A 120,749-nucleotide genomic window follows, 5' to 3' on the forward strand; every position below is an offset into this window, starting at 1 on the left:
AGGGCAAGGATGGAGGCTCCAGCCAAACACCAGAGACTCAAACTCTTTGTGAGAGTGGCCCTGCCTCAGTAGTAACTTCATGCTTTTTGGGTAGGTCCAGCCTTGTATTCCAAACCAGACCATCAATGATTGAGAGACGTAGTGTGTTGCCTGCTTTCCTCTCTCTCTCCACCTTTTGCCCTCTGCACAGTGCTGCGCACTCGGAAAGATCCCAATGCAGCGGTATGGTAAGGGTTGACTGCTAACATCTGCAAGAGGCGCTCAAGCAGTTCTCAGCCCTGCTGCCCATTGGAATTTCCTGGAGAGGCTTAAAAGATACCCAGAAATTTTGACCTAATTGGTATGGGCTGTGGCATCAGGTAAAGAAACATTTATTTATATCCTTAGAAAATGAGCCGACTCAGACTTATTCCTGAGCACAGCCCCTTCTTTGGGGGAGAAATACAGTATATTTTAAGGCAGTCTTTATATTCTTAAAATATAGTATTCTTTATTACAGCTTTACTGTAAGTAATGATTTAAGTTTAGGGATAGTTTTTTTTTTAATTAATTTTATTGAGGCATAGTTTGCACATACTACGATATCCCCATTGAAAGGGTACAGTTCATGAGTTTCGACAAACGTAGACATTTATGTAACCACCACCCCAGTGAAGATGTAGAATAATCCACCATCCCAGAAAGTTCTCTTGTGGGCATGGGATTTTCGAAGCTCCCCAGGTGATTCTATGGTGCAGCGGACTCTGAGCATCATGGAGGCTCACTCAACAATCTCTGCTTTAGAATCTCAGAGAGGTTGTCCAGGACAGCACTTCTCACACTTTAGCATGCATCTCCTCGGATCTGGCTGAATGCCCATTCCATCCCAGAGTGGGGCCCGGAACCCTGCATTCCTAACAAGCCCAAACCACACTTTGAGGCTCTGCTACAAGTCTCTCATTTTGGAGGTGAAGGAAACGGAGGCTGAGAGTGTTGATGTGAGTGGCTTGCAAATCCTGATTTTGAAGCTCCTGGACTAACGACAATCATATCACTTGCCCTTCAATCTCTTTTTCGATAGCCACCCTAACCCGGAATCCTAAACAAGAGGTGTGGCCATGATAGTATCTCTCCCCTATTTCCCTTCTGAGTGTTGTCCATTGCTTCTAGCCTATTCCCATCTTTCTTGTCCTGACCCAAGTCACCTTCCTGGGGAAGGGCCCCCTCCTCTGCCTGTTTCTGAACCAGCACCTACCTTTTCCCTATCAACAGCTCGCTTTCCTCGTTCATTCCATTCCTTAATATGTATCAACTCAATTTAATAAGCAAGAGTTTATTTAGCAATAGAACTGGGTCAGACCCTATCGTGCCCTTGAGGAGGAAGGCAAACTAGAAGCTGTGATTAAGTTAACAGATAAGACAAATAAATAACAGGATATATAAGGTGAGGAGAGACCTTAGTGACTGCCCAGCTCAGTTCCTCATTTTATAGGTAATGTTTAAGAGCAATGACCCACTCCTACTTTCAGCAAGGAGGTGCACATAGCATAGATCCATAGAAGAGGAGGGATCTGAGAAGGAGTTTGAAAAAGGTGTAGGAGAGGCTGTGAGAAAACAAGGCGGGTGTCCTGGCTGAGGGCAGGAAGGAGACATTGCGATGGAAATTGGGCCCCACTGTCTTGGAGGATTGGGAAAAGGAGCTGTGGACTGAGTGGCCCACACAACTGCTATAACCTCAGGCAGTTTTCAAGCAGATTGACCTTCCTGCTGGAACACGGCAGGTGAGGTGAGGTTCTTCTCTATCCAGGTCTGTCCTTAGCACCTTATGCAGGGTTTAACCCCCATGGGCATAAAGAGGGTGTGTATCTGGGGTGGTTTGGGGATTAGGTCCCATGAGCACTGGGACCTGGAGATGCTTGGTCTAGAGAAGGAAAGATGTTTGGTCTGGGAAACATGGGGGTCATGTTTAATATTAGATAGGCAGTCACATGGGATATTTAATTAGCACTGTGGAATTTAGAGAGAGGCAGGTTTCACTTCACCTTTGGGAAGTGCTAGGTTCTAACACACCTCCCTCCCCTGGAAAGAGATTGAACTACCACAGATTGAATCCCTTGGGAGGAAGGAATTTCAGTCCCTGAATGTGGACAGCTGAGGCTGGATGAGAACAGAGAGATGTCAGATGTCCAAGCCTCTGTGTCCATCCCTGAGAGTCCACTAGGGGAAGCCAGTCATCATGGTAGCCTGATGTTCATCTTCATGTCTGAGGTTCTGCCCCAGAGCAATTTCCCTGTGGCCATCTGGCTGGGAAACATGTTTCATTTCCCTCCCAGAGGAACAGGCACCTCATTTGCCTCCCAGAATAGATCCACATCCAGAAGAATGTAATGGAGACAGGCAAGAACACAGAAGATTGCATAGGTTTAGGAAAGAAGAAGGCAACAAGGTTCTGTTGGGTTGCATCTGAGGAATCTTAGGTACCTAAAAAAATAGGTCTGGAATTAAAATAAGATGTTAGTGTTGAAGGTATAGAAATGGGAGTTAAAATGATGGCATGAAGCTTATCTAGGGAGATCATGCAGCTCCAGATGATTGTGGACTGAATGTCTTGTAGGGTTTTGGGGAGGATGAAATGTGAGTGGAATTTGGCCATGATCAGCCCTTAGAGTCGGCCTGAGCCCTGCCCTGGCCAGCTGTGTGTCCTTGGATACGCCAAGGTGAAGTTTCCTCTTCTTCATAACGGTGAGCTTGTCCACAAGATATTTAAGATTCTTCTAGCTTAGACACTATAGAATTTACATTTTAAGGTTTTAGGGATTCAATTCAAATTCCGTTCCAGAAGCAGATATCAGGGCTGATCTGGACCACCTCAGGGGAATAGCAGGGTCAGTGCCCAGAGGGGCTGGTCATGGTGGGAGGGCCTTGAGGAAGGGAGACAGAAGAGAAGGATAAATGTGATTTGAGGTGGGAAAGAAAAAATTGGACTGTCCTCAGTCCCTTCAGTCAAGCATTGCAGAAGCTGCATCTGCCTCTGCCAATTGTCTGCCAGACTGAGAATGTCCCCACAGGACCTCACGGGGTTTGCCTGGTCCATGTTCCACAAAGCAGGAACAACTGCTGGTTAATTATGTAGACACAAGGTGAGGAGTGCAGCTGTCTCTGGAGTTAACTTTCAAGGAGCTGCAACTTTTACAGTCAGCTCCCAGCCAAATGTGGGGGACAGGCTTTTCATGGTCCTAGGAGAAATAGGTCTATTGGGCTTGTCCAACCGAAACCCGTTCCCCTCTATCGCCCCCAGGGTTGCTCGGCCTTGCCTCAGCCGTGCCTGACACTGGCTCTCTGCAGGGAGGAAAAAGCTTGCTCTGTTGCTGGCTGTGTGGAACAGAGAGGGAAGTGGCAGACAGTCTGGGCCTAGCACTTGGGTGTCTTGCTCTAGCCATGTGACTCATCTCTCCAGTTCAGACCTGCCCCTGGAAAAAAGAGCCCAGACCTCATCATGAATGCTGTCCTAGGAGAAAATGAACAGCTGGAGAATGCTCCTGATCAGTAGGCCTGAAGGATGCTGGGATACAGCCTTCAAGATGGAGCAGCCAGGATGCCAAGTATCCCTCTTGCCCAGATCTAAGGCACTTTTTCCTACTGATCCATATTGGCCTCAGGAGATGTCTCAACACAGCACCCCAGCCAATGGAGTTGCCACATAAGATGAACTTGTGATCATCTCTAAACTAGAGAGTTAAACTCAACACTAGTAAATGACTTTGGGTTTATGTATATGTCATGTTTTCTCCGGCAACTGCTCAGAATCATCTCTAAATATCACGTCTATGGTTGGCAGGAGTGGCATGTATAATACAAAATGTCTGGTGGCCCTATTGTCACAAAACCTGTATAAAAGTAAATTCACAAATGGCTTTTTAGAACTGATGACAAAAAGTTACTCGTTATCACTTTTCTACTTAATTTCCTAAAAGGGCAATTTGAAATCACACTAGGATTCTCACAATTTTGGTTGACACTCAAGTAAACTGCAGCTACTTATCAAGCACTTTTGAATGAACATATGAAGAATGAATAAAATGAAAGCTCTCCTGTTGCCCTCAGCGTCACCAGTGTTCTGTATTTCTTCCTGAAACCTTTCCATTGGTTTAAAAACCTTTCTCAAGTGAAAGCAATCTCTTTAAAAACTGCAACATACTGCTGATAGTTTTCGCTGTGGAAACATTCTCTATGCCTGCAAACCAAATCACCCACTCTCTTTTCCTGGGAAGCACATCTTTCTCAGAGCAGAGCTTTGCAAAAAGGGGAAGCCAAAGCTTCCAAGAGGTGATAGTTACAGCTGCTCTCTCTTCCTGTTGCCCCAGGTGCCAAGGTGCAGAGGGGCAAGGCAGCAAGGCCTAGCCTGGGCAGAACTTGTCGGTCATTAACTTTGCAAATTGACTTTCTGAACAACTGTGGTTTATTTCACTTTGGTGTATATCTACTCAACTCCTCTCTAGTACGTTTTCCTTCCTAACTGTGTTTGCTCTGACTTACAGTAAGATCTGAGTGTAGTTCCTGAGATGCTCTATAGGGTCAACAATGGGGTGTGTGGTGAGGCTTGATATAAATGCATAACCAGGCAGCACGTGGCATGGTGCACACTCAGACCTGCCTGTGGGAGCGAACAGCATGGTACACACTCAGACCTGCCTGTGAAGGCTTGGCATTTAGGTAAGCAGCATTCATACATCCTCCTGAAAAGAGCCACCAGTGTGGGCTTATTGTTGTCCAAGGGTACCAGGGACTCTAGGTGACCTTTGGTTTGCTAGTAATCCTGTCCTTTCCTTTTCTGCTTCCTGCTTGGGTTGCAAAGCCATCACTCCCCACCACCCCTGCCCCTGGCCCCCAACAGAAGAGAAGGGTGGAGCTAGCAGGCTGGTGTAATGAATTCATGCTGAAGTCTGAGATTGAGGAGTAGAGTGGAGGAGGAGAAACACTTTCCAAAGAAGCCACCAGGCATCACAGAATTCTACATGCCTGAGATGGAAGGAGCACTAAGGAGCATCCAGTCCAACTTCCTCACTTCAATAAAGACAAAACAAGAGCCAGAGTGGGGAGGTGGCTTATAAAGTTCACAGAGCTCATTTTTGAGAAAACTAGGACTGTGCAATTTGGGTCTTCTGACATCCAATCTCCTGCATGTTCCTGTCCCATGCTGCTCCAGGGTGGACTGTGAACATTAGTCAGAAGGTCCCCTGAGAGAATCAGTAGTCTGTGAAACCTGAGTCTCAAGGCTGAGAAGCTGGTGGAAGTAGCCTTGGGTTTCTGGATAAACACACTTTTATCCCCGCCTTTTCTAGGCTCTGCATTCCCATTGAACTGGAAGATTTTATTCATTTCAAGATAGTTTAAAAATATTTATCATGTCATTTAATTCTAAAACCAATTTTGGGGCAGGACTATTGCTTCCATTTTATAGATAAGAAAACTGAAGCCCATCCAGAGATGGCGAGTAGCTTATTTAAAGTCATAGTAGAGCTGAGAGTTGTAAGTGGCTTGTAAGAACCCCATGGCTGGGTTCTTGGGCTTCTCTTGCTGGCTGTCCAGCTGGGCCCTGCTGCACTTGTTAGTTACATGAGACAGTCTGCATAGATGGTTAGGGACACCTTCGCAGTAGGAGGAGGGACTAAGTGTTATAATCTGTTTTAAACTATAAGAACTTATCTCATTTGGATGTTTACTGGTCTGAAGTATGCATCCTACTTCTTCCAGGGAATTTTAGAGTTTGAGCCACTGAATTCCTAACGAGGGATTTCATCTTGTGCACTGAAAATAACAGTCTTATTGTCATACAACCATGGGTCTGAGCCCAGCTCTATCACTTAAAAGCTGCATGACCTAGGGAAAGCTACTTAATTTCTCTGAGCCTCTGTTTCTTCATAGGGAAATAAGTGTGCAGGAAGTTTATTGTGGAGTGTTTCTGGGAGCAGAATCTGCTGGGGAAGAGAAGGAAGTAGAGTTGGACAGAGGAAGAAACTGAGCAGCAACGTAGGTGATGCAGAGCCCTGAAGCTGGATGGCTCTGCAGAGTGGTACTGACTTGGGGTGAGGGGGACCAGGCCTTTAAAGCCCCTTATTGACGACTCATTGGATGTGGGGCTTGACCTTGGGTGAGTTGGCTCTCTTTATAAAGGGTAGTTCGGAGAGGTCCAAGAGCTGGGAAATGAGTCCTTTAATCTTGATGGGGGATCAGGGTGAAGCAGGACAGCATCCACTGTAGTATTTGCAGTGCTGTTTCAGGATTAAGTTAAATGATTGGAATGCACATACAGCACAGAGACTAAGGCAGAGAACGTGACTAGTTGATAGTAGGGCTTGTTCCTACTGTCAGTGTGGCCTCCTCCCCGCTCTTCACTCCACTTCTTATTCTCTGGTAAGGAACCTCTGCTTGATCTTTCAGATAAATCTATGGGGGCCACAATCCACAGACCTCATGGAGAGCTCAGAGGACCAAAGGGAAGAAAACTCCACTAGAGAATTTGCCTCCATTCAACAACCTAGCCTGACCATCTTGCTGCAGGGGCATGGAAGTGTGTGTTTATGCTGGGGGTGATGAGAGGGGTTTGGGTGTCTCTGTCAAATCACTTACAAGCTTTTTCAGACAGAAAGCATGTCTAATATTCCATTCTCATTTCCCAGACAGTACTTTGGCTTAGTGTCGCAGGTCACAATGGATATTTGTTAACCTGATTTAAACCTAACCATATGGAAGAGATTATTTTGTGTCTGTGGGGCTGACACAGTAGTAGTCATAGCTCCCTCATGCCAGGTGCCCTGCACACGATTTTCTGTAATCCTGAGAACCCTTCATTGTAACTGCTACTCCTGTCTACCTTATACAGATTAGAAACCTGTGGCTCAGAGCAGCCAGGTCACAAGGCCAAGCTGATCCCACTGATAAGTGGCAAAGCTGGAACCCCCTCCCAGGAGTCTGACTTGTGCCATTCCTATGCCCCAATGCCTTGCTCTGTGTCCTGTAGTTCTCTCTTTTCAGGAAAAATAAGGTAGACCTGGGTGCCCTGTGTTAGAAGAAAAAGCAGAATTATGAAATTCATATGGCTTGCTAGCCTACAAAGGAACTATAGGGGATAGTGACCCAGCCTGTTCATCTTAAGGGGGGTGGTGGGAGATTGGCAGCAGAGGGGAAGCCTCAGCCTGGAAGAAGGAGAGGAGCTGAAATGAATTTGTGAAGACGCTTGTGGATCTTCCTCCCCCGAGACCACTACAAATAGGACACAGCAGCCATCAGTGGCAATAATCAGTGGTTCGCTGCTCATCAGAAACTGAAGTGGGCTGATAAAATATCAGCTAGGGTCAGCCCAGCTGTCCCACTTCAGGAAGACCTGCTTTGGGAGAACACGAGCTTGCAGGCCAGGACAGGTGGGGTGGCTCCTTATTTAGTCGTCTTAAATTGGCGCCCTATTTAGTCATCTTAAATTTCTTTATTCTTCTTAGAGACCTTTTAACAAGTGCATTTCCCTGGTGCATTGAAAATTGGACTTGGTCCATGTGTAATATATAACATTGCAAAGCCCCACCTTCTGCCTAAGGTGTGTGTGCTCACATGCTCTGCAAGTGATTGCTCCATTTCTGGCACTTTGGTGTCCCAGTTGCCTTGAAATCCATGACATGTCTGAACAGGTGTGCATCGTGGAGCCCTAACCTTCCCCAAGGACCCTACCCTGAGTCTTGGACCTGGGGATGCCTGCTCTTACTGCTCCTCTTTTCAGGCCCATTGCTCTGCTCCTTCTCCCCTTACCCCTCTGATTGGATCTCGGTTGCTTTTCTCTAGGGCTCACCTTGGTTTCTGTATGCATCTCACACTTGCAATTTGGGTTTTGTCTACTGTGTATAAAGTGACTCCTTGGATCAGGAACCCAGACACACTCATGTCAGCTCCTAGGACAGAGAATGGACAGGGGATGCAGGGGCTTAGAGGAAAGAGGGCTGCCAGAGATGTTCAGACCTCAGCTTCCTGACCCAGTCTCTGTCATTTAGCTTGAATCCTCTCATCTGCAAGTTGTTTGGCAGTGTTTGCAAAGGGTGTGGCACACACTTGGAGATGCTCCATGAAAGATGGCTGCTGTTGTTGCTGCTGCTGTGATTTTTATGATCTTATGACTGCAGGCCCCCTTGATGGCTGGATGGTGAGAGAGGAAAAGCACAGCTGTACCAGAAAGACAGGCAGAAAGAGGTCCCAGGCACAGCAGATCCCTTCAGGGTGGTGGAAATGGAGTTCTGCAAAGTACTGCTGCTGTTGCTGCTGCAGACTTTGCATGAATCTCATTTACCCTGGATCCTGGGGCCCATGCTGCTGAGAGCTTGTTCCAGGTCAAATGTCTGGGAGTTCCATCTAGATCCTAAAGCAAAGACCTGGCATTCTCAGGCCATTGCCAGCATTCTTTAAAATTTGGGTGGTCTTATTTCCAATGGAGAGATCTTTCTCCATGATTACCAGGTTGCTTGCAACTCTCAGAAGGGAGATAAAAATTACAAAGGAGCTCAGGAGTCCAGACCTTTTGTGTAGAAACAATAATATAAATTATCCTTAGATTTCCCTAATCAACCACTCACAGTATAGCTAAGACCCTGCATATCTGTGCATTCAATGAGATGAACAAGCATATAATATTGTTGCTGTGTGAGTAATTAAACAATGCATCTGAAAACTGAATATACTAGTTTTTGCATGTACCCTGAATGCTGACCTCTTGAAGAAAGAGAATCAATTAAGGGATGTTGAAGGGGTAGACTTTTGAGGGGACTCTGGAGAAGGATGTGGCATATTCAAGGACTTTTTAGGTTGGTGGCACCATTTCTTTATGACATCTAATTCCACCTTCCTTCTCATTGATTCAGACAGATCACTTGAGCACTGCTCTTGCATTTATCAGTCATTATTAAGGTCAATTTTTGGCTCACAAATAGAATGGATAGAGGGAGAAGATGGTGAGAGAGAAAGAGAGAGGAATGATGAGAGGGGAAGGGTAAAGTGAAAGGGAAGGAAGAAAATGCACAGATTTCTTTAAATATACTAACCAGTAGCTGATTTGTTAAATAAAATGGTTTAGAGTTTTCTGATGATTCTGAAAGAGAGAGGCAAAGAGGGAAGAAGGACAAGATGTTCATTTGGGGAAAAAAAGGAAGCAGTGGAGAATAAGCGTGGAGGCAGATGGTTACCTGTGCCTGCCATTAAGGGTGCTATTCACTCAGGACACCCTGGCTCAGTAGATCAGTGGTGGGCAGTGGGCATCTGGCAGCTGGCAGAAGGAATGAGACACTTGTAAGATCAGGTGTTTATGATTCGAGATGATATGTTCCTGAAGGTCAGGGTCATGTACTGGGGAAGGGTGCAGTAAGGGTGAGAGTCAGCTATTCTTTTTTATGATGATAGTGATTCAGGTGGATGTCATCCTGTTTCATATCAACTGATTGATTAATGTTGTCCCTTCACCCATGACACATGAATTGAGCTCCCACTATGGTGTGGTTCCTGGGGTATGGTGGTGAGTATAAACAGACAGTGTCTCTTCTCAGAAACCTGTAGTCCACTGGTGGAGATAAACATGAATGAAATCATCACACCAATGCACAGAAATCTGCATCAGCAATAAATGCCACGAAATGTGAACAATGATGGAAGGATTTGACTTGATCCTTTCTGCACTGAGGCTTCTCGAAGAACCTGATGCTTGCTCTGAGACATGAAGGGTGACAGGAGCTGTGTGGGCTAAAAAGGGAGAACAGTGAGCCAGGCAGAATGGGCAGCAGGCTCAGAGGCTACATGGTGGGAGGTAGCCTGGTGAGGATGTGGCTCTCTAAGAAGGGAGTAAAGCATGGGGAGGGCAGGGCTTCAAGGGTAGGTCTCCTTCAGAAGGTACAGATGAGGAAACTGAGGCTCAGGGAGGTGAAGCAATTTAAGCAATAATCCACAACTCAAAAGAACAAGAGCTGGATTTAGTCCTCATAGCTTGGGAAGCCTGTGGCTCCTAGTTAACGTTTCTCACATATTAGGGACTTAGTTCAGTGCGAGTGCTTGGGAAAGACCATGGTATTATCCTTCATTAAAACATTAACAATATTATGTATTGCTAATCAAGCATTGAGAATAGGCATATAACACCATATTATGACTTACACAAATAGAAGTGTTAATTAAATATGTACATAATAACCAGTCATGTCCTTGTTTAACTTGCAAACGTATGTTTCTGGAGTGTTTCTGGTTAGTGATATCACAACAGCAAGAATGACTGCTGACTGCTATACCAAGTTGAAAATAAACTTCCAGTAGCATGGGCAGGTGATCACAGTGTGGCTGCCTGCAATGCTTTCTAGGGTTGTATACCTGCAAATCATCATCACTTTACACAATAGATGCATTCTAGAAAACTCATGTCTAAGTTGAATTTGGGCAACTCCAACCTACAGGTAACCTGAAGAATTCTTTCCTCCAGAACAAAGTTTGATGCATTTATACATTTGTATAACACGTTTTCTCAAAGCAGAGCCTCCTTATAATATGTTGACAAGTTATTTACTTATCAATTTTTTTTTCGAGATGGGGGTCTCACAATGTTGCCTAGGCTAGTTTCAAACTCCTGAACTCAAACAATCCTCCCACCTTAGCCTCTGAAGTAGCTAGGACTACAGGTGCACTCCACCATGGCTGACTTCAACTCACATTTGAGCGCTAACTTTTGGAATATTATGGCAATTGTTCTGCAGTCTTCATAAGTGAGAAGCTGGTAGGTATATAGATTGTAAGTTTACATGTATACTTTGGTATTTTTTAACCTGGTAGTTACTACACAGAGTCTACAGCTCTAACTAGAGTGACTTTGGCTTTCTGTACTGGCCTGGAAGCCTTCTTGACACAGATGATACAGAATGATGGAAGCTGGGTGGCTGACCTTCAAGGATTCCGCCTATCCAGCCACATGCAGCATCTGTAATGGAATTCTTTCTCCCTGGCAGGATGTGCCTTGTGCTAAAAGCCACTTCTTACTGCAGGCTCACATATCCTGCATTGGTTTATCAGGCTTTCTGCTCTCACCTGCATTGTGTCTGGCTCCTTTTACCTCCCTGACTCCCAAACTCATTGTTTGTCTCCTCTTAGTTTTTGCTTGTGGTCTCTGTCTTTCCGCTCAAATGCAAATCACCTGCTGGCATGTCCTTAATGCTTCTCCCTTCACTTCTTCCTTGCACTCTCCCTCCCATCTTCCTTCCGGCCCTTCTTCCTCTCTTCCTGTCCTCTATTCTTCTCTACCTCCTCTTTTCTTTCTTCTTTTCTCTCTTTCCCTTCCTTCTTTCTTCCCCTCCTCAAACATTTATTGAACACCTAGTCTGTAGGTTTTATGGATTAGGACAAGGTCAGGTCAGCTTTCAACCCCCACTTTGCTCTTGTCAACATTTTGTTGCCCCTCTTGGACAAGGTGAAGTTACCGATAATTCATAGTGTGACTATCTAATTATTCCTTGAGGGGTGCTAGGTAGACCTGGCCCAGGGGCTGAATGGGGTAGGGGTCTAGATGTTAGAAAAAGAGCTTTGGATGAAAGCAGACCTGGGTTTCAATCTTGGCTCCCCTAATTACCGGTGTATGACCTTGGCAAGTTATCTAAACTCTCTGATCCTCAGTTTCCTTTAGTATAAAATTTTGGAGAGAAAAATTCCAGTCTCCTAGAATTGTTGGAAGGATTTACTGAGATAAAGCACAACAATCATCTGGCACATAGTAGGTGGTACACTTGATAACTCTCATTATGAATAGGGTGGCATAAAAATAGAAAGATCTTGAGGGTGAGCCTAAAAGATCAGCAGAATTCTATCAAATCCAAGGGGAAAGTGGAGAATCAGGAACAAGAGATGATCCCCAAATCTGAGATAAGACAAATGATGAGCAGATTAAACTTGAGAAAGGATGGGAGGCTCCAGGCCTGATTCACTGGCCACAGGTTGCCTGGGTTCCAATGTGGTTATGATGGAGGTGCTTTAAGGGGAGAAGAACATAGTTCTGGATTTCATTTATACCAGTCCTTACCCCAAGAAGCCCCCACAGTCTGATTGACCTGTGTTCTTCCAACCCCAAGATTGTTTTACGTGCCACTCAGTTTCTCCATCAGTTGTTTTTATTTCAACCAGAATAAGTTTGAGTCTATGTCACTTTGACTAATATGACACTAGGGTTACTAGTCAGCAACTTTGTTTCTAAGGCTGAACTTCCACTTGGCTCACCAGTAGCATTGATTTCAGCAGGTCTCAGGTTTCACACTATAAAATTGTGATGGTTTTATTGACCAATTAACATAGGTTAATGATGATTGTTTTTATGAAAGTTGGTGGGTCACCCTCTGGACAGCGGGCTGAACAGTGTCATCTCAGTCTTAATCATAGATCATAAAATGTTAGCTCTGGAACGGTCTCAGAAGCCACGTAGTGCAACCCTCTTGGTTAACAGAGGAGAAAACTGAGGCCTGGAGAGGCTAAACCCTGGATTCAAATGGCCAGCAGGATTGGGAGAGACATGGAAACACCCAGAACAGGCATTTCTCTTAAATAATTCCATCAAGAAACTCTGATCTCTTTCCATAACCACAAAACTTAGGCCTTCCAAATGCTAGGTGCAAAGATGATGCTGTGATGGGATTTGTAAGGCCACCTTGAGGAAGTGGATATTTTAAAGGCTAGATGACCTCTAAAATTTTGATCAATTTTGACATTCATCGTAGGGCATTATGTGCATGAAATACAGGACACTATATTATAATAATTTACTTGTTTGTTTAAATTATTTCTCCTGGAAAGAAGCTCCTTAAAGAAAGAAACTGTGTGACCCATCTTTGTTTCTCCTGTAGCCTTGCATATAGCATGTTCTTGATAAAGGATCCTCTGATTGAGTGAATGGCTGAAGATTTTTTGGAAGCCTGTGATGAAGAGTAACCAGGTCATTGACACAGAGGGCAGAGTGAGTTTCAGAGCAGAGGAGACTCTCATGTGGTTAGCGAAACTTAAGGAAAGATCAGATGTATGTGGAGACGGAGAAGGATTTGTGTTGAATAGAAATAATGACAGCTGCAGTCTAAGATTTTTTCTAGGAAAAAAAAAAACTTTCCAAATCCCATTTAGAAAGTCTGTATAGACAAACTGTGACATGGTACCACCTTGAGCAGTAAGAATAGGTTTTACAGATTAGGACAAGGTCAGGCAAACAAACAGCCCAAAGCCATGCCATCAGCTCGAAGCAGCTCTGCCCCAGCCTGCTGCTCTTCCTGGGCCTGGCTCACCCCTGCACATGGGACAAATCCTTACGCTGCTACAAAGAAACCAGCATGAGAATCCGAGGTCCACTATGTCTCAGAAAAAGGAAGAGAAATGTGAGAATACATTTCCATTTGGTTCACACTTCCGTAGACTGCATTTTTCCTGCCCCATATGCAAGGCGCAAAGCCCCTGGACCTCCCAGCCATCACCATGTGTCTGCCATCTGGCGGTTGTGTTCTCACCTGGAAGCTCCAGTTGCACCTGGGCCAGAGGACCCTGGCTGCTGGCACTTCCCTTCTGCCTGGCAACCTCCTGCTCTGAAACGGGGTAGTGGTGCTGACGGATTTTTTTAATTTTACTGGATCCTGCTCAAGGTTGGTGATCTGAGCCATCTTAATCATCCTAATGAGTTTGCAGGTGTTACTTCTCATTGGAAACACATATTCAGTGCTATCCATAATGTGTTGGTTTCCACACAGTGTGCTTAGGAGACAGGGGCTGTATCCCCAGGGTGATAATAGAAAATTAAATCTGTTCCCAGGGCCCCTTGTTGGCACTGAAAGAGCACGGAGAAGAGCCCCTGCATTTATAGGGGATTGCTTCCACCTGCGGGCATTTCCTTAATGCTCCTCCCTTCACTTCCTCCTTCCGTTCTCCCTCCCATCTTCCTTCCAGCTCTTCTTCCTCTCTTCTATTCTCCTCTACCTCCTCTTCTCTTTCTTCCTTCCTCTCTTTCCCTTCCTTCTTTCTTCCCCTCCTCAAACATTTATTGAGCACCTACTTAGTATGAGGCATGACATTAGGGGGATGTTGTGGACGGATGGGATACAAAAGTTGATCGAATCTGGCCTCTTTTCAGGAGGAATTCGCCAAATTGAGTCATAAAGAGAGAAAGCAAAGTTGTGCACAAATTTAACTGTCCCAAACTCCCATAGAGAATCCACTAAGTGTCACAAAGTGAGTCCGGGGAAACTGGGGTGTTTCCTCAGAAGCTCAAGTGCAGTTGGGGGATCAGAGAAGCTGTCCTGCCGGGCATAGCATTTGAGCTGGTCCTCAAGGATGGGTGCATCCCTGGATTCTCCACATCCAGAAATGGATTTTTCCTTCCCTAACATCCACAGCATTTCATCTCCTCCTCCAACGACATCTGCGTGGCTCCGGCTGCTCTGTGGGTGCCTTTCCTCTCCTCCCGAAGGCAGCCCTGGCTGCCCCCTCCTGCTATGGCCTCTGGGCCTTGATACCCTGAGACTCACACAGAACTGAGATTCCTACCTCTAGAGGTTTCAAATGCAATACAATATGGCTGGCATGGACTTTTATATTCAGGAAACACAGACAAGATAGTATACATTTTGAAAATGGACTTTAAAAAATGTCAGCCATATATATTATCTCAACAGAGAGAGAGAGAGAGGTGCAGTTTTTAAAAGGAGATAAAAATACCTGATGCGTATAGCTTCCAAAGAGGAATGGTGCCCTTTGGGAGGATTTGGGAAGCAGCCTTGAATTAGTCAGCCAATCTGGGAGGGCTTCATGGAGGAAGGTGGGCTTCAGGGACTGACAGGGCAGCTTGAGCTGCAAGGTTAGGATGGGAGTCTAACTGGGCATGTGGCACCCACTAGACTGGGGTTCTGTGAGGGCAAATACTGTGCCTCAGATTCTCCTGTTCCCACAGTAGCCAGTCTGAGGCCTGGCACATGCAAGAACAAGCTCTGAAGGAATCATATGGGAGAAAGCTTACTGGCAGGGCAAGACAGTCAAGGAAGTAGAGAGTGACAGTAATCGGAAGGGGCTGGAAAGATGGGCTGGGACAGAGCATGGGCAGAGGGAGGCCGGGCCACGAAGGCACCCTTGCAAAGGGCTTTGAGAAAGGGCATTCACAAAGGCAGCCAGTCTTGGGCTTTAAGGAATTCAATGCCCTGTCGGGGCTTTGGGTGGGGACAATCCAAATGATTGGCTTCATGAGCCTAGAAGCGGCTCTGCCCATGTAGCACCCCTGTGACTTTGGGCAGGTCCCCTCCCCTCATCTGCATTCCCTCCTCCTCATGTGGTCTGGCTCCCTGGGAACCCATGGTGGTGATAAGGTCAGAACAGAGTGCAGTGGGTGACTTGGGGGCCGGAAAAGGAGGCTGTGGTCATCACTGAAGGAAGACAAAACAAGGACATGCACCAAGGAACTGACACTGGGACCATCGAGAGAGAGGTCACAAGCTATGAAGTCTGAAAACTGATTCATTTTTCAAGAGTCGAGACTAAAACAAGAGGAGATAACAACAGTAGCCATTTATTGGGTATTTAATATGTCCCTAGTGCTACATATACATTATCTACCTGATAAGAAAGGAATGTTACATATACATTATCTACCTGATAAGACAGGTATTATTATTATCCTACTTTATAGATGGGGAAACTGAGGCTTAGAGAGGTAAAATGATTGTTCAAAGTTAACACTGTTAGTAAGTGGTAGAGCTAAAAATTGGAGACTTGATTTTTTACTCTTGCTAGAGCTCTTAGCCATTGCTTTATTCTGTCTCCCATAAGTAGATTCACTCGTGAGGCTTTATTTGGATTTTGAATGGCGACATATCATGGTTCTTCATGAAGCAAAGGTGGACAGGCATGTGTAGTGCTCAGGGTACATTGTGCCGGGAGAGCAAGAACCTTGGGAAGGAGAGCTGGGGATTTGCCATCAGAAGAAAGTGAAGAATAGGAGGCTTTCTCATTTGTAAAGCACTTTCACAGCTTTTGCCTTAATCCATTCTCGTGACAGCCTTGGGAGTTAGGCATGGATTTTTTTTAAAATCCCCATTTTCCAGTTGAGAAACCTGAGTCCTGGAGAGGTGAAAAGAATTGCCCAGGGTCATCTAGCTGGTACATGGCAGGAGAGCGGAACCTGGTTCTCTTTTCCCTGGGCTCTGCTGCTTGTCAGGGTTGGACATGAGATCCCCAGAGAAAGCCCACATTGCTGGAGGGTTAGAGGGGAGGGGGGGCAGAGCAGGTATGGCTGGGGTCCTAAGAGCTGAGGTGAGAGAAGTTCTGAGGCATGTGACCTCATCTTCAAAGTCCCAAGCAGGGCAGGGGGCTGGGGCTGAGGGTCTGAGAGCGGCATAGCCTGAAGTCCAGAGCTAGAGGACAATGCCAATGGCAAGGAGCCCAGAAATGAATGGGCCACCTCGAATGGAGTGCTCTGTGGGGTGCCCTCTCCAGAATCTAGGGGGTAAGGAGAAGGTCCAGCAGGAATCATGGGTTTGGGTCTCTGCCATTCCTAACTCCCTGGTGCCTCAGGCATCGACGGGCAGGATGCCTGGAGGCCATGGGCTGCAGCGGAAGGAACACATGCTTTGGAGACAGATTGCTCTGGATTCAACCCCTGGTTTGATCACTTCCTGCCTGTGATTTTGTGTCTCAGTTGCCCTTTCCATAAAATGGAATAACAGCTTTTTTTTAGTCATAAGTTGTGAATAAGTGAATGCATATTCACAATATCAAATGACTTATTCATTTCATGAGCTCAACATGTGCCAGCACTGTGCCAGGATAGTTCTGTGGGCCATGCAGACAAGGTCCCTGTCCTCATGCAGTTTACTTTGGTGCCCAGCACAACATAGGCCCCTAAAAGCACCACTTCATTCCTCCCATCTGTAAAGTTACCTGATTTCTGTCCTGCAGTGCCTGGCTCCATGCCAGTAATCAGGAAGGAGAAAGGGGTGAATCAGAGAAGCAGAACCTCAAACTTTGTTCTGAGCCCACAGTTTCTGAGCTAAGCAGGAGCCAGAGGTCAGCAGGGTGAGGCTGGGGGCTGGGGACCAAAGAGGAGGGTTGGCACGTCATATTCCTCCTTATCTGACTGCCCTTGCACCAGAGCCCAGAGAGTTTGACAATGATGATCTCAGTAGTGTTCAAAGCTTCCCGAGGGAGGCCAACAGCAAAGCAGAAAGCACTGGAGTGTGCTTGTGTTGACAGCTGCCGGATCAGAGGGCCTGGCTTGGGATCACAGGCTGCGGGGGTGGTGAAGCAGTGTGCAGATTCTGAAGCCTGGCACCCCCACCCGGGGCCCCAGGAGCCAGGTTCACCCACACAGAAACTCAAGGGAGGCTGCGTTTCCTAATCAACAGCCTGCACCGTGTGGTAGATGCTTTTCCTGTGGGTCATCTCTTTAAATTCTCCCAAGCCTGAAAAGAGAGATTATTGTTCCCATTTTCGAGATCAGAAAACTGAGGCTCAGAAGAGTGAAGTAGCCTGCTTAAGAACGCATGTCTTCATCATAATAGTTGGTATGCAGGTTTCCCTCCCTGTCTCCATCACACACACACACACACACACACACACACACACACACACACACACACACTGCAATGACTGTCTCTCTAGGCCGGCTAACAGTGGACCAAGATGAGCCCATCCTTGCCTGCATCCTGCATCAGTCCACCGGGAGCAGGCAGCAGGGATAAGGATGGGGAGGACGTGGTCAAGGAGTCGGACTACAGGCACCCCTGTGGCTCAGGGCATAGAGGGGGCTCAGGACACATGGAGCACCCCCTCGCCCACATTCCTTTTCCGGGTCTGCCTCTCTACCAGACATCTCTCCTTCCTCCTTTTTTGCATCCTCTTTGGATTCATTTTCTCCTCTCCTTTTATTTCCCCTTCTCTGCTTCCTGATTCACCCCTTGCTGTCTTTTCCAGTCTTTTCCGTTCCTCTCTTCAGTCTCTCCCTCTCCCTTTGCTTCCTTTCTCTGGACTCCCCTGGCTCCTTCTCCCTTTCTCATCCTCCCTCGTGTTTTCCTCTCTTTGTCTCTTCGATCTCCTTCCCTCCTTTTCCGTTTGTCTCTCCCTGGCCTGCGCCCCTCCCCGCCGCTCGCAGCCTCCCGCGCGCTCCTCCCTCGGCGCCGCCAACCCTCCCTCCGCCCCCTCGGCCCCGCCCTCCCCTCGCCAGTCTCCCCCTCCCCTCTCCGCTCTCGCTCTCCGTGATTTATTACTTGCCCTGCTGCTTCTGACAAACTATTTGTAGGAAAATGAGATTTGGTCCGCGCTGGATGGCTCCTCTGGGAGGCAGGCGTGGGGGTCGGGTGTCGGAGGCCCCGTGCGCCCCCCCACCCCCCACCAGAGCCCACGGCGCTCACGGAGCTCTTTAAGATAAATGAGCAAAATTAAGAGACTCACTGGGGGAAGAAAACACTGGATGGGAGCGAGCGAGAGCGGATGGTACTTGGTTTCCTCCCAGAAATGCATCCACGTGCGCCCCACTGGGGCCTCCCCCATCTGCTGCAGACTCCAGGGAACTTCCTCCCCTCAAAGACGAACTTCCAGCCCTGGAGCATGTTTCTTCCTTTCCTGGGATGTGGCGCTGAAAAGGGCAGAAACCTCTAGTAAGGCACAAGCAACAGATTGGGGGTGGAGCAGCAGGTCTCTTTGGAGGTGGCCTGGAAGAAACCGGACAGAGAGGATGGGAAGGGGAGAAACAGAAGAGTGTGACGAGGTGGGTGTCCAAGGGCAATGGGACAGGCAGTCCGGGTGGGAGAGTGGACCTGAGGAAGTAGCTGCAGGCCCAGACTACTTCAGCCACACCCTGATCCCCTGGGACCCTCAGGGCACAGGAGGCAGTGCTGGCTCCAACCTCAGTCCAAGGAGCTGTGGAAGCCTCAGAGGTCCTTGGCAGAGATGAGCCCTCAATTCTCACCTCAAAGGCAGCGATTGAAGTTTTCTCTTGTTTGGGTGGCAGAACTATAAGTTGTCAGAGGGCAGGTAGTGGGTCTTTGGTTTTTCTGCAGTGCCACAGGGCTAGCTTACCTTAGAGGCCATAAGTATTATTTGTTGAGATGCATGAATACAAGAATGTCTTATAAGCTCTAGGCTCAATTTTCAACTCCCACAGATGTGCAATGAAAACAATTTTCCAGACTACTTTTTTTCCCTCTTATTTTGAAAGCAATACACTTATTTTTTCCATCAAACATTAAGACAACAGAGATAAGCAACATAGAAGAAAATAATAATCACCTGTTATTCTACTACGAACAATTTGGAATTTATCTTAAGTCTCAAAATATATATGTATTAAAACACAAGGTCATATTGTAAACATTGTTTTGACCTGCTTTATTTCATTCGATGTTAAATTGTAAATACCTTTTTTTTTTTTTTTTTTTTTTTTTGAGATGGAGTCTCGCTCTGTCGCCCAGGCTGGAGTGCAGTGGCGCGATCTCGGTTCACTGCAGGCTCCGCCTCCCGGGTTCACGCCATTCTACTGCCTCAGCCTCCTGAGTAGCTGGGACTACAGGGGCCCGCCATCTCGCCCGGCTAATTTTTTGTATTTTTAGTAGAGACGGGGTTTCACCATGTTAGCCAGGATGGTCTCGATCTCCTGACCTCGTGATCCGCCCGCCTCGGCCTCCCAAAGTGCTGGGATTACAGGCGTGAGCCACCGCGCCCGGTCCCTTTTTATATCATGTTAAATATTTCTTCTAAAACAAAATTTTAAGTTGTTACAGTGATTTTTTATAGGTTTGTATGCTCTATGGATGATTTTTTTTAACAAGGCACATATTTTTGTTCATTTTGATTGTTTCTAAATTTTTGCTATTATCAAGATTTCCTAACTTTTGCATTATTCAGATTTTTTTTTTTTTTTTTTTTTTTTAGACGGAGTCTTGCACTGTTGCCCAGGCTAGAGTGCAGTGGCGTGATCTCCTCTCACTGCAAGCTCCGCCTCCTGGGTTCACGCCATTCTCCTGCCTCAGCCTCCCAAGTAGCTGGGACCACAGGTGCCTGCCACCACACCCGGCTCATTTTTTGTATTTTTAGTAGAGATCGGGTTTCACCGTGTTAGCCAGGATGGTCTTGATCTCCTTACTTCGTGATCCGCCCACCTTGGCCTCCCAAAGTGCTGGGATTACAGGTGTGAGCCACCGCACCTGGCCTAGATCATCCCATTTTTATCATAGTCAGTGTCTTAGTCTGTTTTGTGTTGCTGTAACACAATACCACAGCCTAAGAAATTTATAAAGAAAATTTTTTTTGTTCTTACTCTTCTGGAGGCTGGGAAATCCAAGGTTGGGGGCTGCATCTGGTGAGGACCTTCTTGCTGTATCATCCTAGCCGGGAAGGAGGAAGGGGAAAAGAGCAGGAAGGAGCAAGAGAGAAAGCAGGGCAGACTCATCCCTTTTATCAGAAACCTGCTCCATCAATAACTAACTCCCATGATAACACCATTAATCCATTAACGAGGACAGAGCCCAATAACCCTTAAATATCCATCCTCTTAACACTGTTGCATTGGAGATTAAGTTACCAACATTTGAACTCTGGGGGACACATTCAGACCATAGCAGTCAGTTATAAAAGCGTGATTTATGCTTTTTCCTAGTTTCATAAGCATAAGATGTGACATATTTTAATAGCTGACAATTCTACAGGGCCTGATCTGAGTTCCTAGCCTAGATCAGCCTTTCTAGAACTTTGTAGATTTTCAAAGATGACCAGTTCTGCAAGCCAGGGTAATCTGGCATGTTCTGGAAGCAAAGGAAGTGGATATGGCTTCAGCCATAGGAAACAAAAAAGATATGATATTTAAAGAAAAAGATTATTCAGTTCAAATCTTCCTAAAACATTTACGAAACAAATGTGCACCAAGTTTTAATACTGGGTGAAGTTACCTCTGATTGGTGTTAACTATGTTATGTGAGGATACCAATTTCAAAGTATATGAAAATGTAAAACTTGAAAATGGTGGAGTCATCCTAAGTATTACTTCATAAAATACAAGTAGAGAAGAAAAAGAAGATTTGACATATAAAGATACGAGAGAAAAACACTCAAAATTATGTGACCTCACACAGGTAACCCTTTCAAGTGATGGGGCACTTTTCAAGTGGAAGCTTTCCTCCCTGCCTTGAAAACAAGAATGTGTGACTGGTGTCCATTTGTATGTCTGTCTGTCAGTCTGGAGTGTGTGGTCTTAGGAAGGCTGGAAGATGATGCAAAACACTTTGATCATTTGTTCTTTGCGTTTCTGCTGCTATTAGCACTTGCATGTGCTGTACTGAGACTTCTACTGACACAACTCCTCCAATCAATGTATTTCTTGGAGGACACCTTACTCACTTGTTCTAAACTTCAGTGTCCTGGGTCTCTGAGTGGCTCTCTAGGGCAGTAACGGTGGGAGGGCAGAGTTCACAAACTATGTTCAATATTTGGAAAGGACTGATTACCTACAGTAAAGTGACTTGGGCTAGTAAAATGTCAGGTTTCTTTGCTTTGGGTTGATTTATAACAACTCAATTTGGGAATACGTACTATCTCAATGGATTGCTCTGATTGGCATTTTTCTAGGTCCTTGATTTATAAATGAAAGGGAGAACTGATTATTCAATAAATACAGTCTATTTTTCCTAATTATGTAGGAAATCATGTCTTTGTAATAAAAGGAGTGTTTGATAGAATGAGCTCATGAAGAAGAGTGTAGTGTTCAACTATAGTTCTCTCTACTCCCCAGATGCCATTGGGGTAAAAGTTACCCAAACAAGAGAAGATTCTGTTGACCCTGAAGTTGAAGTATGGTGGAGATTTTCTAGAAAAATCCATTCAAATCTTTTTCTCTCCCAGATCATGAAGGAAAGAGGAGGCGTCTACTGAATGTAAGGTAGAGCCAAAGGCATCTATTGATGACTGAAGAAGAGGCATGAATATGACAAAAACAGGAAGGTAGGCCAAAAAAGATGATTCATAGATGATTCAACATGGAGGCCCCAACCTTATTTTATTAGTAAAAAAAGATGTGGTGGCAAGTGTATGGGGAGAGAAAAGAAATTAAAACACCATGATCCTTTTAATACAGTCCAAGATTTACTCTGCATAATCCAGTCATATTTTTGACAGTAAATTCATAGCTCCTCTGTCCCCAGTAACAGAACGGTGATCTTTATGGGGCCGGCGTGAGGAAGCTGGCGGGCACGGCCCCCGTCACATTAAACTGTCTCAGTGAAGAGGCAATTTGTTTGATATTAAGAGTTATAAAAATATCAGCACAGAGCGGTTATGCCAGGGATATTGCACAAGCCAATCTGAATTTTAATGTAGTGTGAGCAATAAGCACCGCATTCCTGAGCTCCTGCCACACTCCCTCTGCAAATATTTGAAGAGAAAAAGACAGAGGTTTTGAGTGTCTTGCTCTTTTCCACTTGTGCTTCATGCGGGCTTGCTCATCACCAGATGTGTGGGAGCTGGCAAGGGTTTCCAGGTGCCTGGAAGGGGGGTTCTCAGGAAGCCCCACACAGGAGATCCAATGGCATCCCTGGCATCGTGTGCAGAGAGAATGGGGTCGGCTTCCTAGCACCTCTGTTCGTGCCCCTCACTCACTCAAGGTGTCATCTAGCAGCCAGGACTCAGCTCCTCCACCCAGTGTCTCCTGATTTTCATCCCAAGTATTCTTTAGTGTCTTATTCCAATGGAACGCCATTGCCCAAGCATCCCACTCCCCTCCCCATCCTCTAAGTCCACCATAAAATGCCCTTCTTATCTTCTTACTGTGCCCCCATCACACCCCGTCTCTTTAGCCCATAGGTGTACACTCTGACCTCTCCCCTCAGGCCCTTCCATCAGTTTTCTCATTATTTCCCTTTACCGCCATTCCTCTCCCTTCACCTCCCAGTCACCTCTTCCCAGCCTCTTCTCCCATAAATATCCATTTAACCTTACAGATAGATCTTTCTGAAACATGCTAACCAATTAATTTCACTTCCACAGGGTGCCTACTCTGTGTCAGGCATTGGGTAGTGGCTGAAGGAGACACAAACATGAACAACACCTGGTGGTCTCTGCTCTTCAGGGACTCACAGTCCAGTTGTGAAGGGGAAGAGGGGGTGCCAGAGGTGATGGGGGTGCCAGACAAGGATTCTGGTCATTTTTACTTTGAGGACAGAGTGAGATAAGATCCCCAGGAGAGGTCCAAACACAGGCAGTAAAGGGCCTAAGAAGGAGAGATGTGTCTGAAGAGGGGAAAGAGAGAACATATCATGGTGGCGACTGGCTATGCCTTCAAGAAGGGGTACAGTTGGCAGGTGGCAGTTGGAGAACTGGGCAGAGAAGAGTCTATCTTAGGCAAAGCAGAGAAATGCTCTGATGGGGGAATTCATGGGGAATTGTTAAGAAATAGTGAGTCATCCAGCTTGTCTGACAGGGCTCAGAGAAGTGCAGGGACATGCCCAAGCTAATGAAAAGGTGAGTCCGATATAGCATGCTGTTTGTCTGATTCCCAGTTCAGAATGCTCTTCATTACACCACAGCAGTAATTCTCAAGGTGTTAGCCTGAGACTCCTGGACTCCTTGAGATCCTTTCAGGGTGTCTGAGAGGTCAATGCTGTTTCAAGGTCGTTTGCCTTTGCTTTCTTATTTACCTCCGGGTGTACAGTGGGGCTTTTTACTGTGCATTTGGAAGATCTTTGTAACTCAGTGATCCAACATTTTCCAAGTGACCAGTGCATGATATTACAAATCATGCATGGGTGAATCATCCGCTCAAGGCCTCTCTCTCTCTCTTCTTCTCTCTCTCTTTCTCTCTCTCCTGGCTCTTGCTCTCATTCTACCCACCTCCATCACATCAGGCTTATCCTTGAATCCTTTCATCTGGAAGTTTATTTCCTTCCCCTTTCACCCAACTTCCTTTCTGCAGCACCTTCCACTGTACTCCCTCACTCCCTTCCTTCCCAGATTCCAGATCTAGGCTACTTACATTTCTCAAGCCAGCCTCCATTTCTCCATCTTCTGTTATCCCTCAAACTCCCTCTCCAATGTTTCATAATTCTTTCACAGGCATGGTCTCCGTTTCTTCTAGAGTTTTTGGAGGCTATCTATGCTTCTTAACTTTGGTCACCAGCTTCTCAAAAGTTCTTATTTGTTGCTGCAATGATAGATAAGTGTTCACATTTGTGAATTATGCTCATCACTTTTGAAGTTATGAGAGACTCTTCTGAACCTCCCAGCCCAGCCCTGGGTCCAACTTAGTGCAAACAAGGAGGGGTGTCCTGGCTCTGATGGAGGGAGCATGGGCTTGGAGACAGGCAGACCTGTTGCAGAGCCAGCTTTGCCACAATCTAACAATGTCGGTTTAACCAAGCCACTCCATCCCTCTGAGCATTAGGCCCCGTGTTTATTGAGTGAAGATAATAATACTCACCCTGCAAAGTTCTTATGAAAATTCAATCAGAATATACACATATGGCAGAGAGTAAGTGCTCATGTAGATTCACTATTATTATCAGAAAGAGACATGATGGCAATCAGTGAATGTGAGTGGTCATTACAAGGCATTTAATTATTTGTCTTGATTATTACAAATTAAACTATAACCTAAATCACTAGTTCTCCAACTTACACAGCACAATCACTTGGGCAGCTTGTTGAATATAAGGAGGCCCCAGATATTCTGATTCAGTAGTTTATGAGTAGAGTCTTCACATCTATAATTTTAATGAACTGATGTATACCAAACACTGGCCCATATATTTTCTGAGTTTTCTGGAATCTTAAATTTTCCCACTATTTAATGAGATTATTCAGTTCTTAAAAACCTACACAGCTTGTGTTTGATGATCTTTATTAATATCTCACAGGTTTTCATTCATTCTTTCATTCATTCACTCACATGCATTCTTTGTATTGAACTAATGGTTGCAATATCTCACCAAACTGTCCTCTGCATAACCCACTAGCCCCTGCCTCCCACCCCTTCCGTCTTTCACAGAGCATGGTGTGCAGTGGAGCCAAGAGACCTTGGGCACTTTCTTTAATATTATCAAACCTCCTATTTCTTTGCTTTTGCAGTGAGGACAGCACAATCTCATGGGGACATTGTGAGGATCGTCCAGGCTAATGTGTGTGTGGGCCTTCTGTGATGTGCCACCCAAATGCTACTTCTAACCATTTTCTTTTGTGGAAAGCCCAGGTGCTTATTCATGTAAAAGAGGGATTGGACTTGCCAGTCTCTGAGGCTTCCAGTGTTTTTGTACTTACTCAAACTCTCCATCGCTCCAAGGACAGTGCTGGCTCAGGATGGGCTGAGTGGACACCAAAGTCTGGCCTCTCCTCCCCCTCCCATTCAATCCTGACCAAACAGCACCTGCACTGTCTATACTCAGCTTTTGCAAATATGCTCAATGCTTTGCAAGCCTGTTGTCTTTTTTATTCTTCCTACATAATTGTTTGGACTTGCTTGATGTACCTTGAATGGAGGATTCTTTATATAATCTAAATGCTTCTTCACCTCACTACCTGTGGGTACAATGAGGTCACAAGGGACTCTGTGCTTGGCTCCTGGGACTGGAGAGGTGTGGCTAGGAACTTGAGGCCACCACCTTCTGCCATCCTCCTGTGGCTCCTCCTAGCCATCTCAGGTGGTACTCTGGGCTTGCCATGATGCTTTCATGAATCTCTTTGCTGTGCCTCTTGCTTGTTGTATGTCACCATCATCACTCTGCTCAGGCTGCCCCTTGAAGTGTGGCCACCACCACTTTCTCTGGACAGCTATTATCTGAACATCTACAGAATGGGAAGGGAAAGGCTTCTCTCTTCCTTTGTGACTCCTTTACAGGGATGCCTGAGCTCCAAGATGTTCCAGCTCTTTTCACTTTGCATATGCACGACCTTTTCTCTGCAAGGAGGCTCAAGCAGTGTTGGCCTCATTCTATGCAGAAACATTTCCATTTACTGCTCAGGTCCTGTTTCCAGATTGGTTCATAATGGTGGCTTCTTTCCCTTGGGATCTATCTCCTAAAGTTCATCACTGCAATTTGGCTTTCATGAAGGCATTGCCAATGTCATCAGACATGTCTGTATATGTCCAAATCCCAAATTGTTTGTTTGTTTGTTTTTTGGAAGCTTCCCAGCCCTGCATAAATCAGTTGGCACAAACAGACTGAGGTGTGGGGTGCAGGGAGCCCAAAAGCTTATCCGGGACATAGAGTTATACCCAGAAAGCATGCTAAGGTGGGCAAAATCCTCTCTGCCATTCTTCAAGTGAGAAGCACCTACAGGTAGGATCGGGTAATTAGAGTGTGCAATGGAGGTGGATGGTGAAGAAAATGGCCTGCCCTGCCTATATGAAGAGTTATTGTTTCTTTCTTTGTCATTTATTTATTTGGGAAATAGTACCATAGGGTCAGCATTGAGAGAGCAGGAAGCTTTGAAGTGTTTTCCAGAGAGTGATGAAGGAGAAGCCAGGGAACACAGAATCAGGAGAAGCCAGTAGGTGGGTGAGGCCAGGACCCTCTGCCTCCTGCAGGCAGGCTGTGGAGCTCAGCAGTGATTCCTGTCATGGGCGCTTCCCCAGCTGTTGTGTGGAAGCCACTCAGTGAACGGCTGTGGCCCAGAATCAGGAGAAAGGGGGAAGGAGTGAGGGTGTAAAGGTAGTGGAGGGGGGTAAAATTTCTAGATTAGTTTCAGGGATGCAATAAACTTGATGAATTGAGAAGAGCCTCCAGTCTGTCTTCAGAATTATTGTATTAATTGCAAAGGTATGATAAGCACAGAGGATCCTTCTCCTCAAGGAAAAGGAGATGTGGCATCCTTTACTCATCTCTCATCCCACACTCACTGCGTGCTCTCTGTGACATTCACTTTCAAGGCCCTCTCTGTCAGGGGACTGGCAGGACCTGCACTTGACTGGTGTTGGTGAAAAGTGGGAAGGAAGACCACCCGCTGGTGCTTCCAGTGCAGAGTCCAAGCCTGGATCAGGAACTGCTGTGAGAAAAGAGAGTACAGAGACTGGGAAACCTTGCTGAGAAAGAACAGACAGGAGTCAAAGAGGGAGTGAACGCCAAGCAAAGAGAAAAATGAAGAGCAATGACCGTGCGGTCCTAAGGCTAATTGTGTTGCTAGCAATAACTGGGAAGTTGGGAATGGGCTCTGGCTTGGAAGGAAAGATAACAAGCTTTGCTTCAGACAAGTTTTGTTGCAGGGGTTGGAAGGCCAACCAAATAGAGATCTTTCATAGACAATAAGAAATATGAGATAGGAGAAGGACAAGGGGTCAGGGTTTGAGAGTAGGCCGAGCAGCTGTCAGATAATGAGAGCAATGCCGGGTTAGTGAGATAATTCGTTTGTCTGCTTAAGAAACATTCATTGACTGCCTACTGTGTGCCAAGCATGGATCTGAGCCCTGGGAATACTACAGTGAATCAGACAGGGAGGGCATCTTGAATGATTTGTACAGAGGAAGAGAATAAGTGCTGTCAAGTCACGAATGGGGCCGGGGGAAGGAGAGAGCATCAGTGTGGGAGGTCAGCCTGGGATGCAGGAGGCCAGGAGAGGAATAATAGCATGATGGATCAGCTGGGGCCTGAGCAGACCTGCATATAACAGAAAATCCAAACAGTGGAAGCCTAAACAAAGCAGGACTCTATAAGTATTTCACAAAGCAAGAAATGTGGAGGCGACCATCCAGCTCTGGTTCAGGAATGCCATCAAGCAGAGGACCAGGCACTCTGCCCCCCAGAGCTGCATAGGCAACTGCCTGCATCGTGTGATCAGAGAGTCAACCATGGTCCCCTGTCCCCAACTTCAGAACCTTGCATTTCTTCCTTCTCTGGTTTGAGGTTGTGGTTTTCAAAGTGTACTCTGTGGTGCCCTAAGGAACTGTGGACATATCTCAGGGGTAGCCATGGGGACTAAAAGGCCAGCCAAGGGGGCTGGTCCTCAGGCACAGTTGGCCACATTTTAAACACAGCCTTTATCATAGTTATATTATATATGATTATATGCATATATTAACCCCAATTGCTCTTTCTCAGAAGAGTCCCTAAAAATGTTTCCTAGAGGAACAGTTTGCCTGAATAGCTTTCTAGAGTGAGCAGGGGCTCATTTGTGAAGACTACCCACTGCTGCCAGAGGTGTGGTCTACCAAGGCACTGGATAATGTGTACATATATGTGTGTATGCATGGGCATGTGTGTGCATGTGCTGCATATGCACTCATCTGTGTGTCTTTCAGTGCCATGTACCTTTCCTCCCCTCAGTGACCTGAGTCCTTCCCTCCCTGACGATGTCTGCATCCTACCCCCGAAAACATCCCTTATCCATTCCATATCTGGGGTCTTCTTTCCCATTCTTGTCCTAAAGCACAGTACCATGTTGTAAATTTATTTTAGAACTTGTAGCTTTGGGGCATTTGAGGTGGGGACAGAGGAGAAGAAACAGGCAGGGAGAAAGGGAGTCTAGAGAAGAGGCACAGGATGCCAAGTCATGCTTGCTTCCAGGGAGGAAGCCTGGGCTGCTGGAATTACAGTTGTGAGACCATGCATTGTCCAGTCTCCGTGTCAGTACCATCACTCTCCTAGACTTGAGAAGGGACCTCACATTTGGTAAGAGTAAACTGTGTGCCTGACATTGTCCTAGGGGCTCTCCTATAATCATTTACTCTTCATACCAACCCTGCAAGACAGGCAATTTTACCCTCATTTTATAGATGAGGAAGACTTGCTTCATTTATATTTGAAGGCTGCTATGAAGGCCAAAAGAAAATGTGTGGAAGAAAAATTTAAAATAGGGGAGGTGTTGTCCACGTGCATGGGTTGATATCCCTGGCTAACTTTCCTCTTGACCCATAGACCAATTTAGTACCAAAGAAAATTCATCTACCCTCTTTCTGTCCCTAGCCTACTGATGACAAAAATGGAACATAGAAGGAGAAGGTCCAGGAAGATTCTGTATTTCAAGGGAATAAGATACAAGTCCTGCCATAAAAGCCTCCAGAGAAGCAGGTAGAAAAATAGCCAGTCTTGTGGTTGAACTGAAGGTGCACGATATAAGCTCTGGCTGGTGACTTTGTTTCTCCAAGCTTTAGTTTCTTTATCTGTATAATGGGATCATAATAGGACCTGCCTCATCGGGTTGCCGTGAGGAGTGAGTAAGTGAATGCACATAAAGAAATTGGCAGTGTCTGCCATGGCGATGGCTTAGTAGCTGTTAGCTTCAGTTATTAAGGTTTACAGATGAGGAAACTGAGGGACACTTTCCCTAAATCCCAAGCCCGGAGAGTTCAGACTGATCTCTCTCTCCTTCTCCTGCTCAGAGCCTGGCTCCCTGGAGCCCTTTCTGTTGTTTACACATGTGTGTGGGAAGTGCTGCTGGGGAGGGTGTGTGAACAAGGCTTTATGGCTAAGGAGGGATTGGAGTCATGTTTCCCTGTGGGTCTCATTTCCCAATCTGGCAAGGCTTATTCAACTCCCCACTTTCCTCACTGCCCCTCCCTGCCATCCTCCCTGTCGCTCCCTTTGTGAAGGGCCTGTTTCGACTCCTGGCTAGGAGAGTAGCAGTTGGGAATCCCTTCTTTTTCTAAATTTCTAATTTTATTATAGTCTTTTATAACTGTCTCAAGAGTCATCCTCAGGGACGATATTTCCCCTATTTTGTCACAGACTCAAACTAAGATTCTTAAAAGTCTCTTTAACTTTAACTTTGAAAAAAGATCCATGGAATTATTTTAAAGGAAGGTGAGTATGAATAAGAAAATGTGAAAGAAAGTGTTAGGAATGGGGAGAGAGAGACAGAAGTTTCTACACTGGTTGATGTAAGATCAACAAGACCCTATGGAATTGAGCCATTTGTGGAGACCCTCAGGAGGGAGAGATGGCCCAGGACAGTGCAGAAAGTGTGGGGTAGGTGGGGTGTGTGACCGGGGTCCTAGGTCTTCCAGTAGTTTGACCCTGGTACTTTCCACAGAACTGAAATATGGGTGTCTCAGGAACCTACTAATATGAAGGGTTTGAGTGGAAATCTCCTGCCATAGTGGCTTGAGAAGACTCCAGGGAAAGGTAACCCATTTACTCACAGCAGCCATTAACGTTCAGACCCAGAGGAGTTTAGCAGATTAGCTCTAGATTTATAAGACCCAGGAAAGTGGATACTGGGCTGACCAGGAAGGGATGGGGCTGAGGGAAAAGAGGAGACCAAGCCTGCTGGACCGAATTTGGAGGCACCGGTGACCCCCTGGGGGAGAGGCAGATTTTGTAGGGTCTTCATTTTCTTCTGGGGCCAGTCCAATTATCTTGGGTGGTGGGTCTGCTAATGGAGGTGGGTTGGCTTGTGGAGGACATGAGAAGGGAGAGAGATCAGGATATTATATTTAAGGAATTATGTTAAAGGGTAAAATCTAGAAGCCATAGTCTAAAAGAATTTATATTTAGTTGGGGAAAATCAAAGGATGCAGAAAAGAAAACAAGACAAGGAAATTCTGGTTGTGCCTAAATCCCAGGAACAGGTGCTCAGACCTAAAGAGCTGCTGCCAACCAGAGCTCTTGGTGGACTGACTGATGGCAAGGTGTCCGACTTCTTAGGGTCTCTTGAAATTCCTTTCTTTTGATGCCACACAGAGGCTCTAAGAGAGGAGGTCCTTGTTCTGACACCCTGAGGGTGGGCTTTGAACTCTGCCTCCCCTTCACTATCTCATCCTTGGGAGCACCCCAGGCTTCCTGGACTCTCAGGGGGTAAAGCCAAGATTCCCAGGTGGGACCTCTCATCTTTGGGGAATGCCTGCCCCACACACCGAGCCTGAACTTAGAGCACACAGCTGTAGGGTGTCCTGAGTTGATCTAAGGTATGAGCATCTGCTAGGGTTATTTTATTATCTCCTCTGGCCTGAATGATTACTCTCTGTATTTAAACAAACATAAAAAGGTAAAACAAAAATAACAAAACAATGTATTCTCAGTCTTGCATCTCACCAGTCTGTAGGTTCGGATAATGACATGTGAATCATAGCTTTGAGCCTTGCTACCTTTGAGCTCCCACCTGCTTCACAGTGTCTTACTGAGTTCCCTCCTCCCAAACATTCTTGGACTACCCATGGGGTAGTTGCTAGAGGCTGTGCAGTCCGAGCTACCATTTGATGCTGGCTTCTGTTACTTTGGCCTGTCACCTCTACTATTGAGCAAGAGTCTTTGTTTGTCCCAGGATTGCCACGATAAGGGGCTCTCTCTGTCATCCCAAATTGCTGCCAACTGGCTCAACCACTGGTGTTCGTAGGAAGTGAGAACATTGTGTCCCCGGTGCTTCATTGAGGAAGATCTCAAAATAGCTTTGTCTGTACCTCAAAGGGTCACAATTTAGTGGGACAAAATTTAGTCAATTTACAAACGCACAGACGTTTCTTCTCTTTGTGTCTTTTGGATAGCTGAATGGGGACGAGTTCCTAATGTTACTCAAATGCTGCACACAGAGCCACCGTCACCCTAAGCCCCAGTCCTGCTGCTGTGTCTGGTTCACCTTGGCAGACTTTCTTACTTTCAGTGAATTATCTCACAGGGTTCATATCATTCCTTTCTGCAAATGGGCTTCCATAAGGAAACACCAAGTAGCTCACCAGACATGTCTACTTATGTGCAAACTCCTATAGAATCAGTTTAAGATTTTTTTTGAGCAATATCTCATTTCTGCTGTAATCAAGGGATCACATAGATTTTTGAGAGAAAGGTATTTTCCAGCTCCATCTAGCAGAGTGTTCCAGGGGCTCCCTTCTGGCCCAGCTGGGACACCTAGTTATTCCAATTAGCAGCAATACCTAGGCAGAACTTTCCTGAGGACCGAATCTGCCAAGAGTTAGTCCAACACATCCACTACCACCACAAAGCCCAGGACCAACTTCCCACTCCACTATGGCTGAATAAACCATACTCCTGGGGCAAGACATGCTCCCAGATCCCTGCACTGAATTATCTCATCATGCAAGACCTCCACTATTTTGGGAAATAGTTACTGTCTTCTGTCTTATGCAACAGGGCACACTAAAGACCCAGAAGGGAGAGAACATTTACTTTAATTAGTATGGACTGTAATGCAGAGAACCTGTAGCCATGAATCAAGTATATTCAGACCAGAGTGGATCTGTCTGAGAGAAGGCAAAGATCTCCTTTTTCAGACTCATGAAGCTTCATGAAATGTCTTTTCTTGGTCACTTATTATTTATGGGCCAGGTTAATGTGCCTTATTGGATCCTTGTCATAACATCTCCACTGCCCATAACATCTTCTCCCTTTTCTTTCCTTCTTTTCTTTTCTGTATCCCTTCCTCCTTTCCTCCATTTCCTTCTGTACCTTCCCTCTCTCCTGCCTTCTACCTATACACCTCACACGCTGCTGGGTACTAGAGGGATGAGGGTTGGGTAAGGCATTGTCCTTGCCCTTGAAGGGCAAGCACATCATATGACGGGGAAGGCAGATGTGTACACAATTAACTATAATAAAATATGGTGAGCAGTGAAATGGAGATCTGCCCAAAGTGTCCTGGGAGCACGGAGGAAGGAGCAAAGAAGCTGCCTTAGAGGTCATCAGGAAAAGCTCCACTGAGAAGGTGATTTCTGAGCTGCCTTTTGAAGACCAAATAGGAATGTCGAGGTGCGTAAAAACGGGAAGGGCTTTCGAGGCAGGGAGACTGTGAAAATAGTGCATGGCATATAGTCTGATTTGGCCAGCGGATAGAGTAAGGAATGCAGGAACATTTGAACAGGTAGCTCAGGATCACTATGGGCTGGGATCTGAGTGTCATGCTTAGGAAATGGCATTTTGTTCAGTATATGGTGGAGAGCCACACACAGAATTTTTATTTGGGCAACACTTCTTGACTGGCAAGGCTCACACAGCAATACTCAAGGTGGGCAGTGAAATTTGTGTGTAATTGTGTTTAATCAATCAATGGATCGAGTTTTTATTAATGGCCAGTGTTTGCAAGGTTCTGTGTTAGCTACAGTGAGATTGCAAAAGATACATTATGATTCATATACTATAGGAGGTCAGATTCATCCTCACTTAGAAAAAGTTAAGGGTAGGGAGGGGGAGTACAATACAAGATTGTGTGGTTGAAGGGCTGAGCAAAGAAGAGAGAGCAGAGGAGTCTGAGTAGGTCTACCAGAGGAGGAGGTCTGAAGGATCAGCAAGAGGCCATTCTTCATAGGGAAGCCACATGGGCAAAGACTTACATGGAGTGTGTGTGGACAGCGAGGTGCAGCATCACAGGACCTCTGGGTGGGGAGGAACTTAAAAACCCTTCTAGAAAAACTATGCATGCCTTCCCAGTCCTACATGTGGGTTTCTTCTGTAATATCCCTACACGTGATCATCAGTCTTTGTTGGAAATATTTCAAGATGGGAGCAGATAATTTCACCTTTAGATGTCTCTGTTGGAAAGTCCTGTGGAGCCTAGCTCATGGTTTCTGGTGTTCACTGATTTCAGATATCTCCCTCTCTGTCATCAGTATCTCTCCCTGTTTGCTGCAGAGCAGCCCTTCTGATTTCCTAAACAAGCTCGGCAACCTTTTAACTTCCCCTTTTCCAGGTTGGAAACTCAGTTTCTCCAACTGTTGTTCCACAGGTTCAGCTGGTGAAAACCCTCCCTTTGATTCTCCTTTGAAGTAGGATCTGCTCAGGGCTGTGTAGTCTGGACACAGTTCAGTGGGTGGCGACTAGCCTCTGTAAAATGATGCGTTTTAAATGGTATTTTGTGAAAATGAGGTGGGGCTCAGAGTTCAGGATAGGCTGGGATGATTCAACTGCAGGAAGGCAAAATTTGGGGGACCTTGGCAGGAGTTTAGGCCTAGGACTTGGATCAGGGGTGATGGGGGTCAGGGGATAAGTAGGAAAGATGGAAGCCAAAGGTCATTTCAAAATTTTAATAAAAGAAAAGTGAGACAATGATGACTTTAAGTTTTCTAATCTGAAAGCCATGGCAATAGCATGGGCGGAAGTGGGGTGGTGGGGAAGGGAGCTGACTGGGGAACAGTTCTGAATTTGCTGCTAGAGGAGGCTGTGGGCACACTCTGGGAGCCCAGGTTCATGGTTAGATTGGAGACACGGGCTTTGGATTCATGAAAAACAGGGAACCTGTATAGGGAGTGAAAATATACAGAGGAGAGAGCCATCAAGAAAGACTCCTATAGGAAATCCTCAGCGCGCAGACTAGAAGAGCCCAAGACCCCCACAAAGGAGATAGGGACTCACTGAATTTTCTGGAGAGCAGCACTGACAACGCCTAAGTAGAGGGCTTTCAAAAGGAAAGAGCGGTTAGTGATAGCAAACGCTCAGGAGGATAAAGAAAATGAGGCCGCTGAGTTTACCTAGGGGGAAGTCAGTTTCAGTAGACTCAAGGGGGCCAAAGTGACCCTGGTGGAGATTCAGAAGGGACTGTGTGTCTGGATACCCCCTCCCAACACCCCCACCGCAGGAGAGCTACATTTCCCCCTCTCCCCTCAGCCCACTGGTCCCTCCCATTGTCTACCTTCCTGCCTTCACTCCCAATTCCTCAGTGCTGACCACCAGTTGGTGGTCTCCTTGGTGGCATGGCTGAATCACTCTTCCCCGGTGGGGAAGGTGGGGTAGTCTCTCAGCAGGGTGCAGCTCCTCAGCGGAGGCCAGGCCCACCCAGGCTGGCCAGCCCACTGTGAGAGCAGCCTGCACTGACAATGCGTCTGCCTGGCAGGTGCAGGAGAACCAAGGTGCTGCTCTGGCAATGACAGCCTCACAGGCCCCTAAGGTTGCAGCTGAACTAGGGAAATATATTTTACTTGACATCTGAATGCCATGGTTCCCAGGGGGCAGAGGGCGAGCTGGGAGAAGCTCCACCCCTCCCTCTCCCTGGCCAGCCCTTTCCCTACAGGGAAACCCCAACACCCTTGTGCATCCTGTGAACTCCCTGTTTCTATCTCCCTCAGCACCGAACAGTCTGCTTTCCCCTGGCCATCAGCTTCTTACTGCCTAGGAGCTCACTCTGGTCTACGCCAAGGGCAAATGTGTCTGCTAAAGTTAAGGGCGATTTCCAAGCTTCTTCGGCAGAGACCCCAGAATTCTAGTAATGAGGGAGACAGGTTATGCCAAGCCTGCTTCTCCCAGGATGCACTGGGAGCCTGGGAACCAGGAGGGAGGGAGGAGGCTCAGCTGAGGAGCTCAGGATTTAATTCTATGCATCATTAAGTAGTCCTCTGAAAGTGGTGTCCCCCTATACATCATCCATGCTTAGTAAACAGCACGCTGACATTACATTAGTGGCTGGAAATGAATTTTCTTTTTTATAGGGAAATTGAGAATCCGCCAAGAAGAAAGAAAGAAAGAAGAAAAAAAACCTCAAAACCAATTATCTAGGCATTTATGAGTTCCACCCTGGTCCCTCTCTCTCTCCTCTCTCACTCAGATGCAAAGAAGCATTTAATATTTAATATATTAAGAAAAGAAAGAAACTTTGATAGATTATGTGGAATCTGGCGTTAATTCTCTCTGCCCCTCCTTACTTCCTCATTCTCCCCTCCCGAAAACCCTTCGCCTCGTTCTAGCTGACATTTAAATGGATTAAGGTGTTCAGATTTCCTTAATAGTGTTGACATTTTGGAAATATTTCTGGCTTTTTTTTTCCTCTCTCTCCTCTAAATAATAATAATAATAAATAAATATTGGAATGGATATTCTCCCTCCCACTGGAAGGCGGGCTCCAGCCCTGTCCTACTCTCTAGCACTGAGGCGATTTACATTTTTCCTTCTTATTTACAAGATGAAGGACAAAGAGAAGTCAAAGTCCTCCTTGGGAGATAGTGGGCTGAGTGTGGGATCGGGGGTGCAACTGGTCAGATGGAATTCTGCTGCTCGCTAACTTATTTCCCAGACCTGCAGCCCCTTCCCCGCTTCTTCAGGGTTTGGCATAGGGGAATCTGTCTGCCTCTCCCAGGTCCTGCACTGTGCCTCCACCCTGGCTCCGTGGCTCTTCCTTCTTGTCACAGGCACCGTCCTTCCTCTTTGTAATGTGGTCGGGCTCCTTTGCAGACTTGCCCTCACTTACCAGACAGACCCGCCTGGGAGTTCCCCTTCCCTTTAGAAATATAGCCCTGTAGTCTAACGAGGAACCCAGAGAAAAGGAGGTGCATTTGATTCTGTCTATTCACTCGTCTCCCTGGAATTTGAGTATCCTTTCTTGCACTGAGCATTGGTGTGTTCCCATACCTAGATGCCAAGGCCTTTGAGTGGTCCATGTCTTTTTAATCTCTGTGTCCCAGCTCACAGCACAACACTTGGTACATAGTAGGCAGGCAGGAAGGAAGGAAGGAAGGAAAAAGGAAAGGGAAAGAAGAGGAAAAGAAGACAGACCCCCTGCAGTTGGAAGTCTTCATTGGTTAGCTAACATTCTCAAATTCCTGATGCTGTATGTGGCCTCCAAACAAAATTAATCAGCAGATGTACAAAGAAGCATGATGCCCAGCTCTGTGCTGAGTCCTGCCCATGAGTTTCCCGTAGTTTAACGGTTGTTGTTACTGTTGTTTGCAGAAATAACTGACAATGTGTATAGAGAACCCAGTGTTCCCAAGAGCAATCCTTCTTCATGAATATCAACTAGAAGGAGATGGAATCAGATGGCCTTGGAGAATAATCTCAGTGCTCTTATTTAGTATAGGCTACTTTATCGCTCAGGACTCAGTTTTCTGATATAGAAAGCAGGGTTGATAACAATCCTGACCTGAGGACACTACTGCGACTATTATAAGGATAACACACATTCACTGATTAAAGACGGTGACCACACCATGAGTGGTCAACAAGTTGTACCTGCTTTGTGTTGTAATGTTAGTTAGGCATTTAATCCAGTAGCTGATCAATAATGGTTTTCACTAACCAGGCTACACTGGTCAACATTTGAGAATATTCCCAAAAAGAAGAAGAAAAGAAATCATCGGAACCTATTATGAGTTCTAACCTGATCTCTTCCTCAAGTTCTGTTTTTATATTCATATGCAAGGAAGCATTTGATGTACAACAAAGTAAAGCAACTTTGAGAGATTTTTGGAAGAGGAGTTTCCAGAAGTATCTGTTAGAAGAATTTCCACTGGGTTTTGGCCACTTTGGCAGAATTAGTACAGGTTCAGTGCAGACAGTGAGTGGCCTGAGTGATAACAGGCATGATTCATTCTGACGCTCACACTTCTCTGTGGGTGGGTCCCCACCCTCTGCCTTTACCTCCTTGTGTTTCTGCACCTACCCCTGGCCTTGCCACCTTGCCACTGGCCTGCTCCTTTCAGTATGCAATGATGTGAGTGTTTTCTAGGGACAAATACCCCAATTTTTAAAAATCTGGATTGCCCCATTTCCACAAAGTTGACTTTTATTCTTTCTTCCAAAGATATCCCAGCCCAAACTTCATGGAACCACTTTCTCCCTTGGGCTGTGTGTGGCCTGCAAGGGTGTTATGTGCATCAGACTTGCTTGGCTTAGCAGGGGACGCAGCAAGACTTCAGGGCTTGGTTTAAATTGCTTTTTTATATCTTAGTTGTAATCAGCCTGGAGTCTACTTTGTATTTTTGCCCTTTCTTTTCATTTTGAGATCCCTACTCTGTTAATCTATTAATACTTGCGTTTTGAGTCATTGACTTTAGATTCGCTGCTTTTCATGGTCTGTGACTTAGTGTCTGTTAGATTCAAAAGAAGTGTCCAGCACATATGATTTGCCAAGCACTGTAAGAGGTGCAGGATTAACCGATGACTAGGACATATTTCCCTGCATCAAGCTTACGGCCTAGAAGGGCCTAGAAGGGCATCGAGCTTGCAAACCAGTAAATAGTGTCTACAATTAAAGAGCATTCAAAGGACTGAATTGGCATAGATTGGGGAGCAGGGGTCAGGGAAAAAGCAGGAGGGAGTCAAGAAAGAAGAGGGCATTCTCCAGGGAGACTGGTGAGGGTGGGGTTAGTGGAGAGGTTGTGCAGAATGCAGAATTCACATACTCTCATTCTTCTTTTCATTTAATAAAGAAGGATTTAATTAGGCTTTTTTTTTTTTTTTTTTTGAGATGAAGCCTCACTTTTGTCTCCCAGGCTGGAGTGCAATGACATGCTCTTGGCTCACTTCAACCTCCACCTCCCGAGTTCAAGTGATTCTCCTGCCTTGGCCACCTGAGTAGCTAGGATTACAGGAGCCTGCCACCATGCCCGGCTAATTTTTGTATTTTTAGTAGAGATGGGGTTTCACCATGTTGGCCAGGCTGGTCTTGAACTCCTGACCTCAGGCGATCCCCTTGCCTCGGCCTCCCAAAGTGCTGGGATTACAGACATGAGCCACCATGCCTGGCCTAATTAGGCTTATGTTGGATTAGATGACCCTAATTCTATCTGATTGAGTGCATTCAGAAGATAAGAGAAAGAGATTCCTGGTTGCAGACCTCAGGTCTTAGCTTCTGCTCTTCTGCTTTCTTCCCTCAGTTGCCCCAAGAGCTTCTATTAATTACATTCATGTTATATAGGCTTTGAGCTGGTCACCCCATTCATTCACCCATTTTTTCTGCTTACTGGTGAGGTTGAATGGATTTTTGTATGCTTATTGGAAACTTGTGTTTCCTCTTCTGTAAAACGATTATTCATGATTTTTTTGACATTTGTTGTTGTTGTTGTCGTTGTTAAGCTGTTTGCCTTTTTCTTACTGATTTGCAGAAACTCTGTCCTGAAAACCTGTGGTTGATTATATGTGTTGCAAATATTTTCTCCCAGATTGTGCCTAGTCTTTTCAATTTTTTATAGTGTATTTTGATGAACCCACATTCTTGATTTCAACATAGTCAAAGTTAATCTTTTCTTTATGAGTTTTATTTTTATATGGTGTTTTAAAACAAAAGTATTTCCTATCTTAAAGTCAAAGATATTCCCTCATATTGTCTTCTAAAGTTTTAAATTTTACCCTACATATTTAAGTTATTAAGCCACCTAGAATTGATTTTATGTACGCTGTGAAGTAGAATTCCAATTTAGGTGGTTTGTATGGTTAAATAGTTGTTGCAGTGAGATTTGTTGAATAGTCTGTTCTTTCCTTGTTGAGCTGCACTGTCAGTTGTGTTTATATTAAGTGGTGTTCATATATATGTGGATCTATTTCTGGGTTCTGTGATCCTTTCCACTGGATAATTTCTCTATCTCAGCCCTGCTGACAGAGTAGCATATTCGATGAAACTCTTGAGTCCAAATAGTGGGAGAAGGAGCTCAAAATAATTCCTTTGGTTCACAGAGACTCTTCCTTATAGGGGTGGTTTAATGGTGGTATATAGGGGTAGACTTGAAAAAAAGGATTAAAATCTCAGCTGTGGCACATATATATGTGACTTTTGGCACATTTTTCAATTTTTCTGAGCCTCAGACTCTTCATCTGTTAACTAGGAATAGTAGTTTAAACCCGAGAAGCTGCTTTGAGGATTAGGTTAAATTTTGTATTGTAAAGGACGTGAAAGTGCCTGGCAGTATAATGGGCCTGGGAGGTGGTGTTTTGCAGCTCTCCTAAACTAAGGCTACATGGACATTTTCTAACAGCTTCAGCCCAAAGTGAGTCAGGTCTTGGAATTGCCCTACAAGAAAATGAGACATAAGCCCCCAAATGAATTATTTGTTTCAGATCACCGAACTGTCTTCCCAAACCTCCTGTCTTAGTTCCAAACTCATTTTAGAGGGCATGGGGCTGTGAAGTTTCTCTGCTAAAAATGATTGAGGATAACTGGGAAAAGGAAACTTGCTATGTATTACTGAATTAGGAATAGCAGATGAGGGAAAAACTCATGCAGGGAAAGTCATTGTCAAATGCTTGAACTCTAGGTTCTGAAGTCCAACTTAAAGAAAGGCTCTTTTACTACTTATTGGCAATATAATAATTTAAAAAGCACTTTATAATTCATAAAGTCCTGCTATGTAATTTAGTCCATTTTATTCTTTTTACACCGTGAGATGGTCTGAGATTTGAAGTTGGCTCTGAGAGTCTGAGACATGCTCAAGTTTACAGAGCAAGGAGGTGAGGTTGGCAGGTCTCAGACTTAGGCTGGGCAACTCAAACTCTCTAGTTACACACAAATGGTGACTCTACCTTTATGTACTGAGATAATTTCAAACATATTTTCCACCATTCTCATATGTATTCTTGTAGGTCAGCTCACACTCTTCATAAAACATTAATTATCACTAGCTGGGCCAAGATTTCTAGTAGAACTGGGGTTGGGCATTCTTCCAGGCAACCACCAAACTCAACTCCCAAAAATGCAAGCAGTTTTTAAAGTATTGTTTGTACACAAATGGAAATGCTTTCTAATGCACTTCCCCTCATGTATTTGTTATGGAGTTCCATCTAGGGCCAAGATTGTCCAGCATATATTGGTCTTGAGACAATGGAGAGGCTAGTAGATACCTGTTTACATGCCAGCGTGGCACCAGGAGTTCCAGACCAGGTTTTACCAACCTCAAAAATGTGGCCAGCGTCTTTGGGCACTTGGTCCTACCCTGGCAACACCTTGAGAGCAGCATCCTGGGAGCTAAAGGAGTTTGACAGTTGCCTGAAAGAACTCCAAGTTTCTGGGTTTCCTTGCCTGTTCCAGGCCATCCTTCACACACACACACACACACACACACACACACACACACACACACACACACACACACACACACACACACACACAGTGCTTCCCCTTCACCAGTCTTAGGTACTCAACCCAAGAGCACCGACGACTTCCTTACCATCTCTAAGTTTTGATGCCTTCAGCTTCTTTTTCCAGTATCTCTCATTATTGAATTGAAATGCTTTTTAATTGAAATGTTTCTTCCCACTTCCCTAGCAGATAGAAAATTTCTCTGATGTCACTCAAGGCTCAGACCATGGCCTTCTGCTTCTCTACCTTGTTCCCCACACTCAAGGAGTCATACGTCTCTCCTTATAGATGACCTCTGAATCTCATCACTTAGACCTGATCACTGATGAGAACATCAGACTGTGTCTCCAGGTATCTATGCATATCTCCCTGTGTTCTCTTAAGCTCTCCTCTCCTCATTAACTATGACTCTTCTAATTTTTATTTATCCATCAACATTGCTATGATTTCATTGATGATCAAGACTCATTCTTGACTTCTGTCTTCTCCTTCATTCTCTATGTCTTATTCAGTAACCAAATCAATTTATTATCCCTTTCATAACATTTTTTCCTATCATTATTGCCAGAACCCTAGTTTAGGCCTTCACACCGTGTTTCATTAGCCTCCTAACCTGATTTCTCATGGACAGTTTCAATGCCATGTTGACTCATCATGCCCCTTCTCCACACCAGATTTTACAAAGGCTTCCTTTGCCAACCCTTATGGGAGAGCTTTACAGCCCTTTTAGTAAAAGGACTTGTCTTCAGCCAAACACATTCACTAACATTAAGGTTTCTTAATTTTTGTAGCTACTCTCACCACCATGCTTATACATGTGTGAAATTCTGGGCTCAGCAGTCCCCAGAAACCTTCTCAGATCACCCCCTTCCACCGAGTCCTCTTTCTTTCCTATGGGTCCCTTTGCAGGCACATCAATCTTTGGTAACATCCTGCCCGGCATGACCATCATCCTGATTCATGTACATCTTATACCTTGTACCCTGTGTCTGGCCGCACAAAACTCCTGCTCCTGCTCTGAGTCACCTACTGTTTCTCTGATACACTGTGGCATTCATTAAATTCAGTGGGATTAATGGGTGGAGTATTGTTTCTCAGGACACAGGAGTAGGTTGGGGTTGGCTTCCTTTAAATTAGTGCAGACTTAGGCTATCTTCCTTGATGCTCTTGATGTTGACAGACCAACTCTCTATTTCTCATTGACCCCTTTTCTAAGCAATGTGCTCAATTTTCCCAGCTCTCCTTAGTTCCTAATTTCTCTCAACAATTCACTTCCCTTGGTTCCCTTTTGGGACATGGTCTTGATTCACATCTTACTGAGCTCTCTGGGACACAGTGTAATAGGCTGTAGTCATAGACTCAGAAAAAGGGACAAGAAATCAGAAAATTGTATTCCTTTCATAGCACTGGGGAAGTCACTTACCTTCTTTGACTCTCCATTGTCTTCCATGGTAAACTACAAATAGTAGTATTTCCCCTCTCAGGACTGGTGTGTGATCCCATGAGATAATGAACATGGAAAACCTTTGCACAACATGAAGCAGTATGTGAGAGGTGTTATCAGCCCTCCTTCTCTGCACCTTCAGATATTGCTGTCTCTACCCACAAAGTGCTTCCTTTACCTTTCATCTCACCTGCTGTCTCCATCTGACTCTGGCTGCAGCAACTTCAGTCTTTCCCTCTTCGTGCATTCTTTCCTCTCTATTGACAATCCTTTCCCTGCCTTATGCACCATCCTCACTTTCCTAGCATGTAAACAACCTCTTACTTGATCCTTCTGTCTGTTCCACCTCCCACCAGCCACTGTCCTTTTCCCTTTCCTTTTGTAACCAGAGAGGACAACACGTAGTCCCTCCTGCTGGCTCATTACCTACTATTTCCATAGCTCCTGCATTTCTTCCCAATGACTCTCCCTAAGCCAGCAGATCTGTTTAAGTTCTCAGTTCTTATCCTCCTTAAACTCATTGTTTCGTCTTCTTTTCTGATTCAGTATCACCCCATCCTTTTACAGTGGGCTTTTCTCCAGGCCTAGTCTTCTTGCCATCTGCTCTACCCCCACACAGGGAACCATAATGCACTACATTCTCTTATTTTACTCCATTCAGATTGAATCATACTGGGAGTACTGTGTTTACTTCTAGCTTTCACCTTCAGTGAGAATTATTACCAACTCAGGGATATTCAATAAGGAGCACCAAGATGGTAAGGGCACTAGAATGATCTCCTCTTATGGAACACTTGATAGAATGGATGTATTTAACATACAGAAGAGAAAATCCAGAGAAAATGTACACTTTGCTGTCTTAACACATTTGAAAAGATGCAAAAAAGTTTCTGTTTACTGATTTGAATTCCTACAGAAAATGGAATTAGACAGAAATTACAGACAGGTAGATATGGAATCACTAGCAAGCAACACATGCCAGTCTTGTGAAGGCTCTGCCATCAGATGACATGGGTTCAAATCCCAGGTCGACCACTTCTGTATGACCTTGAGCAAGCTATATCATTTCTCTGTGCCTTCATTTTGTCATCTGCAAAACGAGGATAGATAATTATAGTGCCTATCTTATAGTGTTATTTTGAGGATTAAATAAGACAGTGCATGTACAGCCTAGAAGAATGTCCGGCAGAAGGAGACTGCTCAATACATGTTAGCTGTCCTCTTCTCCTGCTCCTCTTTGTATCATCATCATCATCATCATCATCATCATCATCATCATCATCATCATCGTCATCATCATCACCTGCATTTAGAGCTGTCCAGTAATGGAGCCAACTCTTCACAAAGCAGTAGACTTCATGTTTCTAGAAGAATGCTCAACCCAAATGGTACTGGGGACATAGCAGAAGTGTCTTCTTTGGCGAGGTAGGTAGGACTGGATGCCATCAAAGTTCCCTTTCTGTATTTTCTCTTCACCACCACTGTCCCTGAGCATCTCCCATTCTGGGTTCTCCGGGTCTATCAGTGGTGGTGCAATGCTCTCTGGCACTCAGGCCTAAATCATCCCTTTAGTTCCTTGGCTCCCTCTTACACGTTTCACCTGGCAGACAGAGAGGCTTCCTGAGGGCAGGCCCTTACAAAAGGAATCCATGTCCATAAGCCTCCATTTCCACATGGAGTCTCATGCCTCCTCACATCACTAATGCCAGTATCTTTGTCCCTGCCCTCCTAATATTTGGCAATCCTGTGGAATCAATTTGGCATCTAGCTTAAACCAAGTTTCTAAATTTGTTTCCATGGTAGAATTCGGGACCTTGGATCCACCCACTTTCTCCCCAAGCTGGCTCCAGGTTTGTACAAGCATCTCTCACCAAGATCATCAAACTAAAGGCTCAGCCAAAACATGCATCTTTTTAGTCCTCAATCGCAGGGTCTGTGATTATTTCATTGCTGAGTCTCCTGCATCCATCTGATCATTTCTATTTCCTTTGTTCCCACCTTTACCTAGGCCATAATCTTCTCTGTTCTATTTCATAATTCATTAAAAAGCCTTGGCCAGGTACAGTGGCTCATGCCTGTAATCCCAGCACTTCGGGGGGCAAAGGCGGGCAGATCGTGAGCTCAGGAGATCAAAACCATCGTGGCTAACATGGACAAACCCCATCTCTACTAAAAATACAAAAAATTAGCCGGGTGTAGTGGCAGGCGCCTGTGGTCCCAGCTACTCGGGTGGCTGAGGCAGGAGAATGGCGCAAACCCAGGAGGTGGAGCTTGCAGTGAGCTGAGATAGCGCCACTGCACTCCAGCTTGGGTGACAGAGTGAGATTCCTTCTCAAAAAAACCAAAAAAAAAACAAAAAAAAACAAAAAAACTCTTGTACCCAGTATCTTCTCTCCAACACCATCCATTTCTCCCTTCTTCAAACATTTTAGTGCTTCTATAGCCAATGATAGATTTCAAACATCTTAAGTTGCACCCAAAATCCTTCACATTCTGGCCAATTTTCTTCTATAGCTTTCTGGAAGTATAATTTTATGCAATAACATTCATCTATTTTAAATATACTGTTTGGTGAGTGTGAGAATATGAACACAGCTGTGCAAATTTCACCACAATCAGGATTAGTTCATTTCTATTACTTCCCTGTGTCCCCGGGAACAAATAATGTTCCCACTGTTTCAACCCACTTCCTGCCATCTGTTGTCCCATACAGCCACTAGTCTGCTTTCTGTCACTACAGTTTTTCATTTTCTAGAATTTCTTATAAATAGAATCTAACAGTATACAGTTTTTTATGTCTGGACTTTTTACTTAGCATGATGCCTTTGAGATTAATCTATGTTGTTGCATACGCCAGTAGTTCTTTCCTTTTTATCGCTGAGTAGTATTCAATTGCATTGATGTAGACATTTGAGTTATTTCCAGTTTTTGGCGATTATGAATAAGGCTCACATGAACATTCATGTACAAGTCTTTGTATGAACAAACAGATGATGACTCCACTTATCCCACAAGCAATACAGGACATGCCCACTTTACATTTCTTCCCATTCAAGTCATTGTAATAAAGATTTATTATTCCTTGTGCTAGACATCGTGTAGGAATACAGACACAGTTAAGCCCCATGGATATTACAATATAGTGAGAGAAATAGACGCACACATGGGTCGTTCACATGCAAAGCAGATCACCAAGATAGAGGAACCAACAACAAGGGGACAGGGAGAGAGCACACTGACTGAGGGGACGGGGGAAATCAGGAAGGATTGCTTAGAGGAGGCAGAAGCAGTGTGAATAAAGACCTGGAGGAAAGAAGGCAGGACTTGTTTGAGGGCTGACAAATACCCATGTTAAATTCTATCTCACTTGGCCAGCCATCCTTGTAAAGCCATTGTAAGTGCTTGTCCTCCTCAAAACTTCTGCAATGTACTCTTCATACTGCCAATCAGCTTTCCTTGTCAGGAGAGGGAATTTTTCAGCCTACTTTGCAAATAAAGCTATATCCCAACACGGTCTGAGCCCAAGAGCCAAACATTTGATCCAAGGGGTGGATGGTGGTATCCTCAAATGTGGCCCGAGGAGAGGCTGGGATACTGGAGAACAGGTCTACACTAATTGGAAAGCCAGCCAAAGGGAGGAGCAGGTCCAGAGCAGGCAGGAGCAGTCCTCATCCTGGGCAGCTGGTGCACGTGTACACAGGTGTCTCTTCAAATTCATTGTCTATGGCAAAGAGATGTCAACTCCTCATGGATGAATGAATGAATGAACATATGTCACCAGTAGGCTCTCATATGTGTTCCAGTATATTATACATTCAATCTGGATCAATCAGATGTGCAGACACTTGAACAACCTACAGTTCTCACTTGCTGCTTTCTGGTTAAGTGCTCAGCAGTCCACATGCGGAGTTGAATGTCTAAGAAAATAATTTCTTTGCGTTCTGATGCTGTAAAATATTGTTTGGATTAAAAGGGCAGGAACAAATTGATGGATCTGAAAGTTTTTTTTCTTTTGGCTTGGCGATGACAGGGCAATCCATCAGACAACTTCCTTGGCTCCCTGTGACATTTCAAGCTCAAATGTTATAGCTTTCTTATTTTTTCTTTTCTCTTTTTTTTTTCACCCCCAGCTCTCTATTGAACTGTGCCTCCAGGAAATGCATGCTGTTGATATGAGTTCCATGACACTTGTCATACAGGAGGCACTCGGTAGAGGCTTGTGGAATAATGGCTGGGAGTACTCAGGTTAGCTTAGCAGGTTGTGCCAAAGATGAGGTAACTCCTTAACCCACCTATGATGCTGCCTCCATCTGTGCCCTAGAGCATGCAGCAAAGAGTTCTTTCAAAATAGAGCAGGCTCCAGACAATGTTCAATGATGCAGCTGCCCACAGAATGTGATTTCAGCATCTGGATTATATGCAGAGAGAAAACATGAGAAGTCAGAATGCTTGGAATTTCACCTGGATCTGCCACCATGCATAATGTGAATTTGGAAATGCTACTTAACTTCTCCAAGACACAGCTTATGAATCTTTGAGCCAGAGAAAATAAGTAAGTGTAAGAATCAGATGAGGTAATGACTGTGGATATAGTATAAAAATACGGAAAGTAATTAGAAATGAAATACACCCTCTGTAGTAGTTATCTGTTGATGTATAACAAACAACCCCAAACTTGGGTGAATTGAAACAACAATCATTTATTAATTATCTCATAGTATAATGGGTCAGAAATCTGGGAGTGGTGTAACTGGGAGTCTGCTCACAGGCTCTCAAGACGTTGGCTGGAACCACATCATCTGAAGGTTTGACTGGGGCTGGAGAATCATCTCCCAAGATGGGTCACTCATGTGGCTGTTGGCAGGAAGTCTTAGTTCCTTGCTGACTGTTGTCAGGAGGCTGCAGTTACTCTCCATGGAAGCTTCTTCCTAAGACTGTTTGAGTGTCCTCACCACAGGGAAGCTGGCTTCCCACAGAGTGAGTGATCCAAGGCAGATGTCATTATGTGCTTTATGACACAGGTGCAGAAGTCAAACACTGTGATCACCTCAATACCCTATTGGTTCTCCAGGTCACCCCTATTCAGTCTGGGAGGAGACTACACAAGGATATGATTTCCAGGAGATGGGGATCACTGTGAGCCATGCTGGAGGCTAACCTCCACATCCTCTCTCAGTTTAAATGGTTCCACTGGGAAATAAGCGATATAGTTGATTACCGCTGAGGTCCTCCCCTTTTAACCACATCCCTGCTTGCTCCAATTAGCCCTCCCTCAAGCCCGCTATGTGTTGCTCTCCTTTCCCTTCTTGCTGAAAATTCCTGCTGTCATTGTCAGTCCCTTGTTTCATACTAAAATTCAGTTTTAGTCTCTAACGGGTCTCTGTGGAAATGTCTGTGTGTAGCATCTGAAGGAAGTCTCTGGTGCTCTTGTCTTATGGTGCCAGCCTCATTGGTTTGTCATTCTTTTGCTGGTGCAGCCCATTGCAATTTGCATGGTGCCATCACATGCTCATGTGAGACGGGGTCCCTCCTTTGAGAGTCAATAACGAGGTGACCAATGTTGGCAGTGAGTGAGCATGCTCTGGTCTCTGTCTTCCTCACATTTGTTATTTTCCAATGTGTGTTTCTGTCTGGGTTCTCACCTGACTCTGGCAGCCCAGGTAGACAGAGCAGGCATTGCTCCCTCCATTTTGTGGGTTGAAAAACTAAGGCTCAGAAAGTCCTAACCGAGGCATTTTCTGGAATTGGGAACACAGGAAGGAAACATATTGGGTGGTTAAAACACGGAGTTTGGCTTTAAACCTCTTGCACTTGAGGTGTCTGTGGCGTATTCGTGAAGTTAATGTGCAGCCTTGAATACAGCTTATAGATGATTAACTGGGCATGGAACGAGATCTCATATCCTGATTATTTTGCTTTATCTGTACATTTCTCCACTCCTTCCAGCTGTTGTAGTGTGTTCTGTCTTCTTGATCCCAGACGTCCTGGCTTGGTTTTTCTCAAGGCCATCCTCCTTAGCCTCACCAACCTCATTGGCCTGGTTGCACACAGCTTCGAGTGCCCACAGACCAACTGAAGGGGAGCTGCTGTCTGCTGGGGAGGGTTCTAGTGGAGGAGTCTGTGGGTCCCTGTGAAGAGAGTCTGGGAGAGGGTGCAACAGCATACGGGCTTCACCATCCATTAGCAAAAGCAGAGGCTTTTAAAACACAGTCCATCCATCCAAATGGACCTTCATGTCTATTTCCATAAGGTCCTGAGGCCCAGGCCCACCTTTACCACTAGTTAGCTGAGAAGTACTAGGGCTGAAGGTACTGATCCGGTGCTTGCTGGAGCCTGCCACACTGTCCCCACCCTACCTGTGTCAGCTTAGTCTGCAACCCCAGTCAACTCTGTTTTCTTCCACCTTGAAAACTCTTTGAAAGAACACAAGAAGTGGGGGTCCCTGAGGGCCGGGCACCCCTCATGTTCAGGCCCACAGGCCATTTAGGCAGCTGCTTCTCCAACCTTATCTTCCTTCTGCCTCCATGGAAACCTGAGAAAGACGGAAAGGGGGAAGCGGCTGTGCTTTCCCAACACAAATAACCCCACAGAGCTTTCTCAGCAGTGACCCTTAGCCTGTTGTGTCAGCCTCAGGCTGAGGGAGGAAGGAAATAGACCTTCTATTGAGTATTTTTCTTCCCCTGTCAAGAAGATCAGAGGAACTAAGAGGGAAAGAAAAGGAGTCAAAAGCACCTTGTGGCCTCCTCCTGCAGGATTTGTGTTGCTCTTCCCCTCCCCTCTTGAACTCTAAGTAAACAAACTCCCCAGCCAAGGAAGGCCCCAGGCCCAACTCCAAGCAGGCCATAAATAAGAGCCCTTCAGCCTTTCACTCTCTGGCAAGTCGGGAAGGCCCTTCTGAGTGGAACATTTGATAGCGGGGGAGTGCTGGGGGGAGAGTCCTTGTGTTAATTGAATCCCAATTTCCTTCTCCCAGGCCCACTCTTATCTTTTTAATTATACGAAGCCTTTAATCTTCCCAGGACCTGTCTCTGTCATTAATGCGTGATCCTATTAGAGATAGGGGTTTGCTCAGGGGTAATGGGAGCCGCAAGCAGAGGCCTTTGGCAACTTTTTTGCTTTCTAAAGCACCCAGAGTTACCTGGGGCTGAGGCAGGGAGACATTTTGGGCTCCCCTCAGCTCTCAGATGGAGTTCCTTGGGCCATCTGTGTTTAAACCGTGTCTGAGATTAGACTCTTATGGTCAGTATCTGTTGTGGCCCTGAAACTGCAGAGTAGCTCCGTCTAGCAGCTAAGGGGCAGATGAGTTCAGGCAACCTGCTTAGGAAAAAAATCAGACGAATTGTACTCGCAGGATGCTGGGTGCCCAGGTGGGATTCCAGAAGGAGTTGAGGCATTGTGCATTTCCTAAATGCTAGAGCATACCTTTGGTGCTGGTGAATAAAGCTTATGTTCTCACGGGCTTTCCCTAACGCTGCAGAGATGCATTACCTCCAGGTGACAATGGCTTGGGACACTCCAGGGTTACCTTTCTCTTCAACCCCAGCTGCCTTGTCAAAGGCCTAATGAGCTGTAAACCAATACTTAGGAATGCAAAGGCCACACCCTACTTGAAGGGGTTTGGCTCATATTAAGTGTTCAATAAGTGTTTGCTAAATAACTTTTAAAACAAGAATTCCAAGAGCCATTCACTTTAGAATATGAATTCGCAGGTATTTATTGCGATTACTGCTTCTCATTTACGGCTCAATTCTACTGGACTTTTTTTTTTCTGGGCTACAAGGTGGCCTGTAGGGTCCCTTCAGCAAGGTAGTCTGGTATTTCACACATCCCTAGGTGTACAGAAAGATGGGTAAAGCTGAGTCCCTGCAAGGGGCCTCATGCTCAGTTAGGAAGATAAATTTTGTTAGTTTTCAATACATAAATATATGTGTATATATGTATACGTGTATATAAGTCAATATATAGATATATATAGTATACAACTGTATATACAATTACATATGCATGTATATGTGTGTGTGTATATTTGTGAATTGTCTTCAGAGACTTCGGCTATGATTTCAACTACATATATATGTACACACATATATACTATACATATACACACATATATGTACATATATACATACATTTATATATACACACACACAAATATGTATAGTTGAAATCGCAGCTGGCTTCTCTGAAGATGGGAGTCCATACACAGAACACCGTCAGCAAACTGTATACCTGAATGAGTAAATATTCAGATTCTGCACTGAACATCGTGTCTTGTCATCTCCCTGACTCATTATGCACAACCACTTTAGGGTCTGTAGCAGAGATGCTGTCACTGACAAAGGTCACATATCTAGAAGGTGTGAGAGTCTGGATTCTAACCCAGGTCTGATCACAAAGCCCAGCCCTCAACCCCAGAGCTCCATAGTCAAAATGTTTCTCTTTGCTTGCAACCACAGTGTCTGCTCCTGAAAGTGTGTAGGTCTGGTCACAGGCTCTTGTGAAGACATAATGATCCTGGACATGGTCCAGAGAAGAGCAATTAAAACACTCAAGGGGAAGAAAAGGCTTCTGTTTGAGGACAGATTTTTAAAAAGCAGTAAAATCTGAAAAAAGGCAGAGTGAGCAGGGCATGATGGAAATCTCTAGGATGTGGAGAGAACCAAGAGGGAGACAGCCTGCCTGCCAAGGTGGCACTCACTGAAGCTTACAACCAGCAGTTTTAGGACAATGACAAGAAAGTTCTACTTACCACGTTCCATAAGTTTGCTGCCTGCTGTGTGATCCCAAGAGGTGGCACAGGCTGAAAATATAAATAGAATCCCATCCTATGAACATATTGCTGTGAGCTCCCTACAGAACGCCTGGCTTCCCATTGTCAAATTCAAGCTCTCAGTTTCTAATGGTTGAAACCAGGAGTGAGCAAACATTTTCTGTAAAAGATCAGAGTAAATATTTCTGGCTTTGTGGATCAACACTGCCCTAAATGCTCAACTCTGCCATTGTAGTACAAAAGTAGCCATAGACAGTACCTATGAATGAGCATGACTGGGTTCTATTAACATGCTATTTACACAATTAGCAAGGCCCAGATTTGACCAGCAAGCTGTAGTTTGCCAACACTTGGTCTACACCAATTCACAGTTGAGTTGAATCATACAATTTAAAACTGGGAGGCATCTTGATGATCACACCTTTATTTTATAGAGCAGGAGGGTGACATCCAGAGATGTCAGATGAATTTCCCAAGGTCCTATAGCTGGAGACCCACAGTGGGTTATTAGGGTTGTCCGGGGAAAATATTTAGATGCTCTGAAAATAGTTTCATGAAGGATGGGAGCCAAGTGTCCCATGCCGGGCATTTCTGACTCTCTTAAATATATGTTGGTGCTCAAAGACTGCCTTTTCTTAGAAAATATATCAGTTTAGGAAGGATTTGGAAATATAGCCCTTATTTTTAAAGCTATAATATAGCCCTTATTTAAAAAAAAACTGAGGGCTGTTTAAAAATCCCTGGAAATCAGAAAACAAGAAACATACTTCTCCCTCAAGTCCCTCACCCCTACCCCTAGTTCTCAGATGGGAGACAATTTTATTTCTTGACAGGTTCTGCAAGGGGCATTTGCCCTCAGAGCTGATGGCCCTGCGTCTGTCAATGCAGGTTGTACATCTCCCTCCCTTAGGTAGGAAGGTGCTCCTTAGGAGCTTGGTGTTGGGCCTGTCCACTGAGAACATTCATCTTCCACATTTGGGCAAGACTTTGCTGAAAACAATTGCTTTCCATACTCTGTTGGCTACAGCCAGGAACAGTTCAAATTTTTTGGTGCTCAGAGTCTTTAGCAGGAAGGTGAGTGTGTGTGTGTGTGTGTGTGTGTGTGTGTGTGTGTGCAGCTGGTGTGGGGAGGGAGGGAGAGGAGCAGCAGCTGACAGCTCAGGAATGCATCAGTGCTCAGAAGGTTCTAAGAATGATTATGTAGATAACTTGTTTTTTTTCTGGGACCCATTGAAGATCCCTCATGAAAATAAAAACTCATTGACTCAAGTAACCCTTTAGAAGTCAAAAATCTTAGTGGGAGACAGATGTATCACCGTTGCAGGTTTGGTGTCTGGAGCCCTCAATGGTATCCCCAATTCACTCTGTTCCTTGAGTCACTTCCTTGGTTGACTCAGTATTGTGGTCTGGGTCAGAGAGGTGAGCCATGTGCTCTTTGGCACTTTAGCAAAATGGCTAAGGTGGGGAAGACAGTAAAGGTGAGGGGACAGTATAGGCTATCTTAAACCCTGATGGCTTATTTTCCTCTGGAGGTAGCTTTGAGCTTCTGGAATAGAAGGGACTCCATCGTAAAGGCTTAAAAAGGAGTCGATCAGCTGGAGATTTGGTCCACATAACAAGTAAGGCCACTTGGCCTTTAAGAAGTGTGGTGATGAGGGAACACTGGACTCTGAGAATCCAGCTGTGGTCCAGTGACTCCCTGAGCAATTCCTGTCCAAGAGATGTCTCTACTTGAAGGCCACACAAATCTGTCAGTAGACAATTTTTTGTAACCAATTGCAAGATTTCCTACCTGTTGGTTGATTGCAAGAGGTGATCAGGCTGTTGGCCTTATAAACAGATGACTGATGCAGGCCTGGCTCCTGCAGGTGAAGAAGGCTGCTTCAAATTTGTGCTTCAGAGCCAGGAAGTCCTGGATTCAGGTCTCAGCTCCAACACTTACCAGCTTTAGTTCATTGCAGAAGTTATTTTGATTTTTAATCTCAGCTTTGGAACATAGAAACCAGTCTGTAGCAGATGCTCAGTAAAGGTCATTTTCCTTTTCATCCCAACCTTTCTCACACTTGGCCACTCTCTTGTTCAACTCCCCCACCCAGTGCAGACCTGGACACTCCCAGAGAGAAGGTCACACCTCATTGGGAAGCTGTTCTTGAGCAGTTCCAGCTTCAAGTCATCCCTGAATCTACCGCTCATTCAGCATATAACTGCTCTTCAAATATGCTAAGTACTTTTCTCTCATTATAAAGTTGACACATGCATTGCAGAAAATTTGAAAAATATAGAAAACATAATTTGGAAAGCATCCCCAATAAATATAACTTGCAGTGATGAGCACTGTTAGCATTTTGGTATGTTTCTTCCTATTTGTGCTTGTGTGGGCAGGCATAGGTTTTACAAAATTGGAATCACATTGACTGTAGATTTTGTATACAGCTTGTTCTTTTCACTGACATTCTGACATTTCTCATATCATTAAAGTCTTTGAAAACATATTAAATATTTTTAATGGTCACCAAATTTTCTGTGGCATGGATATATTGCAATGTGTGTAAGGTATTCTTAGTTTTGGATACCTAGACTGTTTCTAATTTTTCAATATTATAAACAACACTGCCATAAATATCACTGTAGGAAAATCTTTGCCACATTCTGATTACTTCTTTGAGATAAATTCCTAGCAGTAGAAGTCCTGGCCAAAGGATGTGGGAATTCTTAATGGCCTTAACATTGAGGGCCATGTGGTTCTCTAGAAAAGTTGTGTCAATTTCTATCTGTGGGGTATGTGTCAATTTCTGTGGGTTGTGCTTCTCAGAATCCTGTTGTAGTACTTAGATTGAAACAAGCAATCTCTCATATGATCCATCAATTATTGGAAGGTAGCTCTCAAATCTCCCCAGTTTATCTTCTTTCTGGGCTAAAAAGCCATTTCTTCAAAATACTCCAAAGCCTACATTCCAACCTCCTTGCCAAATTAATTTGTGGATTAGAGAATATTTTGGTTTGTAATTGTGGTTTAAAAAATGTGTTACCGCAACAGAGCACAGTGTATTAAATGTGGCCTGGGCCATTTCTAATTCCTTTATTTGGAACCCTATACTTCTATGAATGCAGTCTAAGTTTGCATTTGATTTTTGTTTTTGTTTTAGCAGAGAATTGGCTTATACAAGCTATGGTTTCCTGACACACTGAGGTTTTAATGCTCTGGTGAATTAGGGTATCTTTTATTTGGTATTTGTTCAACTGATTTTGGGGCGTTAAATCTAAGACTTCTATTTGTCTTCTTGGTAATAGTTCAGTGTTCCAGTCTGTTTCAATTCTGGTGATGCCCATGGAAAACAGGTCTTTGGTGCCTCAAATGTGTTTCCATGCCACATTGCCCAGTGGCTGAACCTGGGGCTTTTGCCCAACCTGGCCCTATGCAGAGGTCAGGAGAAGGTCATGGGTTTGTTGAGGCTGGGCTGCCTGGCGCCACCCTGGCCGACCATCCACTTACAGGTGTTCTCAAGAGTAGCTGGGATCTTGGCCTGAAACAACTTTGGTGAAGAGCATGGCTGACCCCTCTGAGAAGGGCTCTTGTGTGACGCTGGACAACTCCACCAGCACAGTGGGGCCTCTGGGCTCTGCAGGCCATGCAACTGTCTGCCTGGGCTTTTCCAGCCAGACCTGGCACAGGCCTGAAGACTGCCAGGATGCTGGCTTGCTCTGTGTCTCCTTAGCCTCTTTCCCTATACAAATAGAATGCAATTCCTCTGGAAAATTGGCACTTAACTGAGTTTTATAGGCAGGTCTGAGTGCTGGCAGGACCCATGCAAGAGTGCAAATGAATGCCTGAGCCCTCCCTTGACCCCATTCCCAGTTCTTGTCTGAATCCTGAGGGGCTTGTGCACAGATGGGTGGACATCTTGACCCTTCAAAGGCCTCCCCCAAAATATCCACCCTTTGACCACCCCCTGACTACCCCCAGGTTAGCCGTGTGTACTGGAGCATGGGCTATGTGAGGAGGGGCTGCAGGTGGGCTTATCCCCTTGGTCCCCCAGGTGCTTCTCCTCATTGGAAGAGTCATGGCTGAGGAGGCCAGAGCAGAGCCCGTGGAGGCACAGGGCCTGGGGCAGGGATCCCGGAGGTCCCATGTAAGGTGATATTGTTCATGAGCAAACTGCTTAGTTTGCTTTTTGGTTGGTCCCTGCAGATCTATATGCTTCTGTGTGTTGGGATAAGAGGCAGGTGTAGGTGTCTAGAAGGAGCAGCTGAACCTGCATAGAAAGAAAACCCCAAATAAAAAGGGGTCAGATCCAAGTCTAAGGGAGCTCTGCTGTACTTGCAGGTGAGAAACCTCAAGACCATGAAAGACACTGAGACAGTGGAAATGACACTGACCAGGGGTCAGGGAGCTTGAACTCTCATTCTGGGCCCTGGGCACTGAATGAATGTTCTGACCACAGATCTCAAGGCATTTTGGCCCACAAGAGTTCAAGGCCCAAGGTATGAAAGAACTCGCCTGCAAGTGGCTCCCAGATCCTCTGAAAATGAACACCATGTCCACGGCCCTTGCACGCCTGTGCCCTGTGGCACCTCGGCCTGTCACCTCCCCAGTTCTAGAGGAAAACATGTCTCCTCCCCAGTTCTAGGGGAGAGCATGTCTCCTCCCCAGTTCTAGGGGAAAGCATGTCTCCTTCATTTCTGGGGCCACCCAGGCTTCCCTGCACATCTATTCAGTATTTGGTTCCTATGCATGGGGATAATGAGACTCTTATTTAATTCAAGTAATTTCAGTTCCATCCCATTCAACTCTCTCCCAGCAACTACAACTCTGTCTTTTATTGCAACTATCATTTGCTTTTTTGATGGAGGTAAAACAGAAAATATAAACAGACGTTCAAAATAACCCCCCTGCCTTTTCCTTCATATTTTCAAAGTGCTTTCCCATAAAGTATTTCATTACAGACTCCAGCAGCTGCTGTGAAATATGGTCTCAGATGTAGAAGCCAATGAAAACCAAATGAAAAGAAATCCTAAGAGCAGAAAAAAGGAGAGAGTAGTCCTGCTAGGCCCACAGCCCCATTTCTGCCAGGACTGGGCAATGCCCAGGTACCTGCTTGTTGCTTGAGGGGACTGTTCAGAAATTTCTCCTCTTCTCCTCCTACTTCTCCTGCTCCTCCTGCTCCTCCTCCTTCTTCTTTTAGGGACAGGGTCTCACTGTGTTGCCCAGGCTGGAGTGCAGTGTTGTGATCATAGCTCTCTGTAACCTAGAACTCCTAGGCTCAAGAGATTCTCCCACCTCAGCCTTGAGTAGCTAAGACTACAAGTGCATGCCACAACACCTGGCAATTTCTTAAAAAGTTTTATTGTAGAGATGAAATCTCGCCATGTTGCCCAGGCTGGTGTCAAACTCCTGGCATCAAACCATCCTCCCACCTGACCTCCCAAAGTGCTGGGATTACAGGTGTGAGCCACTGCACCAGGCCTCATGTGTCTTCTAAAATCCTCCTTTATTTCTTAATTTCTTCTTCCTGTATTACACTGCTTCTTCGAAACAAAATTCTAAAATCTCACAGCTGGAAGTAGCTGTAGTCATTATTTAGGCCAGTGGTTCTCAAAGTGTGGTCCCTGGGTCAGAAGCATGAGCCCCATTTGGGAATTTGTTAGAATCGGTCTCAGGCCCCACTTCCGACCTGCTGAGTGTGAAATTCTGGTGGTGGCGGAGTGGGGGCAGCTGTGTTTTACCAAGCCCTCCAGATGGTCCTGATGCACATCCAAGTTTGAGAACCACTGATCTGGGCCAAGATCCTAATTTCAAACGGAGGCCCTTGGGCAGAAGGGTGATGTTCTTTGTCATACAGTGTGACACGGTCAGCTGCAGGGCCCAAATGAGAAGCCAATCTCCCAGCTCCTGTCATGATCCACTCCCTCTGCTGACCTGTCTACAGAGCAGTTTCTCTGGCCTGCATCCCACTCCATGCAGAGGCGCAGAGGACAAACCAGACGGGCAGCTCGTGTCCCCAAGATGGCGGGTGCCATTGCTGCTGGCCGCCCGAATGGTAAGGGCTTTGGAAGGTGCATCCTCTGAGGACACATGATTTCTGAAAAGCAGAATACACCCTCCCACCTGCTCCCTGCACTTCGTTTGGTCTTTTTTCTTCAGACAAATCTGCGACTGAACATGTTCAATGTCTCCCCTGCACCAAGCAGATGAATGAGCCTCCCGACAGACTGTGTGCTCTCTCTAGCATGTTATCTTGGGTTATGGAAATTGGGTAGGTCTCCCCTTCTTCAGTTCCTCCCCACACTTGGAGTCCATAAAAGGCAGGGATATGGGCAGCTTGATCCTGGACACCAGCATTCTTGGGATGGTGTTGAACACAGTAAAACATGCTTATTAAATGTCAACACTGGGCACGCATACGTGGATATTTACTGAGTGGCTACCACATGCCAGATGCGCTATCAGGCCTCGCTTCCTCCCTCAAGGCTTAGTGGTCAGTGAGTCCCCAGGGCCACACTCCAGCCCATTTCCACTGCCAGGATGCCATGCCTCCATCCCATGTCACCCCTCCCATTTCTCTTCCCTTCCCTTGATGTCCCCATGTGCCTTGTGGTCCTGATGGGATGCAGAGAAGCACTCACCCCAGGGGGCCTGACTCCCCAGAACAAGAAGGCAAAGTCACTCACTGAAGAGGGAGGCAAGGGTGCAACCAGGTGCTCCAGAGGCCTGGAGAAGGTTCTGGGCTCCAGGACAGGGAATGTGCTTAAAATGAATATGAGATGGTTAAGATTCTGCTCAGCGGGAGAGAGAGACAGCAAAGGCTGGATGGGGACCTTCAGCCTGACCTGAGGTTTTGCCACAGACTTGGTGGAACTTTGAGAAGCAGGGGCTGCAGTAGGTTAGAGAGGATGGTGGAGGGGCCTGACTTCTGCATCCAGGCTGGATGAGACTCATGCCCAGTGGACTGGGCGAGGGGAAGCCCAGAGAGATTGGGGACCCTGGGGAGACCAGAGAGGCAGGGGTGTTTTTCAGGGATCTGGGGAGGTGAAAACCATAGTGGTGGGAGTGAGGCAGCTCCCAGTGTGAGGATGCTAGACAGACATCATCCCAGGGATTAAAGCTGGTCAGAAACAGTAAGTGTAGTAGCAATGTTTACTGAGCCCAGGCCCCAGGATAACTGCTTAGCATGCATTTTCATATTTATCCCCGACAACAGTTTTTCCAGGACCTGTAATGTGTCAGGTACCATCGAGGTCATGTCACATTCCTGTTTCCTTTAGTTGGCCTCTCCACACCCCAGATCAGGAATCTGAGGAATAGAAATGCTTCTTGACTTGCCAGGGATCCTCGGCTAGCAGGGAGCCGAGCTGGTCCTAGATCCTAGGTCTTCCGACTTGAAACTCACAATTCTTTTGCAAATGTCTCAGTTGGTTCTTTCTAGTCAGAGAAGCTAGTGAGAGTGACATCCAGAACAACCTAAGGTAAAATCCCACCAGGGGCTCAAATATCTGGTGCCCCCTGAAGCCTGTGCTGGAGAGAGGGAAGAAAGAAGCAGGGAGCTGTGACAGGTACTCAGAATCTACCAAGCAGCACTCTGGCACCTCAACATGTGGCATCATGGAAAGCTCATAAGATTTGTGCTCAGAAACTCTGTGCTGCTCTTATTACTGAGATGCCTCCAGAAGAGACTTGTGTGTACTGGTGGCTAAGAATGCATGCTGAGGTTAACTCTCAGAGCTGCCAGGAAAACCAAAGGAGAGAGTGGCTGTGAGAGTGTGCCACAAAGCTCACTTGGAGTGATAGGACTTCTATTTATTTATTTGACAGGTGTCTATGAGCACCTGTCATGTCACATACAGATACTTGGGGCCTCAGCCATGACAAGTGTCTAGCTCCCAGCAACATTACAGTCATAACCAAAGAGTGGTGAGTGCCACATCTCATAACTCCCCCAGGTCATTTGTAACTTTTGAGGCCACTCTCTTCTTTTAGTCCTAATAGAAGCTGCAGTTCCTGACCTTTGGCCCTTAAGTAAGTTGGTCAATAAATGCTGTCTTAATGCTTTTATTGAGTAGATTTCACCTGGGGGTAGAACAATAGCTCACAGGACAGGTCCTAGACAGGTGGGCTTTTTCTGCAGCCCAGACCCTCTTGAAGTAGCTTGGGTTCAAGATTGAAGCCTCCTTGCCTTTGCTGCTCAAACCCATAGACTTAGGGCTCCTTCTAGGGGAAACTTCACCTCTGTTCCTGGTTGTAAGGCCTCCCTTGAAGCACTATATCTGAGTATAGAAGTACTACATCTGACGTAGACGAATACTGGGGAGGAGAATGGTGAAATCTTGCACAAGTTGGCAATTTCAGGGAAGTAGAAGAGAGTGACTTTCTCAGTAGGCATGCTCTTAACTAGTTCTAAGTAATGATTTGGAATGTTTTCATGTTTTACCTAGCTCAGTTTGGTCTTTGGTTTGGATCTTTCTTGTCCTCTGATTTTCAGAAAAGAATGTCCATTCTGGTCTCAGCTCCTCCTCCTTAGGGCATTTGGATCACTCACTGAGCTCCCAGGCAGAAACAGAGTGGAACTTGAGTTGGACCTGCCATGTACTGTGTGACCTTGAGCAAGACCGTTGACTGCTTGAACCTGAGTTTATTGAACCTGTGAAATGGGAATAAAATTATTCACCCAGTTTAGATCAGGATCAAACTACCATCACCACCACCACCACCACCACCATCACCACCATCACCACCACCACTACTAACCCTCTTAACCGAGTGAGCATTTATTGTGTCCAGTGTTGTGCTACGAACTTTACATGAATTATCCCATTTAATCCCTACAATGATTCTATGATATAGATGTTAGCAGCACTCTGAGTTTGCAGGTAAGGAAATAGAAAATGCCAATATAATTTGCCCAAAGCCATGCAGTTAGGAAGTGATGGGACAGAAATTTGAACACAGGCAGACTGACTCCAGGGTCTGAACTATTCAGCCTCTGCTGCAACTTAGGAAGCAGGTCTTGCCTGGTTCCTCATCACTATTGAAACTTCTCTTTATCTTTTCTCGCTGTCTTCCTTCCACTTGGATAACTGGATTCACCTTTCATTAACCTGGATTCAAAGAAGCAAGAAGGCATCTCTTCCATGCACTGACTAACTTCGTTGCAAGCGTGCTGCTTTCATCTTTTGTGTACCTAAAGATGCCTGCAGAACCACATCCAACATGGCTGATACCTGGACCTTTGTGTATCAAATAGCTTGGGAGGGTCATGACTGGGCCTGAGAAGAGGAGACAGTGGCTTGTGGAATGAACTCAATTTGTGCACTTTCCCAGGGCATGGGGGAGGAAATGACAGTGACTTGTTGCTTGGGAAATGCTGATGGGTGGCCTGGTATCTTGGGAATGTGCTCAGGCAACCAGGGGATGTTGTTCCAACCTCTCCTTCTCCTCCTCATTCCTGGGATGGTACTTTGGACTCCTCTTCACTATTCCCAGGCACAAAAGAGAAATATGACTCTGTCGTTTGTCGATACTCTTAGTGCTAATTTAATCACAACAAAACTCTACGTATCGGTATATGCCTGCTTCAATGCTAGTATTTGATGCTATCTAATTTACTCCTGGCAGTCCTGTGAGGGTGCTATCATTACCCTCATTTTATAAACAAACAAACTGAAATTAAGAGATGAAGAAACTTACCCAGGATTGCACAGACAGAAAGGATGAAACTGAGATTCAGATACAGAGCCTGGATTCTTAATCACTGTGTTATATACTGTGACCCATGGAGTCACCCCAGGCACTTCCCCAGTGCAGTGTCCCACTCTGAGTGGGTCCACCCTTGCTTCCTTTGTAGTGAGCTAGGCTGTACACATGGATCCATCACCTGGGTGTCTGGCCCAGGCCAAGTTGCTTGGCTTCTGTTTGTTCATGTGCAGCACCATGGTCATCACAGTGATGTGCTCGCCCCACAGAATCATTGCAAGAACATACCAAGGTAAAGCGATAAAACATACTTTCAACTCACCAGGCATTTGTTCAGCTCCAACTATTAACTAATGCTAAATATTGGAGGAGGAGGTGACACCCAGGGGTTGCAGGCTCAGGGAGCTAGAGATGTGAACTTAGTAGCCCAAATCTGAGGGTGGGTATCTTAAATGCAAATAATATACTTAGGAGAGGCTGAGGAGAAGATAATTCCAACATTGAGAAATATTTGGAACAGGTGGTCTGAGCCAAGGTTTGAAAGACTTCAAAAGGTAGGCGGTAGGATGAACAGGTACTTCCAGGCTATGAGAACAACTTGACTGACTACGAGAAAAGAGGACATAAAGCATGTGAATGGGTGATGTATGTGCAGGAGCCAAGAATCTGTCTTTCTGCCTGTGGGCTCCATAGGATAAGGCAGTGGCCAGTTGTCTTAGCATGTTTAGGCTGCTACATAACGCTGCTATAACAAAACACCATAGATTGGGTGGTTTATAAACAACGGAAATGTATTTCTTATAGTTCTGGGGGCTGGGAAGTCCAAGATCAAGGCAGATTGGATATCTGGTGAGGGCCCGTGTTCTGACTTATAGAAAGCACCTTATTGCAGGGTCCTCACATGGCAGAAGGGGTGAGGGGCCTCTCTGCAGCCTCTTTTATGAGGACATTAATTTCATTCCCATAGGCTCCACCCTTATGATCTAATCATCTCCCAAAGGCCCCACATCCTAACACCTTCACCTTGTGAATTTCTGAGGGACACAAACATGCAGATAATAGCACCATTCTGAAGCCTTTCAAGCCATGCAGAAGACTTCCACATATATTCTCATATTTTCCATGGGAAGCTTCGCCTGGGTTTTACAGAGGAGTGTCATGATGCCATCTATTTTAAAAAGATCCCTTTGGGGCAACACTAGAGAGACTGGGTGAACCCAGAGGCTGGAAGGTGGGTGAGGGGGGTCTTGCAATAATACAGGCAAGAGGTGATGAGGGCCTGAGTTCAGGCAGTCAAAGAAGGGATGGAGAGGAAATGAGGGCTGCTAGAGACATTTGGAAAGGAGAACAGACAAGTATTGGACAGGAAGGAGAAGGAAAGGACTTCTTCCTCCCATAGGGCAGTTCCCCTGCACCCCTGCAATACACACCCAGCTTCCCCACACACTTGGAGGTGGCCTGGCAGAAGAGAGATTGACATTTCTCTTTATCTGCTGGCCTTTTAACTCTGTTCATAGCCATGAAGTCACCTTCTTTTTTTTTTTTTTTTTTTTTTTTGCCTTACTACATTTGGATGATTTTCCTTATAATGATTGTCATAGTCATAACTATAATAATTATAGTGGCAATAATAAGATTCTGAATGGCTCCAGAGCCTTTCTTCCTAGGATGTTAATGTGTGAGGTGGGGGTAGGAGGGTTCCTGGCAGGAATATTATTAGATCCAATTTGCTGAAAAGTCACTCTCTGCCATTTGGAAAGAATCTGGCCAAGAGGGAAGCATTTCTGGCCTTTGGAGCATGGACTTGTTCCCAGATGAGAACCCATGTTCTCCATGAAGACTGGCAAGGGGGTTCCTGCTGCCTGGTGGGGTATGCTAAATGCCGATTGGCTGCTCGTGATGGAGAAAGGTGGAGAGGTATGCTCCAGAGCTTTGCCCCTCTCCCGTCTCTAAGAAGCCTTCCCACAGGTCTCTGGTGGACAATGACTCCTCCGTGCCTGCCTCAGGCTCTCCTATTGTTGGGCTGTATGATTAGCATTTAATCATAATATACAATATATTGTAGCATTTTATGAGTTACAAAACCTGTTTGGCTTCATTATTTCATTTAAACCTCCTAGCCACAGAGGTTAATATTATTATCATTCCCTCTCTACAAATGGATTCATTTGTTCAATGAACTTGCATGGAGCAGATAGTGTTAAATACTATGAAAATGAAGCATATGTGGTTCTGGGGGCTTCACCCCCAAATCAGGTACTCAGAGGTAAAGTGACTAAGACCCCAAGCAGAAGACTCTGATTTTCTTTCTCCAAGTTGCTTGCTCTCTTCTTTATTCAGCATACTTCAACAGCATACTTCATTCAGCATACTTCAACAGCATACTACAGTTACCCTAACTTTTAATTGTTCAAACTACCAAATTTGAGCACTTTACTGCTTCATGTTTCAAATGTTCATTTTGTCTTCCCAGACACATGGGAAAAATCTATATAAAAAAAGGACTTTACCAATTTACTTTTATTTTTATTTTGAGATGGAGTCTTGCTCTGTTGCCCAGGCTGGAGCGCAGTGGCATGATCTCGGCTCACTGCAACCTCTGCCTCCTGGGTTCAGGCAATTCTCTGTCTCAGCCTCCCGAGTAGCTGGGATTACAGGCGCCCACCACCATGCCTGGCTAATTTTTTGTATTTTACAAAAAATACAAAAGACCTGGCCAGGCTGGTCTTGAACTCCTCACCTTGTGACCCACCCTCCTCGGCCTCCCAGAGTGCTGGGATTATAGGCGTGAACCACTGTGCCCAACCAACTTCACTAGTTTGTTATTATTAAAGCCCATTTGTGGTAAGGAGTGTCAAAGTTTGTTTATACTTAGTAGTTACTGATCAACTATTACACAACATGTTTGGGCATACAGTAATTGATCAATAAATATCAGTAAGCCAGAGGGTTCCAACTCTCCAGCCTTAGCTAACTTCCTCTTAAAACACGGGTTTTATCCTCATCGTCAAAAGTATTTCAAGCACTTTATTTCTGGAACATGTGGAATCTTTCCTTTTAAAGTATTTTGTAGCCAGTTGCAAAATGATGCTGATATTTTGGAAGAATATTAATGTGCCCATCATAAAGGGAGAATAGTTGAGGCTAGGTAGGGGAAATTTGAAGTCCCAGCTTCCTTGTCTGGCTTGATGGCTGGTCTTCTTAGCATGTGAGTTAATTAGACAGATATGGAAGGATGGAAAGCCAGAGGCGCCTCACGTTGACGATTTCTCTCCGAGTGCTCTCAGTGCGCAGCACAGAGGATCTCTCGATTGACTGGACGCATGCTCCCACCTTGTGGTGAGATTTGATATCCTCTGGTCTTTTTTCGTCTGTACATCCTGCTGGGGAAAATGCAACCATTTAGTCAGTGAATGTTTGCTGAGCTCCAGGTGTACTCCCAGGCAGTAGGTACTGGGATACAGACATGAAAGAACAGACAGAATTGTCCTCTTGAGGCTTACTTTACTGGATATGTGTGTGTGTGTTGGAGGGGAGGGGGATGTAAGATGGGCAATAAAAAATTTATACAGATAAAAAACAAAGTAATTTCAGATAGTGCGAAATACTATGACAATGAAGCAAAATGATGCAATGGAGTGACTGGGGAGGAGACCTGTTTCAGTTGGGGTAGCCTGGGATGTTTAAGCCCAGGCTGACTGATGCACAGAAGTCAGGCTTGCGATGGAAGTCACCAGGATAAGGGAGCAGAATGAAGGCCGGGGGGATGCCTCATGGTCTGCAATAGGAGAGTGCTTCCAGATGTGGAAGGAGAGGCAGACAGGGGCCAAGTCACAGACACTGCCTTCTAGGCCACTCCAGGTGCCATGGAAACCACTGAGAGGATTGAAGAAAAGGGACACTAGTTTGAAGTGCCTCGTGAAGCTCTTTGCATTTGTGTGTGGACTTTTCCTTAAACGCAACAAGCATGTGCAAAGGGCCATGCTTGGAGCTTCCCCAGAAATTGTGAGCAGAGACTCACACTGTATCACTGCACCTTAGAATCATCTGGGGAATTTTACAAAATCCTGTTGCCTGGGCCCTACTCATGAGCAGTTAAATCAGAAGAGCTGCAAATGAGGCCCAGGCCTCAGTGTTTTTTGTTTGTTTGTTTTTGTTTTTGTTTTTGAGACGGAGTCTCGCTCTGTCGCCCAGGCTGGAGTGCAGGGGCGTGATCTCAGTTCACTGCAAGCTCCACCTCCCGGGTTCACGCCATTCTCCTGCCTCAGCCTCCCGAGTAGCTGGAACTACAGGCTCCCGCCACCACAGCCGGCTAATTTTTTGTATTTTCAGTAGAGACTGGGTTTCACCGTGTTAGCCAGGATGATCTCGATCTCCTGACCTCGTAATCCAACCACCTCGGCCTCCCAAAGTGCTGGGATTACAGGCGTGAGCCACCGCGCCCAGCCGGGCCTCAGTGTTTTGTCCAATCTTTTCAAGTGATTCTAGGGCACCACCAGAGCAGAGAACTGCTATGTGTCAGGGAACCTCAGCCTCAGCTGAGGGTGGTCAGTGAGAAGCTGACTGTTAAGGCAAGGGCCCCCAGAGGGTCTGGGGTGAGGTTCTGAGACAGTGGACTTTGGTGTGTGGGGCAGATCATCACAATTATGGGCTACAAAGGGAGAAGGAGAAGAAAGCAGATTGCAGAGCCCTGGGTATGGATGAGAAAGAGCTGGCTGAGTCTGGACTCACTTGGCTGCATGATTGTATTTATGACAATGGAGGGAAGACAGCTGCAGAAAGGGCACAGATTGGAAGGGCGTCAGAGAGAGGCCCGCAGAGGCAGACTGGTGGCTCTGGGGCAGGTTTGGAGGCTCCTGATGGCACCTACCCTGTCTTAACGCTTCCCACCCTAGCCTGTCTCCTAGAGGCCTCTTCTCTCCTCAGAAGTCTCCAGTCAACACAGTTGCATAGAAACTCAAGGCTGGATGCTAGGCTCGCGTCTTCTTGGCAGCTGGCCTTATACGGGCACACTGTCACAGGCACCAGGCTCTGTGTGGATAAATCTTCAATGCTGTTACGGTTGCACGCGACAGCAAACCCAACCCAAAACTGCTTAAGCAAAGAGGACATGTACAAGCTCAAGTGACAGAAGAGTTTAGGGCGTGGATTTAGGTGTGGCTTGATCTGGAACCAACCACTATGGCCAGGGGAATGCAAGGCTCTGATTGGTCCAGCCTGAGTCACATTCGGCCAATGGGAGCGGGGAATGGAGTCAGCACCACCGTCCAAAGAAAAGGTCTGAGAGTCAGGACAGCAGAAGAAAATCATCGGTGCTCTTACGTCAAAACTGGGGCAAAGGCATGCTTGTATGACCCGAACCAGGCAATGTTTCCTGTGGTAGTCCCATAACATGGAGGAAGAGTGTGGAGCTTATGATCTTCCTTGTCTGATTAATCAGTTTTGGTAACTGGAGGCTGGGCTTGGTGATTTTGAGGTGCAAAGGCTGTGGCCTCAAGTTTGTTGAGGGATGATGTATTAGTCCATTTGCTGCTGATAAAGACATACCCAAGACTGGGCAATTTACAAAAGAAAGAGGTTTAATTGGACTTACAGTTCCACGTGACCGGGGAAGGTCTCACAATCATGGTAAAGGGTGAAAGGCACTTCTTACAGGTCAGTGGGCAAGACAGAATGAGGAAGAAGCAAAAGTAGAAACCCCTGATAAACCCATCAGATCTCGTGATACTTATTCACTATCATGAGAATATTATGAAAAAGACCGGCCCCGTGATTCAATTACCTCCCACTGGGTCCCTTCCACAACACGCGGGAATTCTGAGAGATACAGTTCAAGTTGATATTTGGGTGGGGACACAGCCAAATCATATCATTCTGCCCCAGGCCCCTCCCAAATTTCATGTCCTCACATTTCAAAACCAATCATTGCCTTCCCAACAGTCCCCCAAAGTCTCAACTCATTTCAGCATTAACCCAAAAGTCTACAGTCCAAAGTCTCATCTGAGACAAAGCAAGTCCCTTCCGCCTATGAGCCTGTAAAGTCAAAAGCAAGTCAATTGCTTCCTAGATACAATGGGGGTACAGGCATCGGGTAAATACAACCATTCCAAATGGGAGAAATTGGCCAAAACAAAGGGGCTACAGGGCCCATGAAAATCTGAAATCCAGCAGGGCAGTCAAATCTTAAAGTTCCAGAATGATCTCCTTTGACTCCATGTCTCACATCTGGGCCATACTGATGCAAGAGGTGGGTTCCCATGGTCTTGGGCAGCTCCACCCCTGTGGCTTTACAGGGTGCAGCCTTCCTCCTGGCTACTTTCATGGGCTGGCATGCAGTGTCTGAAGCTTTTCCAGGCACACGGTGCAAGCTGTCTGTGGATCTACCATACTGGGGTCTGGAGGATGGTGGCCCTCTTCTCACAGCTCCACTAAGGAGTGCCCCAGTAGGGACTCTGTGTGGGGGCTCTGACCCCACATTTCCCTTCTGCACTGCCCTAGCAGAGGTTCCCCATGAGGTCCCCACCCCTGCAGCAAACTTTTGCCTGGGCATCCAGGCATTTCCATACATCTTCTGAAATCTAGGAGGAGGTTCCCAAACCTCAGTTCTTGATTTCTGTGCACCCACAGGCTAAACACCACTAGGAAGCTGCCAAGGCTTGAGGCTTGCACCCTCTAAAACCATGGCCCCGAGTGCTACATTGGCCCCTTTCAGCCATGGCTGGAGTGGCTGGGACACAGGGCACCAAGTTCCTAAGATGCACACAGCATGGGGACCCTCGGCCTGGCCCCAGGAAACCACTATTTCCTTCTGGGCCTCCTGGCCTGTGATGGGAGGGGTTGTTGTGAAAGTCTCTAACATGGCCTGGAGACATTTTCCCCATGGTTTTGGGGATTAACATTAAGTTCCTTGCTACTTATGCAAGTTTCTGCAGCCAGCTTGAATTTCTCCCCAGAAAACAGGTTTTTCTTTTTTATCGCATCATCAGGCTGCAAATTTTCCAAACTCTTATGCTCTGCTTCCCTTATAAAACTGAATGTTTTTGATGGCACCAAATCACCTCTTCAATGCTTTGCTGCTTAGAAATTTCTTCTGCCAAATATCCTAAATCATCTCTTTCAAGTTCAAAGTTCCACAGATCTCTAGGGCAGTGGCAAAATGCTGCCAGTCTCTTTGCTAAAGAGTCACCTTTACTCCAGTTCCCAACAAGTTCCTCGTCTCCATCTGAGACCACCTCAGCCTGGATTTTATTATCCATGTCGCTATCAGCATTTTGGACAAAGCCATTCAACAAATCCCTAGGGAGTTCCAAACTTTCCCATATTTTCCTCTCTTCTGAGCTCTCCAAACTATTCCAACCTCTGCCTGTTACCCAGTTCCAAAGTTGCTTCCACATTTTCAAGTATCTTTTCAGCAATGCCCCACTCTACTGGCACCAATTTACTGTGCTAGTCAGTTTTCACGCTGCTGATAAAGACATACCTGAGACTGGGCAATTTACAAAAGAAAGAGGTTTAACTGGACTTACAGTTCCACGTGGCTGGGGAAGGTCTTACAGTCATGGGGGAGGGCAAAAGGCACTTCTTACATGGTGGTGGAGAGAGAGAATGAGGAAGAAGCAAAAGTGGAAACCCCTGATAAACCATCAGATCTCATGTGACTTATTCACTATCACGAGAATAGTACGGGAAAGACTGGCCCCCATGATTCACTTACTTCCCACTGGGTCCCTCCCACAACACGTGGGAGTTCTGGGAGATACAATTCAAGTTGAGATTTGGGTGGGGACACAGCCAAACCATATCAGATGGGAAGAGTTACTTGTCATAAGTAGCATACTGGACAATGACAGGCTGTCTTGCTTGCTTTCCCACACTGCCTCCTTCCCCAAATAGAGTAATTCCCTTTGGGAAAGAAATGTCTGTCCACAGTGACAAAGAGTGGAAAGAGGAAAAGATTACCCCCTGTCCCCACCTCCATTCCATGGTTGGGGTGATATGTAGAGACATTTTCTTTTAAAATAGACTTTATTTTTTAGAGCAGTTTTAGATTCTCAGCACAATTGAGCAGAAGAGACAGAGGTTTCCCTGCTTCCACCCCACAACTTCCCCATTATCAACACTGCACACCAGAGTGGTACGTTTGTAACAATCCATGCACCTGCACTAACACATCATTATCACCCAAACTCTGCAGTTTCCATTAGCGTTTACTCTTAATGTACATCCTATGAGTTTGGATGTACACGTATTTACCTTACTGTTTCCTTAGTTTTGCCTTTTCCAGAATATGGTATAGTTGAAATCATATACTATGTGCTCTTTTAAGACTGGTTTATTTCATTTAATTATAGGCACTTAATTTTGCTTCACATCTTTTCATGGTTTGATAGCTCATTTCTTTTCAATGCTGAAAAACATTCTGTTTCCTGGATAGACTGGTTTATTTATCCATTCACTCATTGGAGGACCTCTTGGTTGCTTCCAAGTTTTGGCAATTATGAATACAGCTGCTATAAACATTCACGTGCAGGTTTTGGTGTGGTCATAAGTTTCAATCCCTTTAGAGATTGTGCCAGGTAGTACAACTGCAGGATCATATGATAAGAGCATGTTTAGTTTTGTATGAAAATGCCATACTGGCTTCCAAAGTTGGCTGTATCATTTTGCATTCCCACCAACAAGCAATAAGAAGAGCTCCTGTTGCTCTACATATTCACAAATATTTGGTATTGTTTGTGTTCTGGATTTTGGCCATTTTAATAAATGTGTAGTGGTATCTCAATTGTTGTTTTAATTTGAAATTCCCTAATGACATATGAGGTGAAGCATTTTTTCATATGCTTATTTGCCATCCATATATCTTTGGAGAGGTTAAGATCTTTAGCCTATTTTTAAAAAGGATTTTTTTATTTTCTTAATATTGAGTATATTTTGGATAAGAGTTCTTTATCAGAAATGTATTTTGCAAATATTTTGTCCTGGTCTGTGGCTTGTCTTCTCATTATCCTGGTGTAGACAGTTTTTACGTAAGTGGAGCTAGTTCCTTTATATCAGTCATAAACAGTATATGTCTGTTGCCAGGGCCAGAGTAATGGGGATATAATGCACACACAGACTGGATTGGGTGACAGTAAGGTGTTATGCAGAACTTATGAGAATAGGAAGCAAGTCTCAGTTCAGTATGTTAAAAGAAAACCTTTAAACAAATTAAATTTAACAGCATTTCACTGAGCAAAGAATGAGAGAATCAGCAGTTGCAAAAAAAGAATAGGTTAGGAGTGACTCCAGGGCTGCCACATGGCCGGCTAATATTTGTGGGCAGAACAAGGAAAGTGATGGATAGAAAATGGAAGTAAGATACAGAAACAGCTGGATTGGTTTCAGCTCAGCATTTGCCTTATTTGAACATGATTTGAACAGTTGGCCACCTGTGATTGGCTGAAACTGTGTGATTGATACAAGAGTAAGTTACAATTTGCCCACACATCCAGTTAGGTTATACTTCACAATATTTGAAGAAACCTTTAGGCTGAACTTAAATTATGTAAGGAAGTAGCTTTAACTTAATTTAACAATTTCCCCTTTAGGAAGTTGACCAAAACTCTAGGCATTGACGTCAACAGTTAGGGCCAAGGGGAGTTCCCTATTATGCTGGAATCTCCTATTTTTAAGAGAACAGAAACTGGTCTGTTTGGAGATCTATCTGCTTTCTTAAAGTTTCAGTTTGATTACATGGCACTTAGCATGCATGACTCTATTTTAGTTTGATCTGGTCTGTTGGGGCCTAGTGCAGTAGCTCAGCCCAGAACAATGCCTTTCATAATTTTGTTTAACTAGTACCAGCAACTAGAATCATCAGATTGGAAGGCGGTGAGCAGCAGTACCTGTTGGAGGTAGCTGCATGGTGGCTGTGGGCTGAGTAGAGTCTAAATGAATGCAAGGTCACATAAGGGTTATCACATAGTAAGGGCTCAAGCTGTCATTATTGATGAGTTCCTTTTTGTTGGAATCCCTAAGAAATCTTTTGGGCTTCGCCAAATTAGAAATTAAATATCTAGATTCTTCCTGCTAATATCTGTGAATCCAGAACTGTGGTCAGAAGTCCAGAAAACAAATGAACATTGACAGATTTCAAAAGAGTGAAAGAGGGAAAGAAAGAGGGGACGAAGAAAGGAAGGAAGGGAGAAATGAAAAATATAAAGAAAAGAAAAGAAAGAAATGAGAGGAGAAAATCAAGCCAGCAGGGAAGCAAGAAATGAAAGGTTTTCTAGCAGGTTTTTCAGATGCAGAAGTGTGTGGTTTAAAATCACAGGTGAGCACAGCAGACCCTTGTCCCCACACCTCCCCTTCTCCCCGACTCCCTTGGCTTAGGGTCAGCTCCCCACCCACTCTGTTGCCTGGGAAAGGAAAAAAGGCTGGAGGAGAGGGGACTTTGTCCAAGACCCCATAGCTAGCTCAGGGCACTTGTGCCCCTTCTACTTAAAAGCTCTAAAGAATTAATTTCTTGGATGTAAGACAGTTAGAACCTCAGATACAAACTGGAAGTCATTAACACTTGAGTAAAGGTAACAGGGAACAGATTTGCAGAATTAAGGAAAGAGACCAAGCAGAAAGCAGATAACTTAATTTCCATAATTTAGACAGTCGTGCAATTTAACAACCAGATTGACAACCTTGAAAGTTTGTCAAGGAGAAATAACTCCCAAGTCATAAGAACTCATAAAGCAAAGAAGAATGGAAAGTACAACAAACTAATTTTCTTTTTGGAAGTAAACAATACCTTTTTCAAAATAATCAGATTCATAAAATTATTGTCCTTGCCAGTTTGTCACATGCAGGAGGAGAAGTCCAATAAAGCATAGGTACAGCACCTGGACTGATGGACATTAGCACTTGGCTTCCTATTCTCCCTGCTGGTACTCTGCGGTGTCTTTTCTTTTCTTTTTTTTTTTGAGAAAGGGTCTCGCTCTGTTGCCCAGGCTGGAGTGCAGTAGCACGATCTCGGCTTACTGCAACCTCCGCCTCCTGGGTTCAAGTGATTCTCCTGCCTCAGCCTCCTGAGTAGCTGGGATTACAGGTGCCAGCCACCATGCCTGGCTAATTTTTGTATTTTTAGTAGAGATGGGGTTTTGCCATGTTGGTCAGGCTGGTCTAGAACTCCTGACCTCAGGTAGTCTGCCTGCCTCGGCCTCCCAATGTGCTGGGATTGCAGGCGTGAGCTACTGCGCTCGGCCATCTTTTCCAGTGGTTTATTCTGCCCCTGGCCCATGGTCTCAAGTGCTGGAAAGGATTTTCCCCACATTTATAGCTCTGAAGTTGAGCTTTTTATCACCTCGCTTTTTGGCTCCCAAGTCTTGCTGCTGGGTAGAATTACCTGGAAAGCTGGCTGCACCTCCCAGATATTTGATTCTTGTGGTGGCATCCAGCTTCTGATCTTTTAAAAAGTCTACAAGGTGATTCTTATGTACATTGAGAACTCTTCCAGCCCCCAGTGGAGCCCTAGTCTTTATAATTCACAGTTGCCAAAGTTCAGGGACATTTGTGGAGCTTTCTGAGGGCTTCCTTAGAAAATGCGTGAAGAGGCATTTTCTTGTATTCCCCCTAAAAGAAGTCTCACAGTCTCTCCCACCTCCTATCAAGAGATCCTACTGAGAATTCCTGTAGGCAGAAGCTGGGGCACCTGTTTTTGTTGGTTTGTTTCAAATAGGCTTATAGTGTAATATCAATTTCTAGAACAAAAAATGAACATATTAACAAGGAAAATGCATACTCAATAACTTCATCATCACAAATTTTAAAAACAAGGCACTAAACTATCTAGAGAAGATAAATATACCAGAGATAAAAACCAATAACCATGTAGGATGTGGGAAAAGCGGTGGCAAGTATAAAATACGTGGCATTAATCCAGACTTTAAAAAAAAAAATAAAATTCTACATGGAACACCTAACCAAGTAATTAAAACAGTTAGAAAATCAACAAATCAGTCAGCCCTTGCAAAAAACTAATTGTAACTGAAAAAAATCATAAAAATATTGCAACAAAGTAGTATTAACTGAAGAATGGAAACTAGGATTTGATTCTTTATTTTAAAGTATAGTCATACTGGACCAGCCAACATGAAAAAGACCAGCCAACATGAAAAAGAAGGAGTATTGCGAGAATATTACTTGTTTTTAAAGGGCAATTATCATCATTTAAAAAGGCAATTATCGTCAGAGAAAAACCTTATTTTCCCCAATGTTATATACCAGTTAATGTAACAGTAACTATTATGAAATACCGTGCAAATTAAATTAAACCACAAACTGCCAGAAAGTCCAGCTTTTGATTAAGGAAGACACACACCATTCAAATGTGGAGGTTCTAGGAATAAGAGAGCCTGGTGCTTAGGGGAGCCAGGACTGCTGGTGCTGCCAACTCCTCTCTCCCTGACAGAAGGTGCTGTCGATCATTCTCCTTTCCTGTCTGGTGGTTGCTGGGGCAGGTCCCCACACTCAGCAGTGGGGTTCTATGGAGGAGGGTGTGTCACTGGTGACTCCATTCCCACAGTGCTCCTTTCTATCTGTGCTTCTCCCTGGGTTCTAAGGCCTGAGCTCAGACCCCCACTGCTTCCCATATCCCAAATGCTGTGGCCAGATTGACCCTTCGTCTAACCGCTTAGGAACCTCAGTCATTGTCCCCGTTCTCTCTCTCAAATACCCCAACGACTAGAAGCCGCTGTCCCTTTCCACACATACACCACTCCCAACCACAGCCTTCCTTCAAAATCCTTCTCTGAGTAGCTTCTTAGTCTTCACCCACCTGCCATTTAGTTCCTCTGACCCTTCTGTACAACATTTATTACCGCAAACCTTCAAGACACAGGTGACTTGTGTACTGACCTTCTGTTTACTGATCCTTTGGTGAATATTGATTACTCCTTCCAAGAGTAGACAGGATGACTCTATATTTTCTTGTTTGATCAGAGGTAAGGACCAAAAAGAAACATTATATAAAGTCCATTGTCCTATGCATTATGGGAACTGTGATTATAGAATATATTGTCCCTGATTTCTGGAAGTTCAGAGTCTTGAATAAGATGTAACACATGTATACAAAACAACTACTACAGAAATGCAACTCAGATGTGTTGGTAAGATCACAAGTTCTTTGAGAGTTCAGGAGAAGATAGTGGCTGGGAAGTGAAAGAAGACCCCATGGAAAGGTAGCGACTAAGCTGGGTCTAAATAATTTTTAGATTGCTCTGTAATCCCAGCACTTTGAGAGGCCGAGGCGGGCGGGTCATGAAGTCAGGAGATCGAGACCAACCTGGCTAAGACGGTGAAACCCCGTCTCTACCAAAAATACAAAAAAAAAAAAATTAGTCAGGCATGGTGGCGGGCGCTACCCGGGAGGGTGAGGTGGGAGAATGGCGCGAACCCGGGAGGCAGAGCTTGCAGTGAGCCGAGATCGCGCCACTGCTCTCCAGCCTGGGCGACAGAGTGAGACTCTGTCTCAAATAATAATAATAATAATAATAATAATAATAATAATAATAATAATAATATTTAGATTGTTTAGAAATTTTCGTAGTATTTAAATATGCCAGAGATAAAAACCAATAACCGTATAGGAAAGAAAAATATAACTGGTTGGGATCCCAGACAGATGTTGATATAGTTTGAGTACGTGTCCCCACCAAATGTCATGTTGAATTCTAATCCCTAGTGTTGGAGGTAGGGCCTGGGGGGAGGTGTTTGGGTCCTGGAGGTGGATCCCTCATGGCTTGGTCCTGTTCTAGGGGTAGTGAGTGAGTTCTCGTGAGATCCCATTGATTAGGTTTGTGGCTCCTCCCCCACACTCCCTTTCTTGCACCTGCCTGCACCATGTGACACACAAGCTCCCACTTCACCTTCTACCATGTGTAGAAATTTCCTGAAGCCTCCCCAGAAGCTGATGCTGGGTCTGTGCTTCCTGTACAGCCTGCAGAACCGTGAGCCAATTAAACCTCTTTTCTTATAAATTATGCAATCTCAGGTATTTCTTTTTTTTTTTTTTTTTTTTTTTTTTTTTTTTTTTTTTTTGAGACAGAGTCTCGCTCTGTCGCCCCCAGGCTGGAGTGCAATGGCATGATCTTGGCTCACTGCAACCTCTGCCTCCCAGGTTCAAGCAATTCTCCTGCCTCAGTCTCCTGAGTAGCTGGGATTACAGGCGTGTGTCATTATGTCTGGCTAATTTTTGTATTTTTAGTAGAGATGGGGTTTCACCATGTTGGGCAGGCTGGTCTCGAACTCCTGACCTCATGATCCGCCTGCCTTGGCCTCCCAAAGTGCTGGGATTACAGGCATGAGCCACTGCGCCCAGCCAATCTCAGGTATTTCTTTATAGCAACACAAGAACAGCCTAATAAGGATGTAGAGACAGGAAACAGTTGCGATAGCACGAGTGTAGAAACTCTGTAATTATGCTCTCTAAAGGGGATATTTTTCCAACATTTAGAAAAATAATATGCTGAGATGAGAGTTTTACATTCTATAATGAAAGACATTAGAGGAGATAGTATAAAACAAATATTGTCTGACCTGTGGATAATTCAGTCCCAGGATAGTACATGTCTAGACTCTCATTCCATTACCAGTGAGTGGTGCAGACTGTGCCTCCTGACATTGACTGTCCCACATCACTTTTCTCATATTAAATCTTAAAGCCAGATAAGGGAAAAGTATGAGCAAACACCTGGAAACTGAAAAAAAAAAAGGGGTGTATCTAGGGGACAGTGAATGAGTAAACCATTTTATCTTGAGAAAACACCTCCATGAGGGAATAGTAGAGAAGGCAGGGGTGTTTTGTGGCCATCATTTTGATTTCACTCTTTGATATCATTACCTTTTGGTTGGTGCATTTTTCTAGTCTGTTTTGATGCCAAGGCAATAAATTTTTCTTTTGGATGTTGTGTTTTTTAGCTGTAGAATTTTCATTTAATTTTTAATTTTAATTTTTATAATTACTATTTTTCTTGATTTTTCCCCATGTGTTGTTCACTTATAGTCACTCTTTCCTTTAAATTTCTGAACATGCACACTTATGATGCTATTTTAAAATCCTTGTTTGCTAATTCCAATATCATGTCTGTGTCTGTTTCTACTGACTCTATTTACTCTTGGTTATGGGCTAGATTTGCCTGCTTCTTCAAATATCTAATAATTTTATATTGTGTCCTGGCCACTGTGGAGGCTATGTTTCTGAGAGTCTGGACTTTATTGTTTTCTTTTAAGGAGTCATGGATTTTGCTGATTTATTGGTGGATAAGCTTGATCTTATTGAGTGTTTGTTTTAGACTTTATTAAGGTCAGTCTGGAGTTTCCCTTATTCTATGGCGAGAGAAATCCTATTCTTAAGTCATGGCCTTTATTGGAATCTAAATTGAATGCTCAGGGTGTTCAGCAACATCTCTTCACTCTACATGGTCAGAACTCCAGATTCTTTCAGTACATGTGATCTCTGGAATCTGTTCAGCTCCATACCCCAGCCTCCCCATGGCTGTTCTCTGCTAGGCTTTAGTATTTGGCCAAAGATTTAAGATAACCCATGTCCAGGGGATCACAAGCCTGCATTGTCTATTATCCAATATCTGAAAAACAGTTACTTTACATATTTTGTTTAGTTTTGATAGTTTACCACAGTAAGAGGGTACTCTTACTCTTACTCTTTCACAGTAAAAGTGTACTTTTACTCTCTCATGCCTGGAACCAGAGGTGTCTCACTTCTAAAACTCTTTTGTGAAGCTGGTACTGCATAGCCAGGTACCATGGTGCTAGCCAAATTCCCAAGAATAACAGTGCCTCCTTCTTTGAGATTCCCAGCAGGATCTGTTTTCTTGCATTAATTTAGATAAACCAATTATTACCCTTGGTTTACACCAATACGAACAAGTAATGTGAGAGTTCTGCCCTACTGTCTGTCAGTCTGACAATAACTAGGACACTATTCCACTCTGGGCACCACACTTTTAGTGAGACATAGGCCACCCAGAGCTCAACCAGAGGAGAATGGCTAGAATGTTGCAGGTAATCTATTTTGTTGTGGATCAGTAAATAGAACTGGGGATACTTAGACTAATTTCTTTAACCTTAGTCTTTGTTTTACGAATCATTGTGATTGCTACCAGATTTTATTCTGTCAGCAAAATATTTTTAGGGATGACTATTCTCTTCCTTGCCATTTCTAATTTATGAATTATTTAATGATATATATTTAACTATGTGGCTTCTCAATTTTTGTCTGGAAAATTACAAATTCCTTTTCAGTTTTTTTCCATTTTATTTTATCCTCTTTGAGCTCTTTGTTTTCTGAGTTAAATTCTTACTAATTTACTCTATAGCGTAAAATAATTGTGAAGAATTTCTTCCAATTCTTTGTGGCATTATCACCAAGGCTGACTCATCCATTGAACACAGTAGGCCCAGTGTCTAAGACCCACAGTACTTTCAGAGGCCCAGGAAAGTGTTTTAAATTTTATTTCTTTTAAAGGCAAAAAATAAAGATAATAATATTAATATATAATATTAAGTTCATATTGGATTATATTAAATAACGAAAATGAGGTCATAAAATATTGTTTTTATGGAAGAGGAAGCTCACATAGACAAAAGTTCCTAGAAGCCACAGAAGTCATAGCATGACCCTGATTATCATCCGTAACAAAATTAACATGAATTCCTTAGTATCATTTATTACCTTTCTCATAATTGAATTTTCCCAACTATATGAACATTATTGTTTTATAGTTGGCTTGTGAGCCCAGGATCCAAATAAAGGGTAACACATGAAATCTGATTGTCATGACCCTTGAGTCTCTCATCTAAACTGGCCCCTCTGCCCTCTTAGCCTGACGCCACTAACCTGTTGCAGATATTAGGCTAATTGTCCTAACCAGATTGGTTTTCCTACCACTTAGATTTGTGTATTTGCTTCTTTGTGGTGTCATTTACTCTCTTTCTTTATTTCCTATATTTCTTGTAATGGAAGCTAGTACTACAGGCTTAATGAATCCATGTGTAACTTCTGTGGAAAGGACGTTTTACAGAAAATGAGGTGTGCTTCATGCCGGTTCATAACGGAGACTTCCAATGTCTGTTAACTCCAATTTTATTGGTGCTAAGGTTTATTGCATTCAGGTAGTCATAGATTATTTAATACATGAATATTGCTGCCTGAACATTTTTTATTAGGCTGTGAAATTGGTGAGTTTTTAACTTCATTCTTGTCATAGCGGTTTTCCTCATCATCTAGAAGTATTTTGTTCTTTACAATTCATACATAAAAGTTTGGATAAATGCTTATTTTTTCCCTTAAAATGCCAATTTTTATATTAAGTAGTTGGTATACTTGTTGCTTTTATTGGTATTCAATGGATTATTACCTTTTCCTGCTGTAAAGCTCACAAGTAACCACAATGTGATGGCAATGAGTTGCCCATAACTGGCGTGTGGTCCTCTTAATCCTGGTCTCCAATGAAAGGAAACAGGGTTCCTTAAAGGATAAGGAATCAAGTTTCCTTGAGAGAATGGCTGATTCTGGGTCTAGGGCAGGAAATATACAAGATGATCCTGGAATATTTTCCATGCCAGAAAGCTAGGAAGTTATCAAAGTGTAATGGCTTGAGTCAAAAGGACATAGGGGCTCTTACTAGTCAAAAATAGATCAACAAGAACATAAAAAATAAAAACGATTAAAATAAATTGACTCAGGCTAGGCACAGTGGCTCATGCCTGTAATCCCAGCACTTTGGGAGGCCAAGGCAGGCAAATCACCTGATGTCAGGAGTTCGAGACCTGCCTGGCCAATATGGGGAAACCCCATCTGCACTAAAAATACAAAAATTAGCTGGGCGTGGTGGCAGGAGCCTGTAATCCCAGCTACTTGGGAGGCTGAGGCAGGAGAATCACTCAAACCCGGGAGACGGAGGTTGTAGTGAGCCACGATAATGCCATTGCACTCTAGCCTGGGTGACAGAGCGAGACTCTGTCTCCAAAAAACAAACAAACAAAAACAACAAAAACCCTCATAACCAGACCAAAAAAAAAAAAAAAAAAACAAAGAAACAAACAAAAAGAAACAAACAAAAACAAATTAACTCTATGGGATCTCTGAGCTCACTGCTCACTGTAGAGAAGGAAGGAGGGAAGAAGAAAGACAGAGAGAGATAGAGACACACAAATAGAGACAGAAAAAGAGAAACACAAAGAGAGAGAGAGAAAAATATATACATGCATATGCAGTTATGCATGTTTTCAGACGATACCAAATTTCCCTTCCATAAGAGTTGCACCATTTTGTATTCCTTCCGGCAATTTATAAGAATTCCCGTTGTCAAACAGGCTCACCATCTGAATAAATTATTGAATTTTAATAGCTGAGAAGTGGCATCTTGGTATAGTTTTAATTTGTACTTATCTTCTTATGAGCCATGTTGTGTAACTTTTCACATGTTTAAGATCAACTTCCAATTATTTTCCTATGAAATCTCTATGCATATCTTTTTAATTTTTTCAATATATTGTTGGTCTATTTCCCCTAAATTTGTAAGAACTATTTGTATATTAGAGATAGTACCCCTTTGTCTATGATATAAGTTGCAAACCTATTTTCCCACTCTTTCATTTGTTTTTCAACTATGGTGGTAGTCTTTTCTTGCCATGAGAAAAATTTTGTTTTTGCTTGTCTTTGATGTAGTTGAATTGACCAGTCTTTTAAAATTGTGTCATTATTAGATGAGCGACTTTCTTTCCAGCTCACCTGAGAATGTGTTTTCCTGTTGAGCTATGGAATGGGCGTTGGGTATTTTGTGTTCCTCTGAGAAAGAGAAGAGGTGTGTCTGGCAGCCAGGAGTTGACCTGGTCCTATCTGCTGGGTGTTGGCGATGCTGTGAGCTGCCTGGCACCCACAGATGGATGTTGATGTTCTCTTGTGAGCATCAGCAATTTCATAGAACATCTCCTTCAGACCATATCATTTTGTGCCAATACTTAAGACAAAAACAAGACCTCTTCATAATCATGTCTGAGCATGAGCAAAGCATGAGCATTGTTCAGATCACACAAATGACCAATGTCTCTCTATTCTAGCTAAGATGAATAACTACTGTTTCTTCACCAACTACAGCTTTAACGTTCTTTACCAATTATAGCCTTAACCCATTAAGGCTTTAATACAGGTTTACATCTTTCTACATAAGATTTATTAAGATACCCTATTACGCTAGAATTACCCCCAATTCCTGACAACACCCAGTTCAGATCAAAGCCCCATTTCCTGAAACCCTTCTCCCAGATTATTGCCTAACACTACCCCAAATCCTCTAAGTCCTTTCTGACATCCTCTTAGTGAGACACCCCACCGTTCCCTGTAGTTTGTATTCTCCCTCACTTAACCAGTAATAACCTCACTTCTTCAACTACAGGTGTGTTCCTGGTGGCCTTTGATTGGAGCCCATTAACATCTCCACTTTTCCTGGTAGCCCAAGGGAATGGGGAGACAGTAGAGGGAAAGGGCAGCTGAGGGCTCTGAGCATTGGTTAGAATGCTTGGGCAACAGATCGCTCTTCCGGTTTCAGTACCATGAGGACTCCCCTGGGCATTGGTTTGCTTTCCTCATTCCATGTGTAGCCTTGACTTCTCTTAGAGGAAGTGCACCCTGATGTCCCTCCACCTTGTTTCTCCTGTTTCTCCCCAGCATCTGTTTCCACCAGTCACCAGCAAGCGGAGGATCGTATAAGGACACCCTTCAGTGTCAGTGTGCTTCATTATGCTTTTGGATGTGTTAGTAAAAATTCTCCGGATTTGGAGGTGGGTGTGGAGGGTGGGGCTGGAGGACGGAAGAGGAACTTAGGAGCTAAATGCTGACCCTCTCTATTTTGCTCCAGAATGTTCTTTTCCTTTCTCTCTTTGAGTCACCAGTTTCTTTACTGTATTAGGCTATGCCCCTTTCCTTGTTTTATTGCTATCAGTCATTGCTTATTGGCCTTTATAATTTTTTTAGTACCAGGATGGAAAACTCTACAATATTGTTTTTTTCCAATACCGAAGGCGTCTCCTCTCCTCATCCCTGCTCTTTCCCTCCAGTTAAAAAAGATAAATAAACACTCTCTGTTGACAAATGTCTTTTCTCTTTTCTGTAGACTCTGTGAGTTCTCCTTTCAGTTTATGCTTTTGGAAACAAAAGTCCTTGTCTGTCCTTCAGGTGCGAGTCAGAGCCAGATTCCTGACTAAATGGAGGGATGCAATGAGAAATTCATAATAAGAAATTATTTTGTTGTCATCTATCATGTAAGTTTTGTCTTTAGTGGTGGTAACATGTGCTCATTCATCGTAGTTCGTTGCTCGTGCCACGTGGTCATTGTCTCATGCTTATGGGCACCTCTCTTTAGTGACACCCACCTATTGGGGGGAATCCCATTTGTAAATAATTTTGTTGATGTGCTGAATACAAATTGATTTCCTAGAGTCTTGTCTGTTTTGGGCTGCTATAAGAGAATACCATAGACTGAGTAATTTATAAGGAACAGAAATTTGTTTTTTTCACAGTTCTGGAGGCTGGGAAGTCCAAAATCCAGGGGCCATTAGGTTCATTGTCAGGTAAGTGTCTGGTCTCTGTTTCCAAGATGTCGCCTTGAAGGCTGCTTCTTCCAGAGAGGAGGAGTGCTGTGTCCTCACAAGGCAGGAGACCGAAGGGCAAAAGGATTCTAACTTCCTCCGTCATGCCTTTTTCTAAGCAAATCTAATCCTATTCATGACAGCAGAGCCCTCATAGCCTAATCACCTCCAAAAGGCCCCACCTCTTAATACTATCATATTTGTAATATTTGATTCCTGGAGGGGATGCATTCAAACCATAGCAGATGCTCATGAAACTGGAAACAGTGGCTAATGCCGAGAAAGAAGCTGAGGATCTGGGAAGTCTTACTTGTGGATTTTACGTTATATGTTCCATTCCCACATGTAAATAAATGAGTTAATTGAAATGGAAGAAAATAAAGAAAGATGGAGAATTGCGACATGGAACAATGGACAGCAGTCATAACATAATGGGTGAAAACAAAGCTCAAGTACATGAGGATGATTATATCTTTAATGGTATCTTGAAGCTCTCAGAGATCATCAAGTCTTGACTTCTATGTTAAAAAAGAAAGAAAACTGATGACCCATATTTCAACTGAGGCATGTGACATTTCTGCTCTACTCAGCACTCCTCACTTATCTAACAAAAATTCATTACGGCTTCTTATGTTCCAGGCACCGGGCTAGGTGTTTAAGGAAAACAGAGGGAGGAAATAAAAATGTTTATAAAACGGCTTTTGTCCTCAACAGCTCACAGGGCAGACAGACCCTGACAGAATAGAGACCTCATGAAGAGTGGAGATGGGAAGGGCATTCTCTCCACACGCATCCCTGTCCCACCTCGGAGATTTCCTCCTCAGAACGCTCCCTCTTACTGCTTTCCTGTCTCACTCTTTCAAGCTCTCGGTTTAGAAGGTGTTTCCTTAGAGCACCCTTGCTGACCTCTCAAGTCTGGTGAAAGGCCCTTCTCACTGGTGCCTGGATGCCCTGTGTACTCCTGTCATGCACACAACATAGCATAGTAAAATGCCTGGCGTGTGTGTTTGTCTTTTCAATACTCTGAGCTCTGCTCATTGGCAAATCTCAGGACATAGCACAAGCTGTGGCCCCTAAATGTTAACTGAATGAACGAACGGAATCACTGGTGTCTCTTTAGCTTGAAGAATAGAAAGCCCTTGTAGGACAAAGAAGATTGGGAGAAATGTGAAGTCTGGTGTGGACTCTGTCAGAAGGCAGAACTGAACCAATGGATGGACTTAGAGAGACTTCGGTTTCACATCAGGAATGATATCATAGTCAGAACTCACGACACACATAATAGGTTAGATGAGGGAGGAGGGAGTCCTTCATTGCAGGAGTTTTTAAGGTGAATACAAGAAATGGGAGGCATTCGGCCTGGCGCAGTGGCTCACGCCTGTTAATCCCAGCACTTTGGGAGGCCAAGGCGGGTGGATCACAAGGTCAGGAGTCGAGACCAGCCTGGTCAAGATGGTGAAACCCCATCTCCACTAAAATACAAAAATTAGCCGGGTGCGGTGACGGGCACCTGTAATCCCAGCTACTTGGGAGGCTGAGGCAGAAGAATCACTTGAACCCGGGAGGCAGAGGTTGCAGCAAGCCAAGTTTGAGCTACTGCACTCTAGCCTGGGTGACAGAGCAAGACTCCATCTAAAAAAAAAAAAAGAAATGGGAGGCACTGAGTTTCTGGCTCAGTTTGCTGATGCCAGAAACACAGAGATGACTGGTAAGTAAAATCCACTAGAAAGTGCATGACAGGTTTCTTTTTCCTTATATTTTTCTTTTTTAAATACAAAAGTAATACCAGTCCACTGAAAATTTGAAAAGTATATGGCATTAAAAAGAGAAAAATAACATCTGATAATCCAACAAGATAAACTCTCTAAAATTTCTTTTCTCTTTTTAAATGAATATGTTAAGCTTGAAATATAATTTTAAATTTATCTTGATGTTTTACTCAACAATGTAGAAGCATCTTTTATGTCATTATTTTAAGTCACAACCACTTTTAGTGATGATGATTAAAAGAACCATTTGCTTTTTCCTTACTGTCCCGTTTTTAGATTTTTGGCTAGTGTCTAATTTTTCCCTGTTATAAATAATGCTGAGATGAACAGAACATGTAGAGTTCTAATAATTTGCAAGTGAATAGCATATGAAAAACATGAGCAAAAATTTTGCAGTCATAATGACTCAACACAAGTTTTAAATAAATTACTTTCGTTTTGAGCATTCATTCTTAAATATGTTATAGGAAGTAAGTAAGAAGCATTCCTTACTCCTTATTTTGTTTATAAATTAGTGATGAATTGGAAAGGGTAGCTTGCCCCTGGAATTCTCTGATAAGCACAGGTGATGAGGAAAATGGAGAAATCCAAGAATTCCTTTGTCTTTCCTTAAAAGTAGTCAGCTTTAAGTGCAGGGCAGGCGTGCCCTCTAGCGGCCAAATAAAAAATAAAGAAATACAGGAAACCTTCAGCCACGTAACAATCGCACGTCCCCATCTAGTGGCTAACCTGTGTAAATGCAGTTTTTCTAATCACAATAGCGAATGTTACTTGATTTACATTTGTCTCATGAGGTGAAGAACTGGGAGGAATCTTTGAGATCACGTATTTCAACTTCCTCATTTGCAAAGGAAATAAAACAAGGTTTAGAATAGGAAAGTGACTTGCTCAAGTCCACAAAGACGTTACAAACTGAGCTTAGAATAGAACTCTGGTTTCCTGATGCCCTGATTAATGTTTCCTGCTGGCTCAGCCCTAATCCAGACGCTGCAACTATGTCTCTATTTTCCCCTCATCACACTCTTTGGACCTAGCGAGTGTGCATGTGTGTGTTTGTATGGAACTAGGAGGGTGGGCATTACAAGTCCTTCCTTGCGGCCAGGCGCTGTGGCCCAAGTCTATAATCCCAGCACTTTGGGAGGCCAAGGCGGGCGGATCACGAGGTCATGAGAGCGAGATCATCCAGGCCAACATGGTGAAACCCCGTCTCTACTAAAAATACAAAAATTAGCTGGGTGTGGTAGCACGCACCCGTAGTCCCAGCTACTCGGGAGGCTGAGGCAGGAGAATCGCTTGAACCCGGGAGGCGAGGTTGCAGTGAGCTGAGATCACTGCCACTGCACTCCAGCTTGGGCGACAGAGTGAGACTCCATCTCAAAAAAAAAAAAAAAAGTCCTTCCTTGCTAACAATATGAGCCTCATAGAAATAATTTGCTACCCTCAAATGTGCACCACGCAATTTCCCTAGCTACACCCTGTCTCCAACGTGCCCTTGTTCTGGGGCTGCCACACTCATAACCTGTTGCTGCAGACTTGCACAGTCTTTCCCATGGAGAATGAGCCCAGCATCACCTCAGCAGGGCTGCTGCTACTTTGTTTTTACTGGGACTGCAGAAGTGCTTCTCAGAGTCAGGATTTCTCAAAATTAGGTATGCATTTATTTCTCATACCTCTAGATACTGAAAATTTCATCGTGTAACTTCTTTTTTTAAAATTTATTATTATTATACTTTAAGTTTTAGGGTACTTGTGCACAATGTGCAGGTTAGTTACATATGTATACATGTGCCATGCTGGCGCGCTGCACCCACTAACTCGTCATCTAGCATTAGGTATATCTCCCAATGCTATCCCTCCCCCCTCCCCCCACCCCACAACAGTCCCCAGAGTGTGATGTTCCCCTTCCTGTGTCCATGTGTTCTCATTGTTCAATTCCCACCTATGAGTGAGAATATGCGGTGTTTGGTTTTTTGTCCTTGCGATAGTTTACTGAGAATGATGGTTTCCAGCTTCATCCATGTCCCTACAAAGGACATGAACTCATCATTTTTTATGGCTGCATAGTATTCCATGGTGTATATGTGCCACATTTTCTTAATCCAGTCTATCATTGTTGGACATTTGGGTTGGTTCCAAGTCTTTGCTATTGTGAATAATGCCGCAATAAACATACGTGTGCATGTGTCTTTATAGCAGCATGATTTATAGTCCTTTGGGTATATACCCAGTAATGGGATGGCTGGGTCAAATGGTATTTCTAGTTCTAGATCCCTGAGGAATCACCACACTGACTTCCACAATGGTTGAACTAGTTTACAGTCCCACCAACAGTGTAAAACTGTTCCTATTTCTCCACATCCTCTCCAGCACCTGTTGTTTCCTGACTTTTTGATGATTGCCATTCTAACTGGTGTGAGATGGTATCTCATTGTGGTTTTGATTTGCATTTCTCTGATGGCCAGTGATGGTGAGCATTTTTCATGTGTTTTTTTGACTGCATAAATGTCTTCTTTTGAGAAGTGTCTGTTCATGTCCTTCGCCCACTTTTTGATGGGGTTGTTTGTTTTTTTCTTGTAAATTTGTTTGAGTTCATCGTAGATTCTGGATATTAGCCCTTTGTCAGATGAGTAGGTTGTGAAAATTTTCTCCCGTTTTGTAGGTTGCCTGTTCAATCTGATGGTAGTTTCTTTTGCTGTGCAGAAGCTCTTTAGTTTAATTAGATCCCATTTGTCAATTTTGGCTTTTGTTGCCATTGCTTTTGGTGTTTTAGACATGAAGTCCTTGCCCATGCCTATGTCCTGAATGGTAATGCCTAGGTTTTCTTCTAGGGTTTTTATGGTTTTAGGTCTAACGTTTAAGTCTTTAATCCATCTTGAATTAATTTTTGTATAAGATGTAAGGAAGGGATCCAGTTTCAGCTTTCTACATATGGCTAGCCAGTTTTCCCAGCACCATTTGTTAAATAGGGAATCCTTTCCCCATTGCTTGTTTTTCTCAGGTTTGTCAAAGATCAGATAGTTGTAGATAGGTGGCGTTATTTCTGAGGGCTCTGTTCTGTTCCATTTATCTATATCTCTGTTTTGGTACCAGTACCATGCTGTTTTGGTTACTGTAGCCTTGTAGTATAGTTTGAAGTCAGGTAGTGTGATGCCTCCAGCTTTGTTCTTTTGGCTTAGGATTGACTTGATGATGTGGGCTCTGTTTTGGTTCCATATGAACTTTAAAGGAGTTTTTTCCAATTCTGTGAAGAAAGTCATTGGTAGCTTGATGGGGATGACACTGAATCTGTAAATTACCTTGGGCAGTATGGCCATTTTCACGATATTGATTCTTCCTACCCATGAGCATGGAACGTTCTTCCATTTGTTTGTATCCTCTTTTATTTCCTTGAGCAGTGGTTTGTAGTTCTCCTTGAAGAGGTCCTTCACCTCCCTTGTAAGTTGGATTCCTAGGTATTTTATTCTCTTTGAAGCAATTGTGAATGGGAGTTCACTCATGATTTGGCTCTCTGTTTGTCTGCTATTGGAGAGGTTTGTTATCAGTCCACACCCCTAATGCCCTGACACCCATGAGTCCGTTTTAGTGGAATCCAGATCTCTAAGAAACAGATATAAAATATTTGTTCCTATCCAACTTTGATTACTATATTTCCAACTATGTTGCTGTCTGTAAGTAGAGTCTGCATACATGTTTCTGGTTCATATATGCCTAGGGTTCCAGAGCATTACATTTCCATCAAAATGTAGATCCCAAGAATGCCAGAGAGGGTCAGGCAGAGGATAGAACAGAGTGATTTTCAGATACTGCAGTAGGAAGGTGGATCCACCTCTTGGCTGGTACTTGTAACCATGAAGTGTGGGAAAGTAACGACCAGATTGAGTAAATGACCAGAAATTCAAAACTAAGCCATAACAAATTTGTCTATTTCTGCTTTTGCTGACTGCTATCAGGGTTACATCAAAAACAGTATTGCTGGCCACCGCGCCGGCGAGCGCCGCCAGGGAGGCAGCGGCTGGAGGAGCGGACGGGCCCCGCAGGGCCCGAGGGCAAGGAGCAGCCGCCTGCCTTGGCCTCCCAAAGTGCCGAGATTGCAGCCTCTGCCCGGCTGCCACCCCGTCTGGGAAGTGAGGAGTGTCTCTGCCTGGCCGCCCATCGTCTGGGATGTGAGGATCCCCTCTGCCTGGCTGCCCAGTCTGGAAAGTGAGGAGCGTCTCCGCCCGGCCGCCATCCCATCTAGGAAGTGAGGAGCGCCTCTTCCCAGCCGCCATCACATCTAGGAAGTGAGGAGCGTCTCTGCCCGGCCGCCCATCGTCTGAGATGTGGGGAGCGCCTCTGCCCCGCCGCCCCATCTGGGATGTGAGGAGCGCCTCTGCCCGGCCGAGACCCCGTCTGGGAGGTGAGGAGCGTCTCTGCCCGGCCGCCCCGTCTGAGAAGTGAGGAGACCCTCTGCCTGGCAACCACCCCGTCTGAGAAGTGAGGAGCCTCTCCGCCCGGCAGCCACCCCATCTGGGAAGTGAGGAGCGTCTCCGCCAGGCAGCCACCCCGTCCGGGAGGGAGGTGGGGGGGGTCAGCCCCCCGCCCGGCCAGCCGCCCCATCCGGGAGGGAGGTGGGGGGTCAGCCCCCCCGCCCGGCCAGCCGTGCCATCCGGGAGGGAGGTGGGGGGGTCAGCCCCCCGCCTGGCCAGCCGTGCCGTCCGGGAGGGTGGTGGGGGGGTCAGCCCCCCACCCGGCCAGCCGCCCCGTCCGGGAGGTGAGGGGCGCCTCTGCCCGGCCGCCCCTACTGGGAAGTGAGGAGCCCCTCAGCCCGGCCAGCCACCCCGTCCGGGAGGGAGATGGGGGGGTCAGCCCCCCCACCCGGCCAGCCGCCCCGTCCGGGAGGGAGGTAGGGGGGTCAGCCCCCCGCCTGGCCAGCCGCCCCGTCCGGGAGGGAGGTGGGGGGGTCAGCCCTCCGCCCGGCCAGCCGCCCCGTCTGGGAGGTGAGGGGCGCCTCTGCCCAGCCGCCCCTACTGGGAAGTGAGGAGCCCCTCTGCCCGGCCAGCCGCCCCATCCGGGAGGGAGGTGGGGGGTCAGCCCCCCGCCCGGCCAGCCGCCCTGTCCGGGAGGGAGGTGGGGGGGGTCAGCCCTCCGCCCGGCCAGCCGCCCCGTCTGGGAGGTGAGGGGCGCCTCTGCCCGGCCGCCCCTACTGGGAAGTGAGGAGCCCCTCTGCCCGGCCAGCCGCCCCGTCCGGGAGGGAGGTGGGGGGGTCGGCCCCCCGCCCGGCCAGCCGCCCCGTCCGGGAGGTGAGGGGCGCCTCTGCCCGGCCGCCCCTACTGGGAAGTGAGGAGCCCCTCTGCCCGGCCAGCCGCCCCGTCTGGGAGGGAGGTGGGGGGGTCAGCCCCCCGCCCGGCCAGCCGCCCCGTCTGGGAGGGAGGTGGGGGGGTCGGCCCCCCGCCCGGCCAGCCGCCCCGTCCGGGAGGGAGGTGGGGGGGGTCAGCCCCCCCGCCCAGCCAGCCGCCCTGTCCGGGAGGTGAGGGGCGCCTCTGCCCGGCCGCCCCTACTGGGAAGTGAGGAGCCCCTCTGCCCGGCCAGCCGCCCCGTCCGGGAGGGAGGTGGGGGGGTCGGCCCCCCGCCCGGCCAGCCGCCCCGTCCGGGAGGTGAGGGGCGCCTCTGCCCGGCCGCCCCTACTGGGAAGTGAGGAGCCCCTCTGCCCGGCCACCACCCCGTCTGGGAGGTGTGCCCAACAGCTCATTGAGAACGGGCCAGGATGACAATGGCGGCTTTGTGGAATAGAAAGGCGGGAAAGGTGGGGAAAAGATTGAGAAATCGGATGGTTGCCGTGTCTGTGTAGAAAGAAGTAGACATGGGAGACTTTTCATTTTGTTCTGCACTAAGAAAAATTCCTCTGCCTTGGGATCCTGTTGATCTGTGACCTTACCCCCAACCCTGTGCTCTCTGAAACATGTGCTGTGTCCACTCAGGGTTAAATGGATTAAGGGCGGTGCAAGATGTGCTTTGTTAAACAGATGCTTGAAGGCAACATGCTGGTTAAGAGTCATCACCACTCCCTAATCTCAAGTACCCAGGGACACAAACACTGCGGAAGGCCGCAGGGTCCTCTGCCTAGGAAAACCAGAGACCTTTGTTCACTTGTTTATCTGCTGACCTTCCCTCCACTATTGTCCCATGACCCTGCCAAATCCCCCTCTGTGAGAAACACCCAAGAATTATCAATAAAAAAATAAATTAAAAAAAAAAAAACAAAAAAAAAAACAGTATTGCTGAGACCAGTGTTGTGGAGCTTTAACCCTTATGTTTTCTTCTAGTAATTTTACAGTTCAGGCCTTCTATTTAAATCTTCATTTGGAGTTGGTATTAGTATGTGGTGTAAGTTAGGGGACTAACTTTATTTTTCCTGTGGATATTCAGTTTTCTCAACACCATTTGTAGAACAGACTATCCTTTAACCATTGTATGTCCTTGGCACCTTTGTCAAAAATAAGTTGACTGTGTGTGGGTTTATTTCTGGGTTTTCCATTTTGTTTAGCCAATTTGTCCATTTATATGCCACTACCATGCTATTTGGATTACAATTGTTTTACAATATGTAATAAAATTAGGTAGCATGCTGTCTCTAGCTTTGTTCTTTTTGCTCAAGATTATTTTATCTATTTTAGGTCTGTTCAATACAAATGTCAAGATTTTTTTTTCCATTTCTGTAAAAGAATGGCATTGGAATTTTGATAGTGATTGCATCAAATATGTTGCTTTTGGTATTTTGTTCATTTTCACAATATTAATTTATCCCATCCACAAACATGAATTTTTTTTTTCATTTACTTGTGTGTTTTTAAATTTCTGTTCATTGGCGTTTTATAGTTTTTCATATACAGGACTTTTAATTTTTTGCTTAAATTTACACCTAAGTATTTAATTTGTGTTGCTATCGTACTTGGGATCTTTAAAAAATTTCTTCAGATAGTTTGTTATTTGTATGCAGAAACACTTCTGATCTTTGTTGGCTTATTTTGTATCCTGAAGCCTTATTGAATTCATGCATCAGTTCTAACAGTTTTTGGTGGAATATTTAGGGTTTTCTGTATACAGGATCATGTTGTCTGCAATTAGAGATAATTTCACTTATTTTTTTTCTGAGTAGGATGCTTTTCTTTTCTTTTCTTGTCTAATTGTTCTGCCTAGGAATTCCACTGTTATGATGAAAAGAAGTGGTGAGCGTGGTCATCATTGTCTTGTCCCTGAACATGGAAGAAAAGCTTTCAGCTTTTCACGGTTGAGAATAATGTTAGCTAAGAGCTTGTCATACATGGTTCTTTTTTGTGTCGAGATACATTTTCTCTACACTTAATTTGTTGAGAGCTTGCATCATGAAAAGGTTTTAAATTTTTTCATGTACTTTTTCTGCATGTATTGAGAGAATCATATGATTTTTGTCTTTGACCTTGTTCATGCATTTTATCACATGTATTCATATGCATATGTTGAAACCAGCTTGCATTCAAAGGATAAATCCCACTTGATCATGGTTAATGATTCCATTCATATATTCTTAAATTTGGTTTCTAATATTTTGTTGAAGATTTTTGCATCAGGGTTCATTACTGACATTGACCTAGTATTTTTGTCTCTTGTAGTGTCCTTGTCTGTCTTTGGTATCAGAATGATGATAGCCTAATAAAATGAGTTTGGAAGTATTTCCTCTATTTCACTTTTTTGGAAGAGTTTGAGAGTAATTAGTATTAGTTCTTTAAAGGTTTGTCAGAATTTAGCAGTGAAGCCTTCTGGTCCTGTGCTTTTCTTTCGTGGGAGGCTTTTAATTTCTGCTTCAGGCTGGGCATGGTGGCTTACGCCTGTAATCCTAGCATTTTAGGAGGCTGAGGCAGGTGGATTGCCTGAGGTCTGGAGTTTGAGACCAGCCTGGCCAACATAGTGAAACCCTGTCTCTACTAAAAATACAAAAAATCAGCTGGGCGTGGTGGTGGGCGCCTGTAATCCCAGCTACTTGGGAGGCTGAGGTAGGAGAATTGCTTGAACCTGGGAGGCGGAGGCTGCAGTTAGCCGAGATTGTGCCATTGCACTCCACCCTGGGCAACAAAAGCGAAACTCTGCTTCAAAAAAAAAAAAAATTCTGCTTCAATTTCCTTATTATTTATTAGTCCATTCAGATTTTCTGTTTCTTCTTCATTCAGTCTTAGTAAGTTGTATATTTGTGGAAATGTTTTTATTTCGTCTATGTTATCCAAGTTGTTGGCATACAAATGTTCATTATATGAACAATTGTAATCCTTTGTATTTTAGAGTTAAAAGTTGTAATTTCTCCTATTTCTTTTCTGATCTTATTTGTTGGAATAGTCTTTTTTCTAGTTAGTCTAGATACGGATTGGTTGCTTTTGTTTATTGCCTTAAAAAAAGTTCAGTATTAATTCTTTCCATCGGGTTTCTCAGATCTATTTTATTTATTTCCACTTTAATCTTTGCTATTTTCTTATTTCTGCTAATTCTTGGCTTTGTTTCTCATCTAGTTCATTGAGGTATAATGATTGATTTAACTACATTCTATAAGTTTTGGTCTGTTGTGTTTTCATTTTTGTGTGTCTTAACTTTTTTTTTATTTTTTCTGTAACTCATGTGCCATTTATGAATATTTTAAATTTTGCCATTTTATGTATTTCTCAAGATTTCTTCTGTTACTGATTTCTAGCTTTATGCCCTTGGGATGCAAAAATTTTCTTTCTATAATTCAATTCTCTAATATTTGTTAAGATCTGTTTTGTGGCCTAACATATGATATATACTGGAGAATGCTCCACCCACATTTCAGAAGAACATGTACACTTCTGCTGTTGGATAGGATGTTCTGGGTATATCTGTTAGATCCAGTTGCTCCAAAGTGTGATTCAAATCTAATGTTTCTTAATTTATTATCTTTCTAAATGATCTTTCCATTATTGAAATTGGGGTATTGAGGTCTCCTGCTATTATAGTATTGCAGTATATTTTTCTCATCAGATTATTTAATAATTGCTTTATGAATTTAGGTCTTCTGACCTTGAGTGCATATATATTTACAAGTATTATGTCTTCATGATGAATTAACTCCTTTATCATTATGCAGTGAACCCTATCTCTTTTATAGGTTTTGACTTAGTTTATTTCTTTTAATAATAAGTATAGCTCCCCCTACTCTATTTTAGTTTCCATTTGCATGGAATATCTTTTTTCATCTTTTCAATTTCAGCCTATATATGTCTTGACTAGTAAAGTGAGTCTCTTGTAGGGCAGCACATGATTGAATCTTGTTTTTTATTTTATCCATTGAGATGCTCTATGTCCTTTTATTTGACAATGTAATGCACTTACCATCAAGGTAATTATTTATAGGGAAGGACTTGCTACTGCCACTTTGTAATTTTTTTTCTGATTGTTTTATAAGTTCTTTGTTTCCTTTTTCTCTCTTGCTGAACTCTTTTATAGCTTGATGGCTTTCTGTGGTGGTATGCTTTAAAATTTTGGATAAATTGCAAAATAAACTTTTTTATTTTGTGCAGTTACTATAGGTTTTGTGGTTATCATGAAACTTACATAAAATATCATATTCTTATAACAAGCTACTCTAACAACTTCTGATAACAACTTCTCTTTAATTGCATCCAAAAGTCTACATTTTCATTCTCTCTCCCACACAATTGTACAATTTTATGTCAAAATTTACACTTTTATTTCATATTTATATACCTTAACAATTTATTGTAGCTACAGTTATTTTCAGTACCTTTGTCTGCTAACCCTACTAGTAGGGATAAAATTGCTTTACAAACCACCCTTAGAATATTAGAGCATTTTGAGCATGACTGTGTATTACTGATAGCATTGAAGCTTTTTACTTTTATGTTTTTTTCTTACTAGTTAGGCTTTTATTTCAATGTAAGGCTCTTCCTTTAGTAATTCTGATTAATCGGGGATATTGATTATAAACTTTTTTAGTTTTTTTTTTTTTTGTATAGAAAGGTTTTTATATCTCCCTCTCCCTCATTTCTACAGGACAGCTTTGCTAGGCACAGCATTTTTGTTTTCAATATGGAGTCTTGCTCTGCCACCCAGGTTGGAGTGCAGTGGTGCGATCTCGCCTCCCACGTTCAAGCTTGCACACTGCAATCTCCGCCTGCCAGGTTCAAGCAATTCTCCTGCCTCAGCCTCCCGAGCAGTTGGGATTACAGGCCCATGCCACCATGCCCAGCTAATTTTTGTATTTTTAGTAGAGATGGGGCTTCATCATGTTGGCCAGGCTGGTCTTGAACTCCTGACCTCCTGATCCACCTGCCTCGGCCTCCCAAAGTGCTGGGAGTACAGGTATGAGCCACTTCACCCAGCCGGGCATAGTATTGTTGATTGGCATTTTTGTTTGTTTGCTTGCTTGTTTGCTTTAGCATTTTGAATACATCATTCCTCTCTCTTGTGGACTGTAGGGTTTTCTGCAGAGAAATCCACTGAAAGCCATATTGAAGCTCCCTTGAATGTGATGTATTTCTTGTTTATTTGCTGCTTTCAGTATCCTTTGTTTTTCATTTTTAATAACTTCATTGTGATGTGTGTTGATAAACTCCTCTTGGATTGAAATGGATTCATGACCTCTGCAGTTTTCATACCTCGATGTTGTCATCATTCTTCATGTTTGGGAAATTTTTAGTCATTATTTCATTAAATATGCTTTCTAGGCCTTTTTCTTTTTCTTCTCCTTCAGAAACTGATATTATATGAAAGTTGGGTTGTTTGGTTGAGTCCCATAATTGCCATAGGCATTTGTTATTCTTTTTTGTTGTTGTTGTTTTTCCCCTGATGGAATCATTTCAAATGTTTTTTCTTTAAGCTCACTGATTCTTTTTTTCTGCTAATAAAATCAGCTGCTGAAGCATTGTATTAAATTTTTAGTTTGTTGTATTCTCTATATCTAGAATTTCTATTTATTTTTTGTTATCATATCTATTTCTACTTCAGAACTATCATTCTGTTAATGAATTGTTTCCCAAATTTATTTTAGTATGTTATCCATATTTTCTTGTACAGGTATACTTCAGGGATATTGCAGGTGTGGTTCCAGGCAACCACAATATAACAAGAACTTGAATTTTTGGTTTTACACTGCATATAAAAGTTTTTTATACTATACCATAGTCTATAAAGTGTGCAATAGCCTTATGTCTACAATTACATACTTTAAAAACTACTTTGTTGCTAAAAGTGAAAATGATCATCTGAGCCTTCAGTGAATTTTAATTTTTGCTGATAAAGAGTCTTTCCTCTGTGTTGATGGCTGCTGAATGATTAAGGTGGTGGTTGCTGCAGATTGAGGTGGCTGTGGCAATTTCTTAAAATAAGACAACAGTAAAGTTTGCTGCATCAATTGATTCCTTTGATGAAAGATTTATCTGTAGTGTGCCATGCTGTTGGATAGCATTTTACGAGTACCATGCTGTTTTGGTTACTGTAGCCTTGTAGTATAGCTTGAAGTCAGGTAGCGTGATGCCTCCAGCTTTGTTCTTTTGGCTTAGGATTGACTTGGCAATGTGGGATCCTTTTTGGTCCCATATGAACTTTAAAGTAGTTTTTTCCAATTGTGTGAGGAAAGTCATTGGTAGCTTGATGGGGATGGCATTGAATCTGTAAATTACCTTGGGCAGTATGGCCATTTTCACGATATTGATTCTTCCTACCCATGAGCATGGAACGTTCTTCCATTTGTTTGTATCCTCTTTTATTTCATTGAGCAGTGGTTTGTAGTCCTCCTCAAAGAGGTCCTTTACGTCCCTTGTGAGTTGGATTCCTAGGTATTTTATTCTCTTTGAAGCAATTGTGAATGGGAGTTCACTCATGATTTGGCTCTCTGTTTGTCTGTTATTGGTGTATAAGAATGCTTGTGATTTTTGCACATTGATTTTGTATCCTGAGACTTCGCTGAAGTTGCTGATCAGCTTAAGGAGATTTTGGGCTGAGACGATGGGGTTTTCTAGGTATACAATCATATCATCTGCAAACAGGGACAATTTGACATCCACTTTTCCTAATTGAATACCCTTTATTTCTTTCTTCTGCCTGATTGCCCTGGCCAGAACTTCCAACACTACATTGAATAGGAGTGGTGAGAGAGGGCATCCCTGTCTTGTGCCAGTTTTCAAAGGGAATGCTTCTAGTTTTTGCCCATTCAGTATGATATTGGCTGTAGGTTTGTCATAAATAGCTCTTATTATTTTGAGATATGTCCCATCAGAGATATAGACCAATGGAACAGAACAGAGCCCTCAGAAATAATACCACACATCTACAACCATCTGATCTTTGACAAACCTGACAAAAACAAGCAATGGGGAAAGGATTCCGTATTTAATAAATGGTGCTGGGAAAACTGGCTAGCCGTATGTAGAAAGCTGAAACTGGATCCCTTCCTGACACCTTATACAAAAATTAATTCAAGATGGATTAAAGACTTAAATGTTAGACCTAAAACGATAAAAACCCTAGAAGAAAACTTAGGCAATACCATTCAGGACATAGGCATGGGCAAGCTTTGTGTCTAAAATACCAAAAGCAATGGCAACAAAAGCCAAAATTGACAAATGGGATCTAATTAAACTAAAGAGCTTCTGCACAGCAAAAGAAACTACTATCAGAGTGAACAGGCAACCTACAGAATGGGAGAAAATTTTTGCAACCTACTCATCTGACAAAGGGCTAATATCCAGAATCTACAAATAACTCAAACAAATTTACAAGAAAAAAACAAACAACCCCATCAAAAAGTGGGCAAAGGATATGAACAGACACTTCTCAAAAGAAGACATTTATGCAGTCAACAGACAAGTGAAAAAATGCTCATCATCACTGGCCATCAGAGAAATGCAAATCAAAACCATAATGAGATACCATCTCACACCAGTTAGAATGGTGATCATTAAAAAGTCAGGAACCAACAGGTGTTGGAGAGGATGTGGAGAAATAGGAACACTTTTACACTGTTGGTGGGACTGTAAACTTGTTCAACCATTGTGGAAGACAGTGTGGTGATTCCTCAAGGATCTAGAACTAGAAATACCATTTGACCCAGCGATCCCATTACTGGTTATATACCCAAAGGATTATAAATCATGCTGCTATAAAGACACATGCACACGTATGTTTATTGCGGCACTATTCACAATAGCAAAGACTTGGAACCAACCCAAATGTCCATCAATGATAGATTGGATTAAGAAAATGTGGCACATATACACCATGGAATACTATGCAGCCATAAAAAAGGATGAGTTCATGTCCTTTTTAGGGACATGGATGAAGCTGGAAACCATCATTCTCAGCAAACTATCACAAGGAAAAAAAACAAACACCGCATATTCTCACTCATAGGTGGGAATTGAACAATGAGAACACTTGGACACAGGAAGGGGAACATCACACACTGGGTCCTGTTGTGCGGTGGGGGTATGGGGGGGGATAGCATTAGGAGATATACCTAATGTAAATGACGAGTTAATGGGTGCAGCAAACCAACATGGCACATGTATACATACGTAACAAACCTGCACGTTGTGCACATGTACCCTAGAACTTAAAGTATAATAAAAATATATATATATTTAAAAAATAACAAAAAATAAAGTGCTAATTGTAAAAAACAACAAAAATATTTCCAATTTAGTTTGAACCTTCAATGTATACCTTAAGCAAGTGACTTGAAGGAAATTTGAATGCTGCGTTCCTTCTCCCAGCTCTGCCTCACTGAGGATGGGAATCCAGTGGCACCTGAGACTCCTGGATGTAGTGCCTGGGTGACATTCCTGTGGAGAAAAGCACTTTAGGGCCAGTCTCTAGATGTCTTCTCATGGGTCTTCTGCTTTCACATGAAGCTTTTGAGAAGATGAGGAAAATTATTTAATTAGTCACAGACTATCAAAATCTATGTTCAAGATAGCGGCTTATAGTGGCTTATATCTACTCATAAGGGCAGAGCCCTCATGATTAAACACTTCCCATTAGGCTCTGTCTCTCAATTCTGTTGCCTTGGGGATTAAGGTAACAGCAGATAGATTTGAGGGGACACAGTGATGAGGGAAGGCTCATTCCAAGCCCTGTGGTCTGCCATGCGTGCAGGCAGGGCTGCCTTTCTCAGAGAGAGCAGTGAGGGGCAGAGATGGGAATGGGGAACCAGCAGAAGCACAGTGAAAGAAAAAGGCCTGGATGCAGACATGGACAGATGCATCCATCCAGAAAAAAGCACCTGTACTTTCCCCCTGGAGTTGCATCCCTCTGGAATGGTGTTTCCTGGCAAGTCAGTTGCAAGAGAAGGGATCTGGGAAATAACATCTCAGGATATGCTGCATTTGTGTGGTGCTTATTTCAAACTGAAAGCATTTAGAAAACATCAATTGGACAAAGGCTCTTTTCCTACATCAGTTACTCCAGAAGGAAGCCAACTGTCATGAAAACCCTCCCTGGGAATGGCCGGGCGCGGTGGCTCACGCCTGTAATCCCAGCACTTTGGGAGGCCGAGGCTGGAAGATCACGAGGTCGGGAGATCGAGACCATCCTGGCTAACACAGTGAAACCCCATATTTACTAAAAATACAAAAAATTAGCCGGGCGAGGTAGCGGGAGCCTGTAGTCCCAGCTACTCAGGAGGCTGAGGCAGGAGAATGGCGTGAACCCGGGAGACGGAGCCTGCAGTGAGCCGAGATCGCACCCCTGCACTCCAGCCTGGGGGACAGCGAGACCCCGTCTCAAAAAAAAAAAAAAAAAAAAAGAAAACCCTCCCTGGGAATGTTGATCTATCAGGGAATATTAACATGCACTAGGAGTTAAATTCAAAAGAGATTGGAAGTTGATTTCATCCAGTCAGGCTATTAACTATTCTTTTGAGGATCCATTTATTTTATTTTACATCATTTACTCTCCCTAGGTTGGTTACAGTCCCCACCTCCCTCTCCCCGATAAAGGATGTATAAGCACCTGGACCTCACTGGGTTATCTGGGTAATCTCTCTCCTCTGATATTTTCCTCTGCATGTTAAATACATTTGTTTGCCTTTTTCTCCTATTATGTGTCTTTTGTCCATTCATTTTAAGCAAACTTTAGAGGGCAAAATCAAACTTTGACATTTCACCCTACGCAAGCAAGTTTCCTTAAAATTCAGGCCCCTGAATGGGCAGCAGGAGGGTGTGTGCAGATGCTACACCAGAGTGATTTGGCCACTTCTACTCAGGAATCAGTAATACTCCCCAGAACCCCAGGCTGCAGGCCACTGATGCTGATGTAGGTGGATCCACTTCCTCTGTTGCTGAACCAGGCTGAGATGATGTGAGATATAATGAGTCCGAATCTGCGTCCAGTTTTATCCAAATCCAAGTGATTTCTCCATATATGTGGGCATTTGCTTGATAGGAGATGGAGACTCTCTTTCCTGGATGTCAGACAGGAGGCTGGCATCTTGGTCAGAATGTCCCCTCTTACTGCTAAACAGTGAAAGAGGAAAGTGGCATTGATAGTGCAAGGCAGGGACATGCACTGAGCAGCAGCTGCCCTCACTAGGAGAGAGGGTTCACTGTCCTGATCTTTCCCAAGTTCTCTCCTTTATGTGTTCTCCAGAAATCCAGACTCCAGAGCACCCAGGGACAGGCTGGTGGGCAGTGCAACTCAGAACATTACTCAGTGGATATGGTATTGGTCTTCTTACTTTAGAGACAATTGATCCTTAGGTAATTTCAAGTTTATCTTAATCCATGCTCCTATAATTGGAGGAAGAAACAAGTAACTTTTTTTTGAAGTAATCAGATCCGGCATCACTAGTCAGCGCTTCCTGCTGATAAACCCTGGGGAACATACCCAATGACAGAAAAGGAGGTATAATATAGAGATCCCCAAAGCAAAAATAAGATGCAGCTCATATAATCTCTGGGCATTATTGAGGTCTATAGGTTTGCATAAATGTGCAACTGTAAGTGGTACACACATTAAGGACTTATAGCACCATCTTTGTGCACCTGCAGTGAATTGCTTGACCTTACACTGATAATAAGAATGGTTTAAGGTTATTATAGAATACTTACAAATATATTTAGCATTATCTTGATATTTTTCCTTTTTTTTTAAGAAGGAACAATTACACACTCACAGAAATGTAACTATACCACAAAGTACCCCCCTCCCTTTCAGAGTATTTTTAAGACCTGCTGATTCCACACTCTAAAAACTTTACTTTGAGTTTCCTACAGAGAACAATTTCTCCCAAATAATCCCCATACGCCAATGGAATACATTACTCCCTCAAGTACTCAGCAGTATTTCAAATTTCGACAATTATCAAAAAATATTCTTTGTTTCAAATTGACCCCCAGCAAGAAACAGATTAAAGACAAATCTGTGTTGCCCTGGTCCGACCTGAGATCCTGAGGACACTGTCCTTGTGCTGAGTTACTGAGATGAGCCAGCCCTGCAGCTGTGCCCAGTGGGCCCCATCCCCTGCTGATTTGCATGTTCCCAGAGCCCAGCCCCCTCCCTGCCCTGAAGACTTTTTTATAGGCTGGTCACACCCTGTGCAGGAGTCAGTCCCAGCCAGGACACAGCATGGAAATGAGGGTCCCCGCTCAGCTCCTGGGGCTCCTGCTGCTCTGGCTCCGAGGTAAGGAAGGAGAACACTAGGAATTTACTCAGCCAGTGTATTCGGTACTGGCTGGATTTTCAGGGAGGGCTTCTCATAACGTGATTGATTGTGTGGATGTTTGTTTTTATGCTTCCAACCTCAGGTGCCAGATGTGACATCCAGGTGACCCAGTCTCCATCTTCCCTGTCTGCGTCTGTAGGAGACAGAGTCACCATCACCTGCCGGGCAAGTCAGGGCATTAGCAATGGGTTATCCTGGTATCAGCAGAAACCAGGGCAAGCCCCTACGCTCCTGATCTATGCTGCATCCAGTTTGCAGTCGGGGGTCCCATCTCGGTTCAGTGGCAGTGGATCTGGGACAGATTTCACTCTCACCATCAGCAGCCTGCAGCCTGAAGATGTTGCAACTTATTACTGTCTACAGGATTATACTACCCCATTCACAGTGTTACAAGCCATAACAAAAACCCCCCAGAGAAGCAGATGTGTGAGTCTGCACTGTCCTAGCTACTCCTCCTGGTGCCTCCATCTGCTGAGAACATTTCCCAAATTGCATCCACACTTTGAAGTTTCTGTAGAAAGTGACATGAAGCCTCCTCTATACCTTAACTATCTTTCCTTCACGGCATCCCCAGCGGCACAGACAGGGCAAACCCTCTCCTGATTGCATTAAGAACAGAGATGATTACACCTACGAAGTCTGAGTTATGGTGTGAGTTGGAATTAATATCATAAAGGAGACACCACTCTTGGAATTCCAAGTAGAATTTTTCTTCTAAAAACAGGAATGAGAGTCTAAACTACAGTCTTTAAAAGTCTTGATGGCATGAGAATGAAGATGCAAATGCAAAAAAGAGGGATTCTCTGGATCTCGCCATGAATCCAGAATGTATCTGCCACTTCAGAAGGTATAATTGCCAATCATGTGGTCCTCAGACATGTCTGGGAAGCCCAGGTTTGGGGCTGCTGATGCTCTCTGCCTGGAGAACCTGCCTGATTTTCTAAGGCACCTGCTTAACTGTTGACCAGCAAGGGTCCTGTTCCAAAGAGACCTAGCCAAAGAGAATGATCAGAGTAAAAGGCCAATTCCTTCCAATGCCTTCCTGGCCCCATTTTCCCTGAATCCTCCCTGTTAATTATAAAAACTCTTTCATGGCTCTTACCTCAGACTCACCGGGCTCCCAACTCTCGGGTTTCCTAGTTCTGCCCTAAACAAGCCTCACACTGTCCTGCCCTTGGAGCTTTACTCTCACTGCTCCCTCAGGGGTGAGGCTTTTCCCCAGACCCTTGGGTTCCTTCCCTCACTCCCAAAGCCAACCCTGTGCTTCCCATCTTAATGATCCCTCTGTATGTGTTCATAGGACACCCTACTCCATGCTTTTGTCAGAAGCACTTTTCGCCTTCTGACTTATGATATAATTTATTTACTTATGATTTTACACTTGATAGGCTGACTCCCTCTAGTGGAATTTGAGCTTCATGGGATCAGGGGCCATTGTCTATTATTTGCATTGCTGCATCCCAGTGTAATGGGAGTACCTGGCAAGCAGTAGGTGCTCAGAGTGGGGCACTCTTCCCAGGAGTCTGCATGTCTAGAAGTCTGGGAGGATTGTAAAGAGTGGATTAAACTGCTTGTTATATGGACAATGTTCCCTTTTCCTTTTTTTTATTCATTTTACTTACCCAGTCTTTAGGAAATAAGGAAAATTACAATTCTCAGAACTTATATACTTTGTCTCAAGTGGTATTTTAGGTTGTATTTCCTGAAAACATACAATAATAATACAACATTATCATACTTAATTGATTATATTATACTAATATGTAATGACATGTAATATGTACTATGTAAGTTATAACAATAGTAGATTTATTGACTTTCCATTTAAAAGACAAAACTTACCAGATTATATCAGGAGTCAGATAATTGATATTTCAGGTTTGTTGGCAAAGAAAGAAAACTGAATACATTACTTAGATACATACATAAGAAAGAAAACACATTTTCACTATTGTTATTAATAATTTTAAATGGAATGTGATTTAAAGAGCTTCTCAGCCTGTTCAGGGGAACCTCACTCACCACTACATGTTCACAACTCTGAGGAAAACAAGAAAACCCCAGATAAGATTCTTGTTTCCATCAGTGGTGTGAACAGAGGTTTTCAAAACTGTTAAAAGGAAAAGAGTCTGAGTCTGTGTGAAAGGCTGTGTTGTGCAGAGTGGAGTGCTCTATAGAAGAGAAGATACCACCCCCATTTTTCCTGGCCAGGTGGATGCACCATCATCTGTCTGCAGGGAGTGGAATCACACAATGATGAGTCTGAGCCTGGAGTCTGCTTATCTTTGCAGCTGTGGTCACTCATGCACCCACAGTGCTTGGCCTAACAAAGTGATGTCCTTTACTAGTTCTTCCAAAGAATGGAACGTTTTCAGGGCTCATAGAAAAGATGTCTAAGCTGCGAAGGAAAAGTGTGTATAGAAGATGAATTTCTGATCAATGACTTCAGCCAGGTGCAATCATGCAGCAAGGAAGATGAATGGGCATGTTGCAGGAAGAAAGAGAAAAAGAAACCATAGGTTTTTATTTTTTCTTTCAAGAGATTTGTACTAAACACCATCTGTCTGAGCCTAGGTTATTGGTGAGGTAGGAGGACAGGGATTAAATTGTGAGTCCAGAGAGGAGAAGGTCTACCCCCATGCTAAGTCAATAGCCTTTCTGACTTGACCACCTGGGCAGGGGCTTCTCAATGAAAAGAAGAGGAGGCAGGTGGTCTCTGTAGCTGGAAGCTCCGCACCTTCCCATGCTTCTTTGCATGTTCCTCCCAGCCACGCTGGTGTCCGGAGCCCATATCAATGCCTAGGTCAGACCTCAGGGGAAGAGCTACTCAATTAGGACCCAGAAAGATTCATGGAAGCCCCAGCTCAGCTTCTCTGTCTCCTGTTACTCTAGCTCCCAGGTGAGAGGAAGAGGAGATGGCCCTGCACTGAAACTCTCTCAACCTTCTTGGTTCCTCTGACCTGGCATCAATACCTTCTTTCCACATCCTCCCAAGCAGCAGCCACTGTTGTGCGGCCTGGGAAGGGGTTGCCTCCCAGCCCCAACTCTGCATCATCACAGATCCAGGCTCCAGGACCTCATCCTGTGTTGGCAACTCAGACCCTGAGCCATTTCCATGTGGACCAGCCCCACCCCAGGCCCAGAGCTGCTGTCACTACAAGTGCACCCACACTCCAGAGCCTGGCCCTGAGGCTGCTCTGGAAATTGCCTAAGACATAACATAAATGGAGAATGTACAGCAACACAGTAGAGTGAAATGCAGAGAATAACCACACAGAAAGCATCTCTGGGAGATGGCACACCTGAGAGACCTGAGAAATATTGAAAATGTGTCAAGAGTAATGAAACACATTAGTCTATAAGATCAAAAAAATGGAACTTATCCAGGATAAACATCAAGACATGCATCACTATACAGATTATAGTTCAAATGCTAAATCACATACAAAGAGAAAATCTCAAGTGTATTAAAAAAAACTGGTTCATTATACCAGGGAAACAGTAATAAAACCTCGATTAACTGTTTATGGGACCAATAGAGGCAAGAAGACAGTGAGATTACATACTTACATGCTGGGTGGAGGGCACTCAACCAAGGATTCATTATCCAGTGAAAATATGCTTCAAAAATAAAGGTAAAGTAAAAACACTTATTTATGAACAAAATGAAGAGAAATGATTTCTTGTAGATATGCTCTATATATATTCAAGAGGCAATTTTTCAGAATCACAGGAAATGAGAGCAGATAGTAAGTTGAATGCACAGAAATAAATGAAGATTTCATAAATAGTAAAGAAAAGAGCAAGATGCAAGAAAAACAAAAGAAAAACAGCATCTGTGATACTAATCTTTTAGAAAATTATTACACTGCTAATAAAATGTGAAGTGTGGATTCATGCCACTGAGCTTAGGTTATTGCCTCCACTATTTTTGAAATGCTAGTGCCCATGATGTCCTGATGCAGGAACTCATCTCTTAACAAAACAATACAGCCATATACAGAAAAAATAAGGTCCTTTTTCACCCATTCTGGTGTAGGGTAGCTCAATCAATTAAAAGAAATTGCAAAGGCTATATGCTATGGTTTGGGTGTTTGTCCTCTCCAAACCTCATGTTGAAATATGATTCCCAGTATTGAAGGTGGGGCCTAATGGGAGGTGTTTGGATCATGAGGACAGATCCCTCTTGAATAAATTAATTCTGTCTCTTGGAGGTGAGTCCTTACTCAGTTCCCATGAGAGCTGGTTGTCACAAAGAGCTGGTATCTCCCCATCTTCTTGCTTCCTCTCTCTCCATGTGATCTCTGCACATACCAGCTCTCCTTCACCTTCTACCATGAGTGGACACAGCCTGAGGGCCTCACCAGAAGCTGAATAGATGCTGGCACCAGGCTTCCCGTATAGCCCGCAGAACCATGAGCTAAATAGACCTCTTTTCTTAATAAATTACCCAGCCTCAGGTATTCCTTTATAGCCACACAAAAGGACTAAGACACCCTATCACTGGAGTCCACTCAGACTACCAGGTGAGATAAATCCAGGAGCTTCCAGGTTCTTTGTTCTTGATTCTGGCAATGGGTCCAAATAAAAGACAATGAAAGGATATGCTATTGGCTACTTTGTCATTTCGTCTTCCTGCTTCCTACCTAATGACCTGAATGCACATGTGCTCCCGCTGTCAGTCTCCCCACTGTGAACAACTCTCCTTTCTCTTTACGAACCTCCTCTGCCCTGGGCAGGCTGGTGACCACACTGCTCTGGGCCAGATACTGTGCCCAGTACAGAGAGGAGGTGCACGAGGAAATGATAAGGCACATCTCTGCTTTGGAGAATCTCATTGCCCAAGAAGACATATAGACAAGTAAACCAGTTACAGAAATAATGGTTAAGGTACACTGGTGGGACGAAGAAGGGACGAATCAGTTTTGCCTAAGATTGGAGGATGCTGGGCAAAAAAGGCTTCAGAGAAGAGGAGGTATTTGGAGAGTGCATTGAAGGTTGAATAGAAGGTTTAGAGAATCAGAATTTGCCTAGTGTACAGAAAGAAAAATTGAAAGGCAGTGGACGGCCATCAGTAGAAGGGTGTGAGGCACAAGTTATTGAGGTACATGAAGAGACTGACAGTCATGATCCTTATGAAGCATTAGTTGAAGGGTCACAGAGGTACGCATAAGTATACCAATGGTAATGCTGCTGGAAGAGTAGCCAGGGGACTGGAGAAAAGAAGGCACCATGTTATGTGCTGGGACCTCATTCATTCTTCATGTCATAAGGAGCCAATTCTTCTCTGGACTTTTCCACATTCCATGCAAAGTCTGTCTGGCTTCCTGTCCATTTACTTTCTGGTCATTCAAGGCCTACCACTGTCCGGTGTCCAGTTGCTCCTCACATGCAGATGGAAAACCTGGGCCAGGTCAAAGTCTGAAGACCTAGAGAACTGGGCAGAGCTCTGGGCAGTGTGGGATCTGCCCACACCTCTCAGAGAGAGGAACTGAGGTGGTTGTTCTGAGAGGCAGTGAGCAGGGAGACCCCGAAGCCAAAGGCTGGCAGGATCCAGCAGGGCAGAGGCCAGCAGGGGAATTCAGGGAAGAGCCTCAGGGCTGACAATGGGGACACCTGACTACAGTCAAGGGGATTCAAAGCACAGCCTGGAACCTGGAGGAATCCCCTGGAACATGGACACAGAAATGCGGACAGCTGAAGCCATGACCTTGACCACAGGTAGGGAGCTTGCAGTTAGGGACAGGAGCCAACTTTACTTAGACATAACTCAAATTCATTTCATTTCTGAAGGAAATGAAATTTCCTTCATTTTCACCTGGTTGGAATTTATTGCTCTCTCCTTAATGGTGCATAGCACCTTGTTTATTTATGCTTTGAGTAATTGTAATATGCCTTGTTTTATAGTATTTTTATACATTTCTACTTCAACTCTTGATTATAAATTTGTTAAGGCAGGGAATATCTATCTATCTGTCTATCTTATCTATCTATCATCTACACACACTAATGGTATTTTAGCTATAGCATACATAAATACATAGGTACATTTTGTTGAATTGAAATTAAGTGAATTAATCCCATCCTCTTTCAGAATAGAAATTATGTTTTCTGGGAGCTAGAAACTATTGTGAGAGATGTTAGTATTGTTGAAATTTAAAAGGGGCTGTCCAGTTCAGTTGTGGCCTGGTGTGTACTGAATGACATCCAAATTCTAAGTAAGTGGAATTGCTATCAGATCTGAAATAAATTAGCCATGCTCGTGAGAAGATGTAGAGTGAGGAATTCCTTCCACAAATGCTCTGTTTATCTGATTATTGGTTAGCCAGTGATTTCCTGTCATCCACAAAAAAAGAGGAAATAGTAAGAGAAAAGTAAATACTAGGTGAAGTGCTTTGAGCCAAAGGGAGTCCATATAAGAAGTGATGGATGGCTCTGTTGGGATCCCGGCAGTAGTGCATGATGATGTTGTTGTATAAATACGTCAGCTCCTTTAACCCTCGGGGGACCCTGAAGCATGTGTTTTTCATGGGCCCCTAGCGTGCTCATGCGGGATTAAGTTTCAGTTGCCTACTGTGGTAATTGGCTTGAGAAGCCTATCTTTATTAATTTTCTCCTCTTCCTTGTCTTATTTCTCTTCTCCCCTACCTGTGTTCTCTTCATTCCCTTCCTCCCTACAAAATAAACTATGTGAGTTTGAATTCTTGTTTCAGGATTCAAGTTTGCTCCTGGGGAACCAAATTAAGACTAAAGAATATGTATTCTCTTTCTTCTCATTTGGCGTTGAGACATTTTAAAGCCTCAACAATTTTCCCTATATAAGCAGTTCCAATTATTTGTGCCTGACTTATAAAAAGTAGGTAATGAGAAAATTAAGGCTTGCAGACAAATCTTACACAATTGCAGCAGAATATCTCAGAAATGTGCCCAATTCTGAGACAGAAAGAAAAGAAAAAAAATCCCACATCTTTATTATGGTTTCCCAATGCCTCTTCAAAGCGCATTAAGTAGGTGTAATCCTCGCCCCTCCCATACGATAGTGGGCAGACCCCATGACTTTTACTAGCCAAGATAATAATCAAAACTCCACCTTATCTTTAATGGCAAACCTTCCTCCAGTTGGAGTGTGCTTTGGGCTGTCCACCGGTGGTGGGAAAGAGAGGAAAGGAGGTATGGTCGGTGTCTTCTCTCCACTTTGTGCCATTTCTCTTTTCTTCTCCCATCTCAGCTGGCCCACCATTTCTGACCTCTTGCTGTTGGAGGAATGCTAAGGAACAAGAAAGCTCTTACAGAATGGACACTGATGTAATCTGGTTTTGCACATTCTATGCCTGGTGGTTGTTCAAAACTGACGCTTTTCCTGGGGCTTGCTTGGGTCCTTTGGAAGACTGTTCCCAGAAGACTTCTCTCCTACAGGTCATCGTACCTGGTTCATGCATCTCTAGTTGCATGCGTTCTTGGTGTTTACTTGTGACACATTTGTAGCCCCCGTCTAGCTTCCTGCTGGTAGGGCCCTCCGCTCTCTAAGTGATTGTACTGGACAGAACCCCAAATGACCCTTGGCTGGATCTCTCCCACATGGCACACATCTGCTCTACTGAAAATGCTCATGACTTTCCTGGCCCGAGAAGCCTTGCTGATTCCAATACCACCTTACCCTGGTGCCCCAGGCTACTTTAGCATCGTTGGGCCAGAGTCAGGCAGCATCCTCTGGGTCTCCCAGCTCCATTTAAGTTCATGAAAATGGTCATTTAAGCTTTCTGAAAGGTGTCTTAAGAAGCCTTGTTAGAAGTAGCAGCCCTTCCTCATTTTTCTTCCCTATAAGCAGAAGTGGGAATTCTCCTTGATAAAATCCTCCCCCCAAAAATATCTTCAAAAATCTTGTGGAATCCAATAGTCATGGAAATGGTTCTCAGAATTTTCATGATAAGGTCTGCATATGGTGATCTGGTTTTGGAATACCCCTTTTGTTGTATTCGATTATCCCAGGGAAACTTTTTTTTCCAACATCCTGTTACTATAGTTTCAGATATCCTGCCATTAGGCCATATTTGGGGTGATAATTCAGGGCACTTTCGCCTGTATGGGGGGCCTCTTGGAGAGAGGAGCATATTATTGAAAACAGTAAGCAGTTAACGCTTTATTTTGCTATATTATTTTATTGGTAAAATTTATTTCAATGCAAAACATATACAGAGACAAGTACACGGTGGTAAATGTATAGCTCAATAAAGCTAATGAAATAAACACACCAATGTAACAGATCAAGAAAGAGGACATTACTAGCTTCCAGATGCCCTATCATGTGGCTTCCCAGTTTAGTTCCCTCAAGGATAATGAATATTCTGACTATTAATGTCATAGATCAGTTTTATCTTCTTTTGAAGTTTATGTAAGTGGAATCTTTTCTGTCTGGTCAATATCATGTTTCTGAGATTCATCTATATTGTTGCCTTTAGTTGGAGACTGTTCATTCTCATTACTGGATGGCCATCCTATGAATATACTTGGGCAGTTAATATTTGGTCAATTAATTTCTTCCCTCAAGGGTAGCTCAAAAGTTGACCATGGCCTCCCTACACCGTCCCTGATTTCAATCTGAATCCACAGGAAGAGTCTCACCTTACTCTAATGACTTGCATTGAATATCAGAACACAGAAGTTGGATTTTTTCCAATTTTTAAACAATGTGCAGAGGTAGGCTTTTTCAGGGTAGCAGTTTATTATTTATTTCCATACTTTGTGTTTTATCCCATCAATCTGCTCTTTCAATTTGGCTTAGAGTTATAGAATGTTCGAGCTGGAGAAACCACATTTTCTGAGAAACATTTTATATAAATTCTGATAACAGTTGTATGAACTTCTATTTCTTCAAGAATCATGATAAGTTTTATCACATAGGTCCCAAGAAAAATCTAGGTACAGTAACAACTGGAGATCAGGAATATTTTTCTAAATATTTCTTGCATTGTACTTTTATAATGAGTCTTTTTTCAATTAAAGTGAAAAGCATCAAAGCATGATAGATTTTTTACCTGAGAATAAAATGGTCTTTTCATTTATATTTGAATAAAAATTCAAATTTTAAACTTCACCATAAAATTCAGTAATGTTGACAACTTGTCAGCACTTACTTCATAGATTGATACCCACACTATAATTTAGAATGTGAAAGTTAAAATAGTATCTACACCCTGAATAATAAATAATATGCACTAAAGACTTTTCTTTTATGGAACTCTATTTGGCAAATGCTAAAATATCATTGGAACATTACTTTAGATTAGAAAATATTTTATTAATAATTCAGACAGAGTGTGTTATAGTTTGGCTGTGTCCCCCCCAAATCTGATCTTGAATTGCAGTTCCCATAATCCCCACATGTTACCCAGTGGGAGGTAATTGAATCATGGGGGCGGTTAGCCCATGCTGCTATTCTCATGATAGTGAGTGAGTTCTCATGAGATCTGATGGTTTTATCCAGGACTTTTCCCCCTTTTGCTCAGCACCTCTCCTTGCTGCTGCCATGTGAAGAAGGATGTGTTTGCTTCCCGTTCCGCCATGATTGTAAGTTTCCTGAGGCCTCCCAGAACTATGAGTCAATTAAATATCTTTCGTTTATAAATAGCCGAGCACTGTGAGAATGGACTAATAAATACGAGTGTCTTAATCCATTTTGCATTGTTATAAAGGAATATCTGAGGCTAGGTAATTTAATAAAATAAGACATTTATTTGACTCACGGTTCTTCAGGCTCTGCAAGAAGCATGGCACCAGCATCTGCTTCTGGTGAGGACCTCATGAAGTTTCCAACCATGGGGGGAGGCCAAGAGAGAGCAGGCATGTCACATGGCAAGGGAGGGAGCAAGAGAGAGGGGAGGAGTGCCATGCTCTTTTAGGCAGCCAGATCCCACAGGAACTAAGAGTGAGAATTCACTCAATCCTAACATAATGACACCAAGCAACTCATGAGGGATCTGCCCCCCTGACCCAAACACCTCCAACTAGGCCCCACCTCCCACATTAGGGATGAAATTTCAACATGATATTTGGAGGGAACTAATATCCAAACTATGTCATAGAGGTATGTGTGTAACCTCATTCATTTATGCATTCATTCAACAAAATATGTAGTGAGCACCTGCTATGTGCCAGGCACTGTGCTAGGCTGTAGATATGACTCATAAATAAGATGAATATTGCCACAGTCCTTAGGAGCCTAGTGTAGTTGGGGAGTAAATAAGCAAACAGATAATTTCTATACCTGGTAATTACTACTTTGATAGGGCAAAGAGGATTCTGTTTGTGCTGTAAAAGCACATGAAAAGTACAAAGTCAATCCTTGGGAGGTCATGGAATCTTTCCTAGGAAATGATATATAAGGTGGATAAAAAGGTAACCAGATACAGATGAGAAGAGAAGGTGGGCCAGAAATTTTGAAATACTGAACCAACTGGATGTCATTCACTGACATAGGGTAAATAGTATAGATGACTGGATTGGAAAAGGAAAAAGGAACTAAAAGTAATTAAATGAGCTGCAGACATGAAAATGAACACTTGGGAAGTCCTGGCAGGAAGTCATCAATAAGACAACATAACGAAGTGGAAAGTGGTTGGGAGTAAGGCTGACTTGGATTCAAACCCTGGTTTCACCACTTAATAGACGTGTTAAGTTGAACAAACCCTTTAACTTTTCAGAGCCTCAATTTTCCTCTTTGTAAAATACAGATAATAACATGGACACTATAAGGGTTTTGTTGTTGTTGTTGTTGTTTTGAGACGGAGTCTTGCTCTGTTGCCCAGGCTGGAGTGCAGTGCCTCGATCTTGGCTCACTGCAACCTCTGCCTCCTGGGTTCAAGCGATTCTCCTGCCTCAGCTTCCAGAGTAGCTGGGACTACAGGCGCGCGCCACCATGCCTGGCTAATTTTTGCATTTTTTGTAGAGACGGGGTTTCACCATATTGGCCAGGCTGGTCTCGAACTCCTGATCTCAGATGATCCGCCTGCCTTGGCCTCCCAAAGTGCTGGGATTACAGGCGTGAGCCACCGCACCTGGCCCAGACACTGTAAGTTTTGGGGAGGATTAAATGGGATCATCCATGTAAATGCGCCTATCCCAGTCTCTAGCACACACTGAACACTCAAAAATGGGAGGTTTTCGTATTTCAGAAGAAAATCACGTGTCGGGGAGTGTTAGTAGTAACCTTGAACTATATGCAAAGACTAAAGCTAGGAACATAGGAAGAATTTTACAAGATCCTTTTGGCTATATAGTTAACGTTATTAGCAGTTAGAGTTTCCCTTACAGTTGACAAGTGAACCATAAAAGTGAATGACTTGTGGTTCCTCAGATAAAAGCACGAGTCAGAGTTGTAATTTCTGTTTTGTGGACGTAATTGTTGACCAAGTGCACTGAATGTAGGGATGGCCAGTAGCAAAATTATAAAGCAGGCCTGTTTGTCTTCAAACACTCCTGAGTAAACTTGTCATTTCCTTGTAAAAATGCAAAATAGACTACTGAGTAGAGGTGATCAATTATAGAAATGCACTTACTTTGGCTTTCTTCTGAAACCTAATAAAATGACAGTAAAGGGATTATTTTTTTAAGGCAGAAGCCCACAATGATGATGAAATTAGAAAGGAAGACAAGAACAACAAGGTTGTGGAATTCAGAAGCCATATAGACAAGAGGTAACACACCTGAGAAAGATGATCCCTAAATTTGTCTTGGAGAAAACTCGGAAGTACCTGACTACATCATAGACCTCCCAAACAGCTTCCAAATGTCAGATACCACTGAAAATGGGGATAAAGGTAGGGTCAAAAATAGGAGGATTGGGTTATAAGTCTGTATAAGAAGTTGTTAGATCCCTACATCCTCTCTTCAAACCTGTATAGCCAGATAATGGTCCCTCTCCCAGCCTGGCAGAGGCTGGATAAGGTAAATAGAGAAAGTTACCTCCTGGAGAACATTTGGCACATTTGGGGATGGAGTTCAGTAATATAAATGAAGGGGTAGTGAAAATTTATGGGAACATTTATAACCTAACAGAACCCCATGTCTTTTACCCCATTCTAATTCCAGACCACTAGAGATTAGAAAATTGTTCTCTGGGGTATCTGACCACTTCCAGAGGAAAGACATAAAGATGCTGATGTCAAGAATGACCCAACTAAACGGCCCAGCCAGATGACCCAGTTGAAGCTGGTGGACAAGAAGTTTCATTCATGGAATCAGAACTTCCAATAAGGTCTTTTAGTACCTCACTCCTAAATTTGAATAGACTACCAAATATTATCAGACATCTAAGGAGAACTACGAGCATGAAAGGTAGAGACCAAAGCAAACAAACAAACAAAGAAAATAATTTGGAACTAACCAAGACTATGCTGGGAGAAGAAAACTATTATTAATATCCACAGAGCATAGTACAGCCACTATAGAGAACAGTATGGAGGTTCCTCTAAAGACTAAAAATAGAACCATCATAATTCAACAATCCCACTGCTAGATATATACCCCAAAGAAAGGAAATCAGTATATTGAAAAGATATCTGCACTCTCATGTTTACTGTAGCACTATTCATAATAGCCAAGATTTGGAAGCAACTTAAGTGTCCATCAACAGATGAATAGATTTTTTTAAAATGTGGTACATATACACAATGGAGTACTATTCAGCCATAAAAAAGAATGAGAAATGTCATTTGCAACAACATGGTTGGAACTGGAGGACCTTATGTTAAGTGAAATAAGCCAGGCCCAAAAAAGCAAATTTCACATGTTCTCACTCATTTGTGGGACCTAAAAATGAAAACAGTTGAACTCAGGGAGATAGAGTAGGATGATGGTTACCAGAGGCTGGAAGGGTAGTTGTGGTGGGAGGTGGGTGGTTAATGAGTACAAAAATATAGTTAGATAGAATGAATAAATCTAATAGTTGCTAGCACAACAGGGTGACTACAGTCAACAATAATTTACCATACATTTAAAATAACTAAAAGAGTATAATTGGCATGTTAGTTACACAAAAAAAGGATAAATGCTTGAGGCAACGGATATACCATTTACCTGGATTTGGTTATCACACATTGTATACTTGCATTAAAATACCTGCTGGGCACGTGGCTCATGCCTGTAATCCCAGCACTTTGGGAGGCTGAGGCGGGCAGATCACCTGAGGTCGGGAGTTTGAGACCAGCCTGACTAACATGGAGAAACCCGTCTCTACTAAAAATACAAAGTTAGCTGGGCATGGTGGCTCATGCCTGTAATCCAAGCTACTCGGGAGGCTGAGGCAGGAGAATCACTTGAACCTGGGAGGCGGAGGTTGCAGTGAGCCGAGACCGCACCATTGCACTCCAGCCTGGGCAACAAGAGTAAAACTCCGTCTCAAAAAAAAAAAAAAAAAAATCTTATGTTCCCCATAAATATAAATACCTATTATGTACCAATAAAAGTAAAAAGTAAAAAGTTTCAATTGATTCACAACTTTAAAAAATATCCACAGAGGCGTAAGAGGAGATATTGTATTGCACCCACGAACCAGTCTTATGCTGTTTAAGAAAGGGACATTCAAGAAACAAAAAGGGAGCTCTGGGAAATTTGAACACTAAATAATAGTAGAATAAAAAATTCAGAGAAAGTTTGGATGATAAATTTGAGCCAATCTCCCAGTAAGCAGAGCAAAAATATAGAAAATGAGAGTTAGAAAAGAAAAAGAAAAAAATTAAAGGACTAAAATAAGAAGTCCAACATCTAAATAAGAGGAGATCCACAAAGAGCAACAGAGATAAGAGAAGAAAGGAAATAATCAATAAAATAATTCCAGAAAATCCAAGGACATGAGTTCTCAGATTGTAACAGACTACTCGAGTGAAAAAAAAAAAAAAAGAATGGAGTTAGACCCATCCCAAGGCACATTATTTGTGCGATTTTAAAATACCGATATATTAGTTTGCTAGAGCTGCAGTAACAAAACACCACAGACTGGGTGGCTTGAACAGCAGAAATTTGTTTTCTCATGGTTCTGGATGCTAGAAGTCTAAGATCGAGGTGACAGCAGTTTCGTTTTTTCCTGACGCTTCTCTCCTTAGCTCACAGATGGCTGCCTTCTAGTTGTGTCCTCATACTGTCTTCCCTTGGTCAGTGTTGTCTGTGTCCTCGTCTCCTCTTCTTAAAAGGACACCAGTCATATTAGGTTAAGAATTGCCCATTAGACCTCATTTTACCTTAATTACCTCTTTAAAGGCCCCACGTCTAAATACAGTCATATTCTAAACTACTGGGGGTTAGGGCTTCACTGAGTGAATTTTGGTGGAAAGTGGGGCAGGGGACACAATTCAGCCTACAAAAACTGGAAACAAAGTGAAAATCCTATGTGTTTCTGTGCTCAGAAGACAGGAAGTAGTCATACACAAGAGTCAATAATTAAACTGGTTTCTCACCAGCAATTTGGGAGACTGGAAGTTGGAAGACACAGAGCAGTGCCTACCACATTCAAAAGAGAAAAGAGGCCGGGCATGGTGGCTCACGCCTGTAATCCCAGCACTTTAGGAGGCGAGGAGGATGGATCACCAGGTCAGGTGTTCAAGACCAGCCTGACCAACATGGTGAAACGCTGTCTCTACTAAAAATACAAAAATTAGCTGGGCATGGTGGAACACGCCTGTAATCCTAGCACTTTGGGAGGCCACAGAGGGCAGATCACCAGGTCAGGAGTTTGAGACCAGCCTGACCAACAAGGTGAAACCCCATCTCTACTAAAAATACAAAAATTAGCCAGGCGTGGTGGCGCATGCCTGTAATCCCAGCTACTCAGAAGGCTGAGACAGAAGAATCACTTGAACCCAGGAGGTGGAGGTTGCAGTGAGCCGAGATCGTGCCACTGCACTCCATCCTGGGTGACAGAATGAGACTCCGTCTCAAAAAAAAAAAAAAAAGAGAGAGAAAAGAATTCCAACCCAGAATTCTCAACTTCACTGTGTCAGAGGATATGAAGTAAACAAATATTCATCTCTACATTTGCCAGTCCCTGTGGACTTAGGCCAGATAGTATAAATAATAGTCACAAAAGGAGTATGAATGGGATAAGAAGCCACTTCTAGTCTGAGACAATTAAGAGTAGTAGTGCCTTCTCTGCACTCTCACCCCTCATTCTGACAGCTGAAGTGAAGGACTCCCAACTTCTGGAACTGCCCAATGAAAGTAGCCTTGTGTGAGTGTTAGCTGGCCTGCTTTGGTCTGGGATGCAAGTAGAAATAAACTCCTGTCATATTAAGCCACTAAGACTTTAGGGATATGTTGCTGTAGCATAGCCTAATGTAGCCTGATTACTGAACGAGCCACCCCATCAACTGAATCTATGTATATACTAAAAACATTTTAAGATATGCAAGGTCTCAAAAGAGTTCACTCGATGCACACTTTTTCTCAGGAAGCTACTAGAGGATGTGCTCCACAAAAAATAAAGGTATAAATTATGAAAGAGGAAAACATAGGATTTAGGAATCAAGGGAATTCAGCACAAGACAGAAGAAAAGGGAATCTGCAGCAAGATCCCTGAGCTGTGCATGTAACATAAGGGGCAACAATTTCCAACACAGAGCAGATCACAAGACCCTAGGATAGATTTCTTGAAGAAAATGAAATTAAAAGAATACTGGATTCATCTGAACATACGAAAAGGAGATTTAAGCAACTTTTTAAGAGCTTGGGAATGAATTAATGATAAATATATGGTATTATGCAACCAAAACTACAATAAAAACTCATTAAAAATTATAACTCATAAAATTATTAATTTCAGGGAAAATAAAAAGTTGAGTAGGAATGAAAAAAGAATCAGAGGATACTATAAAGCTCATCTGTGGATATTGTTTACATAGTCATAATAATGAAAAAGAAATAATCTAACCAAAATTAAATGTTGGAAGTGTGGGGAGATAGAAATGGTAGAGTGTATTCGGTATTTATGTGTTGGGGAGGATACCTGTAAGTTTAACATTAGTGAGCTTTACTTTACTAAGGCTAAATAAACAAACTCAAGTGTCCAGAAAGGCTAGAGAAGGAGCTTACAAGAATGAAGCTATTGTGGTGTGATTCAATGGGGAATAGGTGGGGCATTGGAAACATCAATTTGTAGTATCCCTGCCAATTGATACTACAACATCAATTTGTAGTATCCCTGCCAAAATTTAACTATGGAAAATAGTTAAATTTTAATATGCACACATCTGTGGTTGTGGTTATACAGATATATATAATAAAAATTTATATATAAATAAATACATAAACAAACTCAAGTGTCCAACAGGGCTAGATAAGGAGCTTACAAGAATGAAGCAGTTGTGATGTGATTCAATAGGGAATAGGTGGGGCCTTGGCAAACCAAAGAACATATTCTGTCTAAAGTGGATGGCCACAACTTGCTCCAGCTGTGGAAACTTGGGCCATGTACTGCTAGATCTAAGGATTTTCTTTTGAGAGATGCTAGATATATACGTTTTTTAAAAATAAAATTATCCTGATTTTAACAACATTGCCTTATTATATAAAACATACCTTGGAGGGTGTGGGTAAGACACAATGTCCTTGAAATTATATTTCACTGGGTTAATGAAATTGGCTCCAGAAGAAAATAATTTTAAACAGCAAACCAAAAAGTGAAGGCCTTCAAAACTAACAAACCAAAGGAAAACAAAACAAAATGACAACAAGAAAAAAACAAAGAAACAAAACCCCTGGACCTTACCATTTTTCTAAGGCATGTTGACATGATAAAATCAAAATTGCTTTGTGCTTATAAGGATCAAAGGTTATGCTTTTGACTTTATAAATTCAGAGAAAATTTAATTGGAATTATTTTTATGAATTAACTGAAGATCTAAGGCAACTGGATAATTTAGGTTCTGCTAATATCTAGAATGTTCAAAGTTTATGTTTAGTCTGACACTGAAGAATCCATTATTTCTCTTGACTTCCAGGCTGGTCGGTGTCTTTCCTGTGTCATATACCAAACAATGTGTTAGAAATTGTCTTCTCACTCATAAACTAATATTTGTTCAGAGTAAAAAGTCAAGCAAGTAAATAATGAGAAAAAATTCAGTGTATTGTATAAACAAAGACAGAAGGCAGACCAATGGTTACCTGGGGCCTAAGCTGAAGAGATTAATTGTACGCAGACACAAAGGAATTTTTTGGGATGGTGAAAGTGTTCTAAGACTGGATTGGGATGATTGTGGCACAACTGTATAAATGTTATTAAAACTCCTTGAGTTGTACACTTAAATGAGTGGCTAAGTTGTGCCTTAATAAAGCTGTAATTTTGAAAAAGAATAATGGGTGATCAACTGTGAGCTAGAGTATGATGAAAACACAAGACATTTACATAGTTTCGAAGTATCTCCCCATCAGGTACTTATTAACTGCATCAGGGAAACAGTAATTTTATTGTGGCAGAACCCTGCTGACAAAGTTAACATTCTAGTAAAAGCACAGGTGGATGTCATGTGCCTCCTGAAGTGATGCACAGAGAAGGATGCAACATCAACTTGTAGTATCCCTGCCAAAAATATCTAACCTGAATTTAACCATGCTGAAACATAAGACAAATCCAAGTGAAGGAACATTCTACAAAACAACTGACCAGTACTCCTCAAGAGTGTCAAGGTCCTGGAAGACAAAGACTGAGCAATGCTTCTGATTAAAGTAGACTGAGAGGTGACAACTGAATGCAACGTGGGATCCTGGATTAGATCTTGGCCCAGAAACAGGTCTTCGGTGGGACAACTGGCAAAATGTGAATAAGGTCTCTGGTTTTGTGAATGGTAGCGTATCGACGCTCATTACCTGCTTTTGATCATGGTAGTGATAGTAAGATATTAACATTCAGGAAAACACAGTGAAGGGTATATGGGAATCTCTACTATTTTTGTAACTTTTGTAAGTTGAAATTGTTTCAAAATGAGTTAGAAAATTAAAAGGAAGTTTTCTCTTTCAGCTGGGAAAACGGCAATGGATTAATAACAAGAAATTAATGGTGAAGTGGTGACGAAAATTCTACATTGCTTAGAAAGCAAGTAAGAAAATCAGTGGTTGTAGAGAAGTTCTTACATGAAGTAATAAAAATAAAAATTGTGATGTTAAGCGTTTTCTATTTTCTTTTCCTCCCCTCCAAATGAAACAGCATACTATTCTGCATGTTTTTCTACCTAACAATGTATCTTTTTAACGACTCTTGTGTTTTAAACCTAAAATTTTGATTAAGCTTCACTTAATATTAAAAAAGATAGTATAGGTCACGATGTTATTTGATGCAAACGTTGGAAAGACAGAATCTTCTTGATCCAAGAGCTTTTAGAATTCAAAGTCTGATTCTGGTTATTTCTCTGCTCATTTAAGATAGTGAAATGAACATTTACATTCTGGCAACCTCAGAAGTACAACGAACAGAGGACACCAGCCAGGTAGGGCAAAGGCCTGTGCGCCCCCTTTTGCTGTTACATGTTTATCAGATGCGTGCTCTGTTTCTGTTGTATTACATTACTTTTCTCTTCAATGTCTACTGAGGAAGAACAAGTAGCTCCTCAGGCAAGTCAACTGTTAACTCTGCAGTTTTTATTTAATCTCCCAGGAATGTAACCCTTAACTTTAAAGAATGTAGTGACCATAAAACTTATAAGGCATGTTTCTTAAGGAAATTGTACCTGTTTATTTAATCTATCAGATATGAATGTTATAGAAAATTAAATTTGTCCACTTAAGCTGTAGATGAACTTTTCACCTTTCTGATCAGAAATTCACCATTTTATAGTATAGGTTCTGTTATTAATCAGAATATTTCATTTAGACTCTTTCTATCCAACTTTTTCTTAGAGGCTATTCAAAATAAAGGTGCTTCTAACAGTTTCATATCGAAATACGATGCAAAGCCTTGCTCTTCCATGGTATCCTTTGAGTGAGCCAAACTTATTTAGCCATTCCCCTATAGTTAAATAGCTAGGATGTTTCCAACATCTCACCTTTAAAACAATAGTGCTATGAATGTCATAAATGTTTGTATATGTAAATATGTAGGATAAATCCCTATCAGTAGAATTTCAAAAGGTATACGCAATCAGTATTTTCATACATATTTAAAATTTTCCATCCATACAAAGGTTGCTAACATATTTATTTAAAATTTTAAAAATAATTTTATATGCCTCTTGTAACCAGTAATAGGATGCAAAGTTTTTGTTTTAAGGTAACATTGCTCCTCTTCCCCCATTGTCTCTGTCATCTATAGTACTCCCTAAGGTAGTTCATGTTATTGCAAGGGTGTGTATCATCCCAAACATATTGCTTCCACATACATATATCAGCATACATATATATATATGTATAGCATATATATATATGAGCACATATTAATATATGCCCATGCACATACAAGCATGTTTTTGTTAATTTTTACTGAAATGGAATCATGCTACATACTTATGAACAAATTGCTTCTTTCACCTTATATCACTTATAATTGTTATTCTACAAATCAGTACATATAAAAAATACATATTTACATATGTAATACTCTATCTGTTATAATTTTCTGCATGCACATGTATGCATATACATATATTCATAAACATAAAAATCTAAACGGGATTTTTTTGGGGGGGGTGATATGGTTTGGCTGTGTCCCCACCCAAATCTCATCTTGAATTCCTATGTGTTGTGGGGGGACCCGGTGGGAGGTAATTGAATTATGGGGGTAGGTCTTTCCTGTGCTGTTCTCGGGATAGTGAAAAAGTCTCACGAGATCTGATGGTTTTAAAAAGATGAGTTTCCCTGCATAAGCTCTCTTCTCCTGTCTGGTTCCATGTGAGATGTGCCTTTTGCCTTCCGCCATGATTGTGAGGCCTCCCCAGCCATGTGGAACTGTAAGTCCAATAAACCCCTTGCTTTTGCAAATTGCCCAGTCTCAGGTATGTCTTTATCAGCAGCATAAAAATGAAACAATACAGTAAATTGGTACAAGTAGAGTGGGGCGCTGCTGAAATGATACCTGAAAATGTGGAAGAAACTTTGGAACTGGGCAACAAGCAGTGGTTGGAACAGTTTTGAGGGCTCAGAAGACAGGAATATGTGGGAAAGTTTGGAGCTTCCTAGAGACCTGTTGAATGACTTTGCCCAAAATGCTGACAGTGATATAGACAATAAAGTCCAGGCTGAGGTGGTCTTAGATGGAAACAAGAAACTTGTTGGGAACTGGAGCAATGGTGACTCTTCTTATGTTTTAGTAAAGATACTAGGGGCATTTTGCCCCTGCCATAGATATATGTGGAACTTTTAACTTGAGAGAGATGATTTAGGGTACCTGGCAGAAGAAATTTCTAAGCAGCAAAGCATTCAAGAGGTGACTTGGGTGCTGTTAAAGGTATTCAGTTTTATAAGGGAAGCAGAGCACAAAAGTTTGGAAAATTTGCAGCCTGACAATGTGCTAGAAAAGAAAATCCCATTTTCTGAGGAGAAATTCAAGCTGGCTGCAGAAATTTGCATAAGTAACAAGGAGCTGAATGTTAATCCCCAAGACAATGGGGAAAGTGTCTCCAGGGCATGTCAGAGTTCTTCATGGCAACCCTCCCATCACAGGCCCAGAGGTTTAGGAGGAAAAAGTGGTTTCGTGGGCTGGGCCCAGGGTCCCTCTGCTGTATGCAGTCTAGGGACTTCATACCCTGCATCCCAGCCATGAATGAAAGGGGCCAAAGTACAGCTCTGTCTGTTGCTTCAGAGGGTGCAAGCCCCAAGACTTGGCAGCTTCCACATGGCTTTGAGCCTGTGGGTGCACAGAAGTCAAGAATTGAGGTTTGGGAAACTCCGCCTAGATATCAGAAGATGTAGAAGTTTGCTGTAGGGGTGGGTCCCTCATGGAGAACCTCTGCTAGGGCAGTGTGAAAGGGAAATGTGAGATTGGAGCCCCCAAACAGAGTCCCTACTGGGGCACCATCTAGTGGAGCAGTGAGAAGAGGGCCACCGTTCTTTAGACCCCAGAATGGTAGATCCAT

The 120,749-nt window shown here is 43.7% G+C and overlaps 4 long non-coding RNA genes and 1 gene segment (V, D, J or C), besides 2 other annotated features; 2 read left to right on the plus strand and 3 right to left on the minus strand.

Annotated features, from left to right (window-relative positions):
- Window positions 1-7,799: 7,799 nt before the first annotated feature.
- LOC105373567 (uncharacterized) lies at window positions 7,800-18,743 on the minus strand. Of its 2 annotated transcripts, XR_923223.4 has the most exons (3): window positions 18,445-18,526; window positions 9,201-9,280; window positions 7,800-8,160 (listed from the first exon to the last, which is right to left on the minus strand). It is a non-coding gene; the product is annotated as an uncharacterized LOC105373567 (long non-coding RNA). The 2 variants fall into 2 exon arrangements; XR_007087201.1 differs by lacking the exons at window positions 7,800-8,160; window positions 9,201-9,280 and adding an exon at window positions 15,550-17,456 and having other exon boundaries at window positions 18,445-18,743.
- On the plus strand, window positions 18,245-119,272 carry LINC02966 (long intergenic non-protein coding RNA 2966). Its single transcript, NR_183358.1, has 4 exons — window positions 18,245-18,760; window positions 21,886-21,984; window positions 117,704-117,782; window positions 118,105-119,272. It is a non-coding gene; the product is annotated as a long intergenic non-protein coding RNA 2966 (long non-coding RNA).
- Window positions 34,727-35,226: an enhancer, noted in NCBI's record as "H3K4me1 hESC enhancer chr2:114099097-114099596 (GRCh37/hg19 assembly coordinates)". NCBI's record gives its function as "activates a minimal SCP1, AML or CMV promoter by ChIP-STARR-seq in primed H9 embryonic stem cells {active_cell/tissue: H9 hESC(primed)}" and the evidence as "EXISTENCE:reporter gene assay evidence [ECO:0000049][PMID:30033119]".
- On the minus strand, window positions 48,582-52,851 carry LOC124906070 (uncharacterized). Its single transcript, XR_007087202.1, has 3 exons — window positions 52,696-52,851; window positions 50,883-50,933; window positions 48,582-48,665 (listed from the first exon to the last, which is right to left on the minus strand). It is a non-coding gene; the product is annotated as an uncharacterized LOC124906070 (long non-coding RNA).
- On the minus strand, window positions 63,599-68,201 carry LOC107985936 (uncharacterized). The gene is made up of 2 exons (XR_001739651.2): window positions 68,118-68,201; window positions 63,599-63,971 (listed from the first exon to the last, which is right to left on the minus strand). It is a non-coding gene; the product is annotated as an uncharacterized LOC107985936 (long non-coding RNA).
- Window positions 99,529-99,578: a silencer, noted in NCBI's record as "silent region_11882". NCBI's record gives its function as "represses an Ori minimal core promoter by ATAC-STARR-seq in GM12878 lymphoblastoid cells {active_cell/tissue: GM12878}" and the evidence as "EXISTENCE:reporter gene assay evidence [ECO:0000049][PMID:35858748]".
- Window positions 99,580-101,285, plus strand: LOC124907873 (immunoglobulin kappa variable 1-39-like). The segment is given in 2 exon segments: window positions 99,580-99,657; window positions 99,782-101,285. Coding segments are annotated over 2 exon segments (576 nt in total).
- Window positions 119,273-120,749: the final 1,477 nt, after the last annotated feature.

Source organism: Homo sapiens, chromosome 2 (assembly GCF_000001405.40).
Source record: "Homo sapiens chromosome 2, GRCh38.p14 Primary Assembly".
Lineage (NCBI taxonomy): Eukaryota > Metazoa > Chordata > Mammalia > Primates > Hominidae > Homo > Homo sapiens.